A 144179-nucleotide genomic window follows, 5' to 3' on the forward strand; every position below is an offset into this window, starting at 1 on the left:
GGAAACACTGGCCCACTGACTAGTCCCTGAAATCTCAATGCCACATTTCATCTTCGTAAACTGAAGACCAGGGTCACTTGTCCTAGTGTTTTCCAGAAGGGACAGAAAAGGAACAGAAGGCTTTAGTTTAGTTCTTTAACCATTGACCATTTTTGATTTGGTTTCACTCAATAGAGTGGTTAGAACAAATAAACTAAGACCCTTGACGTATTATTGGTCTTGATTTCACATATATAAATCATTTATGGGTCGAGTCATATGATCTTAATAGTATTGATCCAAGGCTTTTAATTCTGTCTCTCTCTTTTTAAAAGTTCACTGAGAGAATCTAAGTGGGTAGGATACCAAATTCTACCTTTAAATGGCATGAAATGAGACTGTGTCCTTCAACAATTTGATGCAGCTTTTAGACGAACTAGAAACATGTCCGACCGCTGTAGCAAACAGGGACACCAGTTTCCTTTTATCCATTACATGTCAAGGTTATAGTCACAGTTTCCAGGAGGCAGCATGATACAGCCAAACCTGTTGACTAAACGGTGCTAGGCAGAATTAGCTAAATGCGACTGATGCCAAAAAGAAAACATGGATTTGGTAGAAAAATCTCAGCATCCACATGGTGACATTAAATTATTCTACCCCAGAGGTTCATTCACTCTGTTACCTAGGGGCCATGTGCTGCCAAATTTCCCTGAAAGGTTGACTGCTATACATTTGAACTCAAAATCAAAAGCCCTCTGCAAGCATGCTTAAATAAGGTATGACAGGCCGGGCGCGGTGGCTCAAGCCTGTAATCCCAGCACTTTGGGAGGCCGAGACGGGCGGATCACGAGGTCAGGAGATCGAGACCATCCTGGCTAACACGGTGAAACCCCGTCTCTACTAAAAAAAAAAAAATACAAAAAACTAGCCGGGCGAGGTGGCGGGCGCCTGTAGTCCCAGCTACTGGGGAGGCTGAGGCAGGAGAATGGCGTAAACCCAGGAGGCGGAGTTTGCAGCGAGCTGAGGTCTGGCCACTGCACTCCAGCCTGGGCGACAGAGCGAGACTCCGTCTCAAAAAAAAAAATAAGGTATGACAGCTGCCCCCACTAAAAAATCCCTTCAGAAAAGATGGAGCCATCCTATAATTGAGTCCTAATAAAGTCTGTATATTAAAAGGCATTCTCTACTTTCTTTTGAACCATGAAGTACTGTCTGTACAGTCTCGCGTGAGCTGACTTAATGCTAATCTGGAATGTTTATATAGGTCACCGGATGGACTTGGTAACAGAGAAGGCAAAGAAATTTAACACAGATTTAGTCCTTATTCTTGGTGATGTGAACTCACAGTGCAAGAGTTGGATGTAAACAATGTGCTAGAAGGTCATTTGAACCAGCAAGATGTGAAGTGACTAAAAAAGAAGACAACGTGTATCTGTTCTCTAGTCCCAGGTCTAACAAGCTTTGCTGATGGAAAGTTCTTCTTAAAAGACAATTTAAAGTTTAGTGTTGCAGCGTAAGTCTTTTCCTCGTGAAGATAAGAAGTTAGAGTTTTAAGTTGTTGATTTGAGTTCTGACTGGTAACCTCAGACAAGTCACTTAAAAACAAAAACAAAAAACTGCTGGGATCATGACTCCAGCCCTTCATGACCAACCACCAGGTAGGTCAACTGTCCTAACATCTTGGGAATGGGTGCATGGGGCTGGGAGAAAATTTCCTTGGTGTCACCACACGTGGATTTGAAAACTTGGGCCTCCCAGACAGCTGTTAGATAATGCAAAATAAAATCCTGATGTCAAAGATTAATGAGCATGTAAATAATATCATTTCATAAGATTTGAGGGGAAAAGCAGTATTTTAAATTCATATATTAATGTAATTTTAAATACAATCCGTCAGAGTAACTAAAATAATGAGACATTACAAGCAGATGGCTATCTCATCTAAATTTCTAAAAGTTTGTATTATGTTGAAACGTATGAAATTGCTACTTTTGTAAGTCAGAACTGCTAAGTATTGGCAATTTCATGTGGTTCAACTTTACAAACTCAAATTGGCAGAATACTTTAAAAAATACCATTGGGAAAATAGTGGATCATGTTAGTGGGGGCAGGCATTTATGCTACAAGGTGAAAGTGGCACCTTGGAAGTATCTGACCTCAGAATCTTTAAGGATAGGGCCGTGATGGCATTTTGGAGATTCAGTGGAGTGTTTGTTGAATTTTTTACTTAACTGAGAACATTTTGGGAGACAAACTCTTGGCTCTTGACTCTTGGTGATATGGAAATGATATGGATATGGAAATGTTGGATGTACACAATCTGTTGTAGGGTCATCTTAACCAGCAAGATATGAAGTGATTTCATATTTCAATTATGATGATATACCTAGAAATTATAATGTCTGTTGACTATTTGCCCAATTTTTTTGACAGATAGATCTTCTTTCATACAATGTCATAGAATACTTGTCTTTCATACACTCACCAGTGACGTTAGTGGCAAATTGCTTGCCTCCAGCTAATGCCAAAATCGAATGGTGGAGGTTCTAGGGAGAGTAAGATCATCACTGTTCATCTCTCGGAATTCTACCGGCTTTCTCACTCTATCAACCCATACCACCTATAATTTGCAGTTCTTGCACTGTATCACCTTGATCCCCCCTAGACTCGCCCTAATAGAACCATTATTTCATACGCTTTCTAATTCATACTTATCATTAGTTTGTATAGAAAATAGCAATATGAGGATTATCCTAGGATTTCCGGTGAAAATAATTATAGAAGATCCACTATGTTGACCAGCATCTCTTATATAAAGAGGAAATGAGCCCTGTCTCCTTGGAGCTCACGTCATTAGACCAGATGATGTCGTAAGAGACACATCACCCATCAGTTTTCCTCCTTGTTTTTGCTGTTAGGAAACTCACATCTATGTTTGAGCTCAAACATCAGAGAGCTTTTCTCACTATAGTGTTTCTTTATACGATTCTACCTCGCTCTTGATTCCACATGAAATTGCCAATACTTGGGTATTTTGACTTACAAAAGTAGCTATTTCATAATATATTTCATACGTCTTAACATAAACTTTTAGAAGTTTAGATGAGATAGCCATCTGCTTATAATGTCTCATTTATTTTAGTTACTCTGACGGATTGAATTTAAAATTACTTAACTTTTTGTCAGGAATTTTGTGTTGACCCCTGTAGCAACTCCACCCCCAAATGTCAGCTTAGCTTTGGAGAGCAGGCTTGGTCACATTCCCATTCTATACCCCTGTCTGCTTGTTTTTGTTGCTATAAACAGAGCACCAGGATTTTTGTCTGATTTCTTAGTATGAGCTCCACTTCTCCGTTAGTAATATACTGGACTTAATGAACAGTAGGAAAAAGACAACGTATATCTGTTCTCCCAGGTCTAACAAATTTGCTGATGGCAAATTCTTCTTAAAAGACAATTTAAATTTTACTGTTGCAGCATACATCTTTTCCTCATAAAGATAAGAAATTAGAGTAAGAAGTTGTTGATTTGAGCTGGCTGTGTAACCTCAGACAAGTCACCTCTAAAAAAACTTCTGGGATTCAATTTCTTTCCTCTGTAGAATGGGAATAAAAATCTTTGTTATTACAAAGATTAAATGATATAAAGTACATGAAAGGACTTTATTTCCTTAAGCCAGTATACAAGTCATGTTACAATTATTCAAAGGCAGGAGGAAAATTGAAGTCTTGTATAAAATACCTTTGTGCCCTAAGTACTTTGCCCTAAGTATCTTTGTTTCTTCTTATTACCCAGAAGCTCCTTGCTATACCTCTGTCCAAGGGCTTGAATGGCTACAGCTTTTGGAAAAGGATCCAGGACTCTGACGGTGGCGTGTATTGCCCTTAAAGCCACTGTGAGGACCCTGGAACTCTACCCCATGAGGGCCAGGTTCATCTGAGTACAGTGAGCTGCAGAGCCCATGCTGATCTGCGACACAACAAAATGCCCAGCGTGGAAGGGTAGTTAGGTCAGGGGCTGAGCTGCAGCTACAGTCAAGCTATAAATACATCCTTCCCTCGAGGCCTGGAGAGGAACAGAGTGTCTTCCTGGAAGCCTGAGGGCAGGATAGCAGGCCCATCAACAGATGGCAAGATGCCAGCCCACGGCAAGGCTGAGCATATGTCAATTGACTGGAACTCCACAGATAAGCTGCAGACGGAGGTGTGCTGGCGTGGGTGCTATCCATTAAGTATGTGTCAGTCAGCCATGATCTAATTAGCCATGTGCAGTCAATCATGTTCTGGTCAGATGTGGATCAGCCAGACACATGTCAGTCACACAGACTCATCTCCAGTTCTTCAAGGCTTGTGGGAGTAAAATGAACGTCAGTCACACACACGTCCACTGGGTGCATTTCCATCAAACACACTGTTGCATGAGAAAGGGGCACAAACCACGTGCCCCCAGCAGCATGCAGGAAAAAGGCTAATGTAAGAATTAAGAAGTTGCTAGAAGCCCTTCCATCCTCCCTGGCTCTTCTCTTACCACCTTTCTGGTCCCTTTTCCTGCAGTCTGAGTGTGCTATGTACCCAGCAGTGCAGATGCCACATGGTGGGGGACAAAGAAAGTGGAGCGGCATCTTACTCAGAGATTGGGTTCTGGAGTGAACAGGTCAGATGACAAAGGCACGGAAGCAAAGTCGCCTTGAGAAATCCCCTCAGTCCAACTTCGCCAGTTTTACCTTCTGTGCATTTGGGCTTCTATACAAAATACCACAGATCTGACAATTTGTAAATAATAGAAATGTCTTTCTCACAGTTCTGAAGACTGGGAAGTTCAAGATCAAGGTGTTGACAGATTTCGTTTCTGGTGAGAGCCTGGTCTTTTCCGAGATGGCATCCTGAACACTGTGTCTTCGCACAGCGGAAGGGATGGGAGGGCCAAAAGGGGCCAAACGCACTCCCTCAAGCCCTTTTTAAAAGAGTGCTAATCCCGCCCATGAGGGTGGAGTCCTTGTGGCCTAAACCTCCCCAAATCCCCAATACGCTTGTATTAGGGATTCAGTTTCAACATGAATTCGGGAGAGGACAAACACTCAAACCACACTGCCTTCCATCATTGCTGCACATTGCTGTTGATTCAGTTGGTCAGAGGAAGTAGGTGGCTTGCGTTTGGGGACCACAGAGGATAACAAATAAGTAATAACTAACATTAGAATCACAGTTAGTAGGGAAAATGCTCACACTGTGAAGGGTATGCCGAGATCAAAAGGACAGAAGGTCTATGTCTCCTTTCTTATGGTTATCCTGCAGGATATGTTCATGAACAAGATAGCAGGTAAAATTGCTTATACCATTTAAGTCATCTCTTTTTTTCTCAGTTCGACAGAATAGGATTGGATTTAGGTGAGTTAAATGCTTTATGAGATGACTCCCTTGCATCATCAGATGAAATGCAATCTGATTTGCTTTAGAGGTGTTGAAAATGTGTTTGGTCCAGTGCCCAGAGCTCAGGCTAAATCCAGGCACCAGGCCCACAAGTGCATAAGAAAACTCCAGGGCCTCAATGTGTTCTCTCAGGTGTTCCCTGGCTACGGGAAGCAGGGAGAGTGGTGTGCCTGAGCTTGCTAGTTCTGTCTCCTGAGAGCTGATTGCACTTGTCTCTTCCTAATTTGCATGCAGCGATGCCACTTTGGTAGCTTGAAATTGGCCCAGGTGAGTGTATTTACACCAGGGAAATTGGCAGATGCTGCAAATCAGACGTCTTTCCTTCCCCTGATACTCCCTCAGAGAGCCGGTTTATGAGCTGGAGATAAAGGCAGGGAGAAGTTGGTGCTGGGGGCACTTGCCTTGAGAAGTCAAGTGGAAGGGATAGTGAGACAAATTGGAGGTCTCTAATGTGGGAGGTGCTGGAGTCATTTTGAAGATTGGTTGGAAAGTGTTGGTAAGCTAAGAGACAGCTTTTTCAAATAGTTGAAGTTTCATTGTAACACAGATTGTTCAATTTTCCCCCAATATTCATTCTCTCCTTCTTCCTTAGCAGAAACTCCAATTCTGGGTTGTCAGGGAAGCAATGTGTTCAGCTAAGAGATTACATTTTCTGGTCTCCTCTGTAGTTAGAGGTGGCCAAAAAGATGTTCATATAAGTTACTGGGCCAGGTGTGGTGGCTCACGTCTGTAATCCCAACACTTTGGGAGGCCGAGGCAGGTGGATCACCTGAGGTCAGGAGTTCGAGACCAGCCTGGCCAAGATGGTGAAACTCTGTCTCTACTAAAAATACAAAAGTTAGCCAGGTGTGGTGGCGCTCACCTGTAATCCCAGCTACTTGGGAGGCTGAGACAGGAGAATTGCTTGAACCCAAGAGGCGGAGGTTGTAGTGAGCCAAGATCACGCCATGGCACTCCAGCCTGGGCAGCAAGAGCTAGACTCCATCTCAAAAGAAAAAAAGTGAAAGAAAGAAAAAAAAGAAATAAGTTACTGGGTAGAATTTCTGGGAAATATCCTCAAGGGGGGTTGATTTAGTTAGAAGGAGTAATTTCTTTCTTTTCCTTTTCTTTCTGGCTACAACATAAATAGGATGGTTGGAGCCCCAGCAGCCATTTGGACCATGAGGATGGAAACCATGGAAAAGGATGGTGTGGCAGAAAGACCAAAGGAGGCTGAGTCCCTGATAACATAATGGAGCTGCTGCACCAACTTTTAACTGTCTGACTCCAGACTTCTTTGATTTGAGAGACTAAATCGCGGATTTATTTAAGCCACTGTTGTCAATAAAAAGCAGTTAGGAATACAGTTCCTAGAAGGCACATTCATAGTTTCATTTCACACTAGAAAAATGGAATAAAATGTGTTATAAGTTGTTTGCGGCAGGGAGGGGTCTTGCTTTTTTCCCTCGAGGTGATAAAAGCAACATGTTCTCAGTATTTACCAGGAAACCAAAGGCAAAGTTCATTGTCACAATGTGAGGAGCCCCACTGAGACAACTATTTATTGGCCTAAATTGGTTTTTCAGATCTCTGGTGCTGAACACTGGGAGGTGGTGTGACAGGGTGAGGAGACTGCGTATGTCTACCTAGGAAGGGGACTAAACAGGAAGGAGACCAGCAGCCCATCTTATCCTTGGAAAGGTGGGTTTGTATTTCTGCCCCTAGTACAGGTAGGTAGGTGTGAGATCCACCTTGAATCTATGGGAAAGCTGAGTATACTCCCTGGACTGGGATATGGTGTAGATGGGTCTGGGGTCAAATCTTGTGACCAGAATTTAGCCCAGTGGCCTTAATTCTTGGTCCCAATTTCCCCCACCTAAAACAATCATGCCTCCAGGTGCTTTTCAGACTGGCATGTAACACTCTTCCAAAAGATGAAAATTGCTCTCATTCTTTAAGACAGGGCTCCGCTGTCACCTCCTCCTGTCCTGATTTTCACCAGGAAAGTCTCCACTCTCTTCTCGGTGCCCTTCATCACATAGATTCCACTTATTACATTATATAGTAATTATTTGTTTATACGACTCTAATTCTCATTAGTTTGGGGGCTCCATGGGGGTGCAGGAAGGAAGGCCAATATGACTGTGCATCTCTGGAGCCCGGCTAGTACACCTAAGTGTTCAAGGCTAAGTGAATTAAATCCCATCAATTATTCATTTTTAAAAATTAATCTAGTAGGTTCTTCATCAAGTTTAAGGAAAAAATGTAACCTCATTGTCCCTCTGGGGCAAGCTTGTCCAATGAACAATTTGGTTCAACTTTTATGTAACAAAGTTGTGAGTTGTTTCTCAGCTGCCCAAACCCTCAGCTCATGTAACCTAAGCATGCTCACATGAACCAAGCTTGCAACTTCTGAGGAAACCTAAGTGACCAGACCAAGGAGCGGGGACTGAATGGAGAAGCAGATATCACACGGCAGGATCCAGAATCCAATCAGATCAGGCTCTGCTGTCACCTCATGGCAGGACCCAGTCAGATTAGGCCTCCTGACATCACCTTATTTCAAGATCCAATCAGATTGCACCTCATTACCCTATGCTTATGAAACCTGACCCAGCCCCAGCTCGAGGAGGCACTGCTTTGGAAGCTATCCCTGGTGTTCCTCTTACTGTTGCGAGTAATAAAAACCCCCTTGTTAAACCCCTCTTGGTTGTGGTCATTGGGCTGTCACTGGCCAAGCTACAAAACCTATCCATTGTGTGGGTAACAAGCTGAACTTCATCTAAGAGGTTGAGAGATTTATCATAAGTGGGAGAAGAGTGGGAAAGTGTTCCATGGCCTTCTTCATGAAGTTCTTGCTGATTCTGTGTTGTTCTCCTCGTTTATATGACCGTAAATTCTTGCATTGCTCCAGTTATTGCACTTTGCTCACTGTCTCATGTGTCTCCTGTGTGACTTGCTCCAGGACAGTGCTTATACTCTGGCAATCAAGGGTGTAGTCTTGAGACTAGAGCCTGACTTGACTCCTGGCTCTACCAGATGTGAGAACTTTAGACATTTTCTTTACTTTTTTTAAGCCTTACTTTTCTCATCTCAAAATGAGGAGAGCATCAATATCAGCTATCACGTTTGAGTGTGATTCCAAGCACTTCATATGAATTAAATTTGTTGAATCCTCATGAAGCCACTATGATATTGGTACAATTCTTAATCCCCCTATTTTATAGATGAGGAAACTGGCACAGGAACCTAAAATAACTTGCTTAAGGTCTCAGAGTAAGAGAGTAGTAAACTAGGGTTAGAACTTAGGCATCCGTGGTCTTAACCACCACACTGAATAGTTTTACTTTTGACTACACTTTGAAATAGTACTTGCCTTGGCCGGGCGAGGTGGCTCATGCCTATAATCCCAGCACTTTGGGAGACCGAGATAGGCGGATCACAAAGTCAGGAGATCAAGACCATCCTGGCTAACATGGTGAAACCTCGTCTCTACTAAAAACACAAAAAAAATTAGCTGGCCTGGTGGCGGGCGCCTGTGGTCTCAGCTACTTGGGAGGCTGAGGCAGGAGAATGGCGTGAACCTGGGAGGCAGAGCTTGCAGTGAGCCGAGATCGTGCCACTGCATTCCAGCCTGGGCAACAGAGCCAGACTCCGTCTCAAAAATAATAATAATAATAATAATAATAAACTATTAACAAAAAGGAAATAGTACTTGCCTTACAGAGTTATTGTAAGATATGGAAAGCACAATTGCCGGCATACAAAAAGCATTCAATAAATGTTACCTGTCATTACATCTGTACTTCCCTTTTGCACACATTCAGTAAATTTTTGTTGAATAGTTTTGAGTGTTAATAAGTGTTTATGAGGATGTAATAAAGAGACACATACACACAAGAAGACACAAAACCACACATAAGTATGCATCCATGGAGAGACACACATGTGCATACCAAAAGGACTGAATGTGGAGTATGAGGGATCACTAAGGATCACAATACCAGCAGAGTTGGAGAAGCTCCTGAAAGGCAGAGCTAGACAAATAGAAAGAGTCTTGGATGTCCAAAGGCAGAAGTATCTCAGTGCTAATTTCCAGATCATTCAGGGACATGGAATCCCAGTGAATGGGGAGGAACTGTAGACAGGGCTGCCATGCAAGACTGCAGTTTGTGCCTTACAAAAAGATGCCAGCTGGGGGCTGGGGGGCAGAGTGGGGGCTGATATCCAATCTGTACTCCATTCACCATGCTGTATACTCAAAATGCTGTGTCCACCCCAAAGACACACCTTTTCCCATTTATCTGCCAATTAAGAGTGCTTTTTTCTAACCTCACAAAGGCTAATGATGGCAATAAAGATCCCAAAAGACCTGAGTGATTTCAGGCAGAAGACAGAGCCGAGGAACAGGGTCTATTCTTGTGGTTAAGCAATGATCAAAAGGGCTAACATTCAGGTTAGAGAGCCCCAGAAGTTCATTCATGTACTCAAATAATTATTAAGTACTTATGTATGTCAGGCACTATGCTGAAAAATATGAGCATAGTCCCCACTCTCATGTAGCTTCCAGACCTCTAGAAGAGACAGATATCAAACAAGTAAACTAATATATAATGTCAGATAGTGATAAGTGCTATAATAGACTTTTAAGAATTACAAGATTGAGAGTGACTGGGGAAGACAAAGGGCAAGTTTTGAGTGGATATTTGAGCTTAGAACTGGATGATAAGAAAGGGATGGCCATGAAATCTTGAGGATTAGCTCTTTAGGAGGAACAAGTTGGTGTCAGAGTTTAGGGACAATAAGGACACCCAGAGATTTACCATCCCAAGTGGGGCATGGTTGAGAGTGAAAGAGGCAACGTTGATAATTATGCCAGGACAACAGGTATAAACTGGGTCTGAACTGGGAAAATGAGAGTGAGAGAGCACCTTACCCTAGGGGGCACAGGGACTGGGTTTATCTGGCCAGAGAATCTGGAGCCCAGCGTTTAGACTGAGCCACTTGATCCTGGGTTGTGAAAGTGATTTAATTCACCCATTCATAGGAAGAAGGAAATTGCTATGAGCAGTTCGGTAGTTCTGTTAGAGCTGCAGCTGATCTCAGCCAACAGAAGTACTGGAGCGGTTGTGGATTCCACTGCCAGGAATGAAGGGAATATGAATGGACTGCCTACTACGTGTGAGGCAAGTGTTTTCTCACTTAATCTTCACAACAAAAACCCCTTGTCATGCGTACAAATGTCCCAATTTACTGATGATACAATTGGCTCAAAGAAGTTAAATAATTTCCCCAAGGTCATGTAGCTAGGGAATGACAGAGGTGGGATTCAAACTCAGACCTATTGGGTCTGAGCAAATTGTGCTTGCTTCTATACCATATTGTCCTTAGACAGAGGCAGGGGAAAGAAAGCAGAGACTGAAACAGGTACAGACACATTCCAATATGTGTGGAGAAGCATACTCACATATTGACACAAAGCCACAGAGAGAATCAGAAACACCTGGAGGCTTTGCTACATTGATATGGTTCTGTGGCCAAGACAGCTAGATATCCCTCAATATCTGTTCTCCCCTTATTTCATAGAATAGCCTAGTTTTAGCTCAGTATAGTGACACCCAAATTAAAGATTACACTTCCCAGCTTCCCACACATCTAAGTGTGACCAAATAACTATGTTCTACCCAAGAGGGTGTAAGTCAAAGTGGTACCACTACCTTTGCACAACCACAGGAGGCACCATTCACAATATGAAGATGCTGTGAGTAGAAATGATGTTGCAACCTCAAATGGAAGAGGCATGTTCTTCCTGTGCCCCTTTTTGCTCCTAAGAGATTGAATGTACCAACGAACAATGGCAATAGAACTCTGATCCACAACCTCTTCAGCAACCTGCTTGGGAAGCCAGACCACAATCCCTGCAGCAACTGGCCCAGAATGAGAAAGACTTGTTCAGTAACTGCCAACTCCTCCATTTTTTGTCCCTGCTTCCAACTCAGGACCAGACAGAGAGTCACATAAACCTCTGAATCAATCACATAAGATGCCCGTTTTTGTTTTGTTTGTTTTGATTTTTGTTTTTGTTTTAGATGTCCAGGCTACAGTGCAGTGGTGTAATCACAGTTCACTGCAGCCTCGACCTCCCTGGGCTCAGATGATCATCCTGCCTCAGCCTCCCAAGTAGCTGGGATTACAGGACATGGCACAATCCTAGCTATTTTTTTTTTTTTTCATAGAGACAGGTTTTCACCATGTTGCCCAGGCTGGTCTCGCACTCCTAGGCTCAAGGGATCTGCCAGCCTCAGCCTCCCAAAGTGCCGGGATTACAGATGTGACCCGCTGCACCCAGCCAGATGACCCACTTCTAATGAGCTCACTTCCAGCTTTCCTATGCTAACTACCTACAATCAGGCACCCCTGAAGCCTTCTCTCTTTTCCAGTATGAACCTTTCCCACTGTTCTACCAGCCTGTGAGTTTCTGCCAAATGCAAGACTCCTTGCTAGAGCAAGGTCTGAATCGACGACCTCTGCTTGCTCTCTTTTGGATAGCCTTCATTTATTTCTACACCCTCTTCCTGCTGAGTGGAATGCAGATATAGTAGAATGCATGGGTCTCCAGTCTCTGGTGTCATGGAACTGCCGTCCACTCCAGGCTGTTAGTAAGAGAGAAATACATTTCAGCCTTTTAAGACACTGCCATTTTGTGTCTCTGTTTCAGCAACCTAACCAAACACACACACACGCACACACACACACACACACACCCTGAGGAGCCTTTCTAGTTCAGATTGAACATTCAAACTTCATCTATTTAAAGCATACTATTTTGGAACTTGCACAAGTTTTCCCTGGGGCAGCCTGGGTAAAAGGGTCCATTTGCACTGGATTAAAAAATCAGAGTTTGCTGAGCAGATTCATATACTCCAGATTTTACTCATTTAAACTAGGATTTTTAAGCATCTTTCATTTGCATACAATGATTGAGATGATAATTACGAGAGACTCATACCTATTCATTAATACTTGAAATTTACTTAGTCCGGGCAGTCTGAGAGTGCTTGTCATGCAAAAGAATAAAGCTGCATTTATGCGCACAAAATTCAAATTTTTCATCAATTCTGACTGATCTCTTCAGAATAAACAAGCAAATTGCATTGACTCCTTCTTAGGCGATTCCTTTGTGTCTCAACGCACTTCTGTCTCCCATTGGATATGGCTTTGGCCCCTATAAGGCCCAGAGTTACAGAACACCAAATGCTTTTGGATGGGAAGTGTATAAGGGCAATTAATTAATGCCCATATACAGTCTGCCCTTTTTCTGATCACCAGAGGCTCAGGGCCCCAACTTCCAAGCAGGAATGGCTTGCACCCTGTCACTTCTCCAGATCCACAGGGAAAGCACAGAGGCAGACCTGCAGAATTGATTTCTTGATGCCACGGATCCAGTCATTTGATTCCCCGTAAGACACTTGGGTAAGGAAGATGGACCAAGATGCAGAGTTGTTGTATTACACTTTAGTGTCTTCCACCCTTATAAGTCAAAACTGATCTTCAAGGAGCTTCTACTGTGCCTGACAGAGCACACAAAGTCCACGCGGTCCCCAGATGTTCAACAATCCTTCCTTGCTTCCTATGGATACATGGAGCTATCTGGAAAGCATCCCCCAGAAATGCAGTTCCTTGGGACACCCTTATCCACAACCCCAGACCTCCAACATCCATCCACCCTCTCACACATTCAACCATCACACATCTGCTATGTTCCTACTACATCTTAACAAGATATAGTCTTGACTCTTGAGGAGTTCATGGTCTATAGTGGAGGCAGAGATTTACACATTTATACAAATAATTATAATCTAGTATGATAAAAGCTGCCATTGAGTCATGTACAAGCTCCCCAGTGAACAGAAGAGTGAGCAGATAGCTTAGCTGGAGAAGGCTTCACAAATATCAAGCAAACGACACTTGAGTGAAGGGACCATGGGTTTCCATTAGCTGGAGACGTGTCAGGGAAGAAAGCATTCCAGGTGAAGGAAATGGCATGGGAATAGGTATGGAGACTTGAAAAACGCAACAAAAGGCACATCGTTCTGCAAGGTTGTAACAGAGGATGAAGGAGAAACTGTAAGTTGGGGTCGTCTTGGGTGCCATGCTGGAGGATTTGGCTTTACTGGAGGTTATGAGATACATTCAAGCCAGGGCTGGGAACTCAAATGCCTACAAGAGCCCGGCAAATGACAAGTCAGCAAGGGAGGGTGCCTACATGGGAGCTGTAAAACTGGGGAGTGCAGGTTCCATCCAAAGGCAGCAGCCAATTGTTGCCATGATGTGGGGTGGGCTTAGTGTAGTCAAGTCTCTCTCTCTCTCTTTTTTTAATAGGAAGCTGGAAATCCATATTTTTTACATACGAATGCTCCCAGTTTCTAACTGTTGACAGTTATTTCAAAATATCATCCTGGCCAAGCAAAAGGATATCTGATGCCCCATCAACCTTTGGACCTTCAGTGTGGCACTTCTGATCTAAAATTTCTAAGCAGAGAATGAACACAGACTTCTGTTTCAGATAGAGGGTGTTCCCATAGATCTCACATGATCTTTCTGTCTCAGCTTCTGCCACCAAGAACTTCTTTCCTCATCTCCACCACTTTGCCTGTGCCCCAAGTAGTCCTTGCCCTCCTCCCTGACCCCTAGACCACCCCCAGCACCAGCTGCCTTCTAGCACTGGGAGAAGTTGAATTAATGAACTGTGCTGCAGACCCAGCTTACATAGAAAAACCCAGCATTAAGGACACAAGAGAGCCGTATTTATTTCACATGGACAAGCATGATTCCATTGCATGCTGAACATGAAAGCTCGAATGAGCAGAGTACCCGTAACAGCAGAATTATGTGCTTTTGTCCACAGGGAGCAGGGAGAATCACAAAGTGGTTTTCAGAGACAGTGTTTTTCAAGCACAGTTGAGACCACAGGCTCTGAAGTCACTGGTTTATTTCATCACCAAAGGGTCTGTCTCCCAGGAGTGGCTGGAGGTGCTTTCAGCTTTGCAATCTCTCAATGAATTGCTAAGGTCTCAGGAAGGCTAAGGATGGTCTCCCATCCCACCACCCAGAGCATCTTGAAGAAATGAAGCTCAGAGGGAAGATACATGCCACTTGGATTTAACAAGGCCACTCCTGCATGGACAATGACAGAGACCGACCGCTGTGCCCATAGCAACAGAACCATCATCGCTTATAGTATCTATCATCACTGGAACATTCACTCTTCTTAAAGCAATTCCCCAAGGCCCCTTATGGGCAGAAAGGAGAATGATTCTGGAATTTACTGGACATGCCAGGAGCAGATCAACTTTGCTTGAACAGACTGATGAGAGATAGTGGCAGGGACTTTCTGTTCTCTCAGCTTTAGCTGGGCTTCCTGGTTCCAAGACGATGCAGCTCAAGGTGGGAAAGGGGGCTGGAGCTGAGATTTGTTGGAGGGAGAAGATCAGAGGGTCTGGGAGCAAATCTCATGGAAGAGATAAGCAGAAGAACCCTTGAGAGCCCTTTCCTCTCGTGGGCTTATTCCCATCTGAAGTCCTGCCCAACAGTTTCATAAAATTTGATATTGTAAGGTCTATAAAATTCCCGGAGCTGGTCTATCACTTCAGGATCAATCTGTACATGAGTTCTCCCTTTTGATTTGCCCAGGCACCGAGGCAGGAGGCTCGATTCTGTTTTTTTCAAGCAAGGGAATCCTTTGGTCTTGTTGAAATAGAAGTGCTTGTCCGTGATGAATCTCTTAATGCCCAGGAAGTCCTGGACTCGCCCCATCTCGCCGGCCGGGTCAGTGATGAGTCGCTCGCCACTGACGAAGTGAATCTGAGCTAGCGGGAAGTACTGCAGCCAGCTCTCCAGGTGCAGCACGTACATGCCGATGCGGATGGCGTTCCACGACACGTCCACCAGGCCCAGGGTGCGGTTTCGGAAGGAGAGGCCCTCAAAGGTCGGGATGTCGGGCTTCTTGGAGAGTGTCTGGGTGTAATCAGAGATGGCGCGGGTCACAGGGTTCCGCACGACCACAATCAGCTTGGTGTCTCGGGACATGTTGAAGATGCGTCGAGGAGCCTCTTGAGTGACGAAGTAGCTGGGCGTCTTCTCGAGCGTGATCTGGCTCTCCAGGGTCCTGGGCATCAGGCTCCTGTGTGGGCAGAAGGAACACATCATCAAATAGGTTTGCCTGGGGCCAGGCCTCAGGCCCAGCTACATCAGCCCTTCCACCCAGGGACCTGTTGCATCCCCCTCCTCGCCTCTGTTCCATTCAAAGCTCTCACCTGGTGAGGGACTCACTTTAAGTCTTGTTGCTTTTCTTTTCTTTTCTTTTTTTCTTTTATTTTGAGATAGGGTCTCACTCTGTTGCCCAGGCTGGAGTGCAGTGGTACAGTCACAGCTCACTGCAGCCTCCAACTCCTGGGATCAGGCTATCTTCCCATCTCAGCCTCCCAAGTAGCTGGTACTACAGGTGTGCGCCACCATGTCTGGCTAAGTTTTTCTATTTTTTTGTAGAGCAGGGTCTCACTATGTTGCCAGGCTAGTCTCGAACACCTGGGCTCAAGCAATCCTCCCACCTCAACCTCCCAAAGTGCTGGGATCACAGGCTTTTTTTCTTATTTAATGTTTAACCTGTTTGCTTCAAGACTGGAAACAATCTAAGCATCCATCATTGTGAGCTAAATAAATTGTGGAATAGCCAATTAATAGGGTTAGGTAGATCTGTATGCATTAATATGGAATGACTTCCAACATACAGTGTTAAATGAAAATAGGCAAGATACAGCTTGTACATCTTAGGAAGGATACATAAGGAACCAATAAAAGCAGTTGCTTCTAGGGAGGAAACTCAAGGTGAGTGCAGAATTAGAAGATGAGGGATAAATGAGAATTACTTTTCTTTTTTTTTTTTTTTTAAGGGACAAGGTCTCACTGTATCTCCCAAGGTGCAATGCAGAGTTACAATCATGGCTCACCGAAGCCTCGAACTCCAGGGCTCCACTGATCCTCTCACCTCAAGAAGCCGGGACTACAGGCTCATGCTACCACTCCTGGCTGATTTTTAACAATTTTTTGTAGGATGGAGTCTCACTGTGTTGCCCAGGCTGGTCTTGAATTCCTGGACTCAAGTGATTCTCCTTCCTCAGCCTCCTGAGCAGCTGAGATTACAGGTGTAAACCACCATGCCTGGCTTATTTTTTGCATTTTTTTTTTGTAGAGATAGGGTCTCACTATGTTGCCCTGGCTAGTCTCAAACTCCAAGCTTCAAGTGATCTTCCTGCCTTGGTTTCTCAAAGTGTTGGGACCATAGGCACAAGCCACTGCACCTGGATAAGAATTACTTTTTATTTTATAACCTTTAAAACTGCTTGAAAATTTTAATGCATTTATTACATATTCAAAAATTACAAAGTAAGCCACTGAATATTGTTCTGGCAAAAGATATTTCTCCAAATATATTAAGAAAATCTTTTTTTGGGGAAAAAGTCTTGTCTTGCAGGAATAGCAACTGTTTTAGATATGAGTTCTGACGTCTTCTTCTGCTGAAAAACAGTTGAAATACATCCTTTGTGTAGGCTTGAACAAGCCAAGAACTCCAGGCTGGTTGGGACCTCAGTCAGGAGCCAGGCTATGTAACCTCTCTTTCCCTTGTTTTTTAATTTCCTGGCTCTGCTTGAGACCTTAAGGGATCTGGGAAGAAGCACTGAAGTCTCTTTCCCAGGAGCATCTCATTCAGACCTTGATGGAGGGGAGCATCCGTGGTTCCCAACCGCTACTTCTTGATGAAGGTCACCGTTGACCCTTACGTGCATTTTTCTTAATTCTAGCTGCGCCTTAGAACTACCCGAGAAGTTCTTTTCCTTTCCTTCCTTTCCTTCCTTTTTCCTTCCTTTCCTTTCCTTCCTTTTCTTTCCTTCCTTCTTTCCTCTCTCTCTCTCTCTTTCTTTCTTTTTCTCTCTCTCTTTCCCTTCCTTCCTTCCCCTTCCTTCCTTCCTTCCTTCCTTCCTTCCTTCCTTTCTTTCTTTCTTTCTTTCTTTCCTTTCTTCTTTCTCTCTCTCTCTCTCTCTCTTTTTTTCTTCTCTCTTTCAAATATGTCTGGGCTCTGTCCTAGAACAACTGATTCAAAATATTCAGGGGGGAGACATATAAAGTTCCTCAGATCATTCTAATGGGAAGACAGAGTTGAGAAACCTTTCCCAAGCCTAATGTGGTAGGAGGCGGGTCTAGACTCCAGAGACAGGACTTGGATATGGGACCAAATTGAGGACTAGCTAAAACAGGGTGGGGCGGAAGCAGCTTTCCACAAGACACGCCCACCAGTGTGCCCTGTCAGCTTACCACTGCCATAGCAACGCCCGGAAGTGATCATCCCTTTCTATGGCAACAACCTGATGATCTGGAAGTTACCATCCTTTTCCTAGGGTGGTAAATTTCTGCCTAATCTGCCCCTTAATTTGCATGTAATTAAAAGTGGGTATAAATATGACTGCAGAACTGCCTCCGAGCTGCTACTCTGGATATTCTGCCTATACACTACCCTTGTAGGGTAGCCCTTCTCTGCAAGTAACAGTGCCTCTGCTTCTGCTGTACACTGCTGCTTCAATAAAAGTTGCTTGTCTAACAACACTGGCTTGCCCTTGAATTCTTTCCTGGGCAAAGCCAAGAACTCCCTGAGGCTTGCCTGCCCTGCATCACTAACACTATGATTTACCAACCCCCAGAACATTCATTCTCACATCCTTTGGAATATCAACTCCCAGTTCTTAGCTTTCTGCTTCCCGGCTCCTATCACTCTCTCCACCCAATACCCTGGCCTCACAGTTCTTTGACCTTTGCTACTCCAAGTATTTCCATTTTCTCTTTCCTTCACCAACTCTTTTTCACGGCCATACCTTGGGTCATGTCATGGAAATTTGCCTAACTCTGAAGTGGTTAATTCAGAAATTTCACTCTAAGACTATGTAGAGGTTTGAATGGTGACCCTCCAAAAGATATGTCCACCCACAACCTTTGTTCTGTTTTGGGTTTTGTGTGTGTGTGTGTGACAGAGTCTCATGCTGTCACCCAGGCTGGAGTACAGTGGTACCATCAGGGCTCACTGCAGCCTCAATCTCCCCTGGCTTAGGTGATCCTCCCACCTGACAACTCCCAGGTAGCTGGGACTACAGGCACTCGCCACCACTCTTGGCTAATTTTTGTATTTTTTGTAGAGACAAGGTTTCACCATGTTGCCTAGGCTGGTCTTGAACTCCTGGGCTCAAGAGATCTGCCTGCCTTGGCCTCCCAAAGTGCTGGGATTACGAGTGTGAGTCACCATGCCCAGCCCACCCAGAACCTTTGAATGTGACCTTATTTGGCAAAAGGGTCTTTGTAGATGTAATTAAGGACTTGCAGATGAGATCATCCTGGATTAGAGTGGGCCATAAGCCCAGTGACGAGTGCCCTTGTAAGAGAAGGGAGGAAGAGTCACACATTAAATATGGTGACCTGAAGACGAAGGCAGAGTGTGAAGTCAGATATCTACAAGCCATAAACACCTAGGATTGCCACGAGCAGCCACCGGAAGCTAGGAGAGAGGGACAGGGCAGATTCTTCTCAGAGCAATCAGAAGGAACCAACCCTGCGAACAATTTGGTCTCAGACTTCTATCCTCTAAAACTGTGAAATAATGCATTTCTGTTGTTTTAAGCCACCCAGTTTGCAGTAATTTGTTATGGCAACCACAGGAAACTACAGATTAAAACCTCGTCCCTTTTTACCTTTTCCAGTCTCAAACTTCTTATACCCATTTTCAAATTCATCTGGGATTCTCTTGATTTCACTTTATTCCATACCTTCCCTGGACCCAACGAACAATCATTTCAATAGCATCATCTTCATCCTCACCCATTTTCCCATTCTAATTGCTCTCCCCAGTCTCTAATAATGCATCCTTCCAGCCTTTTCTCCTTTCCAGGTCTGTCCCTGGGTTGCCAAATAGCAGTGGAGAAAATTGCTGGCATTTACAAGTAGATCCTTACTATGTTCATGGATTCTAGCTTCCATTGAATCTTCAATACTGCTCAGTGATCTTATATTTGTCTTATCAGGCCCTTTCCATCATTTTTCATAGTAAATGTTTCCAATTCTCATCATACACTCCCAGCCTGAATCCTGTCATCCATCCTTAACATGCAGCTAGTCTCCCATGACACTAGAAAGGCATAAGCTTTCGACCTAACACCTCAACTCCTTCAATCTGCCTCTCCTCCAGCTTAAAGCTGATCCTTATGTGCAACCATCCTGAGTCCCTCCTGCTGGTCTCAGAGAACAAGGTACACAAGGGCTCACCCATCCACCTGTGCTTAGATCCCTTCCCCTTCTGCCTTTCCTGCAAACACACCCATTAGTGCCTTGAACCTTCTAATTCATTGCTAGGCTGATATAACTGATCTCTTGCTTCCAGGCCCAAAGTCTATGTGGACCCTTTCTGGTTGATTGAAATAGTACTTATTCGTATTAAGTAGGACAATTAAAAAAAAGTATTTATTAGTATTGAGTAGAACAATTAAAAACAATTTTTTAAAACTTGAGTAGAACTAATTTTAATAAAGTAGTATTGAGTAGATAGTTTGCATTATGTGCAAACAATCACAAGGGCACTTGAATAGAATTCTTTGGCTGGATTTTCTTAGAAATCAGGACATATTATATTGTGACTATGGCATATATGGTAATTAGGTGTTGGCCTGTATGACAGGAATAGATGAAATTACATAAGGGTAGCAGTGCATTTAAACTGTGTTTAAAGACTTCCCAAACTCTACAGGGGCCATTGAAATAAAGGTCTTTCCCAGCACAAGGAAATTGACTTGACTTGCCACTAAACAGATTCCTTTGCAATATCCTTCAATACGCTAAAGAATATCCAAGAAAGGAATTGAGGACAGATTTTCTAAGCTTAGTTGACTATAGAGCTGTGAAGCACCAATTAACATCTCTTTTTGTTACCAGTTTGGAAAATGCTGACCAAATCCAGTGATCTCCAAAGTACCACATTATTTCCCCATCTGTGCACTAAAGTGAAGCTCCATCCTTCTAATTTCTCTTTTTCTTTAATTTCTTTTTTTTTTTTGAAATGGAGGTTTGCTCTTGTTGCCCAGGTTGGAGTGCAATGGCACAATCTCAGCTCACTGCAACCTCTGCCTCTCGCGTTCAAGCAATTCTCCTGTCTCAGCCTCCCAAGTAGCTGTGATTACAGGCATGTTACACCACACCCAGCTACTTTTTTGCATTTAGTAGAGACAGAGTTTCACCATGTTGGTCAGGCTGGTCTTGAACTCCCGACCTCAGGTGATCCACACACCTTGGCCTCTCAAAGTGCTAGGATTACAGGCATGAGCCACCGCACTCAGCCTACCCTTCTAATTTCTAATTGGTGTTGTCAGTTGCAAAACCAAATGGCAAATACTAAAGAAGATACAAAAGTCAGGCTGCAAACACGCTGTAGTCATGCCACAAGTCAGAGGGCTCCTGGGTACTTCAAATTTTCTCTATCCCATCAAAAAACACCCTTGAATATTTATTTCTCCTTGTGTCATTGGAATAGAGTGTTGAAGTTCTGTGTGATGATAATGTGCAAAGGTACTGCGTATACCTTCCCATGCCCTGTGCACATTGGAGGAAGGCGTGATTAGACTTTGCCTTGGGGCTCATCTTTCTCCTTTATGTCACTATTTAAATTTTGCTTACTTGTTTCCAGCTGCTAGCAAACAGCTGAACTTTTCTCTCACCCTGCAACCCTTTTAAGTTTTTGCCTCCTTTGTTTTCTATGTAGCTCTGCAAAAGTTACTGAAAGAATAATCTAATGCTCATTGTTTGGACTTTCCTCCCATCTGTTATTTTAACTTGCTTAGGAACTATTTTCCCTACATCTGGTAACAGGCCCAGATTTTTCCTTGAGGACTACCACTCCAGCTTTGGACAAAATCTTGGTGGGCCAAGGGTGGGGGTACATGTCCAAAGTTAGGCTACTGGGAACCAATTGTGTTACAAAGACTAAAAAGGTGTCATAAAGATTGAAATTCCAATCAGATATAAAGCCCTAGAAGAGATTCCTCATTAGTTTCTGTTGCCAAATCCCTGCAGCTATCTAGGTTCTTGCCCTTTCCGAGACCTGGCTCTTCCCCTTTCTTCTGGATTCTGTGAATTACTACACATCCTTCCAGTAAGTTTCTACTATTTTAAATTAGAGTTTGTTTTTGTTGCTTGCAATCCAAGAATTTTAACCTGTCTTTTACAGTCTGGCCTCTTGTGATGGTTTGAATATTTGTCCCCTCCAAAACTCATGTTGAAATTTAATCCTCAACATGGTACTATTGGGAGGTGGGGACTTTAAGTGGTGATTGGGTCATGAGGGCTCTGCCTTCACAAATGGATTCATCTATTCATGGATTAATGAATTAAAGGATTAATGTGTTAATGAATTAGTGGTTTATCATGGGAGTGGAACTGGTGTCTTTATAAGAAAAGGATGAGAGATCTGAGCTAGCAAGGAGCACACTCAATCCCCTTGTCATTTAATGCCCTGTGCTGCCTCAGGACTCTACAGAGAGCCCCTACCAGCAAGAAGGTCCTCACCAGATGGAACCCCTTGACCTTGAACTTCTCAACCTCGATAACTGTAAGAAATAAATTCATTTTCTTTATAAATCATCCAGTTTCAGGTAATCTGTTATGAGCAACAGAAAATGGACTAAGACACTTATTTTCTGTTGAAGCTATACTCACCACTTGATTATAAATTCCATGAGGGCAGGTCAGGGTGTATCTTAATTGCAGCTGTATCTCCAGAGTCTACCACAATCCATGGCACAAGTAAGGTCTTTATCAATATCTTTGAAATTTAAATGGAGTCAGCAACCTATCTAATCCATGTATGCATTGAAGCCCTCATCCCCTTTAGAAATTCCTAACTCTTCCCAAACCATTCTGGAACTTCTCAATGGCCTGCATTCCACTTCTCTCATGCTGGTTTGTGTTTGTTTGTTTGTTTGTTTGTTTGTTTGTTTGACACAGGGTCTTGCTCTGTCTCCCAGGCTGCAGTACAGTGGCACAATCTCAGCTCACTGCAGCCTTGACTTCCCAGGCTCAAGCAATCCTCCCACCTCAGCTCCCCAGGTAGCTAAGACCACAGGTGCCTGACTATTTTTTTTTTGTATTTTCAGTAGAGACAAAGTTTCGCCATGTTGCCCAGGCTGGTCTCGAACTCTTGGGCTCAAGCAACCCATCCACCTCAGCCTCCCAAAGTGCTGGGATTACAGGCGGGAGCCACTGCACCCAGGCCCACTTCTGTCATTCTATGTGATCCTCCTGGAGGACCTCATTTCTTCCCCAGCCTTTAACCATCACCTAAGAGATGCTGACACACAAATCTGTAACTGCAGCTCCAACTTAAAGCTTTCCTATGTTCTTAACTGGAATGCCTGTCTATGGACTGGATACCTCAATTCAACAATTAACATTTTCCTCCCCAGATTTGTTTATCTCTTTTGCCTGCTTTGCAAATATCATTATGAAAGGAGGAAAACTTCAGAATCATTCTTTTCTCTTCCTCAAATCAAATGCTTTTCATTCTTGTAAATTTACCTCCCCAACCTTCTGAAGTCTCCAGCCTCCTCCCTTAGTCCACGAACACAGCCGCAGGCCCTTGTCAGCTCTTCCTCAGACCACAGATTTCTCTCTGCCCTCCATGTTCCTATTCTTTTTTCCCTTTTCAACTCATTTCATGTCCACCAGGGAATCCAATCATGGATTCTAAGCTTTCTGGAGCAAATGCAATTAAGTCAGGCATCAGTGATTCTTTTGAATAAGGTCCGTATTCCTTGGCTTGGCATTTGAGGCCCTTGTCTACCTTTCTAGAATTACTCTCTTGCTCCTTCCTTGGTAGCCTGATGTTCATGCCATGCTGAACATAAAATCCTCTCCCCAGACAGGAACCTGCCATTTCATGTGTGTTTTGCACTTGCCAAGTGTTTTATTTTTATTTTTTAAGACTCTGGTCCATCTTACTTGTCTCTCTTGCCCTGGTGAATGCCTACTCACATTTCCAAGTCCAAACCAAAAGTCACACACACCCTCTGTAAACCCTTCTTTGTAACCTCATGGCACTTTGTATAACCGCCTACTAGCACCATCATCCCCTTGTGTGGGAATTGTTAGTTATGCATCCATTTATGCCAACAGATCCTCAGCAACTTGCACGTCTCTTGTTCATTTTTACCTCCCTCACATCACACCTAGCATACCATAGGTGCTCAATAAATGGATCAAAGATCCAGTGTCAGAGGTGGGGCCCATTGAGAAGTGACCCTTGAGTCCTCAGAAGTTGTCAGTGCTGTTTTATAAAGCTCAGCCCTTCTTTAGCATTCTGGCCTCAGGCAGCTAGTTCTGCAGGGAACTTTTCTGTTGTTTTTAAGATTTCATTGTGCCCACAGGGGCTCTGGCTCACGACTGAGGGGGAGTCCAACCTCTACTTCACCAAACTTTCCAAATGTAGGAAGGTAGAATGAGATTTAAACGAACGTCTCATGCCATTTCTGTTTTGCCACATGTACACTGTCCCTAGCCCAAGGCTCTACCCTGTGGCTGGTGGGAAGGGGGTGGTGAAGTTAAGCTGCATGCCAGGACCACTTGAGGGGGTTTTGGAGCAATAAATGTCTGGGTCCCACAACAGACTAATTCAATCAAAAACTCTGGGCCGGGCGCGGTGGCTCAAGCCTGTAATCCCAGCACTTTGGGAGGCCGAGACGGGTGGATCACGAGGTCAGGAGATCGAGACCATCCTGGCTAACACGGTGAAACCCCGTCTCTACTAAAAAAATACAAAAAATTAGCCGGGCGATGTGGCGGGCGCCTGTAGTCCCAGCTACTGGGGAGGCTGAGGTGAGAGAATGGCATAAACCGGGAGGCGGAGCTTGCAGTGAGCTGAGATCCGGCCACTGCACTCCAGCCTGGGCGACAGAGCGAGACTCCGTCTCAAAAAAAAAAAAAAAAAAAAAAAACTCTGGGCATGAGGACCAGGTACCTGCAATTTTATTTATTTATTTATTTATTTATTTATTGAGACAGAGTCTCACTCTGTCGCCAGGCTGGGGTATAGTGGCGCAATCTTGGCTCACTGCCACCACCACCTCCCAGCTTCAAGCGATCTTCCTGTTACAGCTTCCTGAGAAGCCGGGATTACAGGCATGCACCACCACGCCGAGCTAATTTTTTGTATTTTTAGTAGAGATGGGTTTCACCATGTTGGCCAGGATGGTCTCGATCTCTTCACCTCGTGATCCACCCGCCTCAGCCTCCCAAAGTGCTGGGATTGCAGGCATAAGCCACCGCGCCCGGCTGGTACCTGCAATTTTAAAGCTCTGCAGATGATTCCAGTGGGCCACCAGTGCTAAGAACCACTGTGGCAGACTGCACCTTCCTTTAGCCACGTGTCCCTTAATACAGTTGCTCATAAGAATTAACTGGGTACATCTTGGAGAAAAAATTCCCAGGTCCCTCTTCGGTACATTCCAATTTCAGTGGGTTTGGGGTGCAGTTCAAGAATATGCATTTTAAACAAGCTCCCCCCGTGATTCTTATGATCAGAGAAGCTTGGAGCATACAACCTCAACAAACGGTATTCTCATAAGTAACATGGGCACACTCATTACTACCGAATATATTTGATGTTGATTCGCGTGTTTACTGTCCCTGGCCACACCCATCCCATCCCCCAGCAGATGGTAAATTTTGAGAGTGAAAATTGCTGTCTATATTATTTACTGCTGTATTCTCTATGCCTGGACAAAGGCTGGCACTTAGTAAGGGTTCAGAAAATACTTGCAGAAGGGAAAAAATAATAAAGACAAGGCTTTAATCTTGGAACAATGAGGCAGAATAATACTGTTTGTACTGATGAAGATGTGTCCCTCTTTCTATGCTATAAAAGTCTGTACTCTTTCACCCTAAGGGAAACATCACAGACTTCCTATAGCCCCTTCCAAAAGAAAAAAGAGAAAAAAACCCACCCAAGTACTCTCTTGTCATCCTGAGGCTTTCTGGAAATTATATTTTTGACCCACACTGGGTTACCCAGTGGAACACAAGACAGCTCCCTTGGAACCCACTATCCACCTAAGCAACATCCCTTGCTCACACGTGCAACCTGCCTGATGTCGGGCCATCATCGGAAACTTACAGAGCTGGAACACCGCTGATTATTACTGATAGGATTCTCTGGAAGATTTCATTTTCTGCTAAATTTGTACACTCTTTATATGTGTTCTGGAAGACCCGGCTGCCTGGAGGACTGTGGTGATTTATTAGCTTCTAACTGGGCAACCAAGCTCCTTGAAAATCATTGCAGTCTCCGGAGAGATAATTAAGAGCGGAAGAGGAGGGAAAAGGCCTTATTGCAGGAAACTGGTTCTTCAGACCAAACCTGCTAAAGCCCCACACACTGAGCCATGTGGCAGGCGCAGCACCTGTGGCTGTTTATCCTCGTCTAGTTGAGCGTAGTCATGAGCTCCCTCTCACACTGTGGGACCATTTCCTTCCAAGTCCACAGCCCCAAATCCTTACACTTACGTGACCCTGGAGCAGGTCACTAAGTCTCAGCTCAAACTCCAGCGACCATTCTTATTGCTCACAAGATAGAGACTTCACCAGGATTTCTGTGGCTCTTCCTGATCCTGCCCATGGCCTCTCCTGGGCTCTGGCTAGACTAGATTATTTGAAGCCAGTCTGTACTCCTTCAAAAACTGTATCTTTCATGCTAAGGGAACTTTGACATGTTGTACCCTTTGCATGAAGCCCTCCTTAACCCGCCTGGCAAAACTTCATTTCTCAGCTCATCGTCACCTCCACCATAAAGCCTTCCCTGACTATGCCCTGATTATTTCTCCCTTCCCAGAGGAGTTAGGTGTTGTTTTACTCTTGTGATTCCATGATACCCACTACAGATATAACCCATTTTTGATACATCATCTGAGTCTATCATCCCTCTAGAGTTCATTGTCCCTGAAAGCAGGGATCATGACTGTGGCATCTCTATATCGACAGTGTCTAGTCCTCTGCTGGTGTGCAATCATGGATTCATTCATGAGGCAAGTGTTTACTGAGCACCTACTATATGCTGGGGATACAGAGATAAGTGAAGTGCAGTCTCTTTCCTCAAAGAGTTAACAGCTTTGTGTATCAACTGGGACAGGAGGTGGCAGGGTCCCCTTTTCCTAGTGTGAGGGGCTGCACCTAAACTTGGCTTCCTATAAGAAGTGGTAGCTTTCTTCCTCTGGCAGGAGAGGTTATCCTTGAACCCAGTTTCTCATACGTCCTCAGGTACTCAGGTGCTGGGCAGCTGGCTGTCCCAGATAACTCCTGTAAATAGCTGGTATCTAAATCCACTCAGCCAGTTGTTTGATTATTCCCCAACTGACAAGGCTGCTCTAATCCCTATACTACAAGAGGGAAGTTGATAAAGCTGGAGGGGCAGAGTCCCTTCATCCTTGGGGCATATACCACATTGGGTCCAGGCCCCGGCAGTTCCCTCAATGAGATGGTGAGAAGAAAGGGTAATGCTGTCCTTCTCCCTCTTCTGTTGTGACCCACGGCTTGCAAATGTCCCCAGTAAAGCCTATTCCTTTATCCATCCCTTGTGTATTGTGGAATTTATCCCTAGTCCTGCTGTGTGACAAGTGGAGACTACAAAGGGATCCTTCTTACATGGCATGTCCACATAGAGGACCACTGAGCAAAGAGATTGCACCTCGCTTATCTTTGTATCCCTGGTGTATAGTAGGTGCCCAGTAAACACTTGCCTCAAGAATGAATACACTAGTGCATGCCAAGCACAGGATGAAGCATTGCCAATACAGAGATGTGACAGTCATGATCCCCACTTTCAGCTACTGGCTACTTTAATGGCTGGGTATGAGTATAGGATTTGGAATCAAAGAGACTTGAGTCTTGTCACTTGCTAACCATAAAAAATGGGTACGCAGCAGTCATCAGACATACACGTGGTCATCGGTGCCTTGGACATAAGACAATAGCTGACACTTATTGCACAGTGACTGTGGGCCACATGCTGTTCTAAACTCTAAATCATCTCACTTGATCTTCACAATAATCCTACAAAGTAGGAACTCACGCTATTCCAGTTTTTGTGCTAAGGAAACTAGGACACAGAGAACTAAAGTAAATCAGCAAAGCAACACAGCCAGTTTGCAGAATCTAGATTCAAGTGTGACTCTCACACAAGAAGAAAACGTGAGAATATAAAAATGAATCTTGGCATGAGGACAGCCTTTCTAGGCATGAGACAAAAATCATGAAGGAAAACATGGAAAAGTTAGACTCTCAAAAAAATGTAAGTCCCTGGAATAGAAAAATACCATAAATAAAAAGAAAATGACTAATTGGAAAAATATCTGCAGCACCTACACTATAAACACAGAGATGATTTCATATCTATTTTTCATATATTTTTATGTTTTATACATTTTTACAGACACATTGCAAATCAATAAGTAAAGGAGAACCAGCCAGTAGAAGAAAGGATCATAGGCATGAGAAAAGAGTTAATAAAGAGCTATGAATAGAAAATAAACATATGAAAAGATAAATCTCTAAAATTAAGGAAACACAAACTAAAATCATGATGAGATAATATTAGTCACCTGTAAGGCTGGAAAAAATTGTTTTTTAAAATTGTAACAATTATGACAGCAAGAATGTGAAGAACTAACACTCTCCTAATTTTGGTAGGCATATACACTGATGCAGTCTTTAGGAAGACAATTATACATTATCTATCAAAATGTAAAATGCACATACCCTTTAACCCAGCAATTCCACTCCTGGAAATGTATTAAATGTATTTGCACAAGTGCGTAAAGACTCATGTGCCAGCAGTTCATTGCAAAATAACCAGTTAATATCATAATGGCAGGATCAAGTTCACACATAACAATATTAACCTTAAATGTCAATGGACTAAATGCTCCAATTAAAAGACACAGACTGGCAAACTGGATAAAGAGTCAAGACCCATCAGTCTGCTGTATTCAGGAGACCCATCTCACATGCAGAGACATACATAGGCTCAAAATAAAGGGATGGAAGAAGATCTACCAAGCAAATGGAGAACAAAAAAAAGCAGGGGTTGCAATCCCAGTCTCGGATAAAATAGACTTTAAACCATCAAAGATCAAAAGAGACAAAGAAGGCCATTACAAAATGGTAAAGGGATCAATTCAACAGGAAGAGCTGACTATCCTAAATATATATGCATCCCATACAGGAGCACCCAAATTCATAAAGCAAGTCCTTAGAGACTTACAAAGAGACTTAGACTCCCATACAATAATAATGGGAGACTTCAACACTCCACTGTCAACATTAGACAGATCAACGAGACAGAAAGTTAACAAGGATATCCAGGAATTGAACTCATCCCTGCACCAAGTGGACCTAATAGACATCTATAGAACTCTCCACCCCAAATCAACAGAATATACATTCTTCTCAGCACCACATCGCACTTATTCCAAAATTGACCACATAATTGGAAGTAAAGCACTCCTCAGCAAATGTACAAGAACAGAAATTATAACAAACTGTCTCTCAGACCACAGTGCAATCAAACTAGAACTCAGGACTAAGAAACTCAATCAAAACCGCTCAACTACATGGAAACTGAACAACCTGCTCCTGAATGACTACTGGGTACATAACAAAATGAAGGCAGAAATAAAGATGTTCTTTGAAACCAATGAGAACAAAGATACAACATACCAGAATCTCTGGGACACATTTAAAGCAGTGTATAGAGGGAAATTTATAGCACTAAATGCCCACAAGAGAAAGCTGGAAAGATCTAGAATTGACACTCTAACATCACAATTAAAAGAACTGGAGAAGCAAGAGCAAACACATTCAAAAGTTAGCAGAAGGCAAGAAATAACTAAGATCAGAGCAGAACTGAAGGAGATAGAGACACAAAAAAACCCTCCAAAAAATCAATGAATCCAGGAGTTGGTTTTTTGAAAAAATCAACAAAATTGACAGGCCGCTAGCAAGACTAATAAAGAGGAAAAGAGAGAAGAATCAAATAGATGCAATAAAAAATGATAAAGGGGATATCACCACCAACCCCACAGAAATACAAACTACCATCAGAGAATACTATAAACACCTCTACGCAAATCAACTAGAAAATCTAGAAGAAATGGATAATTTCCTGGACACTTACACTCTTCCAGGACTAAACCAGGAAGAAGTTGAATCCCTGAATAGACCAATAGCAGGCTCTGAAATTGAGGCAATAATTAATAGCCTACCAACCAAAAAACGTCCAGGTCCAGATAGATTCACAGCTGAATTCTACCAGAGGTACAAGGAGGAGCTGGTACCATTCCTTCTGAAACTATTCCAATCAATAGAAAAAGAGGGAATCCTCCCTAACTCATTTTATGAGGCCAGCATCACCCTGATACCAAAGCCTGGCAGAGACACAACAAAAAAAGAGAATTTTAGACCAATATCCCTGATGAACATCGATGCAAAAATCCTCAATAAAATACTGGCAAACCGGATTCAGCAGCACATCAAAAAGCTTATCCACCATGATCAAGTGGGCTTCATCCCTGGGATGCAAGGCTGGTTCAACATTCGCAAATCAATAAACGTAATCCCGCATATAAACAGAACCAAAGACAAGAACCACATGATTATCTCAATAGATGCAGAAAAGGCTTTTGACAAAATTCAACAGCCCTTCATGCTAAAAACGCTCAATAATTCGGTATTGATGGAACGTACCTCAAAATAATAAGAGCTATTTATGACAAACCCACAGCCAATATCATACTGAATGGGCAAAAACTGGAAAAATTCCCTTTGAAAACTGGCAAAAGACAGGGATGCCCTCTCTCACCACTCCTGTTCAACATAGTGTTGGAAGTTCTGGCTAGGGCAATCAGGCAAGAGAAAGAAATCAAGGGTATCCAGTTAGGAAAAGAAGAAGTCAAATTGTCCCTGTTTGTAGATGACATGATTGTATATTTAGAAAACCCCATTGTCTCAGCCCAAAATATCCTTAAGCTGATAAGAAACTTCAGCAAAGTCTCAGGATAAAAATTAATGTGCAAAAATCACAAGCATTCTTATACACCAGTAACAAACAGAGAGCCAAATCATGAATGAACTTCCATTCACAATTGCTTCAAAGAGAATAAAATACCTAGGAATCCAACTTACAAGGGATGTAAAGGACCTCTTCAAGGAGAACTACAAACCACTGCTCAGTGAAATCAAAGAGGACACAAACAAATGGAAGAACATACCATGCTCATGGATAGGAAGAATCAATATCGTGAAAATGGCCATACTGCCCAAGGTGATTTATAGATTCAATGCCATCCCCATCAAGCTACCAATGAGTTTCTTCACAGAATTGGAAAAAACTGCTTTAAAGTTCATATGGAACCAAAAAAGAGCCCGCATTTCCAAAACAATCCTGAGTCAAAAGAACAAAGCTGGAGGCATCACGCTACCTGACTTCAAACTATACTACAAGGCTACAGTAACCAAAACAGCATGGTACTGGTACCAAAACAGAGATATAGACCAATGGAACAGAACAGAGGCCTCAGAAATAATACCACACATCTACAGCCATCTGATCTTTGACAAACCTGAGAGAAACAAGAAATGGGGAAAGGATTCCCTATTTAATAAATGGTGCTGGGAAAATTGGCTAGCCATAAGTAGAAAGCTGAAACTGGATCCTTTCCTTACTCCTTATATGAAAATTAATTCAAGATGTATTAGAGACTTAAATGTTAGATCTAATACCATGAAAACCCTAGAAGAAAACCTAGGTAGTACCATTCAAGACATAGGCATGGGCAAGGACTTCATGTCTAAAACACCAAAAACAATGGCAACAAAAGCAAAAATTGACAAATGGGATCTAATTAAACTAAAGAGCTTCTGCACAGCAAAAGAAACTATCATCAGAGTGAACAGGCAACCTACAGAATGGGAGAAAATTTTTGCAATCTACTCATCTGACAAAGGGCTAATATCCAGAATCTACAAAGAACTCAAACAAATTTACAAGAAAAAAACAAACAACCCCATCAAAAAGTGGGCAAAGGATATGAACAGACATTTCTCAAAAGAAGACATTCATACAACCAACAGACACATGAAAAAATGCTCATCATCACTGGCCATCAGAGAAATGCAAATTAAAACCACAATGAGATACCATCTCACACCAGTTAGAATGGCAATCATTAAAAAGTCAGGAAACAACAGGTGCTGGAGAGGATGTGGAGAAATAGGAACACTTTTACACTGTTGGTGGGATTGTAAACTAGTTCAACCATTATGGAAAACAGTATGGCGATTCCTCAAGGATCTAGAACTAGATGTACCATATGACCCAGCCATCCCACTACTGGGTATATACCCAAAGGATTATAAATCATGCTGCTATAAAGACACATGCACACGTATGTTTATTGCGGCACTATTCACAATAGCAAAGACTTGGAATCAACCCAAATGTCCATCTATGACAGACTGGATTAAGAAAATGTGGCACATATACACCATGGAATACTATGCAGCCATAAAAAAGGATGAGTTTGCGTCCTTTGTAGGGACATGGATGCAGCTGGAAACCATCATTCTTAGCAAACTATCACAAGAACAGTAAACCAAACACCGCATGTTCTCACTCATAGGTGGGAACTGAACAATGACATCACTTGGACTCGGGAAGGGGAACATCACACATCGGGGCCTATCATGGGGAGGGGGGAGGGGGGAGGGATTGCATTGGGAGTTATACCTGATATAAATGACGAATTGATGGGTGCTGACGAGTTGATGGGTGCAGCACACCAACATGGCACAAGTATACATATGTAACAAACCTGCACGTTATGCACATGTACCCTAGAACTTAAAGTATAATAAAAACAAAAAACAAAAAAGAAAAAACCAGACACAACATGTCTATCAGAACAACAGTGAGGCCATATGACAGATTATGATTTGGCTATCAAGAAATGAGGTGGATCTACAAATACTGATACCAAAAGGAGTCAACATAATATTAAGTGAAAAAAAGCAGGTTGCAGAACAGTAAGTTTAATATGTCCCTATTTACGTACAAAATAAACACATGCGTGCTAGTGCCTATATGCATAGACCTCTTCTAAAAGGATACACAATACATTTAACAGTTATTATCTTTGGAAAATAACCTTGGGGAATATGGCCTGGGCTGTAGTGTAGAATGGGACTTTATTTTCACCTTTAGCTTTTTGCATTTGGATTTATTTTTCTCTTTGCCATGCACATGTATTTTTTGTCATTTAAAAAAAAAACTAGCTAATGAAAAGCTATTTTTAAAAGTCTCCATTGATATTATTTAGGATGAAGAAAGCCTCTACTGTGGAGTGAGGGGGAGGAAACATGTCTGGAGTGGCTGAGGTGTGGGCGGGAAGGAAGGATATGGAAGGTGAAAATGTATAGCTCCTTTCTCAAGAAGCTTGCTTGGAAAGGAGGAACGGTGATTGTGGGTGTTGAAGGAATGTTTTTGCTGCTGCGTATACAGCACTGATAAGTTTCCAGGCAACTGGACTTCAATTTCTTCAGCCCCATCTGCAGCTGACCGTGGGACACTATCTGGAGGTAACTCCCAGGATATCTCTTCTTCTGTGGTCTGGGCTTAACTTCTCTCCCTGCCCTCCCTTCTCTCTGGAAGTAGACCCCATAAGCCTGTGCCTCTCACACTTTAATGTGCATTTGAATTTGCGTGTTGGGTTCTTCTTGAAATGCAGATTCTGATTCAGTAGGTCTAGGGAGGGGGTGCTAAGAGTATGCACTTCTAGCAGGCTCCACGGTGAGGCTGATTTTCTGCTCCCTGGGCCATCCGTTGAATTGCAAGGTCTTAAGGCAGCCCCAGCAATACTGGTACAAAGGACATAGCCAATGAATATTTATTGCCTTAATCGGAATCGGCTAATTGATGTTGGGTGAAAAATTGCAGATGACTTGAATTCAGAAAGCCTGGATTGGAGTCCCAGCTTTTCCTTTTCCTGGCCATGTGACTTTCATGTTAGTTTCTTCACCTGCAATGTGTGGATCATGGTAATGCCGACTTCACCTGGTTGTTGTGAGGTCTAAGCTGCGAGAGTCCCATATAAAGTGTAATGCACCGTGACCATCTATCAGTGAGTTCCTCTTTCTCTACTTGATTTCCCCCTTTAGTTCAAGTCTTTTTCATTTTCAAAAAGCTAGCCATTTATCCCTTCACCTGCTCCTGCGACAGCCCTGTATATCTCCTTTTCTTCCCAGCCAGAGTTCTTGAAATAAAGCTCCATGGCTTCACTTCCTCACCTCACATTCATCCTCTTGCTCCATCTCCTCCCACCCCATCACCCTCTGAAGCAGTACTCTCCGAACACAACCCTAAATGCTAACTCCACCTCGAATCTTGGTCTTGTTTCACTTTTCTGTGGCCTCTGAAGCACTTGCCTACTCCCTGCTTGTTGAAACTTGTTTTTCTTCCTTTGGGAACACATTCTTTCTTCCCCCCCACCCCTGCCTCCCACTGACCATTCTTTCTCCATACACACTTCAGTTATTTCTCCTCAACTTACCACTTCTGATGTCTCAATTAATGGCCCCACCATTCACCAGTTGTCCCAGCAACACCCATGTCTAATCTATAACCAAATTCAATTGGTGATCTCTCCTCACTCACTCCCTTCCGATGTCTGTCCCAGCCAGCTCAGGACATACCACAGCTCTCTTCACTCATGATCAGAGCTGTGGGGAGGAACTCAGTGCCTATCTCTAGCTAGGCTCTACTTTGTAGCTTCCAGCCTGAGGCAGCTTGCTCTCGTGAGATGTTCCCCAGTGACATTAGCATCCAGGAAACAAAATGGCACATGGGGACAGTGATGGTGCCAAGTGGAGGCCAAAGGGATCTTGATCCCCCTCTAGTCTCCGTCAGTCAATCAGAGTGAATGCATGCCCTGAAACAGCATGCATGGCAACTCCCAGACAAGCTTTCTATCCTTCCTCTGATGGGGCCACTCCTACCCCTTCCCCCATATAGAAATTTTGAAGCCACCACCTCCAGAGAGAATGATGGATCATCCCTGAGTACCTGCAGGAGACCCTCAAAAAGGGCCAGGAACCTGTACAAGAAGCTTCCTGAGGCAACACTGGGAGCCAGGAGCACCTGACTGCCCTCTCTTTATACTCAGTAGGGCAGAGCACTGCTGGAGAACACCTGAAATCACAGGTTGGTTCCACTCCAGACACCTGATTGCCAACACAAAGGGGGCTGATATGGTTTGGCTGTGTCCCCACCCAAATATCGTATTGTAGCTCCCGTAATTCCTGTGTCCTGGGAAGGACCCGCTGGGAGGTAATTAAATCACGAGGGTGGGTCTTTCCCATGCTGTTCTCATGGTAGTGAATAAGTCTCATGAGATCTGATGGTTTTATAAAGGGGAATTCTCCTGCACATGCTCTCTCTCTTGCCTGTTGCCATGTAAGACGTGCTTGTGTTCTTGCTTCACCTTTCACCATGATTGTGAGGCCTCCTCAGCCATGCTGAACTGTGAGTCTATTAAACCTCTTTCCTTTACAGACTACCCAGTCTTGGGTATGTCTTTATTAGTAGCATGAGAACAGACTAATTCAGGGGCCTTTAGTACACAGCACAATTCCGCCATGTGTCTCTGGACAACTGGCTCTCTCACTCTACATGACTATTTCAGACCGTTTCCATTCTCTGCAAATGACCAAACTCTGCCCTTTCCTGCCACTGTCAGTAGGTGACCTTGCATCCCATTCCACAGACAATATAGAAACCATTAGAATGTAATGCCCTCAATATCCTGCTACTAAGCACATAACGTTTTCTATTCTGCCCAGCACTAGGCTGAGGATGGAGCAGGTCAACCCAGCCGTTTCCTGATGCCAGCTTCCTGCTCTGAAACCTCCCCCACCACCCAGTTTCCTGCCTGAATTGTCCACGTAGTCCCCACCCTCCACCATCTGCACCCTCATCCTTTCCCACCAGATCTGAAAGCTTCCCAGGCAAACTCCCCAGCCAACAACTGCATGAGTCACTGAGTTTATTTTGTTTGTTAACACCAAGCTTTACAACCTCACACTTCAGAGTCCCCCGGGGGTATTAATGGTTTTGCAGGGATGAGTTCCGCAAGCCAGCCCCACTTCTTGCAGCATAGCAGCGCCCCCTAGTGGGTAGTGGGAGATGATCCAATTGCAGTGGTTGGAGCCAACACCTGTTGCCTCCCTGGAAGAAATTAACCAATGATAGGAATGCTTTCCATTCTGACTCCCGAATATTGTCTTTGTATCAGGATACATTAAGCTCCATGATTGCAATGGGTGAGCAGGAGCTGGCTTTCTCATCATGGAGGGAGCAAGGGCCATGCACTGGGAAGTCAGCTGCCTACATATAATTAATGTCTCAGATGTGCCTAAAACCACATGTGTAGTTGTTGGGTCACTAATACTCCTGCGGGTTCAAGGCCTGCCTAAACTATACACATGTGAGTTCTTTTCTAGGCTTTTGTGTAGAATGGTCCAGCTGTGCACGTCAGTTCTGGAAGGCATTTGCAAAACCCAGCAACATGAACTAGCAGACACTCTTGAATCCCCCAGTCATTTCCTTTCTGTCTCTAGGGCTGTGCTGTTCTTTTTGCCTGGATCACTTTACCCTGGCTCTTCCTGTGGCTCAATCCTTCTCATGCTCAGGTCTCAGTTAGAATGTCACCACTTTCAAATGTCACTCTCTGAAGTGGCTTATTTCCTCATCACTCTAAGCACAATCTGTAATTACCTTGCCTCTCTGTTTATCTGTTGCCTTCCCCCCTCCCCAGGTTAGACTGTGGACCCCATCGGGAAGGTACTGTGCCACTCTCTTAAGTGGCTTATTTGGCTTATTTCCTCATCACTCTAAGCACAATCTGTAATTATCTTGCATATCTGTTTATTGCCTCCCCCCTAGTTAGTCTGTGAACCCCATCAGGAAGGCACAGTGTCTTGCTTGCTGGCTGTGGTATCTTCAGTCCTTGTCACTGTGCCATGCCATCATAGGCAGGCAAAAGAGAATGAATCATACCTACCAAATATTTTGCTTGTTAAATGAATAAGATGGGAAGGAATCAAAGCCTAAATCAAGAAGATATGAGCTCCTGGAGGAAATGCAGCAGCCTGAGATCTTTAGAAAGAATTTCCCAAAGTGTGTTTACTTATCATCTGTGGCGCACAAGTGATTCATGGATGAAATTTACATTTTTTACAGTTACATGTTTATTTTAATATATTTTAGAAAATTGGAACCAGGACATCACTTTTACTTAACTGACTTCATTGTTTAGGATGAAGCTTAAATACATAGTGAAGGTAGAAAATGTAAATTTATCTAAACACAAATATTAAGTAAATAATAGTCTATGTCCTTGAATATGGTAAAAAGTTGATCCTTCAGTGACTAAAGTTTGGGAACCTGTAGCTCAAAACAATGTTGGTGCAGCCAAAGGGAATATAAACCAGAGTAATATGAACTCAGCAAATATTTACTGAGCACCCACTCTTTGCCAGCCATCTTAATAAAAAAAATTACAACATGTGTTAAAGGAAAAGAAAGAGAACAAGCGTAATGAGGAAATTAATTGATCAGAGAAACCCTGGGGGACATTTGAGCAGAAGGACAAGAGGTGAGCACAGGCTTAAGCAAAAAGACAAGGGTAGCATGGCGGCACACGCCTGTAATCCCAGAACTTTGGGAGGGCTAGGTGACTGGATTACTTGAGCTCAGGAGTTTGAGACCAGCCTGGGCAACATGGTGAAGCCATGTCCCTACAAAAAAACACAAAAATTAGCCAGGCATCGTGGTATACACCTGTAGTCTCAGCTACTTGATGGGGCTGAGGTGGGAGGATCACTTGAGCCCAGGAGGTCGAGGCTGCAGTGAGCTGAGATTGCGCCATTGCACTCCAGTGCCTGGGCAACCAAGCAAGACCCTGTCTCAATTAACAAAATAAAAAAAAGAAAGAAGAGAAAAGAAAGAAAACAAAAGAAAGAAAGAGAAAAGAAAAGACAGCAAGACGACATGAAAAAACAAGGTATGGATGAAGTAAGCTAGTACCAAAAAGAATTAAAAAATACAACTATACTGACAACAGTAAAGAGCAGGATTAGTGAGGTCAAAAATAAACATCAGAACAAACTGGAATCTGATCTTAGGCTTCTAAAATAAAATTCACAAGATTGAGCTGATGAGAGAGAAAGTGGGATGGTAGGCAACTTGTAGTTTGCTGATGTTATTGAAGAAGAAACCCAAAACAAATTGGACAGAGCTATAGGCAAAGATTTCATTAAAGAGACCTTCCCAGAGATATAAGATGGCTATGTGGGTATATTAGAAGGTCAGCCTAGTCCGAATGAAATAAAACCCACATCCGTGAGGCTGAATATCCATCATCCATCCGTCCATCCACCCACCCGTCCATCCACCCACCCATCCATCCACCCACCCATCCATCTATCATCTATAATACATAAATACACCAGGACAAACATTTTAAATAATAGGTACAATTCCAAAGTTCTACAAGTATTACAGGCACCCAGGGCAGATAAAGCAAACAAAACAGTTTTTCTACAAATTTAAGCCAGTCAAAGGCCTTTTAGCAGCATTCAATGCTAGAAAAACACATATTATCATCTAAAGAGTTTTGCAGAAAAAAATGTGTAACTCCTAATAATAATTATTATTGAGCTAACATGCTTGTGAAGGCAAAAGAAAAGTGTTTTATGGCATGCAAAATCTTGAAAAGCATTAGATCCTGCTCTTCAAAAAAATCCCTTGAAAAGTAAAACAACATCCCGAGTGATGGTGTGGAAAAGCTCAAGAATGGAAAAGTTGTATATGAAAGGACAGTGATGGGGTTAAACAAACACTAATCCCAAATAAATAATACATGTAGCTTCTAATGTCAACATTATGCTTTTAAAAAAGATACAGACAGGCATGGTGGAGTGCACCTGTAGTCCTAGCTACTTGGAAGGCTGAGGCGGGAGGATTGCTTGAGCCCAGGATTTTGAGTCCAGCCTGGGCAACATAGTTAGACCCTTTCTCTCTTAAAAAAATATAAAAATTAATAATTTGATGCATCAAATCCACATTAACGAAGACTGAAAAGTTGGCAATACAGGAAGAAAAGGAGAAGGGACAGAGAAAAATTACACAAGTCTCTTACCAAGAGATACTATCTACTCATTTACTCTATTAGAAAACTGCAAAATGAACTATTATAAACAGGATACATACTTTCCAAAATAGTGGAAAATGGAAAAGAAAAGAAAATCGTTTGGCTATATAACAAAAGACACAGGGGATAGGAAAGTAAAAAAAAAAAAAAAAAAAGCAAACATTTTAGGGCAAGTAGAAGAAGTATAAAAGACGGATTGTATTAATATTAAAAATTGTTAGAAATAGGCCAAACACCACAATTTTCAAAATGACAACAATAAGAGCATTTGTGTTCACAAGACCACCCCAGAACACACAGGCAGGAACATTTTATACGAAAATGGAGAGGTGAAGATACATCACGAAAATGTAATGCTAAAGAAAGCTAGAGATAGGATATTAATTCCACAGAAAGTAGAATCCTAGGAAAAATATATTAAATGAGACAAAGTGAAACATTCAATATTGAAAAAGTTGCCTGTAATCCCAGCACTTTGGGAGGCTGAGGCAGGTGGATCACCTGAGGTCAGAAGTTCGAGACCAGCCTGGCCAACATGGCGAAACCCTGTCTTTACTAAAAATACAAAAATTAACCGGGTGTGGTGGCAGGCGCCTGTAGTCTGAGCTACTCGGAAGTCTGAGGCAGGAGAATAGCTTGAACTCAGGAGGTGGAGGTTGCAGTGGGCTGAGATCGTGCCACTGCACTCCAGCCTGGGCAACAGAGAGAGACTCTGTCTCAAAAACAAAAACAAACAAACAAACCAAAAGAAAAAAAAAAAGAAAAAGGGACCAATTCATAGTTGGAAATTGTACATAACACGGTGAATCAAACCCAGCTTTTACTTCCACTCCCTCTCTGGTTAGCACTAGATTGATAATAAGTGGATACAAAATATAAATATCAAAATGTCAAAGAGAAATGGTGAAGGGTTGGTGGCAGACAACAAATATAGGCATATTTTTGGAAGAAGGGAGGCTAATTTGTTTTTATTGATATATCTATTCTTTTTGAGACAGGGTCTCATTCTGTCTCCCAGGCTGGATTGCAGTGGCACGATCATGGCTCACAGCAGCCTCCAAGTCTTTCTTTTTTCTTTTCTTTTTTTTTTTTTTAAGAGATGGAGTCTCGCCATGTTGCCCAGGCTGGTCTTGAACATCTGGCCTCAAGTGATCCTCCCACCTTGGACTCCCAAAGTGGCTGGGATTGCAGGCGTGAGTCACCGCACCCGGCCCTGAGGCTGATTTGTGAGAGGCATTGGACTTAGAAAAGATGAGAAGGCTGAAACTCAAGTAGCTGTGGGAAAGGAGGTGTCACTAAGGAAGAGAAAGTGAGTTCTTGACACAGAACCTTCCAAAAGCTCAGGAACTGGAGGCACCAGGGACCCCAGTGGCGGTGAGAGGTTCGAGAAAAGGCACAATCAATGTTAGAGGTCTCTAGAAGGAGGAGCTACATTCACAGAGCCTTCCCCCTGCCTACAGCCAGGCAGCTGCCCTACACCTATTAGGACAGCAGAGGGAAGATTATGTCTTGGAGATTTTGAACCAGGGAGCCCCCAGGGTCAGTGACATAGGGAACAGAGAAGAACGTGGTGAGGCACCAAGCCAGAATGCTGGCAGGAAGTGTAGCTACTCCTACCTGACAGTGGAGGAGCCATTTCAAGAGAAACTGACCAAAGTGTCAAGTTCAATCTACCAGAGCACAATGTATTGCAAGAAAAGCATGGACGGGCGTGGTAGCTCACGCCTGGAACCCCAGCACTTAAGGCCAGCACATCATTTGAGCCCAGGAGTTCAAGACCAGCCTGGGCAACATAGTGAAACCAAATCTCTACAAAAACAAAAAAATTACTAAAACATTAAAAATAATAAAAATAATTAGCCAGGCATAGTGGCATGGGTCTGTGGTCCCAGCTACTTGGGAGGCTGAGGTGGAGGATCGCTTGAACCTGAGAGGTTGAGGCTGCAGTGAGCTGTGATCATGTCCCTGCATTCCAGCCTGGGCAACAGTGGGACCCTGCTTCAAAAAAGGAAAAAACGTTCCCCTTCCTGTGTCTGTGTGTTCTCATCGTTAACTCCTGCTTATGAGTGAGAACATGCAGTGCTTGGTTTTCTGTTTCTTTAAAAAATATATGTATTTTAAAAAGGAAAAAAGAAAAAATAAAAGCTGCCAAATCCCATCAAGATCAATATCATTGCATCTAACCCAGTTATAATTCAGTGCAGAAATAGGTCAAAAGAAAAAATTATCATCTCAACACATTCTGAAAAAGCGCTTAGTAAATTCTACATCTATTACTCATTAAGGAAAAAAATAATAATCTTAAGAAAGCAGGAAGGCTGCATCTTTAATGTGAAACAGAATATCCATCTCAACCCCATAGGCACTGGCATATTGAAGGATGAAATAATACCAATAGCTAACATTTATTGAGAGCCTTGTGGTAGACATAGCTATATGAGCTTTTACATGTATTATCTCATTTAAATACCACAGAATATCATCAAGGAGCTATTACTATTAACTTTATAGCCTTATTATTAACCTTATTATCACTTGAGGGAATTAGGCAGAGAAGTATCCACCCAAAGACCCAAGAGACTGAGTAGTGAAGCTAAGATACAAATTCAAGTGTTTTTACTCTAGTACCTGTCCCCATCAACTCCAGACTACAAGTCTCATTAAAGTTAGGCAAGGCAAAGATGTCCCCTAACACAATTAATATTTAGTATTGTTCTATAATTAAACTCAATTAAAACTGTAATAACTGGAGAGATGGAAAATCGTAATGTTCGAAAGACATCAATTCTTCTCAAATGAAGCTATAAATCAAGTGTAATTCCAATCCAGATCCCAAAAGGATTTTAAAAATTGAATTTGACATAATAATTATAATGTTTCTATTGGATCAGTATATTAATGAAAAGAGCTAATGCATTTTGAAGAGCCATGGGGGATGGAATTGTAATAGTCAATATTAATATATATACTATAAAGCTATAGTAATTAAAACAGTGTGGTTCTGGCTCAGGAACAGACAAATGGATTAACAGGAGAGAATACAACATCAGAAATAAGTAGAGCTATGTGAAAAAAAACACGTCATAAAGGTGGCATTTCAAATGAGTTGGGAAATTATGAATTATTGGGGCTTTGTTGAGGCAATTAGTCAATCATTTGGGGAAAAAATGGTGTTAGGTTTTCTCATTCATACCCTACCCCATTATTAATTCAAGATGAATGAAATGATTCAATGTTAAAAAGAAAACAATGAAAAGAATTAAAATATCAGTAAATACGTATATATTCTCGAGAACTGGGGAGGCTTTATAACCATGGTATTACTAGAAGAAAGCAAAGAAAAAGACTTTAGATGGACCACATAAAAATTTTAAAGTATCGGAAGACAAAACACTCTTAGAGGAAGAAAATGCAAAAGATAAACTGTGTTCCAAATATAATAGATAAATAGTTTCAATACAAAGTTTTTATAAATCAATAAGAAAAATGTCCCACTAGAAAACTGAGGAAAGATATAATTCCTGAAAGAAGATATAAAATTGGCAAAATATTCACATTCGTTAGATATCAAAGAGATACAAATTAAATCCAAGATAGCATTTTGACCTATCACAGTGTTAAAAATTATTTAGCAATCCATGGCACATAGAAATATGCACTCTTATAACGTATTTGGATTGCAGATAAGTTTAAATTTTATGGAAGGCACTCTCTATAATTTATCCTGTCAAAGTATTAAGATATTTGCAAAAAGATGGATAAGGATGCTTAACTTAGTATTATTTATTTAAAGTGGTGAAATAATAGAAACAGCCTAAGTGTAACACAATGTTAATATTTATTAAATGATAGCACATTCATTTAATGAAATGCTATGCTGTGATTATAAATAACATTTTAGAAAATACTAGAGATATAGGGAAAATGCCAGTGTAAATTGGTAGGTTAAAAAAAATCAGAAAATACTTCATATGCACAATAACTGGTCTGTATATTTGTGTACTTGGATATTAAAAGGAAGACATAATTTTTTCATGATATTCTGGTATTCTCTACTTCTCCCAACCCTATAAAATATACCACTTGCAGTTCTTGACGACTTTTCCTGAAAGATGTGTAGAACAGCCTATTCTTTGTTTGATTTTCATACAAAACCCTTCACTGCTTTACTCCCTGTGCACTTATAAATTCGAAATAGGAAGCTTCAGCACAGAGGTGGAGTCCATTTCAGCCAAACAAATTATTACAGTAACTTCAAAGAGAAAATCAGCTGTAGATGCATAGAATATATTGCATGATACATAAGAACATATTACATTGGGTCTCTGAGGAGGGAACTGAAGGGCTAAGGGTTGGAAGGAAACTCATTTTTTATTGTGAGACATAATTCCTGAAAGAAGATAGAAATATTGCAAAATATTCAGTCATTAGACATCAAAGAAATAAAAAATTAAATCCTTTGTAATTTTAAAATTGATTTTTTAATTGTAATTATGAATTAATGTTTAAATTAATCCTTTGTAATGTTAATCCTTTGAAATACAAATTATATCCTCATTGCACCCTTTGACTTCTTGGGTCAAGTACGTGTTTTTTTTTTTTTTTTCAAATGAAGATTGTACAAGGGAAAAGTCTGAATTTCTGTTTTGTTGCTTACTGTTGTGCGGCCTCAGGCAAGTCACTTAACCTCACTCTGAGCCTCAGTTTCCCCATTAAAGGGGATAAAATAAAACTCACTCTGCAGAAGTGTGGAAAGGCTTTGAGATGATGCATGGAAATTTCTCAGTATGTTCTGATGCATAGTAGGCGCTTGTTAGTTGTAGTTATGATTAACCTTGTACCTGCCTGAAGCTGTGGGAGAACTGAAGCAGAATGTAATTATCCATGTTGGAACCAGGCCAGGATACCTGAGTCTTGCAAAACATGCAGCTGAATGTTCAATCAAGATATGTAAGTACACAGCCTCAGAACCTAACCAGTGCTTTCCCCTAGGGTTCAGGAAGTAAAATGCATTTCACCATAGCACATCTGCTCGTTTTTTAAAATTCCATAACTAATTAAGCAGAATCCTCATCAGCGAGCTCTATGTGGATTAGCTAAATATGTCAGCAAACTCTGGCCCTTTTCTGTTAAACACAGGTGATTTCTTCTATCTACTAGTGCCTCCAGCCAGTTGCTGAATGCCTGGAGAATTGGATGGTTAAGGCTTTTACTTAATCCACGGAAAGGCACTTCTCATGCAATGGGTCAGTTTGATAGCTCTTTATAATTAGGAAGGCCCGAGAGTTTGGTGGTTAAGCCTACAGACTCTGGAATCTGCCTGACATGGTTTCTAATTCTACTTGCCCAACTCCTGAGTAATCATGGGTAAGCTATTTAACCTCTTTAAGCCTCAGTTTTCTCCTCTGTTAAATGGGTCAAATTGTGGTGCTTAACTTCCTGGGATTATTGTCATAATTAAGTGTGATGTACTTTGTACAGTGCTTGGTGCTTGGTAAGACCTAAAAAGTTTGACAAAATAAAGATGTATGTGCTTTTGCATTAAAAGAACCTTCCTCAGGAAGGTCACCTATTGCAGAAAAATGTATATAACTGAGATCTCTTTAAAGAAAGTTTTAACAACAGGATAAAAGCAATCACAAAGAACATTCACATTGTCCTCTGTGGTAAGCTTATAAATAACTGGCTTTTTAGATATCCCTAAAGGTAAAATATGAGAAAATGTATCATTCTATTGTGGTCAAAAACATTTCAATGATTTCAAAGAGAAAAAAAGTAAAGCAATGCTCCTTTAAAACGAAAATCCTTGTAGGAAACCCCAAAGTCTGTGATTATTAAATGGTATCTCTCATATCTCCCCATTTTTCAATGGGCATGTTGTCATATACATGTAACTAATTATTAGTTAACTCTAAGCCCTTGTGTGGAAAGTAATACTCGGATTAGCAAGAAGGTCAAAGGAGAGATATCCGAAGCTTTTTTCTTTTCTGATTGTACAAGATTGTAATGAAGGATATGTGGGGTTTTCCTTATTATGCCAAGAATCTTGAAATAGAGGAAATTATTCACTGGTTAACTATTATATCGTGAAGTCAATCCTAAGAATAGTCACTGCTGAAAAGGCAATAATTTAGTCTGTTGTATTTTACTTTATTTTTTAAAAAATATTTTTGTCAAAAGTCTGTTATTTCCCGGAAATGTATAGGCAATTCCCAAACTCTCCCATCTCATCTCACTTCCTGGTTGTGGTATAAACCTGTTGAATGTGTAAAGGATAATCCCTACTGGAAACTATTTTAGTGAAAAACACAAATCTAAGTTGTAATCTTGTTTCCATCACCTAAAAATTGAGGTACACTGAGCAAGTCCCTTAAGCTCCCCAAGTCTCAGTTTCCACACATCTAAAATGGAGAAAGCAATTCAGGCTGAGTATCCCTTATCCGAAATGCTTGAGACTAGACATGTTTCAGATTGGGGATTTTTTCCAGATTTTGGAATATTTGTATTATACTTACTGATTGAGCATCCCAAATCTGAAAATCCAAAATCCAAAATGCTCCGATGAGCATTTCCTTGAATTGTCATATTGGTGCTCAAAATGTTTTGGATTCTGGAGTATTCCAAATTCTGGATTTTCAGATTGGGGATGGTCAACCTGTATATTTCTTACAGGGCTTTTGTGAGGCCTCAGTGAATGATTCATATGATTAAATAATTGCTTATGAAGTGTTGGCACATGTTATAGGAGGTCCTTCACATCTTCCCTCTGTACTTATTATCATTGCAAATAAGTTTGATTTTGATTGTAAATTTGTCACCAAAGTCTGTGAGTCTGAAACTTTCATTGTTGTCTCTGCTTATTCCTTTGTCTGTTTTTAGGAAATGTGTGTCTGTGTTTGTGTGTGTGTGTGTCCAAATTTTTGCATGTGAATTATCAGGTAGACACTTTTGTGTGTGGCTAAAGCATAAAGGAACATGGGCCGACCTCGACTGTCATGATGCCATGGCTGTTGTACAGTTTTGTCAACAAGTTCATTCAACATTGACAGAGAGGGGAACTTGTTTGTGCTATGTACTGTCCCTGGTGCTGATAGCAAATTTTTGCCTTAATTAAGGAATTCATGTTTTAGCCAAGAAGACAAAGGGCTACAAAACAAAGAGAAATGCTCAGGGCGGAAATGCACCCAAGGTGCAATGAGAGCCTGTGAGGCAGTGGCACCTCACTCTGTCCCAGAGAGTGCAAGAGTGTCTCAGTTAAGCCAACATTAATTTGGTTAAAGCTACATCCAAACTAACACTCAGATGAAGTGGTAGCCAACAACTATAGTTTCCAGAAGGAGCAAATGGTCAATGGTGTCTAATGCTAAGAAAAGCCAGAGACGGGGCCAGGCGCGGTGACGCATGCCTGTAATCCCAGCACTTTGCCCGTCCGAGGCTGGCGGATCACGAGGTCAGGAGATCAAGACCATCCTGCCTAACATCATGAAACCCATCTCTAATAAAAATACAAGAAATTAGCCGGGTGTGGTGACACACACCTGTAGTCCCAGCTACTTGGGAAGCTGAGGCAGGAGAATTTATTGAACCTGGGAGGCAGAGGTTGCAGTGAGCCGAGATCGTGCCACTGTACTCCAGCCTGGGCAACAGAGCAAGACCCTGTCTCTAAATAAATAAATAAGAAAGAAAAGAAAAGAAAAGCCAGAGATATTCTTGAAAAGTAGTCTTTGTATATGTGAGATTACACAGCCTCAGTAAGATGTGGGCATAAAAGCACAGATCAGTTAGCCTTGAATGAGTGAAAGAATAGTGACTGGTTTAGGGAGTGTTCAGATTTGTTTCTCCTGTCCCCACTCCAGAAACAGACACAGAGACAAGGATTTAAACACGAGAAATGTATTTGGAAGGTGATCTAAGAAAACACCAGAGAGTAGGACAGAAAGGAAGCCAATAAAGTGTGTGCTGTTAAGCCAGTTACCACTGTGGGAAACTGAGGCTTGGTCCCACTGGAGCTCTGGAAGGCAGTGTGGGATCCAGCCTAGAGTTGTCCCAACTGAAGAACAAGAAAGCTGTTGTATTTATCCTCCACATCTTTGTCTGTTATTCACTGAGGGCTGGCTCCAGGCTTATGAAGTCTCCAGAATTTTGGCTTGCAGTGGCATGATCATGGCTCACTGCAAACTTGAACTCCTGGAAGCTTGAGGGATCCTCCCACCTTAGCCTCCTGAGTAGCTGGGACTGTATGCACATACAACCACGCCTGGCTAGTTGTTGTTGTTTCTTTTTCCCCATGGAGATGGGGGTCTCGCTGTGTTGCCCAGGCTGGTCTCAAACTCCCGGCCTCAAGGGATCCTCCCACCTTGGCCTTCATGGGCCAAGAATGCCCCTACTGAGTCACAGCCTTCATCATGTGAGGGTGAAGGCTAACCAGGATCTGAGCCAAGCACCGATCGTGTCTGCTACAGGTGCATCCAGCTGTGTAAATAGTTTGGAGGGTGCTATAGACTGAGTGTTTGTGTTGCCCCAAAATTTATATGTTGAAACCTAATCCCCAAGGTGATGATATGTGAAGGTCAGGTCTTTGGGAGGTGATTAGCTGGTGGGCACAGAGCCCAGCGAATGGGATTAGTGCCTTTACAGAATAGACCTCAGAGAGCTCCCTCATCTCTTCTGCCTTGTGAGGACATAAGAAGATGGCTATTAGTTAACCAGGAAATGGGGCCTCACTGGACACTGAATCTGCCAGCACCTTGATCTTGAATTTCCCACCCTCCAAAACTGTGACAAATAGATTTCTGCTGTTTATAAGCCAACCAAACAGATGGAGACAGTGGGAAATGGAAGGATTTGCAGGAGCAAGGTCATGTGCTGAAGAGCAGGGCCAAAGATTTACAGTGGACTGAAAGGTTTGAAATGGCCATTGGGGGAATGGAGTGGGAGGTTCCCAGGTGCACACGATAAATCACTAGAAATGCTAGGGACTCTGATGAATTGTGACTCATAATTTAAAAGTGGAATCAGGCCAGGCCCGGTGGCTCATGCCTGTAATCCCAGTGCTTTGGAAGACAGAGACAGGAGGATCATTTGAGGTCAGGAGTTTGAGACCGGCCTGGGCAACATAGCAAAACCTCGTCTCTATAAAAAGATGTAAAAACTAGCTAGGCGTACACCTGTAGTCCCAGCTACTTGGGAGGCTGAGGTGGGAGGATTGTTTGAGCCCAGGAGTTCAAGCCTGCAGTGAGTCATGATCATACCACTGCTTTTCACCCTGGGCGACAGAGCAAGATCCTGTCTTTAAAAAAAAAATGAAAAAGAAGTGGAATTGAAGCCACAGTAACACCAAAAATGTGAAGTATAAGCCAGCAAAGGAAAATAGAGTAAATGTCTCCCTTTTTGGATTCTTGAATTTGTTGTGTTTCTTCAATCTATGAAACAGAGGTCACTCTCTAGGTGGTAGAAAAATAATTGCGTCAGACCCGCTACTTAAAGTTGTGCCAAGTTGTTTTCTGGCCAAGGGTGCCCAGCCAAGGGAGAAATGGAGGTGAAACCAAGTCTTTACTTAGTTTACCAAGCTGTCTCCCCTACAACTGGGCTTACAGGGAAGTGGCACTCTGTCTATTTTCCATGAGGTCAGCAGTATCCCTGCACTTCACACAAGAAGCCCAGGGATTTGGGCCAATGTAGGTCTTCAAATATGGCTCATCAAGGCCCTGTGTCCAATGGAGAGACGTGAACACAGCATTTTACATCACCGCATCCCCAAGTTGTACTTCTCAAGAAAGGTTTTCTGCCCATTAGTATCAGAGAGAGAAACAGAAAGCTATATTTCAGTTTGTTTATTGCTCTAAAGCATCTGTTACTTTGCTATGTTTTGCAGGGAAACTTGGCATCTCATATTCATAAATGAGCTGCTTTGGGTTTAATTGTGCAGCTAACTTGAGCTATAAAACAGAATCCGTAGCTGCCTGGAGAGGGTTTTGAGGGAAAAGCAAATGAACCTCCAGGGCTACTTTGCTTAGAAGATAATCTGTGTGTTAAGGGCATCCCCTGTAAGCCATGTACATTTCGCTCTCAGTGTTGGGGTATGAGGGAGCCTGGGCTTCCACGCATGAGCCAGGAAAGAAAGGCTGATTTCTGATGGCCTGACCCTTGGGGACAGGCTGAGACAGCTGGACTGGGCCAGATGGTCTGTCCCTATCTCTGACTCCAGGCATTTTGTCGACCAGTGACCACAGTGGGTAGACTGGGTGACTGTCTGCAGAACCTTCTGCTCAGTCTTCCCCACTTTGCCCCTGGTAGAGGAGTATCTTCAGTAAAAATTAAGGACTTGGCTGGGCGCAGTGGCTCACACCTGTAATTCCAGCACTTTGGGAGGCTGAGGCAGGCAGATCACTTGAGGTCAGGAGTTCGAGATCAGCCTGGCCAATACGGTGAAGGCCCGTCTCTATTAAAAATAGAAAAATTAGCCAGGCATGGTGGCATGTGCCTGTCATCCTAGCTACTCGGGAGGCTGAGGCAGGAGAATCACTTGAATCCAGGAGGCAGAGGTTGCAGTGAGCCGAGATCCCGCCACTGCACTCCAGCCTGGGTGGCAGAATGAGACTCTGTCTCAAAAAAAAAAAAAAAAAAAAAAAATTGAGGACTACATGGGATCCACAATGACATACAGTGAAGTATTCTAGCAGAGAGTGAGATTTAAAGTTCTGTTCTTCCTGGTTTGTTTGTTTTTTTTTTTTTTTTTTGCTTCTTTCCCCCTCCCCCCCTCAATTTTATCTCTAGGGACTATGGATTGCATTGACTCTGGAAGATTTTTCTATATTGGAGTCTTACAGAATCAAAGTTGGGGCAAGACTTTTCTTCTAAGCCACCTCTCACAGATCCTTAAAGAGGGAAAATGGGGGATGGGGAGGGGGTGGCAATATGGCAATTTTCAAGAGTGAAAAATGTTGGCTGGGAGCGGTGGCTCACACCTGTAATCCCAGCACTTTGGGAGGCCAAGGTGCGCGGATCACTTGAAGTCAGGAGTTCAAGACCAGCCTGACCAACATGGTGAAATCCCATCTCTACTAAAAATAAAATTAGCTGGGCGTAGTGGCACCTGTCTGTGACCCTAGCTACTCGGGAGGCAGAGGCATGAGAATCGCTTGAACTGGGGAGGTGGAGGTTGCAGTGAGCTGAGATCATGCCACTGCACTCCAACCTGGGTGACAGAGTGAGACTGTTTCAAAAAAAAAAGAGAGAGGGAGAAAGGAAAAAGAGTGAAAAATGCAATGGGTCAGGGCTGAGAAGCTACAGGGCAAAAGGAGGGATGGTCAAGGTATATGTCTAGGTGGGATCAAAGCCTGACTAACTTTGCACAAGGGATAAAACTGAGAGTATATATATATATATATATATATATTCCCGAGAGAGAGAGTGTGTGTGTGTATATATATATATATATGGCTCACTGTAACCTCTGCCTCCTGGGTTCAAGCAAGTCTGAGAAAAAATATATATATATATATATTCGGAGACTATATATATATATATCAGAGAGTGTATATATATATATATATATATATATATATTCTCTATTTTGCAGATTGGAAAACGGAAATTAGGCAAGTTACCCAAGGCCATCCAGTTCAAAGATAGCAAAGCAAAGGTTTGAACCCAGAAGCGACAGGACCTGTCCCAGGGCTCAGGGAGAAGCAGAATGCGAAGCTCCTTCTATTATAGATAGAATCCTGTGATGAGAAGCTACGGAGAGTCCCGCCAACACCCGCATCCTCGCCATAAACTATTGTAAATGAAGCTGCTGCTTTTCCTTCTACCTTGGCAGGAGCTCCAGTGTGGAGTCAGAAGAATCTGGGTTGAAAAGTCAGCCCAATCTCTAACTAGTGTGTTCTTATACAAATTATTTAACCTCTCTATTCCTTGGGTTTCTATCTATAAAACAGAGACAGTAGTAGTAATACTTCATAGGGTTGTTGCAAGGATTCAGTGAGATAAAATGAGATATATGATATCGTGTAAAGCCCTAAGAATGGTCTCTGACACATAACAAGTGCCTTGTAGGTATCAGATGTCAAAATTCACGTTTACATGGTGCAATCTGGGTCAAGCATAGCTCAACTGCTTTCTTGACCCTGGGTCTTTCCGTTTTCCTCTGTCTCTGTGACTTGCCCATTGCAGAAAAATGATAGAGCCTTTATCCTCAGTGGGGCAGGACCAAATTGTTCTGATTTCTAGGGGTGGGTCTGGAAGCCACATCTATGATTTTTCTCTACGAGGCCCCAGAGAGGGTGAGGGAGGTCCAGATCTCCTCTGTGGCTGGCTAGGTGGGTGCCCCAACTTTTCCTTCAGGCAGATCCCGAAGCCAAGTTTAAGAGGTGATGAGTAGCTATGGAATGCCTAATTTTGGCCTTGGGTTCCAGATGCATTCTTCAATCTAGCTTGATCAGGAATACAAGTATAAATTATATTTTAATGTCCATCTGCACCTATTTTTTAACTTAGTTTAAAACCAGAAAGTGAAGAGAAGCATTAATTGTTGACTTCAAACCTCAACTGAAGGAAAGTGTACAGTTTAGCCACCATCTAATATTTTACCTTCAATCCAAAAAAACACACAAAAAAAACACCAGTTGCATAGTTATTCTAGCCACTAGAGTGACTTTCTAAAAGAGCTCACTTTATTTTTTGGATTGTGCTAATTGTGGATCCCTGGACTTCCTACCCACCCTACGTAGCACAGACCCAATTTCTCCTCCACATAACAGCTTTTCAAATATTTCTATCTTAGATAACTCTTTTGTCCCAGAAAAAGCTCCTATTCATTCAACTCTTTCTCATCGGACCTGTTTTTTAGTTTCCTTGCCCTTCTGGCCTCTCCAATTTTTTCTGGCTCTCTCTAAAAGGGTATAAACCCTCAGACTGAGTTGTGGGTCTGATGTTATGGACAATAGTTGTCTGATACAACTGGGCTGGTGGGACACTTCCTGAACTTCTTTACAGTCATTTGCTTTCATCTTGTGGTTCTCAGAGTCAAGAATGGCTCATGTGCTTGGGAACTGGCATCTGCTACACTTTACAATATTCTGCAAGCACTATAAAGTGATCTGAATTTTCCCCAAATGGAGTATATAGATAGCAGGAATGTTGCTATGGTCTGGGAATCTTTTCTTCTTTTCTTTTCTTTTTTTTTCTGAGATGGAGTCTCTCTCTGTTGCCAGGCTGGAGTGCAGTGGCATGATCTCAGCTCACTGTGACCTCTGCCTCCTGGGTTCATGCGATTCTCCTGCCTCAGTCTCCTGAGTAGCTGGGAATACTGGCGTGCACCACCACACCTGGCTAATTTTTGTGTTTTTAGTAGAGACAGGGTTTCACCATGTTGAACAGGATGGTCTCGATCTCTTGACCTTGTGATCTGCCTGCCTCAGCCTCCCAAAGTGCATAAGCCACCACACCCAGCCTCTTTTTTTTTTTTTTTTTCAAGAAGGAGTCTCACTCTGTCACCCAGGCTGGAGTGCAGTGGCACAATCTTGGCTCACTGCAACCTCTGCCTCCTGGATTCAAGCAAGTCTGGCTCAGCCTCCTGAGCAGCTGGGACTATAGGCATGTGCAACCATGCCCAGCTAATTTTTTCATTTTTAGTGGAGACAGGGTTTCATCATGCTGGCTGGGCTGGTGTCAGACTCCTGACCTCAAGTGAGCTGTCTGTCTTGGCCTCCCAAGTTGGTAGGATTACAGGGATGAGCCACTGCACCCAGTGATCTGGGAATCTTAATGCAGCTAAGTTTACTCCCTCACTGATCTCCAAGGTTCTCTTGAAAACCCTAGGTATATCATTTTTTTAATTTTTTGAGATGAGGTCTTGCTGTGTTGCCCAGCCTGGAGTGCAGTGGTGCAATCACGGTTCACTGCAGTCTCAACATCCCAGGCTCAAATTGACCCTCCCACCTTAGCCTTCCTGGTAGCTGGGAACACTGGCGTACACCGCCAAGCCTGGCTAATGTTTAAAAATTTTCTGTAGAGATGAGATCTCACCATGTTGTCCAGGCTGCTCTCGAATTCCTGGGCTCAAGGACTCCTCCCACCTCGGCCTCCCCAAGTGCTGGGATTACAGGTGTGAGCCACCACACCCGACCTTGTATATCATTTTTAAAATGTGATGTAAGAAATAAAGATTTCGTGCAAAATTTCTCAGTTATAAAATTTTGGCCAATTATTTTTAAATAACATCAACAGCTACAAAAACAAACAAACAACAAACAAACAAACAAAAAACATGGTAAGAACCAAGTAAACTGTGTCTCCTGATTCTTCAGGCTACTGTCTGCCAGTCTGCAGCCTGCATGCCTCAGCCACTGGCCTATTCTTCTTTCTTTTGCTGATGTTTACGAAGGACCTGTTCAATTCCAGGCACCTGAGAAGATGCTAGAAGAAGAGAAGTGAGTAAAGGACCCACAGTTCTTGTACATGTGAATCTTGCCCAGAATTAAAGTAACCTATGAACCTTTGTCATAAGTCTTTTAGATGCTGTGAAGAGGCTTCTCCAGCTTTCCAAGGCCCCCAGGAACCCTCCTGTCCTCATCTTGCTGAGAAGTTAGGATTCTGTGGTGAGAGTCATCTTCCCCTATGTTGACCCCTTTGTTCCCACTCCTGTCAGCTTCCTGCAGGCTCTGCTTTCTCTCAACCGGCTTCTTTTGGCTCTTTCCATTCCAATATGGCTGAATGTGGATTTTGGGACCCTCTTAGAGCATGGAGCCCTCTGGAAACTGAGAGGAGATGAGGAAACAGGAACAAGGGTAGAGACAGAGCAAGAAGCAGGGCCCAGAAGAGCCCTCGGAGCCTGCGGTGACCACGTGGACTCAGCCCTGTCTCCTCCTGACAGCGCCAATGTCTGCTCCACGCAGCAGCAGGCAGAGTGTCCTCTCAACGCTCGGCAGTGGAGAAGGAAGGGAAACAGCATCTCACAAATCACCTGCTGAAGTCAAGAAGTGGTCAGGAGCCTTCACAGGTGTTCCTTTCAACTCTCCCAGCAGCCCTACAAGACATGTGCTGTGATTATTTCTACTTTTCAGATGAGGGAAGTGACTTTAGACGAGGGAAGTTCTTTCCCAGAATCATCCAGCTAGTAATTGGCAGAGCTAGAATATGAATGGGGATCCGTCCTTTGGTTGCAGATGATGGAAACTCAGTTTAAACTCGCTCAAACAACAAAGGAATGTATTGCCACACATACTTTGAAAGTCCCATGATGCATCTAGTCTCAAGCCCATCCAGATCTAAGGCATCCAATAGCATCCCTGGGGCTCTCTGTATCCATTCCTCGATTCTGCTGTTCTCTGTATGTTCATTTCATTTTGCAGATCGCTCCCTTCAGATGACTGGCAAAGGTGTCTATTAGCACCTGGGCTACATAATCCTCACAGCTTGATCCCAGAGGAAAAGACACTTATTTCTACCAGAGTCCATAGACTGTATCTTAGGGAGTTTTGGATTGACCCATTTTGAGTCACATGCCATTCCTGAACAAATCCCAGTGGCCAAGGGGCATGGAGTTCCCTGAGTGGCCAGCCCAGGTCATGAGCCCATCTCCATGGGAGGAGGACAGCGTTATACACTCCTTGACCTGGGCCACATGGCACAAAAGTCTCCCTAGACAAAAATCCAAGTGGTACCAGCCAAATAGGGGATTGGATAGGTAAAACAGAAAATATAGACAACAGATGTATATATCTGGGTGACAGAGTGTATACATTTGTTTTCTATACTTTGTTACTGAAGATTTCCTTCCTCCCCCCCACCCCAGTTTTTATTTTTAATTTAACTTTATTTTATTTTTAGAGACAAGGTCTCACTCTGTCACCCAGGCTGGAGTGCAGTGGCATAATCATGGCTCACTGCAGCCTCAACCTCCCAGGTTGAAGCGATCCTCCCATTTCAGCCTCCCATGTAGCTGGGACTACAGGTGTGCCACCACACCCAGCTAATTTTTTAATGTGTTTAGAGATAGGGTCTTGCTATGTTGCCCGTGCTCACCTGAAACTCCTGGACTCAAGTGATCTTCCCACCTTGGCCTCCCAAAGTGCTGGGATTATAGGAATGAGCTACCCCCGGCCCCCACACTTTTATTGGAAAGAAGATAAATCAAGATAGGAGAGTTAGCAGCTGTGAGCCTTTCCTTATGTGGTTTGATTACTCTCCAATACCTAAGTTAGCAGAATGTTCTTCAACAGTCCCAGAGGCTGAGCTCTGTGCTTTATAGAGCTTTGTGCATTTTCAGAGGCCCCTTGTTCTTTCTCACCATGACTCACCCAGTCTATGGTTGGAAATCACAGTTTCCCTCCCAAGTCCCTATGTCCAGTCTGGGGTTCATGGTCATGAAAAATCCCCATGCTTTGATGGCAGAAGGCAGAAGTGACTGCCTTATCTTCTCTGGGAGCCCAGGGAACAATTTCAGACACAAACATATTGGAGGAAGAATTCAGCAGTGGAGTTGGTACCTCCAGATTAATTTACACTCCAGCGGCCCCCAGAGAGACTGACAGACTGATGGATGGCAATGCCTGCTGGGTGTGCGGCCGCATTAATGCTGCCAGGAACTCAGCTCATTAGCTCAGAGCTCCTTTCCTTCCCTTGCCACACCTTAGACACAGCTAATCTCATGTAAAGTGGGGCCAGCTCACTCGGGTCACGTGCACTCAATGTCCGATCCCTGAGGTGGATTTCCAACTGGGATGCTCCTCAGCAAAGTGTGCTCATCACCCCCACCCCATCCACCCTCTGCCTTTATCCTTCCAAGGGCATGGTGCAGAATACCTGGCAAGAACACAGTCCTCAGAGGAGCTCAGTTACCTTCCCCTGAAGAGCCCAGTAACAGTTCTGAAGGCGGGAGCGCTCGTGATATCAGCAGTCCTGCCTGCGGGGCGTTAGCTATTAGAAAGCTCTGGAGATCATCTACAAGACACTGAAACACCTGGTGGATTCTGTTGGAATCCAAAGAAATTATCAGTGAGACTAGTTATTTGCTCAGAAAACAGAGCCTGGGTTTGGGGCTGAAAACAGAGATGCTGGGTTGGTGACGACATAGCACTGTTGCTGAATTTGAGCCCAGGCAGTCTGCATAGATGGCCCTGGCACTGACTTATTAAGATGGGTGCTCAGCTCATAAAAAGAGAGCATGAAGCGGCTAGCTGGCCTTTTAACTTTTCTCCCTCTAAGATGGTTGCAGAAATATGTAGATAGGGCTTTGGGCAAATGTCAGGAGACCCTCTGCCCTGTTCCCCTAACTTCTCTGACTTCGTCTCCAACCATCTCACCCTCCCTTACTCCACTCCAGCCTCACTGATTGTTTTGCAATTGAACATCCAGACACCTGCCTACCCCAGGGCTTTGGCACTTGCCGTCCACCCTGCATGGAATTGCTTCCCTCAGATATCCACACGGCTTTTCCCTCACCTTCTTCAGGCTTGCACTGAAATGTTACTCTCTCGGGGGGACTTCCCTGACCACATGTCTAAAATTGCAACACCCTTCCCTCAGTACCCCTCAATTACCCTCAATTCTTGTTGTTGTTCTCTGCCTCACTTACCACCTTCTAAAATTCTCTGTAATGTACTTATTTCTTTTGTTTTGACCTTGTTAGGCCCCCGCTTCATATCCTTCAGTGTTTCCCCCGGGCTTACAGGGAGGATGCTTCTGATGGTCAGTGAGCCCGTCATCAACTAACCCTGCATCACAGACCCAGATGGTTAATCCCTTTCAAATCCTCCCTCAGTCGAGGACAAAGTCTCAATTTAGTGTTAGTATGACTCAAACATGTACGAATCTCCCTTCTTAACAAAGACAGGGCAGGTCTCAGGCTCCGAGCCTTCCACGGGCAACAGTGTCTAATCAGAATTGAGTAACATCATTTGGGTTTTGTTTACTTATTTCTTTGACAAAGGATCCCTGTTTTCCACTTTCTGCAGTGTTAAAAAGTTAACCTTCTAAAAAAAATTAAGCAAAAAACTCGGGTAGCTGATACGAAGAAAATCACTAAGGGGCTACATGAATGACAGAAGTTTAAGACGTCATAATGTACACAATAAATTCTAAATATGTTTGAGCAGTGCACTTGGAGCTTTCCAGACCTGATACTAGCTGCAATCTTAGACATTCTCCTCTGCACAGTCTGGACTCTGGTAATACAGGAATATTTAAGGTTTCTCCCAGCACTTAATACACTTTTACACATCTTGGCCCAGAACGTGCTTCCCAGCATTGTCTGGTGGGTGGGGTCCTGCTTGTCCTTCAGGTATGAGCACCAGCATCACTCCCTCCAAGAAGCCCTCATTATCCCCCTCTATGCAAGAAAGAATTCATTCTTTGCTTCTCTCTGCCTCCTGGATACCTCATAATACCTGTATTGTTGCACTCATTACACCGCACTGTCTTACTTGGTCAGACAAGCAGCACCTTGAGGGTAGACGTTGCCTTCTTCCTCTTCATTACTGCCATGCCTAGCACAGTGCCTGGCTCGTATCAGGTACTAATAAATGTTGAGTGAAACACCATCTTACATACATTCTGTGGATGATTTCCTTGCCTAGTACTTTGGAGTTAGGGGTAGGTCTGGGATGAAATCCAAGCTGATACAAACCTGCACCCTTCTCAGCATAAGTCATGATCCTACAACTGTCTTGGATTTTCAGATCCTCTCCTCTGTACAAATGAACATCTCATGGACCAATAAAGAAAGACATGCATCCTCCGCTCTGCAGTAAATCGCCAGGCCGACCTAGTGTGTTAGAAGGAGGCTCCGTTTCCCTGCCTACTTATAACCAGTCTGCTCATGTTGAGTCAACTAGTTGGCAAATTTACGAGAAGTCACTGAGCACGCCATGGTCAGCAATCCTCCCTGTCAATCCTGCTAGGACTAGCCAGCCTCCAACAAAAGTATTCCTGCTCCTCTGTGCCATCCATGCAGAAAGAGAGCTCTTTGGGGGAAAGGCTGCAGTCACCCAACTATTCAGGTGACCGGGTGGGTGAGTCTAACCCAGCAGGCTCTAGTGACTTCAGAACTAAAGTCATATCTCCCAGTCACATTCACCAGTGATATAGCTGACATTTTATCATTATTATTATTCTTTCAATAAGCTTTTGGGGGAACGGCTGGTGTTTGGTTACAGGGATAAGTACTTTAGCGGTCATTTCTGAGATTTTGGTGCACTTGTCACCCAAGCAGTGTACACTGTACCCAATGTGTAGTCTTTTATCCCTCATCCAATGCTTGGTTTTCCATTCCTGAGTTACTTCGTTTAGAATAACGGCCTTCAACTCCATATAAGTTGCTGAAACTGCCGTTGTTTTGTTCCTTTTTATGGCTGAGTAGTATTCCATGGCACATATATACCACATTTTCTTTATCCACTCATTGATTGATGGGCATTTGGGCTGGATCCATATTTTTTCAACTGCAAATTGTGCTGCTGTAAGCATGCAGGTACATGTGTCTTTTTCATATGATGACTTCTTTTCCGCTGGGTAGATACCCAGGAGTGGGATTGCTGGGTCAAATGGTAGATCTACTTTTAGTAGATCTCCACACTGTTTTTCATAGTGGCTGTGCTAGTTTTCCATAGTAGTGGCGTTTCCACTGGCGGTATAAAAGTGTTCCCTTTTTACCATATCCATGCCAACATCTATTATGTTCTAATTTTTTAAAAAAATTATGGCTATTCTTGCAGGAGTCATGTGGTATTGTATGATAGTTTTGATTTGCATTTCCCTGACCATTAGTGATGATGAACATTTCTTTCATATATTTCTTGGCCATTTGTACATCTTTTTTTTTTTTTTGAGAATTGTCTGTGCATGTCCTTAGCCCACTTTTTGATGAGATTATTTGTTTCATTCTTGCTGATTGTTTGAATTCCTTGTAGATTCTGGTTACTAGTCCTTTGTCAGATGCATAGTTTGCTATAGCTGACATTTTGATGGCCATTTGTCTCATTCTTGACTCGACTCATTTTGAACTTGGGAGGGGAAGAAAGGAATGCAATATTATATGCAGACATGTGTCACTCCACGACAGAGATATGTTGTGAGAAATGTGACATTAGGCAACTTTGTTGTGTGAACATCACGAAATGTACTTACACAAACCTAGATGTTAGAGCCTACTACACACCCAGATTATATGGTATAGTCTTGTGCGTAGGCTACAAACCTAGACAGCATGTTGCTGTCCTGAATACTCCAGGCAACTGTAACACATTGGGAAACATTTGTGTATCTAAATACAGGAAAAGAACATAAAAGTATGGTATAAAAGGTTAAAAATGGTATACCTATATAGGGCACTTACTATGAATGGAGCTTGCAGGACTGGAAGTTGCTCTGGGAGAGCCAGTAAGTGGCGAATGACTGTGAGGGCCTAGGACATTCCTATACACGACTGCAGGCTTTATAAACACTTACACTCAGGCCACACTGCGGTAGCTCATGCCTGTAACCCCAGCACTTTGGGAGGCTGAGGCGGGCAGATCATGAGGTCAGGAGATCGACACCATCCTGGCTAACACAGTGAAACCCCGTCTCTACTAAAAATTCAAAAAATTAGCTGGGTGTGGTGGTGGGTGCCTGTAGTCCCAGCTACTCAGGAGGCAGAGGCAGGAGAAGCACTTGAACCCAGGAGGTGGGGGTTGCAGTGAGCCGAGATCGCGCCACGGCACTCCAGCCTGGGCGACAGAATAAGACTTCATCTCAAAATAAACAAATTAATTAATTAATTTATTTGTTTATTAAAAGTATTTTTCTTTCTTCAATAACAAGTGAATAAGAGAACCTGAGCTCACTGTAACATTTTGACTTTATAAACTTTTAAATTTATCTTTAACATTTTGACTTTTTTGTCATAACGCTTAGTTCAATATCTTTGTACAGCTACACAAAAATATTTTCTTTATCTCTTTATAACCATTTTTCTATTAAAAAAAAATTTTACTTTTTACTTTTTGAACTTTTTTTTTTTTTTAATTTAATTTTTTTTTTTTTTGAGACAGAGTCTCGCTCTGCCCCCAGGCTGGAGTGCAGTGGCCGGATCTCAGCTCACTGCAAGGTCCGCCTCCCGGGTTCACGCCATTCTCCTGCCTCAGCCTCCCGAGTAGCTGGGACTACAGGCGCCCGCCACCTCGCCCAGCTAATTTTTTTGTATTTTTAGTAGAGACAGGGTTTCACCGTGTTAGCCAGGACGGTTTCGATCTCCTGACCTCGTGATCCGCCCGTCTCGGCCTCCCAAAGTGCTGGGATTACAGGCTTGAGCCACCGCGCCCGGCCTGAACATTTTTTTAAAATTAAGACACAAAGACACACATTAGCCTAGGCCTGCACAGGGCCAGGATCATCTTTATCACTGAAATTGCCTAGCAATGCATTTTACAGCACACGCCCCCAGCAATAAACGATACTTGACTGTGTAGGTGAGTGTTCTGTCAACGCTGGTCGCTATTACGATTGTCCCATTAGGACACGTTCGTGCAGTCTTGGCCCCGACACCCTTCCTTGTATGTGATTTGGGATTGACCCTCAGGCTCCAAACACTCTCAGCTGCAGAGGAGTCCTGACCACTGTATCGACTCAGCCCTTCAAGGTTAATGGCCTAGGAACTTAGGATCCAGAAATCTGAGGAGAACCAGGAGATTTGTCATTGGATCAAGTGGTTCAGCTTCCTGGGGCCTGGAGGTATAACAGGTCCCAGTCCTGTCTTGACTGTAACAGGTTCCAGCCCCAGCAGGTGCCTCTGCCAGCCCTCAGCAGTGACATTTACAGGGAATAATGCCTCGTTCCAGACAGCATATGGCCCTGGCAGAGTCTGGCACCCAGGAGAGAGACTCACAGCCATATGGGCTCACTGCCTATGGTCAAGTCAGGCCACACAGGGACGCATGGGTTGGGAGACTCAGACGGGATCGCTGTGAAACCAGGCTTGAGGCCAGCGGTGTCTAGGCTTTGCTGGAACCCTGTTTAGTGCAATTGCCAGTGAATAAATTCCACGCAAATCTGAGAACTTGCAGATGGGACGTGGAGGAGGAAATCTCACCTTCTGAACTTATCTCCTGTAAAACAAGTCTGGAATAATCATCTTTAGGGTTGATATGAGAAGCAAAAGGTAGATTATTAAATAGCCTTTTACTTGGGTTTATCTCCAGGGCTGCCATTTGAAATCCTAATGCTCAGTTGACAACTAAAAGTTGAAGGAACAGTTTTCTAGCTTAGTTTATGGTCCTGAGGGGGTCTACTGTTCGCAAAAATGGCTACACGCAGTCCCCTTCCTGTATTAACACCCTGTGGTAGTGCCCTCCCAGGATGACTCAAAACTTGGCTCCGAACTTGCTTTGACCAACAGGATAGTTGCAAATGTGGCACATGCAGACACTTGAAAAGCTTTTGAGCACTGAAGCTTGCCCTCCTGCTGTTCCTGGAACCCTGTGATCTCCATTGAGTAAGCCCAGGCAAGCTTGCTGAAGAATGGGAGATCACTCAGAGATGGGGCAGCCTCCATCATCTCAAGCACTCTGGACCAAGCCGCCATCCATCAGCCAGCCCTGTAGTTGACCCACTAGTTGATCCCAAATGCATGAGTGAACCCAGTCAAGCTCAGCTAAAGCAGGCTCAGTCTAGAACTGCCCAGGTGAACTCAAGCCAAACTGCTAATCGGTAGAGCTCCTGGACTCTACAAGTGGCTGTTGTGTTAAGCCACTAAGTTTTGGGGTGGTTTGTTACACAACAAAAGCAAACTGAAACACACAGGTTTTGTTTTGTCAGAGGTTGCCAAGATAGACTAGGCTTAATCCTGGTAGACTAGAATATCTGCCCAGAACATCCCAGAATGGTCACTTGTAAAGTTTAACAAAGACAGTGACTATACATTCAAAAATTCCTGCACCAAAAACAAAAAACCATCTCCCATTGCTCTTGCTCTTCTAATCTAGTTTATCTGCTACCCAGCAGGTTTAGAGGTTGAGAAAATTGTCCAAGAAAGTTGTCATTAAAGTGAGATAAGATTTAGTGAACATTTAAATGTCTGCCATCTTCCAGCCTTTGAGCTTGGTGTTTAAAGAATTCTTGGTTTCCTTTGCCCCCACCACTCCCACTTAATAACCTATGAAATAGATTCTTCTTCTACACATGCTGGAGATGAGGCTCAGAGAAGTGGTGCTGGTTTTCCCTTGGAGTGATGGAGCAAAGCTTTGAATTCCACTCTGCTAGCTCTGAAGTTAGACTGTTTTGCTGACACCCCAAGATTCCTCTTCCAGCAGACACTTTTTGACCACTACTTACATGCCAGATACTTTTCTAGATGCTTTACGTGAATAATTTAATCCTCAACTCTAGCCCAACACAGTAGTAAGTATTGCTTTATAGATAAGGAAACTGAGGTACTGAAAGGTTAAGAAACGTGTTCATGATCACATGTCTGGTGAGGGGTTGAGACATGATTTGACACAGGGCTTTGTGGCTCCAGAGCCCAACTTCCAGCCAGAGATCTCAGTACTAATGGTTGAAAGTCTGGAAGTCATTATATAAACAGCTTTTATACAGTGTGACTCTTATAAACCAACATGAGGGCTCTAGGTAGGGAAGCCAATTGGCAAATAAGTCCATGTTTTGGGTTCTCTGGGATGATGTTAGGGAGAATCTTGTCCAGGGCTGCTCCGTCCTCAACCTCAGTGAGGCAGTCCACTGGACCCAGTGGTCCACGTCAGAGTTGCTGGTTGGGGTACTTACATGGGCCAGGCAGGTAACAGATGAGTGCAGTGGGCTGGGTGGGGCTGGTGGGAAACCCTAGAGGGTGTGCCCATCTAAAGAAGGAACCACTTCTTTCTGGCTGATTATTTACAAGCAGGAATATAGGTCCAGTGTTGCCCAATTTCCCCATTTTTCAAGATAGAACTATACATTTTTGGTATGTTTTGATTTTTAAATCAGCAACCAATAAAAGAATTTTTTCTCAAAATACCCTGTGAGCCCCGCAAAACTTCTCTGGATCAAATCTCATCCAAGAGCAGCATTTGCTATATTTGGTATAGGAGATAAAGCTCTGGGGTAAATGACAATAAAAATCAGAATGCATTGAAGGAGGGATAAGCCTGGAATAATCATCCTCAGGGTCGATATGAGAAGTGAAAGGTAGATTATTAAATAGTCTTTTACTTGGGTTTATCTCTAGGGCTGCCATTTGAAATCCTAACGCTCAGTTGACAAATCACAAGATTGTCCCACTTCTGTGTAGACAGCAGATTTATAAGCCAAGTTCTGAAATTTTCATCTCAAAATGTCTGCTGTACTATTGGCTCTTTGGGTATCCAAAGTATACAGATCTCATTTCCATCAACAATAAACAGACTGTCTGGAGAAGCCCTGCCACCATCTGTAATCGTTACACTGGTACCAAAAGAAATGTATTTCACCTGGTCACTTCCCTGAAGGGCTATTCCAGGTCTGTTTGCACCTCCCAAGTGAGTCCACCCTGGCCCTGAAAACGAATCCCTTCCCTGCCAACATTGGCGTCGGAGTCACACAGGTTTCTAATCCACAAGGTGTTACCGCTAACAGCTGCCCTCAATGTAGGAGTCTTTCTGGTTTCCCTGAGACTTGCCTGTCAAATCGCAGACCCCTGTGGATAGAAGGGCATTGAGCCAGATTCATCCATTCATCAAATATTTATTGAGCATCTACTATGTGCTAGGTACTTTTCCTGAGCCTAGAGATAGACTGAACAGAAGAATCAAAATCTCTGACCTATGGAGATTGTGGTGTTGTGGGGATACAGACAGTAAGATGCATAACAAAGTACAGATGATTGTCAATGTAAAATGAGGTTACATCCTGCTAAATCCACCACAATTTGAAAATATATTAAGTTAAAAATGTATTTAATGCGCCTAACCTACTGAACATCGTAGCTTAGCCAAGTTGACCTTAAACATGCTCAGAACACTTACGTCACCTTATTCTTGGGCAAAATCATCTAACACAAGGCCTCCCCCACCCCCCACTTTTTTTGTTTGAGACAGAGTCTTGCTCTGCTGCCAGGCTAGAATACAGTGGCACCATCTCGGCTCACTGCAATCTCCACCTCCCGGGTTGAAGCAATTCTCCTTCCTCAGCCTCTCAAATAGCTGGGGCTACAGGCGTGCACCACCACGCCCAGCTAATTGTTGTATTTTTAGTAGAGACGGGGTTTCACCATGTTGGCCAGAATGGTCTCCATCTCCTGACCTTGTGATCCGCCTGCCTTGGCCTCCCAAAGTGCTGGGATTACAGGTGTGAGCCACCGCGCCCGGCCCACAAAGCCTATTTTATACGAAAGTATTGCATAGCTCATGTGACTTATTGAATACTGTACTGAAAGTGAAAAACAGAGTGCCTGCGTGACCAGTTGAATGGTTTCTACTGAAGGGTTATTGCTTTTGCACCATCATAAAGTCGAAAAATCTTAAGTTGAACCATTGTAAGTTAGGGATCATCTGTATCTAACGGTTAAACCAGATTAGGTGGTTATAAGTCCTAAGCAGCAAAAATAAAGCAAGGGAGTGACGGAGGGTCAGGGAGGTTAAGACTGTGCAAAGGGTGGCTGGGGAAAACTTCCCTCAGAAGGGGAGTTTGAGTAAAGACTTACAAGGAATGGAGGAGCTGGGCATGAGGCTCTCAGAGGAGCAAACATTTCAGGTGGGAGAAACACGAGTGCACAGTCTCCAAGGTGAGAATACACCTGGTGTCTCCAGGGGACAGGGAGGAAGCCGGTGTTGCTGGAACAGAACAGGCAAAAGAGAGAGTAGCTGGGGAGGAGATCAGAGAGACAAACAGGAACAGGCACTGGGTGTAAGACCTTGGAGGCTGTATAAGGACTTCAACGTTTACTCTGAACGAGATGAGAAGCAGAGGAGCGACGTGATTCGACTTATGCTTTAGCAGACCTGTGGGCTGCTCTGCTGGGGACAGACAGAAGAGAGGAAAGGGCAGAGCACTAATCAGTTAGAAGCTGCACATGGTTATCCACGAAAGAGATGATGGTGGCTTGGCTGAGAGTGAGTGAGTAGTCGTCATATCTGGATACATTTTAATCCTGGAATTATTCCTGTCCCCATAGGTTATTAGGCATTCCTGGGCGGGCTTCAGGGGCTCCAGAACACCATGGAATGCTGTTTTGTGTATGATATATGCATGAGCGAGTCAGAAGAAGGCAGTGAATCCCAGGGCACCACAGTCAAGTGGCCCAAGTTCAAATTCCACATTAGCCACTTTCTGTAACCCTAGAGGCAGGTATAAATCTCTCTCTAAGCCTCAGTTTCCTTACCTGTAGGCTTGGAGATATTAATAATTATACCTACTTTATAAACACAATGTAAGAATTTAAGACTATGTTTGCATAGCACTTTATAGTAAGTGTTCAATCTACATGAGCTATTTCCATCCAGTTTTCTCAAGGAGTCTGTGACCTAAATTAAGATTGAGTTCTGAGGCTTTGCCTTCATGCTGAGATAGACCATAGGTGCTGAAAGAGGGCTCCTTTGGCTTCCTTGATCTACCTTAACAGGAGGTGGAAGATCTTAGGTTTTTGATATGGTTTGGCTTTGTCCCCACCCAACTCTCATCTTGAATTGTAACTCCCACAATTCCCACATGTGGTGGGAAGAACCCAGTGGGAGGTGATTGAATTAGAGTAGTGGGTTTTTGCTGTGCTGTTCTCATGTTAGTAAATGAGTCTCACAGATCTGATGGTTTTAAAAGGGGGAGTTTCTCTGCACAAGCTCTCTTTTTGCCTGCTGCCATCCATGTAAGACATTTCTTGCTCCTTCTTGCCTACCACCGTGATTGTGAGGTCTCCCCAGCCATGTAGAACTGTAAGTCCATTAAACTTCTTTCATTTGTAAATTGCCCAGTCTTGGGTATATCTTTATTAGCAGCATTAAAACAGACTAACACAGTTTTTAACAGAGGCCTGCTCTATAATCTCAAATCAGGGAACTGAGTCTTGGGCCAGCTAAGTAATTAGCAATAACCTGCCCAAGATTACAGAGCTAGGAAGTGTCAAAGCTGGATTTGAACACACAGCTATCTGATGCTAAATCCATGCCTTTAACTACAACACCATGCTGCCTCCCATGGGTGTTGGAAGACCTTTTGCTCAATGATTTGTGCAGCAGGCCAGATGACAGAGGTCTCTATCAGGAAGCGTCAGGATCAGCTCTGTCTCTGAGGGCTAGTTTTACAGAGCATCCCTTTTCACTAGGCTTCCGGGCTGTTCCAACACCACCACACATCTCATTTGCAGTTCTTGCTGTTTAATACCTGTTAGGAAAATGCTAATTTCATTGTAGGTCCCACTGCTGTTCAGAGGATCACAAACAGGCTCATCATAAATCAGCAAGGGACAGCATTTACACGTGATTCCCCCATAGACTCTACCAGTGGAGCCTCCTAAACCTGCTGCTTCATTAATGGGCCATCTTCATACTAGTTAATGTCTAATTACTGACACTAATGGGTCCATGTATTTTAAAAATGAAATTATAGGTTTTATTCAATTAGGAAAAGCACTAGATAAACTGCTGAATAAATCTGGCAAGAGACACACAGGACCGGTAGTTAAACAGGCGCCCCCAGCTCAGGGACCTCAGAAGGCTGCAGCAGCAAAATTAACGCCAAAAGGAAACAAATCAATGCCCAGAATTGTAAGACAGAGTACGGCGGTGGATGAATTTATCTTTAAATTAACAACAGTCCTGGGTAGGGCCCAGGCTCAGAAATGGATCTGAAACTTAACTGCTGTTGGCTTCAGAATACTTCCTGACTTTGCATTCTCTGGCTGATATACATGGAAATAACACGTCCTGCCATGGAGGGATAAACACTATTAACAGTGTGTTGTAGATCCTTCCAGACTTTCTTTTTTTTTTTTCTTTTTCTTTCTTTGTTTTTTTTTTTTTTTTTTTTGACAGAGTCTTTCTCTGTCGCCAGTCTGGAGTGCAGTAGCATGATCTCAGCTCACTGCAACTTCCGCTTCCCAAGTTCAAGCAATTCTCCTGTGTCAGCCTCCTGAGTAGCTGGGGCTACGGGTGCGCGCCACCATGCCCAGCTAATTTTTGTATGTTTAGTAGAGACGGGGTTTCACCATGTTGGTCATGATGGTCTCCATCTCTTGACCTTGTGATCCGCCTACCTCAGCCTCCCAAAGTGCTGGGATTACAGGCGTGGGCCACCATGCCCAGCCTACCCTTCCAGACTTTTAATGTTCTTATTTGTATGTCTGTGTAATTTTTGTGCATGTGTAGTATTTTTAAAAAATAAACAGAATCACACAAATTGAGTGCATCATTCTGTAACCTTTTAAAACTTGATCATATACAGTGGGTAATATTCTGTATTAGTTGTTTACATCCATTTACTTAATCTTTTCAAAGAGCTTATAGTATTCCATACCAATGTCCCATATCAGACACTTGTTTGGATTTTTTAATAGTCAAACAAAACTATATGAAACATCCTCAAAGTTAAGTATGCATATACCCTTTATTTCCTTGAAGCTGTTTTCTAAAAACATATCCTAGAAGTGATTGAGTCTAAAGCTTTTGCAAAATATCCTTCCAAATATCCTTCCAGAACAGTTGTACCAACTGACACTCATAATAGCACTAAAAGTGGATCTTTTCCATGTTTCTCAACTGCAAAAAACGCTATCATTATTTTGCTCCATTTTTTCATGCCTACTGAGTCAAGCATTTTTTCCTTTCACTTGCTGATTGTCCATTTGAATTTCTGCTTTGCACGTTGCTTGTTCATGTTCATTGCACAATGTTAGGTTGTTTATCTCTTTCTTATTTGTATGTCATAAATCTTTACAAGCCCAGGATATCCACACCTCGACTTTATATGTTGCATATCCCGTTACCCATTTTGCTGGCTGCTTTGCCTTTGTGATTTTCTAATGTAAACACATTTTACATTTTTATGTAGTCCAATTTCTTAGTCTTGTTCTTGGTGTTTTCTGTCTTTGGTGCCATGCTTAGAAAATTTTCACCATTCTGTAACTTAAAAAGTGGTTTCATTTTTAATGTGTAAGTCTGCAATTATTTTGAGACTTATTTTGGTATATATGAGGGAAGAATTAGTTTCCAAATGGCAAGCCAGTTGTCTCAACACTATTTGTTAAATAAGTCTTTCCCACTGATTCAAATGCCACCTTGCCATATAGTAAACTCTATTTTTAAAATGGATTTTCTCTTTTATCCCACTGATCTTTCCACAGCAGTACTATACTTTTAATTACTATAAACTTATGTTTTAAAATAATAATCTTACTCTCCATGTTCAGATTTTCTCCAAGTGTTCGCACCAATCTCTAGATGAACTTTAAAAGTGAAAGTGTTCTTTTAATAGGAGTTTCCATTTAATTAAATAAAGTGAATAAATTAGAAGAGAATTAACATCCAGGTATATGCCAGGCCCTGTACCTTCTCAGGTCTTTTGTTTATATTATCTAGCAAAGTTTTATAGTTTTCTTCATGCAAACTTTTTATCTTTCTTTTTTTGAAACAAGGTCTCACTCTGTCATCCAGGCTAGAGTGCAGCGGCATAATCTTGGCTCACCACTCCCTCGACCTTCACAATCACCACAGTGATGCTCCCACCTCAGCCTCCCAAGTAGCTGGGACCACAGATGCATGCTACCATGTCTGGCTAATTTTTCTGTATTTTGTAGAGACGAGGTCTTGCCATGTTGCCCAGGCTGGTCTCAAACTCCTGGGCTCAAGTGATCTGGCTACCTTAGCCTCCCAAAGTACTGGGATTATAGGCATGAGTTACTGAGCCCAGCCTTCATAAAAATTCTTTCTGCATATTTATTCAAATATTTAATATTTTGGTTTTTGTTGCAAGTAACCCTTCCTCCGCCCCAAGACACACACACACACACACACACACACACACCATATTGTCAAATTTGTTAATGTATGTGTGTGTGTGCGTGTGAATTCTCCCGTCTGCCAAAATCTTTTATTAGTTCTAGCAGATTGTCAGTTGGTTTTCTTCGTTTTTATAGGCAGACAATACCATTATCTGCTAATCACAAAACAATATTACTTCTCTTCAAGATTTGAGTCTATTTTTTTCTTTTTCCTTGTCTTGTCACATTGGCTATACCTTCCAGAACAATACTAAATAATTGCAGTCATGTTGTTCTGGGTTTAAATGCTGCCTTAAACATAAGGTAAGGAGCCAGTCAGGTATTTGTTCTTGATTACATTAAAGACCATCCTTTAGTCCTAATTTAGGATTTTGTTTTCAGAAATGATCATTGACTTCCATCAATGCCTAATTTAAAAGTTATCCATTTGATTGTGCATTTTCCCCTCTTTTGACCCACTATAGCGCTTTAATTATATTACTGGGCATCCTAATAACAAGACATTCTTGGCATCCTTAGAAGGAATCCTATTTGGCTACTACACATTTTCCCCCCACCCTGTCTCCCTGAATTCTCTAAATGCAAATTTATCTTTGCTAATTTACTTGAATCCTATTGGCTCCTATATTATTCACATTTTATGCATCTGTATTCAGAGTTTGTTGTCAGAGTAATCCAGTTACTCAGTAGTAAAATAAACAAGGAAGTATGCTTTTTTATATTTCGGAAACAGCATAAATAGCCTAGTTCCTTGAAGACTGGATTGAACTCATATATGAAATCCTTGGGTCTAGCAGCACTTTTTTTTTTTTTTCAGACTGAGTCTCACTCTATCACCCAGGCTGGAGTGCAGTGGTGCGATCTCGGCTCAATGCAACCTCTGCCTCCCAGGTGCAAGCAATTCTCCTGCCTCAGCCACCTGAGTAGCTGGGATTACGGGCATCTGCCACCATGCCTGGCTAATATTTTGTGGATTTTTAGTGGAGACAGGGCTTCACCATATTGGTCAGGCTGGTCTCGAACTCCTGACCTCGTGATCTGCCCGCCTCGGCCTCCCAAAGTGTTGGGATTACAAGTGTGAGCCACTGCGCCCGGCCTAGCAGCACTTTTTTTTTGGACATTATTTACAAACATTCCAATGGCTGTTGGAATATTCAGTTTTTCTTGAGTCAATATATTTTTTCTAGCAAAGTATCTTCTTAAATGAGGTTTCAACTTTTAATAAATGCAATTTAATTTTTCAAAAAATCTGCATTTTATCTTTCTAATATTGTGCATATGAGGTTTTTCTTTTCCTTTTTTTCTTTTTTCTTTTTTTTCTTTTGAGACAGAGTCTTACTCAGTCACCCAGGCTGGAGTGCAGTGGCAGGATCATGGCTCACTGCAGCCTCAACTTCCTGGGATCAAGTGATCCTCCCACCTCAGCCTCCTGAGTAGCTGAGGTGTGTACCACAATGCCTGGCTATGTTTTTATTTTTTTTATAGAGATGGGGTCTCCCTATGTTGCCCAGGCTGGTTTCAAACTCCTGGGCTCAAGTGATCTTCCTGCCTCAACTTCCCAAAGTGCTGACATTACCGGCATGACCCTTGATTTATCTAGCCAAAGTCTGTCTATTTTGTCTTTTTAAAACAACAGAACTTGGGTTTATTTGTTAATTACAGTGTCTTGAGGGCCCTCTTCCTAGGAGAGTGGTAAACATGCGATTTGTATGCCCTCAGTCACTAGGATAGATGCACTCTGGGCTCTGCTCATTCTCCATCTCCCTTTCTGTGAGCAGACCCTTCACCCCCAGGAGGGACTCCTGCAGCCACATTTGGACTGAATAACCCAGCCCTCTTGATCTGGACCAGACCAGCTACACACACGTGGCTCAAGCTACCTCAAACGATCACTCCTGGGAGCTTGGAATTGAGAATTAGAGATGCTAGTTAATGTCTGCCATGTGTTGAAACCAATAATTATCACCTTGGTTCCCAGGTACAGTTCTTCATGAGGTCCTGACATATTTCTTGTGTTGGTTCCATGAAATATCCTTGTAACTTGATAATTAACCCTTTCTCTGCCTTATCTAATTGGAATATGTTTCTGCTGTTTGCAGCCAGAGGATTCTTGATGAAGACAGTCACTGAGGGTCAGGCATCCATCATATCACCACCTCCAGAAGTAGAAGAAATTATATGCTGAGCATGTGGGTGCAGCCTCAACTGAAAGGGCAGGGTGGATTGGGTGACTGCCGGTCAAACCACAGATCAAATGATCTGAATCCAAATGATCCAATTGTCCAGGGTGGTTGAGTTTACATGCTGCAGGAGCCAGGCATGAATTTTTGGTTTTTAAGTTTATATGTTACTTTGAGACTTCAATTCCTACTCTACTAAGAGAACGTTTGTCCTATACATTTGAGGTTTTCTAGTCACTCGAACTTGAGAGTAGGGGATTTCAGATAGAGTGGAGAACCCTGCCAAACTCAACATGGGAAGGAACTGTGGAGCACTGAGTGTTGTGAACCACAAAGGATGAAGGGAGAGGATGGCAAGTAATTACCACTGAGCTTCTTGCACGGCCTGGAGAGCTATGGGTTATGCTTAGAGAGCCAGAATGGCCCTCATTGATGGGACTTCTAGGCAGTCCCTTATGTGTGAGCCTTGCGAGCAAAGGCAGCTTGCTGGGTCAGAGGCACTGTCACAGGAGCTGATGATTTTAGGGACAGCCAGAAGATGCATCCCAGGACAGACAGATGGTAACAATAGACACTGGGGATTAATACGGGGCGGGGGCAGGGGCGGGGGCAAGGGTTGAAAAACTAACGGTTGTGTACTATGCTCACTCTCTGGGTGACGGAATCATTTGTATCCCAAACCTCAGTATCACACAATATACCCAGGTAACAAACCTGTACATGTACCTTCTGAATCTAAAATAAAAGTTAAAATTATTTTTTAAAAAAGAGAGCAAGACAAAAGGTCCTTCAGAAGGGCCCTGGCCAGGGAGGTTTTTGAGGGCATCCTGGAGGAAGAGGAGCATTGAGTCAGAGGACACACACAAGTGTGGAATGACAGCAGTGAGAGAGGTGGCCATTTTTAAGAGCACATTCAGGAGACTAAGACCAACGTGATGGCCCCAAGGCGGGAACAAATCAGCAATGACGTCTACTGATGTGCTATCCCAAAGGGCAAGACTCCAGAGGTACATCATTCTCAAACATGCATCATGAGTTCTGTTCATCTGGAAGCACTAGTGGGGCTACCATAAATTCCAGAAGATCCTACAGAAGCTTATTTGCAATTTCTAGTGCCTCATTGGCAGCCAGGACAACTGGGAAGACCGTCTGTAGTTGGCTGAGGAATGGTCCCCAGCAGGTCCTAACCCCGGAACCTGGAAATGTGACCTCATTCAGAAAAGCAGTTTTTGCAGATGTCATTAAGTGAAGAACCTTAAGTTGGGGAGAGTTTCCTTAGTATTCACTGCATTCCAAGCTATGCTGGATGTTGAAGACATAAGCGGTGAACAAAACAGACCTCGATGTTGCCCATGAAGGCTGCCCCCTGCATCCCCATAGGAGATGTTTCAAATCTTTACTGTCCACTCCATGCTTCTTTCTTGGCTATCAAACTTGCTTGGCTTCTCTGGGAAGAAGAAAGCCATCAGTCATGCCTTGAATACCCCTTGAGCCTAGGAACGTGGTAGACATGTCTCGGACTGGCAACCTGGCTAAGTCCCAGGTGAGAAGACTGGTTTGCCACCCAGGTTCCTGAAAATGAACTTTGATCCACAGGACAGCAGTAGAAGCTACCGAACCCACATATCAAATGATCTGAGTCCAAATGATCCAATAGTCCAGGGTGGGTGAAGCTTACATGCTGCAGGAGCCAGGCAGATAACAGAAAATGTGTGAGAGAGCAATGGTATAACATGACTATATTGAACAGCTGGGATTGCAAGCATAACAGGTGCCTGGTTAGTTTGCCCTTAAAACATGGTGGGAGACCAATCAAACCATTTCAACAGATCCACAGGCTCCATCTAGCCCACAGCCTACCAGTTTGCAACTTTTGCTTCTGATTTCCAAAAAAAAAAAAAAAAAAAACTGAGGAGAAGCCTGCCTCATGAATGAGACACACACCCACACACACACAGTTGCTTTTAGATCCTGAAACAGGAATGCCTAATTGGTCTGTTGGTGCATTCCTCCATTTATTCGTTCAACAAATGCTTACAGAGCACCTGTTAAGTTCCAGGTGCTGTACTCGGCATTAGGGCTACAGCTGTAAATGAACCAGAGAAATGAACTCATACAGCTCACATTACCACAGTCGGGGTGGAAAGACAAGCAGTGAACATTTAACAAGTACATTTACTTTTCTCTATGAAAAAGATAAACAGGATGGGGCAGCTATTTCAGACAGGAAAGGTCTCTCCAATGGGATATACTGGGCTCAGGTTTGAATGATGAGAGGAGGCTGAGATTGGGGAGCAGAGCTCTTTAGGAGACCAGTGCAAAAGTCCCGAGGCAGGGAAGTGTCTCTGCAGGTTCAAAAGCCAGAGAGGGCACTGTGGCTGGAGGGTGGTGAACAAGGGGGAAGTAGGAGGTCCACAGAGGATTGCAGCAGCCATATCACATGAGATGCTGGAGGCCACAATAAGAGATGTGTATTTTATTATTTTAAGTTCCCTTGACCCATGACTTCTAGAAGGAGGTTCCCTCCCCAGTTCTGGATTAAAAATTGTATTTCTTTTAGTTACTTTTCTCTAAAAGTCTCTGACTGTCAATATCTCCATGCACCAGTTGGTACTCAGATGATAGCTCAGATGCCTGTGGAAGAGGAGAGGGCCAAGGCTGATCCTGGGGACTGTGACTCCTCCAGCTTCTGGTCGCTTCACCTCCCCATTGACATTCCAGGGCAAGGTCCCAAGTCCTCCACGCATCTCAGAAACAAGAAACTCCTCTCCAGCAAGTACAGGTGCTATTTATGCCAGTAGCCAACTGGGTTCAACTCTGGTTCAGATGCAGTCAGGGCAGCTGCCCCCAGGCCACAAGCAGAGACAAAAGTAGAGAGATGGGCCCACAAGTATAGAGTCTCTGATGGACCCCCCAGAGTGGGCTGTGGTCCTAGAGGCCAGAAAAGAACGTTATATATCAAAACTATGATATGTAACTATGATATATAAAATACATTTTTAGGCCAAGTATAGTGGTTCATGCCTGTAAATCCCAGTGCTTTGGGAGGCCAAGGCAGAAAGATTGCTTAAGCTCAGGAGTTCAAGATCAGCCTGGGCAACAAAGGCCCTATATCTATAAAAAAATTTTTTTAGGTGTGGTGGATGCTTGCCTGTAGTCCCAGCTACTCAGGAGGCTGAGACAGGAGGATTGCTTGAGCCCAGGAATTCGAGACTGCATTGAGCTATGACCACACCACTGCACTGCAGCCTGGGTGACAAACCAAGATCCTGTCTCTCTATACATACTTATATTAAATATATATTTATATATTACTATATTAAATATACTATGTATTTTACCATATATTGTAAGATGTTAAATATACATTAAGGGTATTAAATTATTAAATATATGATATTTTATGTTTCATACTTTTATACATTCATAACTGTGATACATAGAGGCAATTTATATATCTAAGACTATGGCTTTCATTGGTTCCTTCCACAAATTTTTACTGGGAGCCAACAATTGCCCAAAATGGTGTAAGTGTTGAGGATTGCAGCAGTGAGCAGAATAGATGGCAATTCCTGCCTGGAGGTGAGAGACAGACTTATTCCCCAAAAGTAAGTGATATGGTAAAAAGTGATCATTACTAAATAAATAAAGCACAGAAGTCAGATGGGGGGCTCTGATGCGTATGCGGGGTGATATGCTTTGGCTGTGTCCCCACCCAAATCTTGAATTGTAGCTCCCATAATTCCCATGTGTCACGGGAGGGACCCAGTGGGAGGTAGTTAAATCATGAGGGTGAGTCTTTCCCGTGCTGTTCTCGTGATAGCGAATAAGTCTTATGAGATCTGATGTTTTCATAAAGAGGAGTTCCCCTACACAAGCTCTCTCTCTTGCCTGACGCCATGTAAGACTTTCCTTTGCTCTTTGTCTTCGACCATGGTTGTGAGGCCTCCCCAGCCATGTGGAACTGTGAGTCCATTAAACCTCTTTCCTTTATAAATTATACACTCTCAAGTAGGTCTTTATTAGCAGCATGAGAACAGACTAATACACGGGGAGTGAACTTGACATGTTTGAGGAAGAGCTATGTGGCTGGACTTCAGATTGAGGAGGATGTCAAGGACTTGGGGAGCACACGCTCAGATCCCTCCCATTCTGCATCCACCCCACTGCCAATCACCCCTACATGCCCAAGTCAGAAATCCCCTCAGACCAGGTCCAGACCAGATCAGAGTAACTCTCATGCCTTGGAAATAGGCATTTGTTGCCTGCACCCTCACTTAATACTGCTCAGTTACTGCTGGAGATTAATGTTTGTAGGTTTCACTCAGCTATAAATCATAGATTATAGATTGCTGGAATTTTCCATCAAGCCTAGCAGTGGGAATTTTGAAATCAGAGGTAGAGAATTCCTCTAAGATGGGCTAAGAAAGCAACTCTATCAAGAAAGAACCCCTTTGACCCAATAAGGAAGACTTTGAGATAGGAGAGTGGGCACAGTGGATTCTTAACACAAGACCCATAAAAGATGTAAGGAATCCGACAGCTATAACACTGAAAATGAGAATAAGTAGTAAATCACTGATTCAATTACATTTTCAGCAAATAACAACAGAACATGGGCTAAATTCAGTTATCTAGCTTTCTGCAAATGTGTGAGGCCCCAACATCTTTCCTAAAGTATCCCTTCTGTGTTAAAAATTATGAAAGGCAGTTTGCATTGTTTGCAAATAAGAAAAATAACTTCTACTCTGTATACTGCAAAATGCTTCATACTAGTTGCTAAGGTGAAGGTTTTGGTCTTCTTAGAGCATAAGTAACATTTGACTGGGAGAACTGGGCAGGGAAATAAAATCAGAAAAATAAGGATAAAGTGTTTGTTTGTTTGTTTGTTTGTAGGCAGTATCTTGCTCTGTCACCCAGGCTGGAGTACAGTGGCACGATCGTAGCTCACTGCAGCCTCGAACTCCTGTGCTTAAGGTATCCTCCCACCTCAGCCTCTCAAGTAGCTGGGACTACAGGCGTACACTATCACGCCTATCTAATTTCTTAATTTTTTGTAGTAGAGACAGGGTCTTGCTATGTTGTCCAGGCTAGTCTTGAACTCCTGGCTTCAAGTGATCCTTCCACCTCAGGCTCCCAAAGTGCAGGGATTATAGGTGTAAGCCACTGCACCTGGCCTAAAGTGGTTTTATCATATTTCGGATCAGTAAGACTTTGAGCTTTCTTTATTATACTGATATAGTACTTTGCAATCCATACCTTGAATTCATGCACATTATCTCAGAGAAGCCCAGTGAGGGAACCATTTTCCTCATTTTACAATACAGAAACAGACTCAGAGAGGTCAAGAGACTTGTCTGAGGTCACACAGTACAAAGCTGGGACTTGAACCCAGGCTGTCTAGCTGCCAGTTTGTCTTTTTCTACTCTCACATCCTTATAAAATTGACTTCCTCCCGAGAATAGCTCACTTCCTTTCAAACAAACAAAAAAGGATTCCAAAATAAGCTCTCTTAGAATTATATTTGTAATAATGTAGTGATCTAATTATCATGTACTTCATTGTTTGGGAACATAAAACATCTTGATTGTCTTAGCAGCTGAATTTTCTGGTTAAAAAGCTCAATTCACATCACAAACAAAACATGCATGCTTATACATCTATTTTGATAGTCCAAGAGCTCTTTTTTAAAATTAAAAAAACTTTTGTGGGTACATACTAGGTGTATATATTTATGGGTTATATGAGATATTTTTATACAGACATGTAATGCATAATAATCACATCAAGGTAAATGGGGTATCCGTCCCCTCAAGCATTTATCCTCTGTGTTACAAACAATCCAGTTATACTATTTTCGTTATTTTTTGAATGTACAATTGAATTATCTTTGACTATAGTCACCCTGTTGTGCCAGCAAATACTAGGTCTTATTCATTCTTTCTAACTGCCAAGAGCTCTTAAAGAGGGCAAAAGTGTGTGTTATTCTTTTACCTTTGGTGTCTAGCACAGTGCCTGGCACATTGTAGACATCCGTGAGGGTTTGTAAAATGAATCAAAGAACAACCACCGCAAAAGCTATCCTACTTAAGAATCTCTCACATCTCTCCTTCAGCTCCCCTCCAATGTACTGAGTGGCTTATTAATTATGGATGGAAATGGAAGCTCTGAAACAGAAGCCGATGTGGGTATAATCACACCCTGTGTTTGCACGATCATAAGTAGATTATTAAAAATGGATAAGGCAGCCATAATTGGGCTCCAGCCTACCAGAAATCTTAGAGGAAGCAGATGGAGCATTTGGGCATTTTCTATGCTTTAATCTAAACCAGCAGAAAAAAAAAATTGATTAGAAGATTGTCTTTCACATTCCTTTATTGATGTCCGGGCTATCATTAGCAAATGGGTCAGTGTAAAAGCTTTCCCCAGTGCAGAATCAGAGGCACGGAGATTTTATTTAGAGCAAGTTAAACTTTGTTCCATTTGTTAGGTTCTTTGCATAGTTTAGGCATTTGGCCAACCTTGTAAGTGAATTTTTCCCCAAACACATTTCCCTTTCATTTTGAAATGAGGCTGGAAGGAAATGATATTAACGTGTTTTCCACTGTTTACGCTTTAAAATCATCTCAAATACTCATCAAGAGGCTACAGTGAAAATCACAAAGAGGTGCTTTCCTAAAAGAAAATAATCAAAAGGCCTCTAGCTTGAAGAAAGAAGACGGTGGTTGGGTAACATACGTGTGGAAGGATGCAAGAAGCATCTTGCGAAACAATTTGCATTCATACTGACTTGTGTTTAAAATTATAGCTGTGGAAATTAATAACATTACTTTCATCACTATACTTAGCACCAGGAAATCACATACAAAGTCATGGGATTGAGACCTAACTGATTTTTTTAAACGAGGTCTTATTTAGCCTCTCTGAACCTCGCTTTCCTCATTTATGAAATGATCATGATGGTAATGCATATCTGTGGGGGTGCTGGAGAGATGAAACGGCATGGTGCACACAAAACACCTAGGATAGGCCTCGTATATATTATATGTACATTGTATTAAGGATTGCCATTGAGATTACATAGCATCTGTTGAAAATGTTTTTTATTCTTACCATTGAATGACACCCACAGGCATCAGCTCTGAGCATGGAAAAGCCTTCAGAAATGACTCAGCTCTGCGTTCCCATGGAAAGGCCCAGAGAAGTAATGTGACATGCCCAAGGCAGAGAAAAGTCAGGACTAAAATCCAGGCGATTCCTTGCCTGGACTCCTGATTGCAAAGTACAGCTCCCCAAGGCCCTCTGAGGTCACGGTCAACTGGACACATCAGCTACTGAATGGAAGCAGACACGGCCTCTCCTGCTTCTCCAGAGTCAAATCCAGCTACCCCAGGAGGGACTTCCCAACACTCTTTCCCATCAGAAGTGCTCAAAACCCAAAAGATAAAGGAGGGGAGAGTTGAGTTTCTTAGTGGAGGTTATGTGTTTGGGGGATAAGCATGGGAGCAAGAGAGAAGAACAATGCTACATTAGCAATAGGATTTCTATTTCTGGGAAAAGACAGGGGACTGAGGACTTACAGACTTAAAGATGCAAAAATAATCTGAAGAAACTGCATCAGGACTGGCAGCTCAGGGAAAGGAATTGCAGGTCATGGAAACAAATATTGAGTAAAGATATCTTGACAGGACTGTCACTTGTCACCAGTCTACATGGCATCTTTATATGATTAGCAAAAGGTGTCCCTTCCTCAAAACCCTACTTCCATCTGCTGGAAAACTGTAAAAGTTATGCAAATCTATAGTGTCTATGATGTAACTTGGGCCCCTTACATATGCATGGTTGTGCAGTGCACAACCTGCCCAGTCTCACATGGCATCCCTGCTGAGCCAGTTCACAATTTACTATACTTAGGAAGCAGAGTGCTTTTGCAGAATTAAGTGGAGAAGTCTTCTGTAATGTATGTCTGTTATTTGTGCCATCTACCAACGATTCATCCTTCTTATAGTAATGATACCCCAACATTTCTTTTTCGAGTTTGAGTGGGGCAGATCCAAATCCCTGCTCAAGAAGTGAGTATATGACCCATGCGCAAACCAGGCAGAACATCCCACTCGCTAGTTGTGATGAGTGGTCCAAAGATGAGCAGGTGACCCAGTCAGAGCCAATGAGTCACAACTAGAAGTTTTCTGGGAATGCTGGGAGAAAAGAAAATTCTGTTGCATTTGGAATTGTGAGGATATAAGGGTTGAAGCATCACGTCAACATAAGGGGTCTGAGAATGAAGTCAGCATATAAAGTGGAGAGGAGACAGAGAGAGAGAGAGAGAGAGCCCAGAGCCAGATGACTTGGAGTTGGGAAAGGATCAGAGATTGAAAAGGAATGCTTTCTGAGTTCAAGAGCAGGGTGGTAGGAGAACCTTCCAGATGATTAGAGAGCAGCAGGGGCATGGTAGTTGCGGCTGGACAGGGGAAATTTCCCAAGGCAGCAGCAATTCTTGCAGGCATGGTAGGAAGCAGCCAGCCAGACACAGCCTAGAAGCTGAAGATATTTGAAACCTGCCATGGTGACCTTGTCAAATGTGGAGAAGTCACAGGCCAGGGCTGGGACTGTCTGTGGCCTCACCTTCCTTCTGTGTCCCCAAGGATGCTCAGCCACTGAACTTACAAAACCCCCAGCTCAAGGGGAAGCTACTAGAAGAATCCACTGCCCTCTGCTTGGGAGGACATGCCAGACCCAAATAGAACTCTCATCAATTAGAAGCAATAAACAAGGGGAGAAATATGAGGCCTATGAAAAATGCCTATGTCATAAAATGGGCAGAGGAAAAATGTGGTTTGGAAAATGATTTACTGCAGGAAATAGAGTAAATTCCAATAGCATTTGCTTTCTACTTTTCATAAATTTCTTTTTCAATGCAGACTCCATGCCAGAAAAACATAGACGAGTTGAGAAGAAAAGAGATTAAAGTGATTGTAGTTTAAAGCCAGAAAGAAATTAAACCATTTAAAAATGCATTTGAGGCTGGGTGTGGTGGCTCACGCCTATAATCCCAGCACTTTGGGAGGTCAAGGTGGATGGATTGCTTGAACCCAGTAGTTTGATAGCAGCTTGAGCAACCAAGTGAGACCCTGTCCCTACAAAAATTTTTAAAAATTAGCTGGGTATAGTGGCACATACCTGTAGTGTCAGCTCCTTGGGAAGCTGAGGTGGGAGGACTGCTTCAGCCTAGGAGTTTGAGGTTGAAGTGAGCTATGATCATACCACTGCACCCCAGTTTGAAAGACAGAGTGAGACCTTGTCTCAAAAAAAAAAAAAAAAAAACATTAATACAGTAACAGATAAATTAACAATGTAGAAAAGCAATTCAGTGATAACAAGAAACTTGAGAAAGTTTCTCACGATTCAGAGGAAAAGGATAGAGGGAAGCGGTGATAATCAAGACAGACAATGTGATATAACACATAGGAAATGTATGTCTGTGAACAAGATACCAAAACAAGTACAATAGAAGCAATATTCAATATGAGGGAAAAGTTCCTGAATTAAAGAAAAACCTGAACCTGTGTTTCAAAAGAGTATAAATCACATCAGAAAACAATTCATAAAAAAGAGACTAAAACCTAGGTATGTATTCTGGCACAATTCTAACTTCAAGGAAAAGAACTCTATAAATACTCAGGGGAAAAGCCTACTATAAAGAATAAAGTCAGCCTGGTCTCAGACTTTACCTCCCTAACAGTAGACATCAAAGATGATGTTGAGTTTCAGGGTTCTGGAACCCTGCAACCCCAGAAATCTACACACACAACTAAGTTGCCATTCCCCTGTGCACAGCAATGGGAAGATATTCTCAGATATTTAAGGCTCAATACCCACATTCTACATGACTGAAATCAAGTTCCAGCCAATCATCAGCTGATTAAAAATACAATAGTGAGACCACATGGGTCCATGCTTAGAAAATGAAAATATGGAGAAAGTAGATGCTCTTCTAGGAAAAGATAAATCACCAAAGTTGACTCAAGAAGAGTCAATCTGTTGAGGCCAATAAGTGTGTCAGGCTTCTTGCTTGACCAGACAACCAGCCTCAGAGGATGCCCTGTCTCAGTGGACTTTTATTTTGGCTGCAGATGCTGGAGAGATGCCTTCCTTGGAACTTTTGTGATGCTGGCAGCCTTCCAGTCTTGGAGGAGGCCCAGCCACTTCTGCTGTAGGGACCTCTGTCTGTCCCACAGCGCTCTCTCCTCTTCTCAGGATGGGAAGAAGGAAGCTGACTTCCGTGGCACCTTCAGACCCGTCTCATGTTGAAGTCTCTATCATAAGGATGAAGCTATCCTAGCATCTGAAAACCAATGCCGATCATCCTCCAATTAGCGCTGATCTTTGTCATGGGAGTAAGGGGAGGAAGAGGGGAAGATGTAGATGCCTATGTTCAAGTCCCCATCTTCCCCAGGAGGCCTAAATTCTCTCTTTTACCCATTCATGGATTCCTGAAATAGTACTGGTAGAAACTGTTATGAAATCCTTCCTCTTTTCTGTGGAAGATGCCATTTAGAATCCTTTAACTGTCATACCCAACAACATAGATGAATTTTAAAACTTTAGGTTGACCAAAAGAACCTCGACACAAATGTGCATATCTTGCAAGATGCACCATATGAGTCCACGTGTAAGAAGTTTGAAAACAGGCAAAATTAATCTCTGGTGATAGGAGACAGAATAGGGTAGATTTGTGGGGGTAGTGACTGTCTGGAAAGGTGCATGGGGGACTTTCTGAGGTGATGGCATGTCCCAGACCTTGATCTGGGTACTGGTTACACAGGTGTGTGCAGATGTAAAAATTTATCAAGCTGTATCCTTCCAATTTGTGCATGTTGCTGTATGCAAAGTTAAACCTCAATTCTTAAAAACTCTTCAAAGTGGGTGAAATAGGTAAGCTGATATAAAATGGGATGCATGTTCAGTAGAGAAAGAAATGTTTCTATAATTTCTTTCGTGTAGATTAGTCAGAACCCGATTTCTTTCTCGGTTTGGAAACCAAAACTATGTAAAAATATCCTAAGGGATGTGGGGATTTTATGAAGGACCAAAAGGAACATTTTTCGTCTTTTCTGGAAAAGTACAGAATGAATTCAGTTCCTTGGGGAACGCGAGTCACCATCAAGGGCATGTGGTCCTCAGGGCCGGAGAGTCAAGCCTGGAATGATGAGAGAAATGGCTGAGCTTTTCTGCAGGAGAAACACGCATTAATAACCAGCTGGAGAAAATTCTTCAGACAAATTGAATGTGACAGAAAGGGGAAGGGGCAGGCCTTGTGAGGCAGAGAGTCATTAAGGGCTTCAAAAGGCAAGAAAGAGGATGACACAAAGCTTGAGGGAGGAATCTTTGGGGTCCAAGGTAGTGCCTTCTTCTCCCAGGATGTCTAAGAACTAGTACACATCTGAGCTCATCTGCAGGACTGCCCTGTGACAGAAGGAATGACTGGGGACCAGAGCCAGCAGGGAGATTGCAAAGTTTTACTAGAAGGAACTTGCCTACTGAGCTTGCCTCATAAAACATGGTTCTCACATTTGCCATTATATCTGCTATTTACTACCACAATCATGCTGCATTTAAAACCTCCCACAAAACTCAGAGGTTTCAAACAGAAATCACTTATTTTTGCTCCTGTGTCTACACTAGGAGCTCATTTAGACCAGGGTTTCTGAACCTCAACACTATTGACATTTGGGACCAGATAATTCCTTATGATGGGGGCTGTCCTGCTCACTGTACTGTTTAGAAGTAACCTCTATCCACTAGATGCCCATAACATCCTACTCCTAGTTGTGACAACCAAAAATGTCTCTAGACATTGCCAAATGTTTCCTGAAAGGCAAAATCACTTTCAGTTGAGAACCACTGTTCTACGCTGAGCTTGAGCTGGGCTCACCTGGGCTTGTGTCTAAGCTTCAGGTTGGGTCCAAGCCTGCCCCACATCTCTCATCTTTTTGGAACCAGATGGCTCAGGGTGTTCTCATAGGTGACTGCAGAAGGACAACCCCATGAGCACATTTCAAATGTCTGGTCATGTTACATTAGCTAACATCCCTAGGGCACCACAGTGCACACAGTCAAGCCCAACATTGATGGAGTGAGGAAGCACACCTTGCCCCAGTGGAGGGGAGATGGGAGCGAATATTTATGGAATAATAATAAACTATCACAGCCATCAACACCACAATTGGCTTGAAATTATATTAGTCTAAGGAGTCCTTCACCTTTTATCTTAAATTATCCTAGAGGAGACCCAGGAAATATGATAAGTAACTAGGGGATGGGAAACTCCTAGGAATCAGGAAAGTGTGGATTGTATCTGAGATTCCCTCTTTCAGGAGGATGGATTTTCAACTTTATTCTTAAACCCATGTTTTACGGCTATACCACTCCAACGAGGAGACAGCTGGGCTGCAATGGAGAAAAAAATAGCATCAACTTAGAATCAGAAGGCTAAGTTCTAGTTCTTGTTTTGCCACTTACTAGCACTTTGATTTTGACCAATTCCCTTGACGCCAGTAAGACTTGGTTTCCTCACTTATAAAATGAGACAAAATCAGTTTCTACCCAATAGAGTTGATGTGAGCATTAAATTACATCATGCACATAAAACACAGGTGGTTTATATACATGATGTAATATATGCCCCATCAGTTCCTCCCCTCCCTGTACACACAGGATGCTCTTCACACAAGAGATGGGGTCTCATTCCCCTTCCCTTGAATCTAGACTGGACTCAATGACTTGCTTAACTAGTAAGGCAAAAATGATGCTCTGGGACTTGTGAGACCAATTTATAAGATGTCCTGCGGCTTCTGCCTGGGCCTCTGGAAATGCTTGCCCTTGAGCTGCTCCTTCCCAGAACCCAGCTGCCATGTGCAGGAAGCCCAGGCCCTACAGAGAGGACATGGGTAGTTATTCTGGTTGACAACCCAAGCTGAGCTCACAGGTGACAGCCAGCAGCAACTCCCAGCCATGCGGGTAAGTCATCCTTGACATTCATCCCAGTAGAATCCTCAGATGGTTACAGCCCAGCTGATATCTAACTGCAGAACTGAAGCTGTGTGACATATTCTGGGTTTTTTTGTTGTTGTGTTTTTGTTTGGTGTTTTTTGTTTGTTTGTTGTTGTTGTTGTTGTTGTTGTTGTTGTTTGAGAGGGAGTCTCATTCTGTCGCCCAGGCTGGAGTGCAGTGGCATAATCTCAGCTCACTGCAACCTCTGCCTCCCAGGTTCAAGTGATTTTCCTGCCTCAGCCTCCCAACTAGCTGGGATTACAGGTGAGCTTCACCACACCTGGCTAATTTTTGTATTTTTAGTAGAGACAGGGTTTCACCATGTTGGCCAGGCTGATCTCGAACTCCTGACCTAAAGTGATCTGCCCGCCTTGGCCTCCCAAGGTGTTGAGATTACAGGCATGAGCCACTATGCCCAGCCTATATGAGAGATTGTGAATAAGAACAGCTTAGCCCAGTCATCACATGGAACCATGAGAAATAATAAATTATGGTTCAAGCAACTAAATTCTAGGGTTGTTTGTTACATAACAATAGATAACTGGAACAATGGCATGCCATTATAAGGTATTATTTTTTAGGGCGATATCACACATATATACCTACAGAGAGTATTACACCCACTCAAGCCCTGACATAGTTACTAGAGTGAACAGCTACAGTTGCTGCCATTGTCCTTCATTCTGATCATGCTACATATCACTGCGTTGGAGGGAACCACCCTTTCCCTACATGTGTTTTGGAAAGGGGCTCCCATTAAGGGTTACCCATTTTATCAACAGCAAATACAAATACAGGATGCCTAGTTAAATTTAAACGTCAGATAAACAATGAATGTTTTTAGTATAAGTGTGTCCCATTCAATATTTGGGACTTACTTATACTAAAAAAATTGTTATTCATCTGAAATTCAAATTTAGCTGGGAATCCTGTATTTTATTGTGTGGGAGCAACTCTACTCCCACACCCAGCCCCAGGAGCGAGGAGGACCTTACACTTAACCAGTAATGGTAATGCACTGTATTCCGCTAGCTACGGTTATCCCTTCAGGATGGCTATATTACCCCAACCGGGGTAATGGGAGAGGGAATCCCAGGACTGGTGTGAGAACTATTCAAAATCATCCTGTCCCTTTGGCTGAATTAGGTGCTGTGAGGTTATCGAGTAGAAGCCAAGAACAGAGATTAGCCAGAGGAAGCAGATCTGAAAGATGGAGGGAGCATAATGGTATAGTCTGTGTCCTGAATCAAGCCTTGTCTGAAGCTGCCTCCAGGCAGACATGTTGAGAACAAGTGTATAATTTACTCCATTCCTTTTCCTTTTCTGTGATGACCTTAGAAGCCTATGTTGAGATGAAGTGTCTGTCAAATGGGTCCCTGAGGGGCCAGAGTGAGCACATTGATACCTGTAGGACATGTAGCTTGAGCAAGAAACACATTTTTGCTGTGTTAAGCCATTGATATGCTGTGGTTGTTACTGCAGCACAACTGAGCCTATTCTGTCCTCCTAAATAGATTCAGAATAAGAACTAGGCCCCCCCTCCAAAAAAAAAAAAAAAAAAGATAGTATTTCCATATATAGAAGATGAGCTGTAACATTTCTGTATTGCAGACATTTTAGTAAGAGGTTTGTTTGTCCTTAATTTATACTGTTAGTCTCTGGGTGGGCTGGCTTATTTTAAAGAGAGGATTGGGATAAAGAGATAAATGCATACATCTGTGAGATCCTGTTGACTGGAAATGGTGAGACAGCACGAGTGTGTTCCTGTAGAGGGTCGGGGAGTCATAATGGCCAGGGAGTTGGTCTACGTTTGTGAAACCTGCTATTTAGGGCACATTACATGCTTCAAGTCCGTCTGGGTGTACATGCCACATGGAAGATCATTCCCGTTTCTTAGATGAGAAAAACAAGGCATAGAGATGTAAAAACACCCACCCAAAGCACAGTGAGTCAGTTTCATTGTCCAAACCTGCTGGATTTTTAAATGTTCTAAACGTGAAAGCTTTTAAAGACTCTCACATTGAATGCAAGATTTTATAAAAGCAGCTGGATAATTGTAAGGCGGGTGTAACCTGCTGGTAAGATGAATGCAAACAATCTAACGGCTTCAGAAAATCACCACCATGCATGGTACGGTGTCAGGGTTCCTTCCCTCGGCAGCCAGCATGGGGATAATCATAGAGCCTCATGTTAAGTTATGGTCTCTCTAACAGACAGCAGAGAACAAAAGGGAGAGAGAAATCAACTTGAATATGTAGAGCACTTTTCCAAGAGACCAGCAGGGAGGAAGGTGAGTGAGAAGTCACAGGATACTCAAGACTGAATGCAGAGAAACAGAGCCAGGGAATGCAGTGGTGGAGGCGTATGTGAAGGTAGAGAATTCCTTTCTAAAGGTATTCAAAGGAGCATATTTCACAACTGCACTCAGAAGCAATCCTGAGGCTTTTTTAAAAATGCTGTATGGAAGTTCTTTTTCAGCTTGAGCTAAAGCCATCATCTTCTGTTCCAGTCTCTGGTGAACATCAGTTAATGTCTGTTCAAAAAATCTTGACAGAACACCTATAATGTGCTGGGGATTATAGGAAATAAAATCAAGGGGAGGAAGCTAGCATTTTCCTAGTGCCTATTGTAGGCACTGTATTGGCAATAGTCCAAATTCATTTAGTCCTTGTGACAGCCATCAGAGGTCTTCTTGCCCTTGTTTTCCAAGTGAGGAAACTGAGCCTCAGAAGATGAAGTGACCTGCCTAAGGTGAAACAGGCAATAAGTGGTAGAGGCTCCTCTGACCCCAAAATCCAGGCTCTTCCAGCTACATTTTGCTGCAGCCATGTATCAATAAACAACAAATGAAACATAACAACAGCAATTAAGGGGCTTACCAGCCAGTTGAAGGAAAAGGACACATTAAAATAAGAATTATATGATTCCAGAAAACACATGAGGCTGACCTGATCAGGCAAGAATTGAAGAAGAAAATGAGACTATGAATTGAACAAATGTTTCTTTCTCACTCTTTCTTTCCCTCCCTCCCTCCCTCCCTCCTTCCTTCCTTCCTTCTTGCTTTGCCTTTCTCTCTCTTTCTTTCTCTCTCTCTCTTTCTTTCTCTTTCCTTCCTTCCTTCCCTTCTTTCCTTCCTTCCTTCTCTTTTCTTTATTTTTTTCTTTCTCCTTCTCCTCCTCCTCTTTCTTCTTCTTCTTCCTCTTTCTCTTTCTCTCCCTCTTCTTTTTTATTAACATCAGGTGTTTAGAGTTAATCGTACTCCTGACTCTATGGCTTGATAGCTTATCATGTATGCCCTTTGCACAACTCCTTTAAAAAATATATTTATAAATTCATGTTTTCAGTTTTATCCTCATTCTTCTCTTCCATTCCCCTCTCCTACAGGCACTCCATGAGGAAACATATATCTAATGGATATCTTTTGGCTACAGTACGATCTTGCAAAATGTATATTGTTTTGCAATATACACTGCATTTTTAAAAATTTGCACGTGGGCTTCAATAAATTTGCAAATGAGTTTTTAAAAATTTACATAAATGATATTTATCTAAATGTCTCACTTCCTTTCTTGCATTTTTTCACTAGGCACTATGCTTTTAAGATCTATCTGTGTAAAGAAGGTGTGGTATATATACACCATGGAATTCTATGCAGCCACAAAAATGACATCATGTCCTTTGTGGGAACGTGGATGGAGCTGAAGGCCATCCTTCTTAGCAAACTAATGCAGGAACAGAAACCCAAATACCATATGTTCTCACTTATAAGTGGGAACTAAATGATGAGAATACACGGACTCAAAGAGGGGAACAGCAGACACTGGGGCACACTTGAGGGTGGAGGGTGGGAGAGGGGCGAGGATCAGAAAGAAATAATTATCTGGTACTAGGCTTAGTACCTGGGTGATGAAATAATCTGTACAACAATCCCCGCCATGGCATGAGTTTACCTGCGTAACGAACCTGCACGTGTACTCCTGACCTAAAATAAAAGTTAAAAAAAGATCTATCTGTGTTGTTTTGTATTCATCACATTTACTGATTCTCAGCACTGTAGAGGAACTCCACGCTGTGTATCCCCACTTTTGTATCCCGACTGTGCCAGAGATGGACATCCAGACTGTCTCCAGCTCCCCACCGTCATAACCCCCATGGAGTTACTGTCCTGGAACTTTTTTAAAATGAAGGTTTATGAGACTATCTTTGAGTTACATGCCTAGGAGTGGATCTCTGGGGTTTGATATGTTTAATTTGACAGCAATGTCAGATTGCTCTTTGGAATTGCCCTGGTCCACTTTCTCATGAGCAGTACATGGAAGTTCCTTGAACCCCTCATGACTCCAACGCGTGGCAATTTTCTCATTGTTGCCAGTGCAATTGGTGTGAAATGACAGCTCAAATGGTGGTAATTTTAATATCTCTGATTACAGAGGAGTTAACGTAAACATCCAGATTTTTAAACATCTCACTGTGTGCTTGACACCATAGGTGATATGAAACATACATATGATTTGGCCCAGACTCTCACTAAGCTTACATGAAGGTACAAAATAAGACCAGGAATATAACAAGCGAGACATTAGAGGTGACAGCAAAAAAAGGGTTTGCAATGAGATTATTGGGCACACCACTGCCCATAGCCAACAACAATATATACACACATACATATATACACACATATACATATACACACACACACATATATACACACACACACACACACATATACATATATCCTTCTTTTTTATTTTTGAAATCGAGTCTTACTCTGTCGCCCAGGCTGGAGAGCAGTGGCATGATCTCGGCTCACTGCAACCGCTGCCTCCCAGGTTCAAACAATTCTTCTGCCTCCGCCTCCTGAGTAGCTGGGACTACAGGCACTCGCCACCATGCCTGGCTAATTTTGTATTTTTAGTAGAGATGGGGTTTCACCATGTTGGTCAGGCTGGTCTCTAACTCCTGACCTCAAGTGATCCACCAGCCTTGGCCTCCCAAAGTGTTGGGATTACAGGCTGGAGCCACCACGCCCGGCCTCATAACCAACAATAATATATTAACAAGTGTTGACTGGGCCTCTTGGCCTAATGCAGCAACCAATCTGAAGTGTCAACTCCTGTCTTCCGATCTTGTAATAACATCAGACAATAAGGGCCTTTTGTCAATGAGAAGAAAACTCAATCTGAAAAGACTGGAACTTTACCAGAAGTTGCATTTGCTTTAGCACAAAAGTCTTACCTTCAGCATCCTACTAAGTTACTTCTTGTGTTGCTAAAGAAATGTTGCCATGATGAAAGAGACATCATGAGGCCTGACAGCAAAATAGCCTGACCTAACATGGATTTTTGTATCAATAGAAACGATAAATAAAATATCACAAATAGGCCGGTTGTGGTGGCTCACGCCTATAATCCCAGCACTTTGGGAGGCTGAGGTAGGCAGATCACGAAGTCAGGAGTTCAAGACCAGCCTGGCCAACATAGTGAAACACCGTCTCTACTTAAAATACAAAAAATTAGCTGGGCGTGGTGGCAGGCACTTGTAATCCCAGCTACTCAGGAGGCTGAGGCAGGAGAATTGCTTGAACCCGGGAGGCGGAGGTTACAGTGAGCCAAGGTCACGCCATTGCACTCCAGCCTGGGCAATAGTGTGAGACTCCATCTAAAAAAAAAAAAAAAAAAAAAAAATCACAAATAAATAGATGAGTTCACACAAAAAAGGAAATTCCAGAATGGCAGAAGTAATGACAGCATTGGCAGCTGGAATGATGCTATAGTAGCCTACAGAGCCTTAGTGGATGAAGGTGTACTGCCCCCTGTATTAGTCTCTTCTCCCATTGCTATAAAGAACTACCTGAGATTGGGTAATTAACAAAGAAAAGAGGTTTAGGCCAGGCACAGCAGCTCACGCCTGTAATCCCAACACTTTGGGAGGCCGAGGCAGGTGGATCATGAGGTCAGGAGATCCAGACCATCCTGACTAACACAGTGAAACACTGTCTATACTAAAAATACAAAAAATTAACTGGGCATGGTGGCGGACACCTGCAGTCCCAGCTACTTGGGAGGCTGAGGCAAGAGAATGGCGTGAACCTGGGAGGCGAAGCTTGCAGTGAGCTGAGATCACACCACTGCACTCCAGCCTGGGCAACAGAGAAAGACTCCATCTCAAAAAAAAAAAAGAAAAAGAAAAAGAAAAGAAAAGAGGTTTAACTGTCTCACAGTTCTGCAGGCTGTACAGGAAGCATGGCTGGGGAGGCCTCAGGAAGCTTTACAATCGTGGTGGAAGGTGAAGGTGAAGCAAGCACATCTTACATAGTGGGAGCAGGAGGAAGAGAGAGAGAAGGGCAAGGTGTTACACACACTTAACCAGATATCATGAGAACTCACTCACCATCATGAGAACAGCAAGGGGGAAGTCCACGTCCATGAGCCAATCACCTCCCACCAGGACCCTCCTCCAACGCTGAGGATTACAATTCAACATGAGATTTGGGTAGGGACACAGATCCAAACCATATCCCTCCCAGAAGGACTGAAGGTGCCACCCTGAGTTTATATGAAGAGGTTAGCTAGAACTGAGACTCTGCATAGAGTTGAGAATCTTATAGAGGTTGCCACTTTGGGGAAGGAATACTAGGGAAGCCCTTCCCACTAGCCCCTGGGAACTGTAAGGAGCTTTGTCTCTACTCAGGGCTCTGGGAAGAAAAACTAAGTCTTGAGAAATTGAAAGCCTGAGCTTGTGTCTAGTGTGATGCAGGAATCCCAAAGTGAGAAATAAACCAAAAAGTTTGTCACAGTGCAGCAGAAGTGAAATGTAAAGCCACTCAAAGGCTTCCACACCTGGGACACATGGCACTCACATGGCAAAAAAATGAAAAATGAAACTCAGCTAAAATGAGCTCAAAATTCAAAAATTATGAAACATACCAGGAAATGATTCATCATAATGGAAAGTAAGAAGACATATGTGGTGTTTTGATGTGTGTGTGTGTGTAGGTTTTCATCCAAGATTCCCAGTTCATAACTCCCATATCCCTTGTTACAGTCTTTTGTTATAATGTTGGGTGCCTTAGGCCTTAGGAAACAGTGTCTCTTTCTTGCCTTCCTTTCTCGCCTGCCCCAAGGCAGGACTCTAATCTTCCCCACCTTTCTGACTGTGGGTCTTCAGATCCTCCCCAGAGAGGGTCTCCACCCTATACGCTGGAGAAACGAATGCTGATATCTTGAAGCTTCCACAAAAACCCAACAGAACAGGATTCAGGGAGTTTCCAGACAGCTAAATACATGGAGGCAGACAGGAAGGCAAAGAAGAGCTCATCCACGAGCTCAGGGAGTGATGCACCCCACCTCCATGCAGACAGAGCTCACCCACTGGGGACGCTTCCAGACGTCACCCTTTGTATATCTTCATCTGGCTATTTATTTGCATCATTTAAAAGAGCCTTCTTCATAAACTGGCAGATGTAAGCGCTTCCCTGAGTTCTTTGAGCCACTCTAGCAAATTAATCTGTCTCAAAGAGGAGGTCATGGAAACCCCAACTTGAAGCCAGTCAAACTTGAAGCTGATCAGTCAGAAGTTCTGGAGGCCTGAATTTGCAACTAGCAGGCAAGGGGAGCAGTCTTGGGGACTGAGTCCTCAACCCATGGGATCTGACGCTGTCTCTGGGTAGATAATGTCAGAATTGAATTAGAGGACACCCAGCTGGTGTCTGCTGCTTGGTGATGGGAAATTAACCCAAAAGTTCATCCTAGTACAGCAGAAGCAAAACGTAAATCCACTCAGTGGCTTCTACACTTGGGATACATGGCACTCACATGGCAATGTGTTCACACACAGACACATACATTTAGTCACAGAGATCTTATTCTGGGATTATGATTTTTATAGTGTGAGAGTAGAAGAAAAACATGGTTTGAGGAAGTTTTTCCCTACACAACATGTCAAAAAGAGAATGGCATCTTCCTCAAAACTTGAAATAATAGAGTAAATTAAAAGAAACTATAAAATAAGTATATTTAACACAATGGAAGAGATTCAAAAACCAGAAACACTAATGAAAGAAGAGCACATTATGTAGCACGACGGGACAGACAAATCCCAGTTTTGGCAAAAGCTCTAGCCTTTCCAAATCGAGCCTTTTTCTTGTTAAAAATACATGCTCTAAACAAATGAAAAATCACAGAGGAAGTCTCTATAGCTCAACACAGAGAGACTGAAGGAAAGTAAGCTAGGGAGAAGGTTAAGAGATGGGAGGAATACATCCAAAGGGGTAACGTGTGTCTAACAGGAGGCTCTGGGAGGAGGAAGTAGAGATAATGGAAAAGAACATAAGCAAAAAGATGATGGCTGAGAATTTTCTGGGACTGATAAAAGGCATGAATCCTCAGAATGTGGAAGTAAAATGTATTCTGATAAAAATATAAATAAGTAGAAGGGTGGTTACCAGAGGCTGGGGGTGGGTGAGGAGATGTTGATCAAAGGATATAAAATTTTAATTAGATAGGAGGAATACATTTGAGATCTATTGTAAAACACGGCGACTAGTTAATAACAATACATTGTATTCTTGAAAAATGATAAATAAATAAACTAATCCATGTTTAGACACATTGTAATAAAATTACAGTACTCCAGCCAGATTACAATACTCCAGCTGGACACAGTGGCCCACACCTGCAATCCCAGCATTTTGGGAGGCTGAAGTGGGCAGATCATCTGAGGTCAGGAGTTTGAGACCAGCTTGGCCAACAACAGTAAAACCCTGTCTCTGCTAAAAATACAAAACTTAGCTGGGTGTGGTGGCACATGCCTTTAGTCCCAGCTACTCGGAAGGCTGAGGTAGGAGAATCACTTGGACCCGGGAGGTGGAGCTTGCAGTGAGCCATGAGTGCACCACTGCACTCCAGCTTGGGTAACAGAGCAAGATACGGTCTCAAAAAATAATAATAAAATAAAATAAAAAGAAATTACAAAACACCAAAGATACAACAAAAAATGACCAGAGATAAAAGACAGGTTGTTTAGATTCTGAGAAGTTTTCTCAACAACAAAAGGAAAGTTTAGAAGATTCTGGAATTATGTCTTCCAGGATCTATAAGAAAATAATCACCAACCTAGGATTCCATACTGAGCTAAATGATTAATTGAAAGAGAAGGCAAAACAGAGACATTTTCATTAAAAAATATTTACAGAATTCACCAGTGAAAAAAACCACTACAGGCAACTGAACTCGTAAGAGGAAGTAGGTGAAAGAAGCAATAGTAAGCAGGGGAATTAGGAAAACTTCTGGATAAATCTACAATCTTGTTTTTTAAAAAGGAAGCAATAATGATGATATGGTTTTGGTTGATACAAACATGGTGTAATTAAAATACTAGACAATCGCATGGTAGGTGGGGGTGGTGATAGGAATTAGTGTGTTAAGGTTCTTGTATTATTTAGGGAGAAGGTAAAATATTGAGGAATTCTGAACTGTTAAGTCAAGTAAACATGGTAAGAATAACCACTAAAGAATATAAGTAGAACAGACAATTTCCAAAGTAGCTGAAGGGGAGAAGTCAGTGAGGCTATCAAGCTGGTTTGTGATTAGGAGCAGAGGAAGAAATGCAGGTAGAGCCAAAAGAAATTCAGGGAGTGAGACCGGGCACCGTGGCTCATGCCTGTAATCCCAGCACTTTGGGAGGCCAAGGCGGGCAGATCACGAGGTCAGGGGTTCGAGACCAGCCTGGCCAACACAGTGAAACCCTTGTCTACTAAAAATACAAAAAATTAGCTGGACGTGGTGGTGGGTGCCTGTAATCCCAGCTACTCGGGAGACTGAGGCAGGAGAATCACTTGAACCCAGAAGGCAGAGGTTGCAGTGAGCTGAGATCGTGCCATTGCACTCCAGCCCGGGTGACAATGTGAGACTCTGTCTCAAAAAAAAGAAATTTAGGGAGTGCTTCCATAGAATGTCATCACCTACTCCAGAACCACTGGCATTTCTCCTAATAGTATGAGGATGGTCATGGAGAAAATGATAATTCCCCCATTCTTTCTAGCATATAGCTGGATAAATTGCTGCTGCCTCCCAGTGCAGCCAGAAGCCTGTACTGACCTCTGTATGCACACTGACACCATCAAAGAATTCCTGTTTTGTCAGCCTGGGCAACATGGCGAAACCCCGTCTCCACTAAAACTACAAAAAATTAACCGGGCATGGTGGCACATGCCTGTAATCCCAACTACTGGGGAGGCTGAGGCAAGAGAATCGCTTGAACATGGGAGGTTGCAGTGAGCTGAGATTGTGCCACTTAACTCCAGCCTCGGCGACAGAATGAGACTCTATCTCAAGAAAAAAAGAAAAAAGATTCCTATTTTATGAGCTCCTGTTGGTAAATTGCAAAGGTTTCTTTATCCAGCAAAGAATATGCAGATTAGGCTGGAAGTGACCTCCCTGACACAAGTATGAAGGAAATGATGTGGCACGAATTCATCTAAAGAAGTCTTAGAGAAATCTTGTGCCCTTTGACCTCTGGCCACCCTTACCAGGCAAAGGTGCCTATGGAATCCTCTGGCTGGATTTGCTTCTGCTTACCTTTGTAAGTCAGGTGTCTGTCACCATCAAAACCAAAAGTCAGAATTGATTTGATGTCAAAGATGGCATGTGCTTTGCACCACAATTCCAGCTCCTTGTGCAATCTAAACATCAACCACATTATCATTGAAACTTGCTTTTGGGTAAGGTTAAAGGTTACTTGTGGTCTTATTTTGCACAACGTTGAGTTTATATTATTTTCCAGAATGAGATGAAAAGGCATAGACAGCTCTTTGTAAAGATCACATTCATATTGCATGGTTTTGAAGGCAATCGTCTTCCACTGAAATAGGATGCATTCTCTGCAAAATGTTGCATGTATGTATTTACAAATTTGGGGGAAAGAGATGACAATGTAATTTTCATCATATTCATGGAGAAATTTATAAACAAAACCAGGGTAAGAAGCATCCAAGACATTAATTCTAACTAGCAAGAGTAACAGGTGGCTGATATCAGAATCTTTAGGGAAAAGGGGAAAAAACTGTATGTCATCTCAAAAAAAACAAAACAAAACAAAACAAAACCATACAATATCCTGACTCGAATTGAAGAAAAAGACTGAAGTTACTGCTACCCAGGAAAGAAAATTTCACATAACTCTCAGAGTTACCTGTGCAGCAGCTTTTAAGCCAAGAAGAAAATAATGTTGTGAAATGCTGCTGTAAGGTATGATTTAATTTATCAAGTGTGATTGACAGACCATTCAAAATTACAACTATTCTGAAGCTCCAGGCAGGGAGGAGCATTGTTCTACTCCTCCTTTGCCACTTAGACTTTTGTTCTTGTCAGGAGCTCCTTCCAGGTTTTCTGAGCCCTTTTCAGTCTTTCATGCATTTGCAGCTATAAGTCAACAGTCTGATGTGTTTTCAGTGGGTTCCTGTGAGCCTTGCTGAGTCCTGCCCCATCCATCTGGTGCAAACCCTCATTCATTCATTCGACAAATATTTATCAATCTTTTTATGTGCCAAGCACTTTTCTAGGCACAGAAGCTGGAGGCATAAGCAGGGCTATGCTTCATTTTGCAATAATGCACGGGTGTTTGAGGATGTTCAGTACAGCGAAGGAGCGAGTTTACAGGGTTGTCAGAGGCAATGCAGGGATATGCACTGGGTTAATCACAGCCCAGTGCCATTCACAGATTGGGGAAACAGTGTTGGCTTGTATTGTGCAGGCTGGACTCTGCAGGGAAGTATGGGGTTGTGTTTGCTGCTGGGCAGTGAAGGGCAGCAATGACCTGGACTGGTGAAAAAGGAAGGTAATGAGATCCAAGGCAAAGCAGCAGCATCCCCCGAACTCTCTCCCAGGCTTCAAGAGGTCATAAGGCACAACCTAGCAGATACTGGATGATCCACCCAGCTACCTAGCACAAGGAAGAACTGACTTTTCATCAGCTGCTTGCCTTCACACACCATTGCCCTTTAAACAGATTGTCTCCTCGCCCCATCACATTCTTGCCCTTCTCCATGCCCCCTGCCCTTTCATAAATGCAGCTCCAGGAGCTTCCGCGGTTGAGTTTCAGCAGCTGTGGACACCTAATCAATAGCTTTTCATAACGATTTTCTCCCCAGCCAGGACTCTGGTCCAAACTATTCAGCTACCATACACCTGGATTGAACTAAATAAGAATGTCAAAGCAGCCAAAGAGGCCATTTGTCGTTTATGATTTTTAAGGACTCATTCTGTGGCTGCTGTAGGAGAGAGGCCTCCACCAACTGTTAAAAAAGCCTCTTTGATCCAGTGTGGCAGGCATGCTTGCATCTGAAAGGCGCAACTCCAGGCATACTCAGCGGGTCAGCTTCAAACATATTCCAGAGGAATCCAAAAGGGAGACTTCAAAATCCTGGGCCATGGAATAGTGCATCCTGAGCCCCCTTTGAGCTCAGGAGCTAGATCCTTTGTCTAGCTCTAGAATCTCTTTGTGCGAAAATCCCTGTGAGTACTACACAGAGGGATTTTTGCACAAAGAGATTCTAGAGCTGGACAAAGGATCTTTAAGTCTATTTTCTCCAAATTCAGTCATTCACATGCAACACTCACAGTTCCTGCCATGTCCTTGCACTATTGTTTACTTTATATTTTTCTTTGAATTCCACTCACTTTGTTTTCACTTACATAAAACTATTTTTTACCTACAATTTTGTTAGACACTTAAATGGAAAACCGGTACCTCTTGCCACAGACAGTAGATACATGTAAAAGCACATGCAGAGTTGAAAAGATTAAATTCTTTTTTTTGAAAACATTAAATTCTGACTAGTGTGTTATAGATCATCTCACAGCATCACAAAAAGAATAAGTAGAATAAAATAAGATATTTTGAGAGAGACCACATGTACATAACTTTATTATAGTATAGTTATAAGTGTTCCATTTTATTATTAGTTGTTGTTAATCTCTTAGCAACAGTACTGTGCCTAATTATGCATAACTCTTACTGTCCCTAATTTGGACCTTAAACTTTATCATATATAGATACAGATATACACACACACATATATAGTATTTGGTATTATTGGCAGTTTCAGGCATCCACTGGGGATCTGGGAACACATCCCCTTGGATAAGGGATTACTACTGCAATATCGAAGTGGAAAACTCCTATATAGTACTTGCTATGGGCTCAGCCTTCCTCTAAGCACTTTACACAGTTAATTCCTCATTTTTCATATCATCCCAGTATGATTATTACCCCTACTTCACACGTGGGAGAATGAGGTGTAGAGCAGATAAATAAGTTGCCTAAGAGAACACAGGTTACTAAGCAGAGGAGCAGGGAGTGAAACTCAGGACAGTCTGACTCTAGAACCTCTGTTTTTACTTAAATAATGGGGAAAAAAGCTGCATAGGCATCCAGGAAGGGAAAGCAATGCAAAACAGTTTGCCAACAAAGGGGGAAAAAAATGGTCCTAGCTGACATCAATCTTGTCCTCTGCCACACACACACAGATGACCTAAGACAACAGATCCATGATTTCAGAGGTGCTTTTAAAAAGATTTTGTCTTGGCTGGGCATGGTTGCTCACACCCATAATTCCAGCACTTTGGGAGGCTGAGGTGGGGGGATCACTTGAGACTAGGAGTTCAAGACCAGCCTGGCCAACATGGCGAAACCCCGTCTCTACTAAAAAATAAAAAACAAATAAATACCAAAAAAAATTTAGGCTGATATGGCGATGCATGCCTGTAATCCCAGCTACCTGGGAGGCTGAGGCAGGAGAATCACTTGGAACTGGGAGGCAGAGGTTGCAGTGAGCCATCCTAAACACTTCAATTCAGTTGAATTATTGCTCATGTGTGAGAAAAGCAGAAAGATATTCTTAAACTTGCACAGCGGTCAGGTTAAAGCACTAACTGAAAAAAAAAAATAGTTACTCATAAAAGTCTATCAGCTGATTGAGAGATAAAAACATGCAACTAAAGAAAGGTATAGCGGCCGGGCGCGGTGGCTCAAGCCTGTAATCCCAGCACTTTGGGAGGCCGAGAGGGGCGGATCATGAGGTCAGGAGATTGAGACCATCCTGGCTAACACGGTGAAACCCCGTCTCTACTAAAAAAAAAATGCAAAAACTAGCCGGGCGAGGTGGCGGGCGCCTGTAGTCCCAGCTCCTCGGGAGGCTGAGGCAGGAGAATCGCTTGAACACAGGAAGCAGAGGTTGCAGTGAGCAGAGATCACGCCACTGCACTCCAGTCTGGGCGACAGAGCGAGACTCTGCCTCAAAAAAAAAAAAAAGAAAAGAAAAAAGAAAAGAAAGGTATAAATTAGTGGAGACAGGAAGGAGAGGACCAGAGCCAATAAACAAGAATGTAATTGTAGATACAGTTATAAAGTTTAAGTGAAGCATCCAAGGTAACATCCTCCTGCTTCCTCTTCATCTTCTGCCATGGTTGTAAGTTTCCTGAGGCCTCCCAGAAGCAGAAGTCGCTATGCTTCCTGTACAATCTGCAGAACTATGAGTCAATTAAATCTCTTTTCTTTATAAATTACCCAGTCTCAGGTACTTCTGTATTGGTAGTGCGAGAACAGACTAATACAGACGGCATGTCTCTATTAGCTTGAAAATTATTTTTAAAATCATGCTAAGAAAATATCTCTAACATGTAACCCGTGTTGTATAAGGATTAAATGTTAGATTTTTATCTAATCCTTTTTTCAGTATCATAAAGATGCTTGAGCCCTTCACAAATTGTGGTTATATCCTCTTTCTCATTCTTAATTTTGTCTATTTTTGTTATCTCTTATTCTTAATTAGATACCATAAATGTTTGTCTATTTTATTGTTTTTATTTCAAAGAATAAGTCTTGGGTTTGTTTTTTTAAGAATCAATGTTTCCGTTTCCCTCTATTCATTAATTTCTGTTTTCATCTTTCCAAAATACTTCCTTGTTTCTTTGTCTTTAACATTCCACTCACTTTTGTGGTTGAATCCTTAGCCAATTCATTTTCTTCATTTAATAAAGAAGCTAAGTTGCTGCTGAGTGCAGCTTTGGCTACATCTGACTTGTTTCAGTAAGTATTGTACGCATCAGTATTTTCTTTATGTTATACAACTGCGGTTTTGAAATTTATCTTTTACCTGAGTAACTGACAGCTGCAATTTTAACTCCCAAGGCTATCCTTTTTTTGTGATTTGTAAGACTTCTCAATATAAACAGGTTATTTAGTAATATGGAGGAACATAGAGGTGGAGAGAGAGCCCAAAGAATTGAAAATCTGTTGCTTCCGTGAAGCAAGAATCAGAAGGCAGGGTAGTCAGACAGTAGGCTGCTATTTTGTGATAAGCTTTATAATGTTATTTACCTGTTTAAACTATGTAGACATGTTATTGTTGTTTTGATAAGCATTAAAATCACAAAAACAAAGTGGAGTAAAATACTTGGCATCCATAACATGTATAGAATTGGGGAAGAGGGAGGTTTGGAGTCGTTGTTCTCTAAGTAACTCTTTGTTACGTCTTAGTATGGTCAGATAAACGAGTACTATTAAAAATACAAAAATGAAGAAAACAAACAAACAAAAAGTATAGAAATAGCCTATATCACTTCCACCTCAGAGGGAAAAAGAGGGGAATAAAGAAGGCTCCGCCAATCCAGTATTGAAGAGTCAGGAGAAGAAGAAAAAAGAAACAAAAAAATGAGCAAAATGAATATTTGAAAAGTTCAAATACGTTGATAATCAGAATACATAAAAAATTCAGACTTTCTTACTGAAAGATGAAGATGATCACACTGGATGAAAATGTAAAACCCAGCCAAATTCAACTCACTAGAAACATCTGAAGTAATAAAACACTAAAAGATAAAGTCAATCCACTATAAGCATCATTAATCATTAAACATCCTCTTTTAAAAATGGAAAGGAATATCTCCAACAGGGAAAAAATTAAACAAAAATTTCAGAAAATGAATGCAAATGGGCAATAAATATTTTTAAATAACTCCCCCTAAATTCAAATTAAAAGAAGATAGTTTTCATGCATTAGATTGACAAAGAGCAAATAAATAGGTTGCTAATAGTCAATGTTGACAAGGATGTGGAAGAAAGCCCTTTCATACTTTCATGCTAGGGAAGTATAAATGCTTCAGCTATATTGCCATAGGGGTGGGTAAGACTTGGTAATTTGTATCAAAAAAATGGATACTTTTTAAAGGATGGTTACCCTTAAACCCAAAAATTCCTCTGAAATAAATTTATTCTGAGGAAAATCATTGGGTATGATACTTGCTGCTGCCCTTTCATTGTTAAGGAGCAAAAAGTGGGGACAATTTAAATGTCTATCAGCAGGCGATCTGGTTGGTGGTTGTATAAATAATAGTATATCTATCCAACTAGATGCTATTTAAAATAATTCTGAGCATTTAAAATGATTCCGTAGATACACTTATTGGCATGGAGAGATATCTGCATCACATTGTTAAATAAAATTGCAAGTTATAAAATGGAAGATAAAGCGTATGATATCCACTATATATGCTGATACAAATAGCAGTATAAAATGGTGTATTAAGTATACACATGATTTGTCTAAAATGGTAAAAAGCAAACTCCTAACAATGATTACAACTGTGGGTACACTTAAGTAATTTTTGACCTTCTTCTCCAGCTATACGTGCTCCTAGGTCATTGCTGCTGCTTCCATGAATTTAATTATCATCCATGGGTTAGCAAGACACACATTCTTGCCTCCAGTCCAGGTGGCTTCAGCACAATCACCAAAGTGTGTGCACTGACAACCACACAGGTAGTGTCTGAGTCACCTAAGAAAAGAAACCCACTCAACCTTGCCCAAGTGAAAAATGGTGGTTATGGAAGAATGCAGGGGTGCCTTGTGTATATAAAGTGCAAGCAGTACAGCCAGGCTTTAATGGCTACAATGGCTACTCTCTCTGTCATATACATAGTCTCTGTGTCCAATTCCAGATCAACACCATTGGTGGCCCATCTTTAGCAGAGGCTAGGGAGTGAGGTCTTGTAGCACACGAGCCTCTGGGAAGCATGAGTTCTCTACACAGTACTGAGAAGAAGGAACTGAGGGCATCAACAGTCCAGGGTAGATGCTCTCCCCCAGCTCTGGGGGTATTCTGGCTGGGAAGGATGCATCAGGAAGGTTTTCATCCTTGCTGAGTTGGCTCAGGATGTAGGGTGGGTGGGGTGAGCAACAGGGATGCTTCTCCCTCAATCCTCAGGCTATCTGGTGGGCAGGAGGTCATCGGTGCTGTCAGTAGATTGTGAACTGTCTTGTTTGAGGAAAACCCCGGGAAACCCCTTCCACTGTGGCTCATGGCCCATCTTTCCTCATCTTATATCCCCTCCAACTTCCCCCAGGACCTTCAGGTGGATCTTTTTATCCACCAGCATTCACTCCTATTATGAGATGCATTTCCCATAGCTGCCTTCCAGTATCCTGATCTCATGCCTTTCAGTAGAAGCGTGGCTGGACATCTATGCTGGCCACCCTGGCCTCAGACCACAGTGGAATCTTCCCAGCCTTTACTTCAGACCCCAACATCATTCAGGAATGTGGGTGTGGGATGGGGAAGACTTGAATACTGTCCGCATCCACATTCTAACTCATAATAAGGATGAAAGTTTAGGGAAGCTTGTGAATTTCCAAAATGTGAGGGCTGGATCTCTTTGATCATTAGGAACCACACTCTGTTGAGGGGTGTAGGATGCTCACCAGTTGCTGAATTCTATAATCAGGGATGTTTCTTGAATAAAGATTTATTTTTTAATTTTATCTTCAGATCAGGGACAGTAGCTCATGCCTGTGATCCCAGCACTTTGAGAGGCTGAAGTAGGAGGACTGCTTGATCCCAAGAGTTTGAAACCAGCTTGGGCAACATAGAAAGATCCTATCTCCAGTAAACATTTTTTAAAAAAAAGATTAGCTGGGCATGGTGGCACATGCCTGTGGTCCCAGCTACCCAGGAAGCTGAGGTGGGAGGATCACTTGAGCCTGAGAGCCCGAGGCTACAGTGAGCTGAGATCATGCCACTGCACTCCAGTCTGGGCAACAGAATGAGATTCTGTCTGAAAAATAAAAATAAAATAAAAAATGTTATCTTTTAAAATTATCATACAGTAAAATCATCTTTTTATTGGCATTCACTTTATGAATTTTAACACATGTATAGATACATGTGACCACCACCACAATCAGGTACAGAGTTCCCTTTGGGTGTCCCTACAGAACACCCAGAAAACTCGCTTGTCTGCCTCTTGTGGTCACTCCTCCCTGCTGCCCTAAGCCCTTGGAACTACTGATTTGTTCTCTGTCATTTTCATTGTGTCTGAGAGTGTTATAGAAATGGAAACATACAGTGCATAACCTTTCTTCACTTGGCATAATGCCTTTGAGATTCATCCAAGTTACAGTTTTTAAGAAATAATAAATAAAGGCTTCTCATCAGTGATTTAAATTGAGATTGTAAAACAAACAATTGGGTTAGCCCTCAGGTAACATATTAGAGAGCAGATATCAGAACTTATCAGACCTACAGTCCAGATACAAATTATGTAAAACTGATCCAGGAAAGGAGACCTAAAAATACGGTGGAGTTGAATCTTTTCCTCCAGTTCTTCACGTCTGCACTTGCTTTCCCATGATGCCCCATCCATTTGCAATTGAAATTGGAATCACAGCTTTTTAAACCACCCAGACTTTGTAATGTCAGCCAGACCCTCCCAGGCTATTGATAGACCATGACAACCAAACATGATAAAATAATATAGTGCCATCAAAGCAGGGAGAATCTTAGTGGGCATTTCCCGACATGTGGGATATGTACCACTAGTGGCTAAAAACAAATTTAGGTGGCACATGATATGGCTTTAAACGTCGTCTAATCACATCATTAGAAGATAATTATCTTTCCTTTTCCATCCTATTCAAGTCTTCTTATTCCATCATGGAGAAAGTCTTCATTGGGTGCTAGAATGTCGTTCACACCTTTCTTGATCTCTCTCTGGAACAGAGAAATAGGTAGCCTCATGTAGAACAAAGCATAGGCAATTGTATCGGGCTGGAATTGCACTGCATTGTTTGGTTTTCACTGCATTCATTTTATGACTACATTCTATTTCTGGCAAGAGATGAGGAGCCTCATTTAGGATGGTGATATAAAGTTTCAATTTTAAGTAAATGTATTTGAGTAAAAGTTATGAGTGGACCTCAATATGATGTAAAGTAAATGGAACTATTTGTAGATATGTCCAAAAAACAAATCATGAAGAGGACACACAAATGACTGAAGGATGGGAGACAATGTGTTAGATGTTGTAAAGGACATTGATGACCCCATGACTGGGGAGATTTGTAGACAGGTTGCCCCAGAAGCAAAGCAAAGTTTGGATGGTCTCCTAGCTCTTCCACCAAGGGTTCATGCATCCAGACTCTCAATACTGAACTGAGAACCAATCCCAACAAACCTCCATTTGCATCAAAACTTTGCTTGACTTTAAAGGAAATTGTATCATCTCTGAGGCCACCTTGGCAGGTATTCATTCTCCATCCCTCTCTGTCCCACCATCCCAATGTTCCTCTGTCATTCTGCAGGTGCAAAGTACTGATCAACGGTGAATAGAAATTCTTCCCAGCTGACCTTTATGGTGCACTCCTACTCATCTCTTAGCCTCCTCCTGTTAGCAAGACCACATGCTCCAGGTTAGACTTCATCTACACCAATAGAATGAGAGAGGTACTCACCTTCTGTGCAAGCAAGCTGATCTCTAAAACAAGAACCTGTGAGCACCTCTACCCAATTCAGGTGGCTGATGCCAAGAGAAGTGTATAGGCTCTTTGTTTGGTGTTCCAAATGTGTCATTGGGAGCTGGAGGCAGTGACCAAGTTGCAGAGAGCTTCTATCCCACAGAGAGGCATCACAAACTCAACATCCTACAGGGAGTCTGTGGGCATGTACATGAATGACAATAAAGAGAGGTGGAGATTGCTGGTTGGCTGGCTGGGGCCCAGTTCTATAACCAAACGGATTTCCCCAAGTATGGGTCATCTTGGCTTGAGATTCTTCTCTGTATTGGCCCAGTTATTAAGACCTCAGCTCCCCTCATATTGACCAAGGTCCGTATGATGACAGTGAGTGCCTCTTGTCTTCCAAGCACAGCCATCAGCTTAGTGATTATTACACTTCCTTCAAACACAATCAGGGAAGCAGGACTCAAAATAGGAATAATAAAATCAAACACTTTCTTATCACATTGAATCACTACAACAACCTAAAAGGCAGGAACACTTCATCATATCCTCATCTTATATAGGAGAAGCCAAAACTTGGAAAGATGAAGCAACTTGCCCCACAGCCATGGCAGAAGCAGGATTAGAAGCTACTAGTGCCTATTACTAAGATCCACCTTCCTAGAATCATAAGAGGGCAGATTGTAGGTCACATCCAGCCCACAGACATGTCCTGTTTGACCCACAAGTGTTCTATAACAGTTATGAATCAGTCAGATGTGATTATAAATTGAGAGTTCACTTTCTTTAAAATGCTATACTCAAGTTTTTCTTTAAGAAAAAAAGCCATAACTGGGAGATCTGGCCATGCAGAGATATCAAAAATATCATTTAGGACTGACTACTGATTGTCCTCTCTAAATGGGACAATCAATACTCTATCTAAATGGGACCAAATACCCTATTTAAACAAGATTTGTATAAATGGGACAAGTCCCCACCTATTCTTCATAACCCACAGCCAACTTCATTCATTCATTTATGTGCCCACAGAATCCCTAAGGATGTTGAGTTTGTGATGCCATCACTACTTCCACCTGCTTCTCCATGGGATAGGAGCTCTCTGCAGCTTGGCCACTGTCCCCAGCTGACGACGACATATTCAGAACAGCTCAGAGCCTCCCCATCCTTCTACATACCTCCCTTGGCACCAGCCACCTGGACAGAAGGAGGTGCTCAGAGGTTCATCTTTTAGAGACTACCTTGCTTGCACAATTGCCATTTGAATGATGACCAAATTTGAGAACCCGTAAGTGGCTCTGACATGAGTACTTCCCAGAGTCACTTCTGGTTATTTCTCTTCTTCATCCTAGGCAGGAAAGAACAATTGAATTAAGTCAAGTTCTTTCCCTCTCCATGAAATCAGTGATAGACAAACATTTGGCCAAGTTACCCAAGAATTTCTTGTTAATGGAGAAGTTTGTGCTAGAGAAAATACAGGAAAGGGGGCCTAAAGTAGGGACTGCACCACCACAGAGCTTTGCAATGACTTAACTCATTTTTCACGGAATTAATAATTCAGATCCCACAGTGTTTCAGCTAGAAGTGGCCATAAACTTCAGAGAGTTTAACCAACCACTTCTGAAAATGGGGATTGATCCTAGGAAATGCTACCTCCACTTTAAGCCATCTCGCCTGAGCAAAATGAAAGCTGTTAGATGATTTCATGTCTTCATTAAAACCATCAAAGCAGAAATTCACTGCAAAGAGGCTGCCAAGGCAGAGAACATTTCCCCATGCTTCAGCAGGGGGAAAGTCGGAGAGATTCAGATTCTGACTATCTTGCAGGAAGGTGTTATCATGTTCATTTCTGCTTAAGGGAAGCCACACGCACAAGTCCCCTAATCTGGCAGTGTCACCACAGCAGCCACCTCCCCATGCATGTTGATGAGGCTGGAACAAGAATGAGAAACAGGGTGGCTCCCATTGAGTGACATGTGCCTTTTCTGGGTTGGAGAAGGGCTAATTTAACCTTTAACAGATCTCAAGAGGTTACCTAAGAACTCTGTATTTATAAAAAGGGCCTCAAAGATCTCTAGAAATGAGGAGTCTGCTATCTCCTACCTATGGGAGATGGCAGATTCCTCATTGGGAGTGGAGACTCCAAGCTACAGTAGAACATAATGTTCTTTTCTTTGGTTAGTTTAGGGACATCTATAGATAGACAGGACCAGTGAAGTGAGGGGCTGTATTGGGAAGTATATTTGGTTCAGCCTCCAGCCTGTCACTTGTAAGGAAGAGCCTGAAAGACAGCAAGTCCCTAATAGGAACTTGGGCTGGGCACAGTGGCTCGCGCCTGTAATCCTAGCACTTACGGAAGCCAAGGCAGGAGGATTGTTTGAGCCCAGGAATTGGAGACCAGACTGGGCAACATGGTGATACCCTGTCCCTAAAAAATACAAAAACTAGCCGGGCATGGTGCCTCATGCCTGTAGTTTCATACTAGGGAGGCTGAAGTGGAAGGAGCGCTTGAGCCTGGAGGGTCAAGGCTGCGGTGAGTCATGATTGTGCCACTGCACTCCAGCATGGGCAACAGAGCAAGACTTTGTCTCAAAAAAAAAAAAAAAAAAAAAAAAGAAATGTTATCATCATCATCCTCAGCAGCAGCACTGCTACCATCATCATCACAAACACTGTCTTTCTTGAGTCCTCTCTCCCACACTTTGCCCCATGCAATCATCAGCAAATCCTGCCACTGTCCCTTCAAAGTATATCAAGCATCTGTCCCCTCCCCCGTCTCTCTTCACCACTACTGCTCGGCAACCACTTTTGCAACAGCCCCCTAACCAGTTTTCCTCCTTCCATCCTTACTCCCTTCCATAGCAGCCAAAGAAATCCTTGTAGAGTGTAAGTCAGATCATATAATGCCTTCACTCAACACTACCCAATAGTCCCACATTTGCTCAGAGTAAAAGGCAAAATTCTTGCAAAGACCTACAAGGTCCTGCACCATCTGGCCCCTGTTACCTCTCCAAGTTTATTTCGCATCCCTTGTGCACTTCTTGTGCACTCCACCCTGGACGCACTGGCCCCTAGGTTTTCCTCAATCATGCCAGCCACCCTCTGTCCTCAGGGCTTTTGCATGTGTGCTGCCTCTGCTAGAACATACTTCTCCCAGATCACAGCATGTTTTCCCTCCTCACCTCCTTCAGATTGTCGCTCAAATATTGCCTTCTTTGCTAGGCCTTCCCTACCCACCCTGTTTAAAATTGCAACACCCTCCCCAGACCAAGTACTCTCTCTCCTCCTCCCCACATTTTCTCCATGGCACTTACCACCATCTGACATAGATACATTTGACTGACTTATTTATTAACTGTCTCCTTCTTACCCCATGGAAAGTAAGCAGCATGAAGGCAGAAATTGTTGTATGTTTTTTTCATTCCTCTCTCTCCAGTGACTATGTGGCTGGCACACAGTAGGTGCTCAATAAATACCTATTGATGACTGAGTCACCAGCATCCACATTCCACATTCTTTCAGAACCAGGTGTGGCAAGCTTAACAAAGGGGTGGACCAGTTTGTAGCTCCAGAACAGACTCATCAACTCCTAATCATCCCTCATAGCTAAGAGTGTTCACTCAACGCATATTAATTGAGCACCCACTATGTGCCAGGCACCGTTCTGAGCTTCAGGGATATGGCCATGAATAAGACAGACAAGGTTCCTGGTCTCTAGGGGGAGTTTTCAGGCTAGTGGGGAAACAGTAAGTAAAAGAGAAAATGAACACAATAATTTCAGATGGCAGTGAGAAGTAAGAAGTAAATAAAGCAAGGTGGTGAGGAAAGATAGAGAGTGGAGAGGAGGTGAGCCAGCCTAGACTAGGTGGCTGAGAATGGTCTCTTTGAAGAGGTAACATTGGATCTGGGACCTGCATGATGAGAAGTAGCCAGACCTGAGATGCTCTGGGGGAAGAATGATCCCTGTAGAGGAACAGCAGATGCGAACACCCCAAAACATAGGCACCAGCTCTCTTGAAAGCCTCTTTTGTTTGTCCTGGGTGGGGGCCCCTCCTCTATGACCCCACAAATGCTGGGAGCTTTCTCTCTCTCTCAGTAAGTCTGACTACTGAATTTCTCTGCATCTTTATCTCTTTAAAGGAGAAATAAATTCTCTTTCCCATCTTCATTTCTCCAGGGCTTATCACAGTACCTGGCACATAGCAGGTGGCCAATAAATTCATGTGGAACTCCTCCAGGAAGCTTTCCCAAATTCCCCTAAATGAATTTTCCCTCCTTTCCACGCTACTTACCATAGCTCTCCTTGTATCTCTAGCATGGTACCTATTCTCATCTGACTTGTGTGCAAACTTTCCATGGACATCTAGTAGCCTCACCAAACAGTGAAGAGCCCAGAGGCTCTGTGTTATATTCATCTCTGTGTCCTCAGCATGCTGCTCAATAAAGGTATGATGAAGAAATCAATGGCCAACAATGACAACTAACAGGTTTTTAATACCTCCCGTGTGCCACAGACGTTTCGAGCACTTTCAAGTGTAATTGTTCATTGGCTCCTCACAGCAACCCTATGTGGCAGTCAATATGATTAGTCCCAGTGTGCAGATGGAGAAACTGAGACCGAGAAGCCACTGGTTGGCACACACGCAGCTTGCATGTGGTGGAGCTGAGATTCCAACACATTTCTTCTCATCTCAGAGTTCGAATTTTTCATAGCTGTGCTGAAACTGCCTTCCATAGTAGTTTCTGCAACTTTATCTCCATTTTGAGTTCATGCTTGGAATCTGGGCTTCTCTCTCTCTCTCTCTCTCTCTCTCTCCAATAAGATCTGTCTTTGTATTGCTTCCGAAAAAGCCCTTGTGCCACCATGAGGCCTTGCTTCAATGCCTACTCATCTCTCCATCAGCCTCAGGGTTGATCTGGGGTTCTTTCACCCAGCAGCAAGCACTGAGGCTAGGGGGCACCCTGAGCTAGCAGAAAGCCATCTCTCCTTAATTGACCATCTGCCCTATTAAAGGCAAGTTTGGGAAGCCCTGTCTTCATAGACACCCTCTACATTGCCTCTGTTAACAATATAAGGGAAATTCCAGGGACCATTTTCTGCAGTGGGTCTTCTTTTACACAGTTAAAAGCACACAAAGAAATTGCATTGTCTTCCGCTCTTGATCCAGTGAAATTAAACTGCCTGAGAAAGCAAAATTGACATCCTACCCTGCCCTGTGTGTAAGCTTCATGTCATGGTTTTTTTTGTTTTTTGTTTTTTGGTTTTTTTTTAGAAGGAGTCTCGCTCTGTCGCCCGGGCTGGAGTGCAGAGGCCGGATCTCAGCTCACTGCAAGCTCCTCCTCCTGGGTTTACGCCGTTCTCCTGCCTCTGCCTCCCGAGTAGCTGGGACTACAGGCGCCCGCCACTTCGCCCGGCTATTTTTTAGTATTTTTTAGTAGAGACGGGGTTTCACCGTGTTAGCCAGGATGGTCTCAATCTCCTGACCTCGTGATTCACCTGCCTCGGCCTCCCAAAGTGCTGGGATTACAGGCATGAGCCACCACACCTGGCCCATGTCATATTTTTATGCCTCACATCATGTTTTCCAGAATGGAAGAAAAGGTATTTTGCATCCTGAGATTTTACAAAACGGACACCCTGTCTCACATGAGCCTCGAAATTAAAATAAAGAAGAGCCTTGTGCCACTGTCTCATAAATTGCTGATTCTCTAGTGAAAACAACTTTACCTCTGACTTTTGTGACACTGACGCCTACAGATATATAACAATCTATGTAGACATGATAATCGTGGAGAATACTGCTGACTTTTCACCAGTAAGAATAATGAAGAAATCCATTGTAACCCTGTGAGTTTACATTGTTTTTTAAATGCCCACCACACCCTTGATTCAGGGAACCTGGTTCTTGGGAAGGCTACACTCCCTTGTAAATATTGCAGGTCAAACTCTCCTCTTAGTGCTCAGTTTTGTTCTGAGTTTTCTTTTGGCTCATCTCTCCCAATCACTAACACGTTAAAGAAACCTGAAAAGCTAGAAACAATCTCATTCTGTCACCCAGACTGGAGTGCAGTGGTGCAATTACAGTTCATTGCAGCCTCAAACTCCTGGACTCAAGTGATCCTCCCACATCAGCCTCTCAAGTAGCTGGGACTACAGGTGCATGCCATCATGCCTGGCTAATTTTTGTTTTTTGTTTTTTTTTTTAGAGCTGAGGTCTCCCTATATTGCTCAGGCTGGTCTCCAACTCCTGCGCTGAAGCGATTACCCAGCCTCGGCCTCCAAAAGTGCTGGCATTACCATCACACCCAGCCCATCATTGGATTTACTTAAGCCGAGTTTTCAGCAAATTCCAGCAATATTTCCCATAACGTCAGTTGTGTACCTCATCTTGGTAATTTTAGGTACTACACAGACCTACTAAATACCACCACATCACACAATGAAATGTATTATCTCTCCCTCTTCACCTTCATTCCTTCTGATTACATAAAGGAAAAACATCTCACATTGGTATTGATATTTCTTTAACTGCTCTTAGCAGTGTCCCCTAGTATCCTCTTTTAAGCAAAGATGGAAAACACTGTAGGCTTGGAACATTCCAGCCACACTAGAGAACAAAAATTCAATCACACTGTTTTGTTTTCAATCTAACTTATTTTTATGATCACTTTCTAATTATGGCAAGTGTTGCTGGTTTTCCATTTAGGGTGGTTTAAAATAAAGTTGCTTTTAAACAATATTTATTTTAACTATACTTGCACAGTATGCATTAGATTTGCAAATCCACAGCATATCTTTAGAAAGATACACAAAAACAGGTACCTATGGTTGCTTCTGGGAAGAGGAACTTCTTGGTTGAAAGATGAGGTGAAAAGAAAGGGATTCATTTTCTCTGAATATCCTTTGTCACTTTTGAATTGCACAATACAAATTTATTTTTTTCTGAGACACAGTCTTGCTCTGCTGCCCAGGCTGGGGTACAGTGGCACTATCTTGGCTCACTGCAACCTCTGCCTCCCAGGTTCTAGCAATTCTCCTTCCTCAGCCTCCCAAGTAGCTGGGACTACAGGCGTACACCACCATGCCCGGCTAATTTTTGTATTTTTAGTAGAGATGGGGTTTCACCATGTTGGCCAGGCTGGTCTCGAGCTCCTGACCTCAGGTGATCCATCCACCTCGGCCTCCCAAAGTGCTGGGATTACAGGCGTGAGCCACCACACCCAGCCGAATATCTTGTCTATTCTAAAATATATAAACTGAAGGGGAAAATGTGTTCTTTGTGATAAATTATAATTTTTAAATGGGTTATCTTAAGCAAAAAAATTAAGAAGGTCAGATGAGATGGCTGACACCTGTAATCCCAGCACTCTGGGAGGTCGAGGCAGGCAGATTGCTTGCGCCCAGGAATTTGAGACCAGCCTGGGCAACAAAACAAGACCCTGTCTCTAACAAAGGATTTTAAAAAGTAACCAGGTGTGTTGGTGCACCCCTGTAGTCCTAGCTACTTGGGAGGCTGAGGTGGGAGGATCACTTGAGCCTGGGAGGTTGAGGCTGCAGTGAGCCTTGTTTGTGCCACTGCTTGAGTCTCAAAAAAAAATTAAGAAAATAATAGTAGAGGTCGTGCTGGGCTTTGGCAAATGTCATGAAGGTGGCACAAGAATGTCTGAAATCTGAAAAAATTCTCCCTCCCAAATAACTCTGCCACCATTTGGAAAGCAGCATGAGCCTCCACCCAGATAGAGCAGACACTTCTGGCTTTCTCACGTGGGGAATGTTCATGGTGGCTGGTGGCCATGGGCACTGAGGTGAAGCCATTGTCAGCTCCTCTGATTTGAAAGCTTAGGAAGACACCCAATGGACCCATGCCCAGGAAATCCATGTGATGTTCGGGCTCCAGATCACCCAAGCCCAAACCTCTGTCTCATGTGCCCTGGAAAAACATACTTAATAATAATTCCCCTGTTCCCTGTCTTCACCTGTCCCCTTATCCCACTGAGAAAGCCGCTGGGAGCACAGCATTGAACCAACAGCCCAGCAGTGTAGCTTGACAGGCAGCAATTACCTCGGAAGCACAAGGTCATTTCCCCTCCCGGGTGGCTTTTACCCACCTTGTCAAGCTGTTTGTGAACTTCACAGTGATTCAGCCCAGCCATGCAGCCCATTAGGAGAACAAAGTGGCAACTGAGCCGGCCTACAGCAGCCTGGCCTACAGCAGCCTGGCACCGAGCCTGGCCCCGAGCCTGGCCAATGGAAAGCATTTGACAAATGAATGGATTAACCCGCACCGGAGTTAGCTCCAGTGGAGACAGTGAGTCCCACAGGTTTAGGTTGTCTGCGTGACTTATGAGTTCCCTTAAGGCTGACTCACTACCCCCCAAAGCCCCACCCCCCCATCACCTGCCCTGAGCCCTCACAGGTAGAGATGACCTCTCCTCAAGTCCTCCAGGGGATCTGATCAATAGGGAACTGTGTGCTCCCACTCCCTCCCCACCCACCCTGTCACTCAGTCATTCAGGAATGATTCATAGAGGTCTAACCAAAGAGAGGGAAGTTATTCTACAGCCTGCACATCAGATACACAGAACATTACCAAAGCGTTACCGAAGCATAAATGCAAGTAATAGCACCTGTTGGGCATTGACTATGCTTCAAATCCGTTAGGGCCCTTTGGATGTGTCCAGATATGCGTAAGGCACAGCAAGTGCCTCTGTACAGCAGGCCATGAAGGACATGCCCACCATCACATCTTATCTCCTGTGAGTACTAGCCCCACACCTTCCCTAATTTCAGGATAGTTGCTTTCAGGGAGATGGCATGGGTAACATTCAAAAATATAAAATGAATTCAGCTCCTGGACCAATCAGAAGAGAGCCCTGCTGGCTACAGAGATGAAGCAGGGTCTAGTCACTGGCTCTTTGGAAGATCCAGAAAGTCCAGGTTAAGCTGAGGAAGTCGGGTCTCCCAGGCAGAGGGCATTTCGGGAATCAGTATGGAAACATCCTATATCTTCAATCTAAGACACCATCAATCATAAGATACATGCTAATTTCGGAGATGTTAAAGATGCTTCTCAGAATCTCTCAGTGGTATCTTCGCATGTTCACATCCAAAACAGCCTTAACAATGTGTGTAGCTGGAAAGTACTGGGGCTGTGAGCATCTTCTCCACCGAAAATTCTCCTGTACCAAGTGATAGGGTTTGGCTGTGTCCCCATCCAAATCTCATCTTGAATTGTAGCTCCCATAATTCCCACATGTTGTGGGAGGGACCAGGTGGGAGAGAATTGAATCGTGGTGGTTTCCCCCATACTGTTCTCATGATGGTGAATAAGTCTCACGAAATCTGATGATTTTTTATGGGGTTTCCCCTTTTGCTTGGCTCTCATTTCTCTCTTGCCTGCTGCCATGTAAGACATGACTTCCACCTTCTGCCATGATTGTGAGGCCTCCTCAACCACATGGAACTGTGAGTCCATTAAACCTCTTTTTCTTTATAAAGTACACAGTCTTGGGTATGTCTTTGTTAACAGTGTGAAAATGGACTAATAGAAGAAGGCTTTGGGGTAAGCCTGTTCTTCATTGCAACCTCTTGCCAGTCCTTCTCAGCTCCAAGGGGAAGGGAAACCAGCTCTTCAAAAAACTTCCTTGAGCAATGACAGTTCTCATTGCCCGTTCTGAATATTCCTCCGTGCCTGACAAGAACTGTACATTTGCTGGCACTAACTATTATATCTCCAGCATGCTACAAGGCTGACAGAGTGCTGCAAGACAAATGGGGGGGTTATGGACTCAATGGTTTCATTTAATCATAGTGTATGATGTTTGCCTGGACCAAGACAGGGAATTTCTGTATAAAAGCCTAAGTCTGCATAGATGCTGCAATTGTGCATGCAGGTTCACGTGTGTGGGTGTGCACACACATGCATCTGTGTGCACACCCAGTGAGCACAGATCAGTCTGTTTCATGTGTTGATCAATTTGTTAAAAGATGATAAAACTGTCTGCATTAACTACTTCATGCAGGAGGCCCCTTACTTTCTGCCTTTGATTTTATTTTTTTCTAAGGTTTTGCATTTCCAGAGAATTGGGCTTTGCAATTAGAATATGATTTCTTGATTAAAATGAACTGGAGATCTTATTCTGTGATTTTTATTCTCTTTCTTACTTAGACTGTTGCCTCTGGGGCAAATATTCTGTCTTCTTTGCTTTGCGCCATCCCAAGAACATCATCGATGCTGAACAAATAAATAACCAGAGTTGTGAAGTGAAGGCTGAAATTTATAGAATAGGCTCATCTATCAAAATTTGGACACCAGAACACAGAGTCAATTATCACATATTAACTTGCTCTTGTTGGCATTTCAATGCGTTTAGAAAAGATACACTTCCTCCATACACGTTCCCCTGCCATACCAAAACACTAGCAAAATTGGGAACACTTCAGACATAACTCAGCTTTCCCTATGACTCTAAAAACTACTACACACAGCAAAGCTTATATCTCTTTTTAAAAGATGACCCTGAAGAGTCTATTTCACATCCAAGCTTTCTTAGAATGGAGGGCATCCTAAAGATAACCTTAGATTTGGAAAAGCATTTTCACGTAGTCTTACTTGATTTTTATAAGGTTGCAAAGCAGTTCAGACATCATTCCCATTTCGCAGGTAGCAAACTGACACCCAGATATGTGAACTGACTTCCTGTTAACATGGAAGGAGGGAAGGAAAGAGAAAAAGAATGGAGGAAGGAAGGAAGGAAGAGAGGAAGGAAAGGAGGGGGAGAGGGAGGGAACAAAGAAAGAAGGAAGGAAGGAAGGAAGGACGGAAGGAAGGAAGGAAGGAAGAAAGGGAGGGAGGGAGGGAAAGGAGAAGGAAAGAGGGAGGGAGGGAGGGAAGGAAGGAAGTGGGGAGGGAGGGAAGGAAGGAGAAAGGGAAGGAAAGGGAAGGAATAAAGACGAAAGTATGGAACTATCTTTATAGCAATTGATTAATTCTTCAGCCCGATTTAGTAACAGCAGCAGGGTCAGAAACTAATATTTTAAATACTAACAGAATTAATAGTGATAACAGGAGTGTTGTAGTAATTAGTAGCAATAACAGTGTAACATTACTGCCTTATCTTTATATGTCGTAGACTTTTCCGGGGCAATTTCATCTACAGTTTTGCATTTATTCTTCACAACAAGCTTCTAGGATAGTTACTACAGGTCCCATTCTATGATGAGGAAGCTGAGACTTGGGAGAATCACCTTTCTTCAAATCATACAGCACCTAGGTGACCACCTCTGGTCTTCTGATAGTGGGTCCTGTCCTGGTTCCCTCATCAGCCTGGTGTTGCTTTGCCCACTTGTCCAAGAAGCTAGGAGATGCCACCCTGCAGCTGTTACCTCGGGAAGGAAATGTGGGTGGGGGAGAACCCAGGCCAGAATACATAGTTGAGGTAAGCATCAGAGATGGCATTGCAGAAGGACAGCAAATTGGAAAGAACCCACTGCAGAAGGATGGGTTCTTTGGTGGTGGCCTGAACTGGACTTGTTCCCAAGAAGGGGATCAGGCTGAGGACAAGAAGGTGCAGACTCTGTTTCCTGGTCTCTCCAAATGATGGTGTCTCTCTGGCTATATTACCCGGCCTTCAGCTTTATCTCCATTTACCCACAGAAAGAAGCCCCTTCTTTGTGTTAAGGGTAAAGCTTTTGATTTTTCCACTATCCGGATTTCAGCCTCCTGACCAGGAAGTTATCACCAGGGGCTTTGATGTGGGCAGATCGAACTAAGATCCACACTGCCTGCAACTTTGCAACCCCCCCTTTGGAAAGCACAGTCCACTCCAATGGGTGCAAGTGTTCTTTGGCCATGTCTGCCCAGTGAACCCTGGCTTTATGATGGGAAGCTGTGAACTGACAAGACAGTGGACAGAGAGGGGAACATCCTATCACCCACCGTACATAGCTCATGGAATTCAGGAAGAAAGTGAGAACGTGGGTTTTAAAGGATTCCAGAAATCCCCATGATTTCTGCAGTTAATGCATATGACTTGGCCATAATAAAGAGAAATGTACATAAATGTTCTTTATATACAGAAAGATGTTCTGGAGGTTATGGAAACAGCATCCAAGTGGAGTAGCATTATCTTGCGCAGAAATGGCAATCCACAAGCTAAACACTTGACTCTAGGGGTGTGGATTTGTAACTGAAAGAAGCACAAACCACACAGCCCTTTCCTGACACTAGAGCCTCCCAGCTTTCCCGGTCAAGCAATGGGGAGAGGGCAATTACCATCAGAACTCTAAGATAATCTTTTAGAAATATAAAGTAGGAAAAGGTGGTAGAGGGGGAGAGGAGAGAGAAGCGGCGCTGTCAGCGTGCTTGATGTTAAATAAAACCTACCAAGACTCAGCTGAGAATTTTAGCAGAATCCAAATGTGCTAAAAAAAAAAAAAAAAAAAAAAGGCATGGCTCCCATCTCTAAGGTTCACAGCTAAGCTGGCTTAGAATCACACATGCCAAGCTTAAAAATAAAAAGCAGCCATCCCTGAAAGACAAGGGCTCCGGGATGGAAGCCTGAGGTATGCTGTTTGGTGGTGGAAGGAAGAGAGGGGAAGGAGGAGAGTCTGGGTTCAGGGTATAGGTATTTATCGGAAGGCACACTATCTGAAAGCCAGATGCTCAGAATTTTGCTGTTTTGCACTTAAAAGGCACTTCACATTGGCAAAAGGTTTCATAATGATCTTCAGATTTTCCATTGAGGAAATGCTGGCCTGCATTCGAATGTCATGGCTGACCCACTCCGGGCTCTGCTGTTCAATGTGTTTGCCTCCCCCATCCCGGGGTCTGGCTCAGACAGTGCCCACATGCACCTAGACGGGATGCCCATGAGTCATAGTTTGGAAAGCACAGCGGGCTATTGGCATTGGCACGAAGCCAGATCTGTCACTCTGTGCCACCATACCCTATTAACCAGACATAATGGTGCGGGGGCCACCCACAGGCTAGTTAGCCCCTGCTTGGCTGCAATGGGGACAGACTATGTGTTGGCTTGCTAAGGACGGTGCATGACCCACTCGTTGTCCCCACAACCACAACTATTGTGGGTCAGAGCTAACCTGCAAAGGTGCTAAATCAGGCCTGTGGTCCCCCTACTTTTGGTAAATCCAGGGCCTTCTGTTATAAGTCCAGTGGGGTCCTCTTTCTAATGAAGTTGTTCCTTGTCCAATATGCATATGACCTCTACTGCCTAAAGCTGTAGATAAAAATAGCAGATTTAGCCTCAGCTACTGTGTCAGCTACCATGTTACCCCTCCCCAACGTCATTACTATGCAGATGTTTCTAGAAAGTCTTCAAAGGGTCAGGCGAATGGTGAGAATTCTGTGACCTATGTGTTAACAGGGAGCCCAGACATTACACCCCCAAATGTGGGCCGATCCTACACTTCAGCACCATACAGGGCTGGGGAGGCAGATGGGCATTGAGGAGTGGATGCTGCCACCTTACAGAAGCTTTGGTCTGTGCCTTGACACCCCCGGTGGGGATCATTCTCCTCCCTGGCATGCATGGGCAGCATAGGCAGTCTATGCATTACTGGCTGCCCCTAGGACCCTCGCCAGCCTTCACCCACATGCCCACCTTCAAATTCCACATTTTGGCTGCTGGTTTAGAAGTATCACTTAACGTGAAGTGTCTTTTTTACACCTTTAAGGCACTTTAGAAAAGCCTTGGAAGGTATACAGGGCAAGAACTGTTCTCCTGCCCATTGGGGTGGATGAGAAAATAGAGGCTGATAGAGTTTAAGAAACTTGCTCAAGCGTAAGTGACAGACCCAAGACTCAAATCCAGGGCTCTTTCCACTACTCCAAGACCATCTACCCAGGGCCAGATCTACTGGGGATCTCAGTCCCGGTACAGTAGCAAATACCTGGGTTTGAGATTGAGACTCCCTAAGGCATCTTTCTTACTGGAGACCTCTGGGGATGCGCTGTTATTTGACCTGAACTCTGGGGACCTTTCCCAAACAGAGCCTTGCTGCAAGGAGTCTCTGAACTGCCTTCCCTTTCTCAGGGTCCTTCAGGTGCTGGGTACCAGCAAAGACCTACAGAGGGTCAGGATGGGGTCGTGTTCAGGCATCACAGGTCCTCGCCCGTCCCTTCCTTGAGCACCCTAAGGGCTGGTCACAGAGGGAGTTAGCCCTCCAGCTGGCACTTAGGTTTGACTGGAGATAATCCTTTTCCAACGACTCCGGTGACAACAGGGAACGCCCTCTGCAGTTCCAGAAACTGCCAGAAACTGCCCACTGGGAAGTTCTGGGTAAATTCTGCTATAGTCCCCCATGGCCCGACGTGTCAGCCTGAACCCATACAACGAGACGGGTTAAAAGAAAAATAAAACACAAGAGACGGATGGCTCTCCTGATGGAAGCGACCAGAGACCCGGCGCGCGGAGCTGAGCTCCTGGTCCTTACCTGTACCAATCCAGCCCGCGGCCGTAGTTCCTGTCAAAGAAGTGGGGCTCCGTGCCCAAGGCCCGCACGTCCGGGTGCACGCGGATAAACTCCAGCACGGCCCGGGTGCCCCCCTTCTTCACGCCCACAATGAGGGCTTGGGGCAGCCGCTTGGTACCCAGCTTGGGTGAGCCGGAGTGGTTGGAACCCGAGAGGCGAGGGGCGGGCACCGCGGCGGCGGCCGCGCTGGGAGCGCTGGGCTCGCTGGGCGTCGGCCCGGAGGGATCACAGGGGCGGGACTTCTGGAGAAGTTTCTGGCCGCCCGCGCTGGGGCCGCGGAGGCAGCGAGGCGCGCCCAGGAGGCGGCTCCGACCCAGGTCGTCGCAGCAGCACAGGAAGCTGTAACACAGGTAAGTGCAGGAGAGCGAGAGTGTGAAAGCGAAGAGCAGCCTGCGCGCCCTCCGCGGCTGAGGTGGCCCCGCGCGGCCCAGGACCCTATAGGCCATGGCTCCATGGGCCCGCGCCGGGGGTCATGGTTTCCGAGGGGGCACCGGCGGCGGAGCTGCTGTGGCCCTGCGGTCGCCTAGAGGGCTCGCGTGGCGCTGCCCCGGTCGCGCGGATCGGGCGTTGGGGGCGCCGTCTTCTCCGGGCGCTGCTGGCTGGGGTGCGCTCCGTGCCCCGGGATCCCGGGAGCAGCTGCTCCTCGGGGAACAGGCGGTTGCATTTCCAGCATCTCCCGGTCCTAGACGATGGGACTCCGGGCAGCCGGGCGGCTCGGGCGCTCCCTGGCTCTTACGTGCGCCGGGTTCGGAGCGCGCCCAGCGCCCGAAGCCCCATTCCTGATCCTCGGAGCGCTGCGCACGAAACGCTCGGTGGCGGCGCGGCTGTGCGGGCTGGCGGGTGGACCGAACGGTGGCGCTGGAGCGGGCTGCGATCTGGCTCTTCGGGAAATGCCGAGCGGAGCGCGCTGCCGGCTCTATTTAAGGAGTCGCCTGACGTCAGCCGCGCGGGTCCCCCGAGCCCGCGCCGCGCCCGGGGACCTGGCCCGCCCCCTGCGCCCCCACTCTCTTACCCCTCCCAGAAACATAGGACGCGGGCGCTCCTCAAGCAGGCCACTCCCTACGGAGCCCCAGGCCAGCTTTGGGGCGGTGAAGCGAAGGTGTCAAGACGTAGTACTCCTCCGGGAGGCTGGACAACCCTACCACGCGGGCCTCTAGACACCGAGGGACACGAACCCAGGTCGAGTTCGCGCAGACATCCAGACCAGACAGACCCAGATGCAGACGCAGGCACCCTGCCCTGATGCGCGGTCCCACCACCCTGACCCGCACACGCACGCACAGGCAAAGAAGCACACACGCCCTAGCTCGGGCACACCCCCACACGGGGAGAAGAAGTCCCCTAACCTGGGCCCAGATACACCGACAGGGACACTCCCCCAGCTCTCGACATCTCGCCAAATGGACACACACAGCCCGGAATCGGACACGGAGCGCACGCACGCCCAGGACTGGGACACGCGCTGTAGATCGGATGGGTGGAGGAGCCGAGCGTGAGTGAGATTCCGTGACTATTCACCCAAGCTTCTTAGCCTCCCGCACGCTGACTCACACTCCGGCGGCTTGCTCTGTCTCACACCTATGAGGCACGCGCACCCCAACCCATTGTCACCCCACCTCTCCCCGGGCCTGCCCAGGGAGCGAGCCCCAGAGCGGCAGACTCCGCGCCAGGAGGGTTCCTCTCTTAGCAGCCGCCGCCTAGCGGTAGACTGCTCCCCGGGGAGCTGTCCAGGGTACTGGAGGGTCGCCGAGGGCTGAGTGCCCAGGGCTTCTTCACGCGGAGACACTAGGAGGAGGAAACAGAGTACAAGGAGAACGTATCCAGGAGCAATTCCACTTCGAATGATTCCTAAGTGAATGCCCACAGGACAGTTCTCGGTGACCATGTCCAGAACAGGCTTAAGTGACGATCTCCAGTACTTCCCTGGGGTACCACGCTGGTACCTTGGATCAGAACCCTGCATCAGAACAGGCCTAAATGGCCATGGCCAAGAACACAGCTGAGTTGTCCTTCAACAACAATGCCAATGCCAATTCACCATGTCTGGGTGTTCACAAAGTGACCCCACCCCCCCCACCCCCGAGGATGTCTAGATGACCACCATCGCCCCCACCCCCATTGCCCCCACCCCAATCAGGTTATAACTGACTTCCTCCCTCAGGGCATAAACTGATCATTAGGTTCTGTGGATCTTAGCCCAAACCAAAAAATATTTTGTCCCCAAACCAGTCCCATCCCTGGAAACCTTAAACCAATTCTATTGCAGATAATAATAATAACTATCAACTTTTTATCAAGCACCTAGCATGGATTAACTGATTAAATATTCACCACAACCTATGAAGTTGTTACTATTATCCCCACATCACTTTGCTGTCTTAATTCTAATAGTAGCTAGCATTTACCGAGTGCTTGTTTTGTAGGAGTTATGCGCTAATCACTTGACATACACTACCTCATTTATCTTTGGAGGTAGGTATTATTGTAATTCCTAATTTACAGGCAGTGAAAGAAGGTTTTAACAAACATATACACAGTAACTGGCAGAGCTGGGATTAAATCCAGGCAGTCTGACTCCAAGATTCAAGCTCTTAGTTACAGCACTTTGCAGCTTCCTCACTTCCTTTGACCATTATTCATATAATTCCATCCTAGGCTCCTCTCCTGGATGTGAGCTAATTTGTCTATGTCTCTTCTAAAATCTTGCACCTGGGACTGCATGAGGAATTTCGGATATGGATTGGAAAGTTCAACAGGACTCTCACCTCTCTTTTGTAAGTTCTATTTCTAGTAATGCCGCCTAAAACTCCATCATCTTTTTATTGTAAATATATCATACTGCTGATATCTCAAACTTGCAGCCAAGTAACATCTCTAAATGTTTCTTACAAGTGCTGCTGATTAAGGCACAGCTACCCATACTGTGCTTGTACAGTGGGCCTTTTTGGACCCAATATGTAGGTCCTTATAGATTTGACTTGATTACATTTCATCTTGTCTCATCAGTTCACTGCTCCAGTTTTTGTCAAATGTCTATTTGAAGTCAAACCATGAGGTAGCTTTCATTTATTCAAAAAGAAAAAGTAGAAAGATTGTATCCCAGCTTTACCCTTTATTCCAGGTGTACTTTGGGCAAATGCACCCCCTTTTAGCCTCAGTTTCCTCAGCTGTAAAATGGGAAGTTACGATCCACCTTAAAAGCCTCTCAAAATTTAGATGTTGTGTAATTCTATGATTCCATTATCCAAAGCATGAACCACTCGCTTGGCATCATGTAATTTCCACAGTTGATCACAATTTAATTAATTCATCATTCTAATTGTTAATAAAAATGTCAAAACAAATATACTGAAAGGAGTTCTTCTCCTTCTTTTGGATGGGGGGAAGTGTCTCACTCTGTTGACCATGCTAGCATGCAGTAGTGCAATCATAACTCATGCTGCAGCCTCCACTTCCTGGGTTCAAGGGATCCTCCTGCCTCAGCCTCCTGAGTAGCTAGGACTACAAACATGTGCCACCACACCTAGCTAGTTTTTAAATTTTTTGTAGAGATGAAGTCTTACTGTGTTGCCCAAGCTGGTCTTGAACTCCTGAGTTCAAGTGATCCTCCTGCCTCAGCCTCCCAAAGTGCTAGAATTGCAGACATGAGCCATAATGTCTGGCCTGAAAGGAGCTCTTATATATACTTTGAATAATTATTCACATCATGAACCTGCTATTTTTGTATTCCATTGTTAAAATTACAAGGTTAAATGTGGAGTCATCTGCTACGATGAGTACTATTTCCCTTAGAAAATAAAACATGAGGAGGGGGCGGAGCAAGATGGCCGAATAGGAACAGCTCCAGTCTCCAACTCCCAGCGCGATGACACAGAAGACCGGTGATTTCTGCATTTTCAACTGAGGTACTGGGGTCATCTCTCTAGGGAGTGCCGGACAATCGGTGCTGGTCAGCTGCTGCAGCCTGACCAGCGTGAGCTGAAGCAGGGCGAGGCATCACCTCACCTGGAAGCGCAAGGGGGAAGGGAATCCCTTTTCCTAGCCAGGGGAACTGAGACACACAACACCTGGAAAATCGGGTAACTCCCACCCCAATACTGCGCTTTAAGGAAACAGGCACACCAGGAGAATATATCCCATACCTGGCCGGGAGGGTCCCACGCCCACGGAGCCTCCCTCACTGCTAACACAGCCGTCTGCTGCGATCTATCCGCAAGGCAGCAGCGAGGCTGGGGGAGGGGCGCCCGCCATTGCTGAGGCTTAAGTAGGTAAACAAGCCGCTGGGAAGCTCGAACTGGGTGGAGCTCACAGCAGCTCAAGGAAGCCTGCCTGTCTCTGTAGACTCTACCTCTGCGGACAGCGCACAGCTGCAGTCCATTAGGCGAAAGAGCGGGGCCGTTGCAGACGCGAATGACTCTGTCTGACAGCTTTGGGGAGAGCCGTGGATCTCCTAACGCGGAGGTTGAGATCTGAGAAGGGACAGACTGCCTGCTCAGGTGGGTCCCTGACCCCTGAGTAGCCTAGCTGGGAGACATCCCCCACTAGGGGCAGTCTGACACCCCACACGTCACAGGGTGGAGTCACCCCTGAGAGGAACTTCCAAAGAAGAATCAGACAGGTACACTCGCTGTTCAGCAATATTCTATCTTCGGCAACCTCTGCTGCTGACACCCAGGCAAACAGGGTCTGGAGTGGACCTCAAGCATCTCCAACAGACCACAGACAGTCCTTCTGACTGTCAGATGGAAAACTATCAAACAGGAAGGACACCTATACCAAAACCCCATCAGTACGTCACCATCATCAAAGACCAGAGACAGATAAAACCACAAAGATGGGGAAGAAGCAGGCAGAAAAGCTGGAAATTCAAAAAATAAGAGCGCATCTCCCCCTGCAAAGGAGCGCAGCCCATCGCCAGCAACGGATCAAAGCTGGTCAGAGAATGACTTTGACGAGATGAGAGAAGAAGCTTCAGTCCATCAAACCTCTCAGAGCTAAAGGAGGAATTACGTACCCAGCGCAAAGAAACTAAAAATCTTGAAAAAAAGTGGAAGAATTGACAGCTACTAATTAATGCAGAGAAGATCATAAACGAAATGACAGAGATGAACCATGACACGAGAAATACGTGACAAATGCACAAGCTTCAGTAACCGACTCGATCAACTGGAAGAAAGAGTATCAGCGATTGAGGATCAATGAATGAATGAAGCGAGAAGAGAAACCAAAAGAAAAAAGAAAAAAAATGAACAAGCCTGCAAAGTATGGGATTATGTAAAAACCAAATCTACGTCTGATTGGGGTGCCTGAAAGTGAGGGGGAAAATGGAACCAAGTTGGAAAACACTCTTCAGGATATCATCCAGGAGAACTTCCCCAACCTAGTAGGGCAGGCCAACATTCAAATTCAGGAAATACAGAGAACGCCACAAAGATACTCTCCAGAAGAGCAACTCCAAGACACATAATTGCCAGATTCACCAAAGTTGAAATGAAGGAAAAATCTTAGGGCAGCCAGAGAGAAGGTCGGGTTACCCACAAAGGGAAGCCCATCAGACTAACAGCAGACATCTCTCCAGAAACTCTACAAGCCAGAAGAGAGTGGGGGCCAATATTCAACGTTCTTAAAGAAAAGAATTTTCAACCCAGAATTTCATATCCAGCCAAACTAAGTTCATCAGTGAAGGAGAAATAAAATCCTTTACAGATAAGCAAATGCTTAGAGATTTTGTCACCACCAGGCCTGCCTTACAAGAGACCCTGAAGGAAGCCCTAAACATGGAAAGGAACAACCGGTACCAGCCATTGCAAAAACATGCCAAAATGTAAAGAACCATCGAGGCTAGGAAGAAATTGCATCAACTAACGAGCAAAATAACCAGTTAATATCATAATGACAGGATCAAGTTCACACATAACAATATTAACCTTAAATGTAAATGGACTAAATGCTCCAATTAAAGACACAGACTGGCAAACTGGATAAAGAGTCAAGACCCATCAGTCTGCTGTATTCAGAGACCCATCTCACATGCAGAGACATACATAGGCTCAAAATAAAGGGATGGAGGAAGATCTACCAAGCAAATGGAGAACAAAAAAAGCAGGGGTTGCAATCCTAGTCTCTGATAAAACAGACTTTAAACCATCAAAGATCAAAAGAGACAAAGAAGGCCATTACATAATGGTAAAGGATCAATTCAACAGGAAGAGCTAACTCTCCTAAATATATATGCACCCAATACAGGAGCACCCAGATTCATAAAGCAAGTCCTTAGAGACCTACAAAGAGACTTAGACTCCCATACAATAATATGGGAGACTTCAACCTGCACTGTCAACATTAGACAGATCAACGAGACAGAAAGTTAACAAGGATATCCAGGAATTGAACTCATCTCTGCACCTAACCTACATCTATAGAACCTCCACCCCAAATCAACAGAATATACATTCTTCTCAGCACCACATCGCACTTATTCCAAAATTGACCACATAATTGGAAGTAAAGCACTCCTCAGCAAATGTACAAGAACAGAAATTATAACAAACTGTCTCTCAGACCACAGTGCAATCAAACTAGAACTCAGGACTAAGAAACTCAATCAAAACCGCTCAACTACATGGAAACTGAACAACCTGCTCCTGAATGACTACTGGGTACATAACGAAATGAAAGCAGAAATAAAGATGTTCTTGAAACCAATGAGAACAAAGATACAACATACCAGAATCTCTGGGACACATTTAAAGCAGTGTGTAGAGGGAAATTTATAGCACTAAATGCCCACAAGAGAAAGCAGGAGAGATCTAAAATTGACACTCTAACATCACAATTAAAAGAACTAGAGAGGCAAGAGCAAACACATTCAAAAGCTAGCAGGGCAAGAAATAACTAAGATCAGAGCAGAACTGAAGGAGATAGAGACACAAAAAACCCTCCAAAAAATCAATGAATCCAGGAGTTGGTTTTTTGAAAAGATCAACAAAATTGACAGACCGCTAGCAAGACTAATAAAGAAGAAAAGAGAGAGGAATCAAATAGATCGCAATAAAAATGATAAAGGGGATATCACCACCGACCCCACAGAAATACAAACACCATCAGAGAATACTATAAATGCCTCTACGCAAATCAACTAGAAAATCTAGAAGAAATGGATAATTTCCTGGACACTTACACTCTCCCAAGACTAAACCAGGAAGAAGTTGAATCCCTGAATAGACCAATAGCAGGCTCTGAAATTGAGGCAACAATTAATAGCCTACCCACCAAAAAAAGTCCAGGACCAGATGGATTCACAGCTGAATTCTACCAGAGGTACAAGGAGGAGCTGGTACCATTCCTTCTGAAACTATTTCAATCAATAGAAAAGAGGGAATCCTCCCTAACTCTTTTTATGAGGCCAACATCATCCTGATACCAAAGCCTGGCAGAGACACAACAAAAAAAGAGAATTTTAGACCAATATCCCTGATGAACATCGATGCAAAAATCCTCAATAAAATACTGGCAAACCGGATTCAGCAGCACATCAAAAAGCTTATCCACCATGATCAAGTGGGCTTCATCCCTGGGATGCAAGGCTGGTTCAACATTCACAAATCAATAAATGTAATCCAGCATATAAACAGAACCAAAGACAAGAACCACATGATTATCTCAATAGATGCAGAAAAGGCTTTTGACAAAATTCAACAGCCCTTTATGCTAAAAACGCTCAATAAATTCGGTATTGATGGAACATACCTCAAAATAATAAGAGCTATTTATGACAAACCCACAGCTAATATCATACTGAATGGGCAAAAACTGGAAAAATTCCTTTGAAAACTGGCACAAGACAGGGATGCCCTCTCTCACCACTCCTATTCAACATCGTGTTGGAAGTTCTGGCTAGGGCAATCAGGCAAGAGAAAGAAATCAAGGGTATCCAGTTAGGAAAAGAAGAAGTCAAATTGTCCCTGTTTGCAGATGACATGATTGTATATTTAGAAAACCCCATTGTCTCAGCCCAAAATCTCCTTAAGCTGATAAGCAACTTCAGCAAAGTCTCAGGATACAAAATTAATGTGCAAAAATCACAAGCATTCTTATACACCAGTAACAGACAAGCAGAGAGCCAAATCAGGAATGAACTTCCATTCACAATTGCTTCAAAGAGAAAAATACCTAGGAATCCAGCTTACAAGGGATGTAAGGACCTCTTCAAGGAGAACTACAAACCACTGCTCAGTGAAATCAAAGAGGACACAACAAATGGAAGAACATACCATGCTCATGGATAGGAAGAATCAATATCGTGAAAATGGCCATACTGCCCAAGTGATTTATAGATTCAATGCCATCCCCATCAAGCTACCAATGACTTTCTTCACAGAATTGGAAAAAACTGCTTTAAAGTTCATATGGAACCAAAAAGAGCCCGCATTGCCAAGACAATCCTAAGTCAAAAGGACAAAGCTGGAGGCGTCACGCTACCTGACTTCAAACTATACTACAAGGCTACAGTAACCAAAACAGCATGGTACTGGTACCACAACAGAGATATAGACCAATGGAACAGAACAGAGTCCTCAGAAATAATACCACACATCTACAGCCATCTGATCTTTGACAAACCTGAGAGAAACAAGAAATGGGGAAAGGATTCCCTATTTAAAATGGTGCTGGGAAAATTGGCTAGCCATAAGTAGAAAGCTGAAACTGGATCCTTTCCTTACCCCTTATACAAAATTAATTCAAGATGGATCAGAGACTTAATGTTAGACCTAATACCATAAAACCCTAGAAGAAAATCTAGGTAGTACCATTCAGGACATAGGCATGGGCAGGACTTCATGTCTAAAACACCAAAAGCAACGGCAGCAAAAGCAAAATTGACAAATGGGATCTAATTAAACTAAAGAGCTTTTGCACAGCAAAAGAACTACCATCAGAGTGAACAGGCAACCTACAGAATGGGCGAAAATTTTTGCAACCTACTCATCTGACAAGGGCTAATATCCAGAATCTACAAAGAACTCAAACAATATACAAGAAAAAAACAAACCCCCATCAAAAAGTGGGGAAAGGATATGAACAGACATATCTCAAAAGAAGACATCCATACAGCCAACAGACACATGAAAAAATGCTCATCATCACTCGCCATCAGAGAAATGCAAATCAAAACCACAATGAGATACCATCTCACACCAGTTAGAATGGCAATCATTAAGAAGTCAGGAAACAACAGGTGTTGGAGAGGATGTGAGAAATAGGACACTTTTACACTGTTGTGGGATTGTAAACTAGTTCAACCATTATGGAAAACAGTATGGCGATTCCTCAAGGATCTAGAACTAGATGTACCATATGACCCAGCCATCCCACTACTGGGTATATACCCAAAGGTTATAAATTACTCTACTACAAAGACACATGCACACGTATGTTTATTGCGGCACTATTCACAATAGCAAAGACTTGGAATCAACCCAAATGTCCATCTGTGACAGACTGGATTAAGAAAATGTGGCACATATACACCATGGAATACTATGCAGCCATCAAAAAGGATGAGTTTGCGTCCTTTGTAGGGACATGGATGCAGCTGGAATCCATCATTCTTAGCAAACTATCACAAGAAGAGAAAACCAAACACCGCATGTTCTCACTCATAGGTGGGAACTGAACAATGAGATCACTTGGACTCGGGAAGGGGAACATCACACACTGGGGCCTATCATGGGGAGGGGGGAGGAGGGAGGGATTGCATTGGGAGTATACATGATATAAACGTCATGCACATGTACCCTAGAACTTAAAGTATAATAATAAATAAATAAATAATAAATAATAAATAAATAAAGACTTGTGGGTGTGGGGAGGAGGAAGAACTGTAGGTGAGAAGAAGAAAAAAAGAGAAGAAAAAAAGAAGAGAGAAGATGAAAGAAGCCGTAAAAGAAAAAGGAAAATGAAAGCGATACTAAACAATGGTATCATTAATAAGACATATCCATCTATCTATACCTCTAATAAACTCTATGTACATTTTTTCAGTCTTTCCAAGTTTTTGCTTATGGAACATAGTTATTTTTGTTTGTAAAATTAAAGAGCCCTTTGATGAGAAAAAAAAAACATGAATATAATGATTTCTCATAATTCTGTGCTTGGTTTAATTTTTAAATAATTTTTAATCTTTGAATTCATAAACTGTGATATCCCTGGGTACTCAAATATATAAAAGCCAGGAAGATTTTCCTCTTCAAATTTCCAATCAGAGTAATGACTGACTTGGATAGAATTTTTTAGACAGTGAGATAGTGGCCCATCTCCTATACCTTTATCTCTTTACAGTAGCAAACATGATTTTGCTTTGGGGGTATCAGGTAGGATTATGTTGGGTTGTGTAGTTTGTCAATTAGCACTCACTTAAGCAAGGTATGTGTTTATTTTTGTATCACATGAAAGTCCAGATGAAGGTAATTCAGGGCTCATATGGAAGCCCAAAGTGTTTGGGACCCAGGTTCCCTCTATCTTGTTACTCCACCATGCATTTCCTCCCTTCTAAAGTCATCACATAGTCTACAATGATTTATTCTTCTACAGCCATCATGTTCATATTCTGGTCATCAGTAAATAAGTAAAGACATGCAATATTTCTTTAAGGACATTTCTTGGAAGTTGCCTGTATTATTTCCACTCGTTCTCAATTTGACAGCATGTTATCATTTATCTTTCTAGCTTCAAGAGATGCTTCAAAATGTAGTCTTGATTCTGGATGGCTATGTGCCTGGCTAACACTTTGAGATTTTGTTTTCAAGAAAGAACTAAAGAATGGTTATGGAACACAACTAGTAATCCTTACCATCCTTGGACAAACAATATTCCATCTTTTTTTCCCATGTGGTTTGTATGGGTTGAACATAGTTCAAAGACAGGCATATGACACCTGACATCATCACTTTCTAATTATATTTCAAGGACTGAAAGTATCTCAAATCTTTCTAGTTAGAATAAAGCACACAACTTTTGTTAAAACTATTAGAAAAGAGAAACTCTTCTTTTTCTGAGATGATGAATTAATCTAAAATAAGCCTGAAGCTTCCAATGGTCATCTCTACCATCAAGTGGAGAAACTGACAATGAAGCCAACGAAGAGGAGAGCAGAACTGACAGAGGGAGATTTAGATTCCTGATAATATCCTTTGAACCTCTGAATCTAGCCATGCTGAATGCATGGACCCTGGACTTTATAGCTCCAGTGATTAACTGTCTTTCTGTTAGCACTTGCAACTGAAAGAGTGCTGACTTTTGAGAAATGTCTGTTCATATCCTTTGCCCACTTTTTGATGGGGTTGTTTGTTTTTTTCTTGTAAATTTGTTTGAGTTCTTTGTAGGTTCTGGATATTAGCCCTTTGTCAGATGAGTAGATTGCAAAAATTTTCTCCCATTCTATAGGTTGCCTGTTCACTCTAACAGACACATGAAAAAATGCTCATCATCACTGGCCATCAGAGAAATGCAAATCAAAACCACAATGAGATGCCATCTCACACCAGTTAGAATGGCAATCATTAAAAAGTCAGGAAACAATAGGTGCTGGAGAGGATGTGGAGAAACACTTTTACACTGTTGGTGGGATTGTAAACTAGTTCAACCATTATGGAAAACAGTATGGCGATTCCTCAAGGATCTAGAACTAGATGTACCATATGACCCAGCCATCCCATTACTGGGTATATACCCAAGGATCATAAATCATGCTGCTATAAAGACACATGCACACGTATGTTTATTGCGGCACTATTCACAATAGCAAAGACTTGGAATCACCCAAATGTCCATCTGTGACAGACTGGATTAAGAAAATGTGGCACATATACACCATGGAATACTATGCAGCCATAAAAAAGGATGAGTTTGTGTCCTTTGTAGGGACATGGATGCAGCTGGAAACCATCATTCTTAGCAAACTATCGCAAGAACAGAAAACCAAACACCGCATGTTCTCACTCATAGGTGGGAACTGAACAATGAGATCACTTGGACTTGGGAAGGGGAACATCACACACCGGGGCCTATCATGGGGAGGGGGGCGGGGGGAGGGATTGCATTGGGAGTTATACCTGATGTAAATGACGAGTTGATGGGTGCTGACGAGTTGGTGGGTGCAGCACACCAACATGGCACAAGTATACATATGCAACAAACCTGCATGTTATGCACATGTACCCTAGAACTTAAAGTATAATAATAAAAAAAAAAGAGTGCTGACTAATACAATAAACAAACAAAAAGAGTTGCTCCCTCAGTTGCAAGGAATAGGTACCATTTTAATAAAAAAAAGTGGTGGGCGTGCTTATTTTGAAGGATATGCACATATCAGGACTACAGCCCTTCCAAATTTGAGACAGTCATAGGATCCAGTTACTTTCTTCAACTTCTCTCCCTTTCTTGTATCTTATTTATTTTGCTTCTCATTCTTAACTGCCATTGCTCTTTGTTTATAAATCAGTAAGGGTTACGAGAAGTTAAAAAAAAAGAGAGAGATTTGGGATATCTCATACAGGAAAGGAACTTTGGGGTAGCTCACAGAATTAAGAAGAAGGCTGGAGAACTGGACTCAAATAGAATAGTAACCACAGAGCACATTACACTCTCTTTCTTTTCTTTTTCTGAGTCCATTTTTCTTTTGCATCAGCATTCTCTTGAATCTTCCTTCCCACTCTAATGCCCTGCATTCAAGACCTTGAATTTAAAATTATAAAACAAGGAAATTTTCTTCCCCTTCAGTCTTTGGGCCTAATCAAGCCTTGTTATTCAGTTTTATTTCAGTGTGTAAGCTTCAAATCTGTTCCCTAAAGCAGAGTTTTGCAAAAATATGAGAAAATGTCCCAAAGATAGTGACTCCTATGAGGCAAAGGACATTGAAGTGGAGCCACATGGTCTGCAGGGTCTGTGAGGTACAAAGCTTGCATCTGAATCAGAGGATGTGCATATATCTGCTACATTTAGGAAAGAGGTTGAGAGTGAGAATAAGAGAAGATTTCAGTTGTGCTTCATTCTTTGGATAAAATCAGAGGATAAAAGCTCAAGGGGTTTCCAGATACTGCCCGTAGAAAGGATTCAAATCTAGAAGACCAGAGACCTGGTTGATTTTAAGAACTCTGTAAGATTCCAAACCCTTTGTTATTCTCCATGTGGGTGACTTCTGTTTTTGCCAATAATAATAGTAGGTACCATTTATTGAGAATTTACTCTGCACCATGGACTGGTGCATTTAGATGTATTACCTAATTTAATACTCTCAATAAACCAACAAAGTAGGCATTATTATTATTATCCCTATTTTATAAATAAGGAAAGTCTCAGGTAGGTTGAATTTTCCATGTTTCTACAGATGTTACAGGCTGAGGGAGGGGGAAATTAGTTCAAAAAAAAGCATTAATGGGGAGATCCAGGATCAGGTTTACTCATCTCATAATATTCCCGTGGGTCAGTACTGTTTAGCACCTCCATCTCCTATGCTGCATTATTTAAACCACACTATATTATCTCTCCCAATCTTACCATCTTGCCTTCTTAATGCAACTGTGAACTCCTTAGGGGCAGGAACAAAATGACAAGTTCTAACTCAGTCTGGCTCTTGGAATTTGGGCTGCATATTCATATTGGGACTTCTCCCTTGGTTTCTTTATCCCCTTCCCCTTCTTTGATGGACCACTAGCTATTACCCACGTAGGGGCTTACAAGGAAGAACTAACATTTTATTTCCAAATATATCCAGCATGGATTATTTGTAATGGCAAAGATGATACTAAGCCTGTTTACTTGAACAATAATATAGTAGGGCTGACATAGTAATGCACCCTCTCCTCTAATTTTCCTTTTATCTGGAAGCAGATAAAAATTACACTACTGAACCAGGGGTGACCACAATTGTTATCACTTTCCTAAAATACAGACCTTAATGGTATATGATGGAATAAATGGAAGAATATCTAGCTATAGAGAACAACATAGGGAGATATCTTTATTGTTTTGTACTGATTTTTTTTGTTTCCCTTTAACATTTTTGTTCTATAGGTAATATATCCTCAGTGTAGAAACAATGAAAATACTGGTAAGAAAAAGGTCCTCTAAATCATAACACCCAGAAATAACTATTTCTAATATTTTATTTACATCCTTCCAATTATAAGTGTATTTGTATGTTTGCTTGCTTATGGCTCAGTCCATGCCTACTGTTTTGTAAAGTTTTGATTTTTTCAACTTTGTAATAGTGTGACTCTATTCTATGCCATTAAATACGAACTTATGTAATAATGAGCCTAGTACTTTTAGAAAGAGAAAATAACTTTATACTGAAAATGCTAGATGTAAGGATGGTGTGAGTCTGCAGCTAACACGAATGGAGAAAACCTAACCTGCATGTGAGTTAACTCAGTACAGAAGTAAGCAGAGTGGCAGTGAAAGGCTGAGTCTTGATAATAATGCTTGAATCCCTTGATCCAGCTTTGCCTAAAGCTTTCTCTTTAAGAGGCAGTAAAGCAGAGTGGTTAGGAGTGCAGTCTCTGGAAGCAGACTGCCTGGGTTCAAATCTTGGCTCTGCTACTAGGTTTTAACAGGGTATTAATAGTCATGCACTTAGAACGCAGCCTGGCTAACAATAGGCCCTCAATAAACATTAGCCATTATCATGCTGAAAACTTTTCAATTATAACCATCAATAATTTTTTTTGGCTTAAGCCATTTTGATTGATATAGATATGTACTTTTCAACTAGATATATATCTTTCAACCAACTTGAAAATTTTATTGAAAACAAAATAAAATCGCTTTGTGTTCTCAGTAATCACTTAAGACCCTTCTTGCTTTGAATCCAATGTATCTCCTTGGTATTTTAAATGTTTCTAAGGAAGAAACCAAATATCCTATCTGGACATAGCTCATGGCAGGTGTTCAATAAGTGCTTCCTGCATAAATAGACAGATAATACCTTCAAACACCCCTTTGCCTGAAGGACAACAATTTTAGCCATGAGGACATGGTACAACTTATCTTAAAGGACCAAATTCTCTGTTGATTGATCACCTCCTTTGTGTCCTCTCTTCCCTCTTTATTCAGTCAAAATTCCATGGATAAGCATGATAATCAACTTTTCTCTTATAACCATCAACTCGTTGACCATCTCTCACTGTGCTGTATTTCTTGGGTTAAAATCAACTTTCTTCCCACTCAATGTCTGCACCCGCACAACCGAACACAGCGAATGTACAAGCATGACGACTAGTCTCACTTAAAATTCATCATTTCTATTCTCAAGAGGGCCCTTAACACTTCCTAGCAATCATACTGTATTTCCTAGTCCATTCATTCTCAGGCTCTATATAGCTACTTAGTACCCTCCCTCCTCTTTGCAAACCTCTAACGCTTTCTCCACTATCCCCATCAGCCAACGGCCTTGCGTTTTCTTTACTGGTAAAGTAGAAGAAACCAGAAGAGAATTTTTACAACCACCTCTACTCACCTACCTGCATCTGTGTTCATATACTTTATTTTCTCTCTTGTTAGTATGATTTTTTTATGGTCGGTTTTTTTTTTTATCTTTTATTTTTATGAGTACATGGTAGGTGTATATATTTATGGGGTGCATGAGAGGTTTTGATACAGGTGTGCAATATGTAATAATCACATCAAGGAGAATGAGGTATTCATCCCCTCAAGCATTTATCCTCTGTATTTCAAAAATTCCAGTTACACTTTTTTAGTTACCTTTAAATGTACAATTAAGTTATTATTGAGTATAGTCACCCTGTTGGGCTATCAAATAGTAGGTCTTATTTATTCTTTCCAGCTACCTTTTTGTGCCCATTAACCATCCCCACCTCCCCAACTCCACGCACACCCCACTATACTTCCCAGCCTCTGGTAACCATCCTTCTACTCTCTGTGTGCATAAGTTCAATTGTTTTGATTTTTGGATCCCACAAATCAGTGAGAACATGAGATGTTTGTCTTTCTGTGGCTGGAGATCACTTAACATAATCATCCCCAATTCCATCCATCTTTTTGCAAGTGCCTATCAATATGATTTTATTATCTGTGTTTTTAGATGAAGCCAACCTTGCCACTTATACACATATCAAATCCACTCTTGTCTCCTCCAGGACATGACTCCAGAAATCCTTCACTTTCCCTCCTTTATCATCAATTTCTCCTCTCCACTGGGTCCTTCTCATCAGCATACATGTTGTTATTTGTGACATCTTAAAAAGAAAAGAAACTACCTTATCTTGACCTCACCTCTGCCTTTCTAGTGCTCTATGAATATGCTTCCCTTTACAACTCAACTCCTCAAAAGAATGATCTTCAGTGCTCCCAATTGCCCTGAACCCATTCCAATCAACTTTTGCTCCCACCTCTCCCCTCTCCTCTACAACTGTTCTTCTCAAGGTCACCAATGAACTCCACATTGTTGGACTCAAGTCAATTTTTCATCCTCATTGGTTCTACGCATTTGACACAGGTGACACTTTTTTCTTCTTGAAATGCTTTGTTCACCAGGATTTCAAGATGCCACATTCTTCTAGTGTTTCTATCACTTCTCTCCTTCTCCTTTGAAGCCTCTTTTGATGATTTCTTTTTGCCTCCCTGACCCCTAACTTGTAGTATCCTAGGGATTAGTCTTGAGACATCATCTCTTTGCTACTTACATTCATTCTTTTGGTGATATTACAAGTCTCATGGCTTGATATACCACTTACATGCCATTGAGTCTCAAATGCATACCTTTTTTCCCCTCAACTGTCTACTCAGCATCTCTACTTGGATGCCTAATGGACATCGCAAATAAACATGTCCCAAATTGAACTCTTACGAGTTCCCTAAAGCCTGCTTTGTTCATAGTCTTAGTCAAATAAATAAATGACAATCTTAATCTTCATTTGCTCAGGTCAAGAAAAGTTAGTCCTGATTCCTTTCTTTCTTATACTCCACACCTGATATGTGAGCAAATCCTGTTGATTCTCCCCTCAAAGGCTATACAGTAGTCCCTCCCCATCTGCAGTTTCGCTCTCTGCATTTTCAGTTACCCACAGTCAACCATGGTTTGAAAATATTAAGTGAACAATTCCAGAAATAAACAATTTGTAAGTTTCAAATTGCACAGCATTCTGAAGAGCATGATGAACTCTCTCCCTATCCTTCTCTGTCCTGCCTGGGACGTGATTCATGCCTTTGTTCAATATAGCCACACTGTAGATGCTACCCCACCCGTTCATCATTAATAGCCTTCTTGGTTAACAGACCAACTGACCAACTGTTGCAACATCACAGTGCTTGTGTTCAAGTAACCTTTATTTTACCGAATAATCACCCCAAAGCACAAGAGTAGTGATGTGGGTATATTGTTATAACTGTTCTATTTTATTATTAGTTATTGTTTGTGTTTTTAGATAAGTTAATCTCTTATTGTGTCTAATTTATAAAGTTTATCATAGGTGTGTATATACAGGAAAAAACATAGTATATATGGAGTTCAGTACTATCCACGGTTTCAACCATCCACTGGGAGTCTTGGAACATATGCCTCTTGGATGAATTTGACTGACTCACCATCTCCATTGTCAACAGCCTGGTCCAAGTTACTATCCTTTCTCATCTAAATTCCTGCAATAGCTACTGACAGACATTTCTTTCCTCTGGGTTCTGTTCCCACTCTTTCATATTTTCCTTTGAATTGCAAGATGCTGGAAGTCTGAAAACTGCATTTCCCAGAATCTTTGGCCAGCTGGTTTTCCAGTTACATTCACCCACAGGAGATCCTGGCAGAAGACTGAAAAACAGATGGAAGGAAGAAACCACGTTTTGCTTCTAGAGATATCTCATATAGCATTAGCAGCAACAGCAGGGGTGGCTATGTGCAGACTTATAATTTCTTTCTTGTGTTGCATGGTGGTTGAAGTGGGCATTCCTACATCCTCAGCAGCACAGAATTCATAGGTCCTGGCTCCCACATGTTTAATGGACCCTCTACCTCTCAGACAATTTTGGGTGCCCCAGGATCCTGCAATGTTAGCGGAAGTGTGACCTTCTGGCTTCCTGCAAGGTGGATGTGGCCATGGTTCCTAAGGCAGCAGTAACAATAGCAGATGCTCCAACTATCACAGCGATGTAGCAGTCATGGACTCTGTTAACACCACTTTCCCTTGATCCTCCAGTCTAGGAATGTTTTTTGCAGTTATTAATTTTTCAGTAACTTCCATTCTCCCCTTTTTGCTCCTCCAACCCTTCCATCACTTTTAGGACAAATTCCCTCTATTAAATCCTTTCCATTTGAAATACCCAGAGCTGTTCTGTTTTCCTGTGCAGATGCTAACTGACAGTCCTCTAACAGATCTTCCTAAAGTCCAGTCTCAAAAAGAGGAATCCTTCTATTTAAAGCCCTCTATGGCTTCTAATATCACTCAAATAGAAGCTAACACTTGTCAACCTGGTAAGAAACCTGAAGCTAAACACTTGTCAACCTGGTAAGAAATTTTTTAGGACAATAAGCCAAAATAATACTGCAAACTGCACAGATCACTCACCTCCACCTTGACCCTACACTGTTCTTAAGCAACAAACAGACTAAGAACTGACCCCATTTGAAAACGAAAAATAATCAGAAGAATCCGGCATGGGATCCATGAATAAATACTACATAAGAGGATGATTTTAACCTGATTCTTCTTGGTTCATGCTAACATTGTGACTTTTCCCACCACTATGTTTGAACGCTCGCAGTCTGAAGCTCCTCTTAATCAATTTTCCTGTAAGATAAGTGACTACAGAGTGAGTGGCACTGTTTTCTGGTTATGTGCATGGCGAGGGATACATGCGGGATCCAACTGCTCAACCTTGTGCCTCTTTCCTGCTCCCCACAGTACCTGATGCCTCCAAGTGCTGAGACTTTTGAGAGTTTCTGAGGCAATGTTTCCTACTGTAGGCAGTCAGCTGCAACCTACTTGTCTGCTATGCTGGGTGATGCTTCCAACATTTTATGGTAATCTTACATTTTCAACTGCATCCTCTCACTTTCTTTGTCCTTGTAGATTAATACCTTTATTTCCATTCCTTTAGACACGGTGGTATTGTGAGAAATACACTTTATGTGACAGAAGTGTTCTGAAAGAACCTTGAACTTCACCAACAAAAAGCAATCAAGTGGTGGCTCTTGAGTTAATCTCTCTGTACCAAAGAGGCAACTCCTCCAGTTTTGAGTCTTCAGCTCTGGCTGTTTTCAAATGTGGACCCTGCAGGTGGCAAGCAGTGAGCAAGTAAACAGTTTAAGAAGGTCAGCCAGTGAGTAGCAGGGAAACCTAATTAATTTGTACCATACAAGTAGTACATGACTTGGTCCTTTTGTAAAAATGTAGAATAGTGCAGCCAAAGATAAGATGCCCTTTGACCACCCATCCCCAGCAATTTTTGTGCTCTCTTCCTCTCCCTAAAAGTTATTAACACTGTCACAGTTTAGGTAGTATACTTTTAATCTCTTTCCTATGCCTTCATGTATAGAAAAAAATAGAAAAGAAATTTTAAACCCAGCATACTTTGTTGGGGGTTTTGCTAGAAATGTACAGACATGATGAGGGTATTCTGCAACTTGCTTTTTTTCACTGAACATGTTAATGCCTATAGATTTAACTTAGGCTCTTCAGGGTATTTTCATCACATATATGATACCTCAAGTTACTTCCAGTTTATATTTATTTATATGTTGTGGTTTATATATCCATTTCAGTGTTCATAGGCATTTAACTTTCTATCCTTTTCCTTTAGGATTAGATTTGGTTGCATATAATGGAAAACCCCAAAACAATAGCAGTTTGAATAGGATATAAATGTATCTATGTCATTGAACAGAAGTACAAAAGGAAGCAATCTGGGTCTGTATGGTAGCTCTATGAAGTTATCAGGCACCCACACTTCTTCCATCTCTCTGCAACCTTGGATGTATCCCACCTCCTTATGGTTGAAGATTGGCACCTGACATGTCCACAATCACATCCCCAATCCTGTTGACTGTGTGGAGGAAGCAGAGAAGGGTACTCTTCTTCCCCCTTAAGAGAATTTCTCAGAAGTCTACACAAATGTCTGATCACCTTTCATTGGCTGGAATTTAAACACATGGCCACATCTGGCCACAAGGAAAGCTAGGGTGTGTACTCTTTTTGATGAGTAGTAATGTTCATTAGTCCTATTGTTTTGAAAAAGAAGTGGATAGGAAGTAGGCAGCTAGCAGTTTCTGCTTCCAGTTGTTTATACTCTGTTATTCTAACAACAATGCTTCAATAAGCATCTTTTAACAACAAGGATCAGTAAAAATATCCCCAGCCGATTAGGACAGACCCTATAGCCAGAGGAGGGTCCCTCTGTGCCAGTCATTAACTATAGTTGCTGGATCACAGAAAAGTGCAGGGCTAAGGGTAAGGGATGGAAGCGGTCCAGGGAGTGAGGGTCAAGGGCACTTAAACGACCTGAGGTTGGGGCTATCTACCAACCAAAGGAGAAGCATTTCGATATTCTAGAAACTGGTAGAGGCCTGCTTATATTTTCCTTACAGTGTACACATGGCAGTGTGTCTCTGAAGAAGAGTCACTGGGTCACAGAGTATACATATTTTTAATTTTAATAGATTCTCCCACATTTTCTTCCAAGTTATCTATGCTAATCCACACCACCCCAGCAATACCACCCCAACCTCAAGAATTCTACATATTAAGGAATCGTATCTTAAAAATAATTTTGCTTAATCGTATGGAAGAAAAATGATATCAAATTTTTATTTTTATTTGCATTTCCCTATCACTGAGGGTGAGAATCTTTTTATATATTTCGTGACCATACTTGATTTCTGGTTTGTCAATTGACTCTTCACAGACTTTACCCATTTTCCTGGAGTTTACTTTTGTTTATAATCTGAAGTAGTGCACTAAGTTTTTTCCAATTGGATAAGTAATTGTCCAAAATCAATTACTGAATGATCTTCTCTTTTCTCGCTGATATAAAATGCTATGTTTCTAACCTCTGGACTCTCTCTTTGATTCCATAGATCCATTTGTCAACATTTACAAACAATATGGTCTTAACATGCTTCAATTTTGTAATGTTTTTGTAAGATTTTTTAGAAATAATATTTATGTAAGAAGAATCATAAAGAATAGACAAAATGCTTTTGAAAATAAAAGGAAGAATGTTTTACTTTGCCAGATCTTAAAATAAGTTATAAAGTTATGGTAATTAAACAGTGTGGTATTGCCTAAGACAGAATACACAAATTGATCAAAAGGACGATAAAGAAAGTCAAGTAATAAGCCTTCGGTATTTGTTGAATATGTGATGGGGTAGGCATTTGGTTGTTGGAGTTGAGACAATTTGTTGCCAAAACAAGACAAATTCCAAAAGAATTGAAGCATTTAATATTATTCTAAATGGTGAGTTAACAGGTACAGCACACCAACATGGCACATGTATACATATGTAACAAACCTGCATGTTGTGCACATGTACCCTGGAACTTAAAGTATAATAATTAAAAAAAGAAATTAACCCACAAAATATTATAAGAGCATTTTGAGATAAAGAAGTTTTTAAACATAAAAGCAGTGGAAGATACCACAAAGGATAAGATGGTCAATTTTGACTACGTAAACACTTTACATCTGTATATTTAAAAATAAAATAAAATAAAAACACATGACACCAAGAAAAATCGGCAACATATGACAAAGTTTAATACCCTTAATATGTAAAGTCTTTAAAAAATCAATAAGAAAAAATGAACACCACAATGGGAAAATGGTCAAAACATATGAGTAGCCATTTCAGAAAAGAAGAAATGACTAATATACAAATGAGAAACTTAAACATTAAAGAAGTACAAGATAAATTTATGTTCAATAGACTTTACCTATCGAATTGGCCAATATTTTTTAAATGATAAGCTTCAGGCTATCAACCCTATATAAAAAGGGCACACTCATACACACTTGAGTGTTTACATTGGAGCAGTAGTTCTGGAAGACAATTTAGCTGTGTGTATAACACACATTAGAAAATATTCATACCTTTTCACTCAGGGTAGAAGTGTATCCCAAGAAATAGATTGTAAATAGATTGTAGATACTTACAAAGATTTTGTTGTTGTTGTTACTGTTGTTTGAGACGGAGTCTCGCTCTGTCGTCAGGCTGGAGTGCAGTGGCACGATCTCAGTTCACTGCAACCTCCACTCCCGGGTTCAAGTGATTCTCCTGCCTCAGCTTCCTGAGCAGGTGGGGCTACAGGCACGTACCACCATGCCTAACTAATTTTTGTATTTTTAATAGAGACAGGATTTCACCATGTTGGCCATGATGGTCTCGATCTCTTGACATCGTGATCCACCCGCCTCGGCCTCCCAAAGTAAGGTTTATGCATAAGGTTAGTGTTTGTCACATTATACAAATAAAATTGGAAGCAATCTTAATACTGCATTAACTGGTTATTGCTTAAATAAATTACAGTTTCTTGTGCTCTCAATGTCAACCCCCTATCCCAATTCAGAGTTGACTGGGAAGAGGCAGGAAGCCAGACTTGTATTAGGCATGAGTGTCTGAACTTGGCCCCTTAATGATCTAACCTACTGATTCTCAGCCCTGGCTGCACATTAGGATCACCTGGGGAGCTTTCAAAAAATGCTGATATCTGAGGCTCCCTCCTCCTCCCAAGATTCTGATTCAGTTGGTCCTGGGTGAGGCCTAGGCATTGGTATTATTTTTAAAGCTCCCTGGGTGATTCTAATGTGCAGCCAGGGTCAAGAACCATTGCTAACCAGCACTCCCTTTAAGTTGATTAATTATATAGGCTATTGACCAAAGCTGGAACTAACAGCCCTCAAGAAACCCCAGGGAAGCCACGCCATTGCTTGAGTCCAACTGATCACAAATGGGCAGCGGCCAACCTCATGCCCCAAGAGACTGGCCTCCCTGGCCATGCTACAGCCCAGTCAGCCAAGCATCTACTAGATTTAACACCAAAGAGGTCATGGGTGACCTTGACAAGCACACTTACCGGCGAGGGATTCTTGACTGTTCTGTGACAAACTGCCACAACAAAGCTACACACTAGGTCATGTTTCCATTTTTAGCCTCTTTATTACCTCCATCTGTTGATGGAGATGCAGCAGCAAACACACGGAGTGTGAACTGCAGCCTTATCTGGTATTGTATAAATAAGGACAGCCAAACTCCTACAATGTCTCCCACTTGCAGGGGGTGCTAATGCTTCCTAAGTGGGTCCCTCCTTCTGTCCATGCATTCCTTCAGTCTCTGTTCCCCTCTCCTCCACCTCAATAACACGTTTGCAGTTTACACTCCATTTCACACAGACAACTTTCTAGCACTTCCTTGCTCACACAGTGATGGCTTGAGGCTTAGCTGCAGACCATGAAAAGACTTCTTTATTTTCATCAGCAATTGCCTCTTCCCTAATCCCCCCTACGGCTCTGTCTCTGACTCCCAACCTCCTCAACCTGTCTAATGACATTGTGAGCTGTAAGGACTATAGTTCATTTCAGATAATGTATTAACATATTAAAGGAAGTATGTGTTAATGTCTGGAGTCCCTCTTTCTGAGTATAAGATGAAAGACTTTTAAAAAAAGAAGAAAATACGTGGCTACTGTTTATTGGGAGTCTTTAATTTTCTGTACTCTTTCCACCACACTCAGATTCCCAAGAGAGAGAAAACGGGGACTAGGGAATATTCCAATGTTTCCCAAACTTCAGTCATTCACATTGCACCTCCAAGATTTCTCCTACTAGTGTACAAATAGTATGATTATTTATGTAACTTTTTAATGTTATCTGACTCTAAGATATATGTATATGATTTTTCAAAAGTGAACCTTATCATTACTCAAAATAAAACAGCAGTCTCATTTTCCAAAATTGAAGGTAACCTTTAAAACATATTAGATATATTTCCTTTGGCTATATGTTCCATAGTGGGATTGCTGTATCATATGGTAGTTCTATTTTTTATTTATTTATTTATTTTTGAAACAGGGTCTCACTCTGCCACCAGGCTGGAGTGCCGTGGTGCAACCTCAGCTCACTGCAACCTTCACCTCCCCAGTTCAAGCAATTCTTGTGCCTCAGTCACCCGAGTAGTTGGGATTACAGACATGAGCCACCACGCCTGGCTAATTTTTGTATTTTTAGTAGAGATGGGATTTCACCATGTTGGCCAGGCTGGTCTCAAACTTCTGGCCTAATGTGATCCACTCACCTCAGCCTCCCAATGTGCTGGGATTGCAGGCATGAGCCATCACATCCAGCTATTTTTCAATTTTGTAAGAAACTTCCATACTCTTTTCTATAATGGCTCTACCAATTTACACTCTCACCCAGGGTATATAAGAACTCCTGTTTCTCCACATCCATGCCAGCATTTTTATTGTCTTTTTGATGATAGTCATTCTAACATGTGTGAGATGATATCTCATTGTGGTTTTGATTTGCATTCCCCTGATGATTAGTGATGTTAAGCATTTTTTTCCAACACTTGTTGACCATTTGTATGCATTCTTTTGGGAAATGTCTATTCAGATCTTTTGTCCATTTTTTTAATCAGATTTTCTTTTGCTATTGAGTCATTTGAATCTCTTGTATATTCTGGATATTAATCCCTTATCAGATCCATAGTTTGCAAATATTTTCCTACCATTGTCTAAGTTGCTTCTTCACTCTGTTGATTATTTCCTTTGCTGTGAAGAAGCTTTTCGGTTGGTGTAATCTCATTTGTCTATTTTTGCTTTTGTTATTGTGTTTTTGAGGCATTACTAAAAAAATCTTTGCCAGACCAGCCATGAGGCATTTCTCTGATGTTTTCTTTCGGGAGTTTTATTGTTTCAGGACTTACATTGAAGTTTTTAATTCATTTTGAGTTGATTTTTGTATATGTTGAGAGATAGTGGTCTAGTCTCATTCTTCTGAATGTGAATACACAGTTTTCCCAGAACCATTTATTAAGGAGATTGCTTTTCCCCAATTTGTGTTCTTGCTACCTTTCTCAAAAGTCAGTTGGCTGTAAGTTGGTGGATTTATTTCTGTGTTCTCTATTCTGCTTCGCTGATTGATGTGTCTATCTTTATGTCAGTACCATGCTATTTTGACTATCATAGCTTTGAAATATAATTTGAAGTCAGGTAGTGTGAGGCTGTCAGCTTTGTTCTTTTTGCTCGAGAATGCTTTGGTTATTTGAGGTCTTTTGTTGTTCCATATGAATTTTAAGATTTTTTTCTATTTTTACGAAGAATGTCATTGGTATTTTGATAGGGATTGCACTAAATCTGTAGATCACTACAGTAGTGTAGACACTCTTATAATATTAATTCTCCCAATAACTAAGAGCATGGTACTATTCACAATAGTCAAGCTATGGAATCAATCTCAGTGTCCATCTGTGAATTCATGGATAAAGAAAATGTGGCATATATGCATAATGGAATACTACTTATCCATAAAAGGAATGAAATCCTGTCATTTGCAGCAACTTGAATAAACCTGGAGGATATTATGTTAAGTGAAATAATCCAAGCACAGAAAGACAAATACAGCATGATCTCACTCACAGGTAGAATCTACAGAAGGGAGCAAGATGGCCGAATAGGAACAGCTCCAGTCTTCAACTCCCAGCGCGAGCGACACAGAAGACCGGTGATTTCTGCATTTTCAACTGAGGTACTGGGGTCATCTCTCTAGGGAGTGCCGGACAATCGGTGCTGGTCAGCTGCTGCAGCCTGACCAGCGTGAGCTGAAGCAGGGCGAGGCATCGCCTCACCTGGAAGCGCAAGGGGGAAGGAAATCCCTTTTCCTAGCGAGGGGAACTGAGACACACAACACCTGGAAAATCGGGTAACTCCC

At 42.8% G+C, this 144179-nt stretch overlaps 1 protein-coding gene across 1 annotated transcript; it reads right to left on the reverse strand.

Annotated features, from left to right (window-relative positions):
- Positions 1-14175: 14175 nt before the first annotated feature.
- Positions 14176-119137, reverse strand: HS3ST2 (heparan sulfate-glucosamine 3-sulfotransferase 2). Its single transcript, XM_033217760.1, has 2 exons — positions 118204-119137; positions 14176-15573 (listed from the first exon to the last, which is right to left on the reverse strand). The coding sequence occupies exons 1-2, from the start codon at positions 118686-118688 to the stop codon at positions 14955-14957; spliced, it is 1104 nt and encodes a 367-aa protein (XP_033073651.1). The 5' UTR covers positions 118689-119137; the 3' UTR covers positions 14176-14954.
- Positions 119138-144179: the final 25042 nt, after the last annotated feature.

This window comes from Trachypithecus francoisi, unplaced genomic scaffold (assembly GCF_009764315.1).
Source record: "Trachypithecus francoisi isolate TF-2019V2 unplaced genomic scaffold, Tfra_2.0 Lachesis_group10, whole genome shotgun sequence".
In the NCBI taxonomy this organism is placed as follows: domain Eukaryota; kingdom Metazoa; phylum Chordata; class Mammalia; order Primates; family Cercopithecidae; genus Trachypithecus; species Trachypithecus francoisi.

Coding starts and splice junctions, on each gene's coding strand:
- HS3ST2 (XM_033217760.1), bottom strand. CDS start 118,688: ATGGCCTATAGGGTCCTGGGCCGCGCGGGGCCACCTCAGCCGCGGAGG. Junction 15,574..118,203: donor CGCGGGCTGGATTGGTACAG/GTAAGGACCAGG, acceptor CTGCCCACACAG/GAGCCTGATGCCCAGGACCC.